Genomic DNA, 144179 nt, shown 5'->3' with positions numbered 1-144179 from the left:
CCCTTGGCATGTACATGGTATTAAGACTGAATCTGAATGAGATCACCAAATGCAGTGACTATGTAAGAGAAGGTCTAGGGCTGATCCCTGAAGTCTATCTTCCTTTGGCTATGATTAGTAATACGTTCTCTCCCTAGAAAAAGAAGACCCTCTCACAGAAATAATCTTTAACCAGGTATCTGGGTGCCCTGTAATCCAGTCGAACTGGCACAAAAAACTGACCATCACAGTATATAAGCCCAGTGCTTAGAGCACAGAAACGACTCCAGAAGTAGCAGCTCTGAGGGTAGTTATCCTTACTCTTCCCTAATAGCTGAGGTAAGAATGAGAAACCTTCACACCTCTCTGAGAATCTTCCCTATTTATGCCTGTTGTATCCTTTTATTTTAATAATCTGTTTATCAAGCCATCAGTATTCTGCTGCCTAAAGAATTCATAAGCCAATTAACCCTGGTGGCTGGAAACTTCCAGCAGCATAACATTGTCCCGCGTGTCACAGTGAATGCAGGGCCTCCGGAGGCTCATTATTCATCAACCCCTTTGCCGTAAAATGTACTACGTCTGTGAGGCATCCCCTGGTTGTATTTTTATTTTATAGCACCCTGCACTGGCCATTTTGCAAAATAATGATCTTCTCCTTATCAGCTCATCTGCTGCCAGTCAGTGATTTATCTGAATGGGTTCTTTCAGCATCAATATACAGTACAGGTCTGGGTGAGGTATTGGCTGTAATAATCTTGAGCCACGGTGCAGCAGACTGGATTTAAGGTACCCATCACTTCCCCTGGAAAAATGGATGCTAAGCAGGGATTGCTGTTTTCTGGAAGGAAAAACATCTGGAACTATGTATAAATTGTTTCCAGAAAAAAAAATGCACCTTTGAATTTGAGTACAAATAGGGACGCTGGTGTTCATTTGGAAGTCTGGTTTGCATGTGTATTTAAACCTATGCCTTTTGTTAGTTTTATGTCTGAGGAATGATCCTTCATAGACAGGGAGCCTAACATAATATAATAAGGTATGTTTGGTAACTTTTGGGAAACCAACAAACACCCTAGACTATAACTCTGTTGTACCTCCTTTTTTCCCCCAAATTGAGAGCAGCAATTACTGTCAAGACTTCTTTAACTAGAGGTTTAATTTTTACCCCCACCCCTTGTCCCCTTTCCAGTTTGAAATGATTTTTGAAGTCATTTAGGAAGGTGCCCAACAGAAGACCATCCTGTGTCCTAGAGTATGTCTGAGTACTTGCTCACTTCGTTAGAAAGCTGCAGGGTCCACCGTTCCTGGGGTGAGAGCACAATGGAAGCTGTAGGGAGCGAAAGAAGGCACTTTGTTGTTGGGGAGGCAGCTTATCACCGCCCCAGACTCCTGTGTCTGCCTCCTTCAGAGAAGTTTTGAAACCTGTGCTCTAGGCGATGACTTGAACTTCATTTGCTGCCCTCCCTCCCCACCCCTCAGCCCCCTGTTACCTCTTATTTCAGCTGTTAGTGTGGAAAAATTGAATGGGATTTTTCCACTTAAGCTTAAAATATTTGAACTACTTGTGTCAACATTGATTTTGTGAATGGTCATGCTGGTCATTCTTATGGCTGATGGAAACCACTTGGCTTTCAAATATTTCCACGTAGCAACTTTTCAGTGGGGTTTTAATGCATAACATTTAAACTATCCTAAGCCAACTCTTATGAATGAGTTTTATTCTTCCAGGATTTTTACTCCTCCCCCCCCCCCCCAATGCTGCTGTCATTGCCCTTCTACCAGGTTTTCTAACATAGATACTCAGGAATAGCTGATCAAATGTGTTACTTGGATCTTGCAGGTATTTTGGGGGGGAATTGGGGGGCTTGATTAGCTTTTCTGCCTCCCACTCCCCATGGCTACTCTTTTAAATTTGTGACCAAGTTTAATGGAGTAATGGATTCATGAATCATGATTGTGAGATTAAAAAAAAAATCTATTACTATGAAGAAAAGGGATAGTGGCGTAGAGCCTCTGCTGGTGTTTGGCTATGGATTATGTGCCAACACACACACACTCGGAGGCAGCGGTGCACCTGCAGTGAGTGGTGAAGCCAGCCTTCCCCAGGGACACCGGTCGTGGCTGTGTTTGCCATCTGAATGGATGACGTTTCCTGCACGCCGGGGAGGCTGTGACTGACTGCTGAGTCCTATGTGCATGGTTCTCACGGTAAAAGGAAATGTTCCAGAAATGGGAGTCTAGGGAAATAATTATTTCTTTATGCTGCCAAGATTTGAGTGGATGTTCATCAGTCTTTGTTTAAATTCATAACTTGGGATAAAAAGTTTTAAGGTTGCTTTTGTTCAGTTGTGAATATAATTATGTATTCGACTAGCAATTAAGGTATAAATAATTCACTTTTGAACATTTGGTAATTAGCTGAGACATAAGTGCTAGATCAAGGATTTCACTGATTTTCCATAGGTTCTGGGCTTCTTATTACTTTTTCTTTTGATGCAATTAAAACACTCCCAAATATACTAAAGCGCGCGCGCGCGTGTGTGTGAAAGCACAAATACTCACACGGGCAGACTCAGGAGCACCGTATGTTGTGTCCAACCTCCAAAAAGACTAAAAAATTAACAAACAGGGCCACCCTGTCATGAATCCTAACTGTTTCCTGATAAGAAAAACAATGACTCTTAATTAGAAGCTAAAATTTTTAATTAAGATGATTCTGCAGCAATTATCTGAGTTGTCTGCTTCACTGGATTTTAATGAAAAAGATTGATTAGGTATGAAACTAGTAGCATGATTAAACATTTGGGGTTGCGTTGGCCACTGAGGGGAAAGTGATGTGATTAAACCCTAAAGTACATCCCTTTACAAGGTATTTTGGACAGTCAGGTCTGGTGTAGTGTTAGGAAGTTTCATTTTTATGAATAGCTTCAACATCTTAATGTAAAAACAGGTACCACACAGCTGGCTTATTTACACAAAAATATCTGAAGAGCATTCTGTAGTGATTCAGGGGCCTACAGCGTGGCTTCTAAAATTAGATTCACTTGTTCAAAGTCTCAGTTCTTTTAATTAGCAGACTGGGAGTATTGGGAAAGCCCCACAACCTCTCAGCCATTAATTGTCCCGCCCATCTTTAAAGGAGATGAATACTCCTGTAAAGAGTTCGAGTTTGTAAGCCCTGGCTGGTGTAGCTCTGTGGACTGAGCGCAGGCCTGCAAACCAGACGATCTCGTTTCGATTCCCAGTTAGGGCACATGCCTGGGTTGCAGGCCAATTCCAGGGAGGGGCCAGTTCTCAGCAGGGGATGCACGAGAAGCAACCATACATTGATGTTTCTCTTCCTCTCTCCTTCCCTTCCCCTCTAAAGATAAATAAATAAAATTAAAAAAAAAGAGCTTGAGTTTGTAAATGAGTGAATGCATATTTTGCCCCTACCACAGTACCCAGTACTGACTAGATGCTGAACAAATAGGAGCTATTATTACTATAGGTTTTATTTAGAAAATATTTTAGAATTTCCTTTAAATCAACCAGTAAATTCAATATATAGACTCTCACTAGTTTACAGAAATTTAAGCAAAGAGAGAGGAAAAAATGGTATTGTCAGGTGGTATTGAGGACTAACAAGCACTACAATATTTTTAACATTCTTTGCAACAGTAATGAACAGGTGTTAGAAGTTTCAGCAGAACAAGTGTTGGTGAGGGTGTGGAGAACAAGGAACCTTTTTGCATTCTTTGTGGGAATGCAGACTGGGGCAACTACTATGGAAAGTAATATGGAGACACCTCAAAAAGTAAAAGTGAATATGCCTTTTGGCCCAGTGATCCCTCTTCTGGAATTATAGCCCCAAAACCCAAACACTAAAACTTCGAAAAGGCACCCCTTTGTTGGTTGCAGCCTTATTTACAATCGCCAAGACAGGCAGCAGGCCAAGTGTCCAGCAGCAGGTGAGCGGCTGAAATGACTATGGGATATTTACACAATGGGATACTATTCAGTCACAAAAAAGAATAAAATTTTACTCTTTGCAACAGTATGGATGGACCTGGAGAACTTAGGCTAAGTGAAATAAGCCAGTCAGAGAAAGGCAAATACCTTCCGATTTCACTCATATGTGGAATCTAATGAACACACTGAACTAACAAGCACAATAGAGACACACTTACAGATAGAGAGCAGGACGACAGCTAAGGGGAGGTGTGTTAGTGGGTGGAGGGATCGAGCAAAAAGGACTCAGGGACATGGATCCAGTGTGGTAATTTCAGGGTGGAGGTGGGGATAACTGGGTTAAATGGTAATGGGAAAATACAGTAACAAAAAGAAAGACAATAAATTAATGAAACATTCAATAAAAAGAAAATTAGAATAAAAATGAAGTTCAACAAGCAAATAAGTTCAAAACCTGAGCAATTTTCTTTCTTTTTCTATTTTGTTAGTAAAAAATGCAGAGTAATTGGCTTCTAGATTGCTTTTTTTTTTTTTTTTTTACTTGCTTTAGAATGTGGTGTTCAATGAACGAGTTTCAGGATCTGCTAGGATCAATTCTCATCATCTCAGTCAGTCTCTGTTGACCAAGCACACTTACTTTGCTAGGAAGTTGGCGTGGGTTAAGAAGGTGTGTGTAGTATTGGGTGAATGCGTGCATCGTAGCTTCATAGACACAGCCTAACCTTACAATCCTGCTTGCCTCTGAATGGTGCTGCAACCACCTGAGCTAACCATTTATTGGCAGAGCCAACAGCACTGACTAGACACGCATGAAGAGGAAAGTCACAGTAATCCAGGTAGGCCAAAGTTAATCATCAAGTACTTCATAGAGCACAGAGTGAGTTTCAGGCAATTTGGCCCAGGAGATGGCTAAATTTCTGTGCTGATGAGGTGCTAAGCATCTTTGAATATTGGCATTACGAGCACTTCATTTGAAGCTAGAGTGCTCTGGATCTGAAACTTGATCCTTAAATTACAAGTGGTATAATCTTGTGGAAGATTCCCTTCCTATCTTCCTTTGTAATGGGAACTCTGGAATTTGTACATTTAATTTCATGAGACTAAAGTGAGAATCAAATGTGATGGTGGATATAGAAATGTCAAGTCATGCAAAGCATGATTCATTTATTTCTATATTTATTTGTCAATGTATTGAACAACTGATATATCCAAATACTCTGCCAAGTAGTAAAAATTCAAGCATGAGTAAGGTACCCCCAAGTCTTCAAGAGTACTCATTCGAAGTAGGAAATACATAAACAGATAGAAAATTAGCATTCAGTGTGATAAAACCAGGCTAAAAGTAAGCCTAGAAAGTTTGGAAAGCCCAGAGAAGCATCTCTTCTAGGCTGAAGAGTTATGGCATGCTTCCTGGAGAGAGTGACACTTGATCTGAATTCCGAAGGATGAAGAGTTAGTTCAGAAAATCAAGGTAGGAATGTCATCTCGGAAGCGGGACCTGCTTGAACAGAGGCTTCCCAGTGAGCATTGAGAGCGCAGGGCACCAGGGGATGGCTGTGTAAAGATGGAGCCTGAGATTTCTCTCAGGGCAGGGGGCATAGCAGAGACAAGTGATGGGTGTGAATGTCACTCTGAGAGCTTTTAGGTCTCATAGAGGGGCTTTGGCCAGGTGCATGCATAGTCAGCTTTTGCTTTGGTAAGGTTATTTTGGTAGCACTGTGGAGGCTGCATTAGAGAGGAGAGATTGGTGAGAGGGAGCCAAGCTGAGAGATGTCTTCACACTACAAAAAATTTCTTTGCCTATCTAATATGTGCCAAGCAGTTTAACATGTGTCAGCAGAAAAAGTCATCTGAGGCAGGATGCCTGCCTTCAGGGAGCTGGTGAACTATTGTCGTAGATGCACAGGTGAAACATCACTCCCAGGGCTCTGTGGTAAGTGCAGGGCTGAGGCTGTCAGGAGTTACCCAGGTGGGAAGGGAGGAAGAGCCAAACAGAAGCTGTGACAGCAGAGGTGGCGAGGACGGGATGGATTTGAGAGAGTAAAGAGGTCTCACTGGCAGGACTTACACATGAATGAGTTATTATATATCTACTTAGTTGTCTGAATCTAGGCCAGAGGAGAGGAAGCTTTTCCTCTTGGTTATCCTCACGACCCAGCTCATGGTATGAGCCATAAGCCCCATCAGAATCTTATAAGGATCCCTCTTATGACAGTTCCCTGAGTATTCTTGACTCCTGGACTCTGTGTGCCATTCAGGTACAACATAGAGACAAGGACTGTGCTGTCAACTAGTTTACGTATTTTCATATTAGCAAGGAGAAACAGTGCCTCCTGCATTTTACTAAAAGTAAAAAAGTACTGCAACTTTAATCGAGCCACCGAGGTCTCAGTTTATTGGGAAGGGAGGTTGACTTATCCCACCAGACCGTGGTCCTGTGAGGTGCTGGCTGAAGGCAGGAGGAAAGCAGAGCAGGGTGCAGAAGAGGAAAGACCCAAGTTCCAGCTCCAGCCTGGTGTTTAATTGGCGAGACGAAAGAGGTAGCTTCCTCTACTCTTCAGGTTCTTTTTCTTTTTCACCGCATTCACTGCATGGGTGTTTGAAAGGTTAAAAATCACTACTCTTCCCTCTTGCCCATTCTGGCCCTATTCTTTTTCCCTTTTCTAATACAAGTTGTGTGGTCAGCTCATTAGTGTCCTTTCATGATTGTATATTCAGTGTGGTGACAGTGGTTAAGTGGCCATTTAGTCTATAGAAGACAGAATGACAACAAATAGGTGTGGATAATTTCACAAGAGACCTGGAAGAGAAAAAGATATCACCTAGAAATTGAGGTTTTTAGACTGGAAGGAAGTGACCTGGCGAATTCATCTTTGGACATGGCTGCTAAACTTGACATTAGGTTGTTATCTTGTTGGGGAATACTTGAGGTGGTGTGTGTGGTGGTTAGGTTATATTAAATGAAGGACTTTTTAAGCCTTCAAATGCAAAATGAAAGTTGCTTGTTGTAGGCACATTGTAGGCACTATGCAAAGTAAATCAAATAATTTCTGATGAGCTAGAGAGTCCATGAAGCAGCTTGGCTGTGAGGTGGGCTGAGTAGTTGCTGTGAATTCCTGAGATGGCAGAGACAGCCATGCTGAGAAGAAGCTCTGCTCAGCCTTTACTTTGCATGGTGGTGGGCATCTGGTCAGACGGTGCCCTGCCTATTTCATCCTTCTCTGCTGTATCTGGTATAGACTTCCTTTGGGAAAAGAAAGGAATGACACACCCATTCTACTTATGGGGGTGTTAGCTAATGCTGCCTGCATAAGAGGATCATGGAAGTCATTGATGTCCCCATGTTACATGAACTTTTTTGGAGTGGGTGATGATTCATTATTTAAATTTGGAAACACAGGAGACAACTTAGGATACCTTTTTAGGATGGAAAGTACTAGACCCAGAAGAGTATAATTTGCGAGTTATGAAGCCAGTTAATCTATGTTACATTAACATGGAAAAAACATGGCTTATAAACTATTTTTATAAGCCTAAAAAAGGCTTATTTTATTTATAAGCCTAAAAAAGGCTTATAAACTATTTTTTCTCATCAAAATATTTTATAAGCATTTCATATCACTTATTCTGCAAAGCAGAATGTTCAGTCTGTGGCACTCAGCAGTTAATTGTCCTTTGCCTGTACCAATTAGCAAATGGGGTGGCAGGTGGGAAGTGTGAGACTGTTTTACATTAGTGCCTGATTGGAATGGAGGTTTTTTATTAATTCATATGAAAAGATTACTTATGCATAAGTATAAATTACAGAGGCAGGTGCATCTTTTATCAATATACAGAATTGGGAATTTGTTTATAAAAATGTATCTATTACTGGAATTAGGCTTTATTTCCCATTAGTTGAGAGTTCCCCAAAGCAGAGAATAGTGTCTGTTTCACTGTGCATATAGTAGGCATTCAATAATTTGTGTAAAAGTGAATTACTTTGAGTTGTAACGATGTGTTTGTCATCATAGAATGATACTTAAGTGTGGTATTGGCATTCAAATTCTTCACATACTTCCTATGCAATCTGCCGTTACCTAGGTAGTTAGTGTTTTTTGTGTATGACTTTTTCTCTTTTATTTCCTTCAACATTTTAGCATTAAATATACTTTAATCAATGAAATACTTTACTCATATATGATTTATTTCTCATAGTGTTGAAATCTAAGTGTACAACTGCTGAGAATTTGGAATGGTTCATAATCCATAGTTGCAGTAAACATTATTCATGTTGTCATTATAATTTTTTGTGTGATCATACTGAACATGTGAAGTTGTATGACTCCCCATGTACAATTGCTTGAAGGTACAAAAGCATCTGAGAGATGTTGCTAAGTGTCTTTAGCTCCTTTTTCTGATCATAATTTACTCCCATCAATCTAATTTGTAACCAGTAAGGACTGCGATTGGCTTTTATTATGAAAATGTGGGCAACTAGTAAAAAATCTCAAACAGTTAGCAAATAACTTGGATAGAAATGGGGGCCATATACAGAATTATGCATGTGTATGCCATCTGAGGGACTCCGGTGAGCTAAGGTTTGAGAACACAAATCATATACTAAGCTGGTCTCTGTGTGCAGTGAAGGGTGTGCTGTAAAGATGGCTATATCTGGAAGAAAGCATTTCTGTGACCTTTCTATGTGTAATTAACGAACCAGAAATGTGATAAACTTGGTAAAATAATCAAATACCTCAAAACAAAAGCTTCATAATTATCTCTATGTGTAAAGAAAGGCAGAAATGGGGTAAAGTTTTTTAGTGCCTCATAGGCATAAAGGTTTTAGGGTCTATTAGTCGATAGTATTTCTGTCTCATCATTTAAATATTTAAATGATGAGTAGTGTCTTCATTAAAGAAGGATGTTTGATAAGAATTAAGCTTTCTTTAAAAACCAATTGTAGCATAAGTATTCGGATAAAAATCACCATTAAACCCAACAGAAAACAACACAAAACACAAACAACTTTCCTACAGGTAAAAGGGGCACATGTATGCATTTATTTGTCATTTTAGTAATTATTAGAGGTCTTGAAAATAAAGTACATGTAAATAAAATTAGAATACTTATACACATCAAGAAATGTTGTTTCATGTCTTTACATACTACTTTAATATAATCTTTACTAGGCTATAGGGATACAGTGAAATGATGTTCTTCCCCACAGCTACTTGCGAGGAGGCTGAAATGATTCTGGGATTGTCAGGTGGTATTGACAGGAAATGAGCATGCTCACGATGCTTCCAATTTGGAGCTAATTTTAGTTGGTTTGTGTTCAGAAAGAAATGGAAAGATCTTTGTGTAGAATTACAATCCTCATCTTTGGGTTTCAAAGAGGGAATTATAATAACTAGGAGCAGGTTTAATCTACAATTTTCATAGCAATTATACCAATGGAACAAAATGCAGAATAGGAGGCATTGTGCCTTTCTCTTGCCAAGTTTCATAGCTGCTGGCCCTATCAGATGCATCAATGTGAAAAATAACTCATAAGTAGAGAAGTAATGATTGAACTAGCAGCCAAGTGCTTACTAAATCACTCTTTAGAAGTAAGTATCTGCCATCTAGGAAAATCATGACCCATAGAATTTCAAAATTAACCACATGGATCCTGAGAAAATAGTTCAATGGCAAAACCATCAGACACATTATTCAGTGATGCTTTGTTTCTTTCATTCAGTAACTATTTAATGAGTGTTACTTTGTTTCAAGCATTGCTCTTGGTGCCCATTATATAACACAGAACCAGATGGCCAGGGTTCTTGCCCTTATAGAACAGTCTTTCTGGGAGAGAAATCAAGAGTGAATAGCAATTGCACTATGGTATCCAAGAGGAAGAGCATTGCAGTGGCACCTGATGAAGACCTGTACCTCACAAAAGCGGTTCTGAGGGAAGTACACTGTGTGGTGATAACCACACATCACTGTCACTGCCATCAGAACTAGTTTGGGAGTGGCTGGGTGAACTGGCCTCTAGACGTGGAGGAATAAACATGGAAGGAAGAAAAGGAAATATCATTTTAAAAACTTGTACTAAGAATTAACCTATGAGCCAAAATTCTAAGACTCATGAAAAAACATCTTATGCCGAGGAAGACAGCCAACCTAAAAACAAGGAAAACCAAATGAACAAATGATCAGAACATAAACTCGTGTTCTGATGAATTAATTTTAGAGAAGCCCGAGAACGACTTTGAGATGATTATTAAGTGAATAGAAATGTGTGAGACAAAATGGAGGGAAATAAAATAATGCAATGGTAGATCCTATCAGATGTCTTGGAAGTAAAAATATAGCCAATGAAATAAAAATGCAACATATTGCACAGGCTTTAGGAGGGGCACAGGCCAATAGCGAACGGTGAACTTGAAGATGGAACTCAAGTGTTCATTCACCATTCAGCAAACACAAAGAAAAAATATAGAAGGGCAGTTAATATACACGAAAGATTCATTGAGAAGTTCCAATATTTATTTAATATGTGTTACACCGAGAGAGAATGAAAGAAATGCTACAGAATCAATATGTGAAAAATAATTGTTAATAAAAATGTTCGAATTTAACATTGTCACTCATACACTGAGTATAAACTGTATAAATCTTAATAAGTTTACTTTTAATAATGATGGCCATTAAGAATAAAGGAAAAGCTTAAAAGTTATCAAAGAAAATATACAAATTATCTGCAAATTAGTAACAATTAGACAAGTAGCAACATTTTATTCTGTCATAGTAGATGACAGAATAGAGTGGAATTCTAAAATGCTGAGAGATGATGTAAGTAAACTTAGAAGTATATACACAAAATCATGCAAAACTGAGGTCAGAATAAAGAGAATTTGAGATGCATAGAGAGTAAGAGAATTTCTCATTCACATTCACTAAAATTTTTTTTTTATGGCAAGTAAAAGTTAATACAGAGGGAAGATGTGGGCAACGAGAAACAAGAATGAATGCAGAAATCAATGAAATAGGTTGAAACATTTAATTAAATATTGATTACAAAAAATGCTTTCTGCCCTGGCTGGAGTGGCTCAGTGGATTGAGCACTGGCCTGCAAACCAAAGGGTCGATGGTTCAATTCCCAGTTAGAGCACCTGCCTGGGTTGCAGGCCAGGTCCCCAGTAGGGAGCATATGAGAAGCAACCACACATTGATGTTTCTCTCACTCTCCCTGCCTCCCTTTCCCTCTCTCTAAAGAAATAAATAAAATCTTTAAAAAAGCGCTTTCTTTGTTTAAAAAGTTAAATGTGGAGCTTTATATAAAAATAAGTTATGGAGCTATTCAAGGGTTTCCAGTGTGCTATACTCACTGTTTTAATTTTGAGCAGGCTTGAAGTAGCTCATAATTCAAGATCTTGCAAAAAAAGTTTTTTAGTTGCATTTGAATCTTAATATGCTAAGTAAATCACCAAAATAATAGCAATGCAAACTATACCTTTTAAATGAACAGAAGGAAGCAAAAAGAAAAAAATCAGGTAGTGGAAGTAAATCTAAGCACATCATTTAATGCCACATCACAATGATGTCATTGATCAAACTCATCTGTTGGAAGTTGGATTATCAGGCTGGTCAGGTTGGTTATGACACTCGGTCTGCCTGCCCTGCATCCAAGAGGAATACTAGAAGCAAAATGACACTGAAAAGTTGAGATTGCAGGGGTAGCAGAAGATGTAATGTGCAAAAACACAAATTAAAGCAAGCTGAGGTCCTCCAATGAAATAGAACTTAGGATAAAATGATACATATAAAGAGAAACACTAGCAAATAAGTTTAAAAAGAAACAATCTACCAAGATGTCATAACAATCAATATATGTGTGTATATAACAAAACATTCTCAAATTATATACAGCAAGAACTAAAGGAATAACCAATAAACTCTCAATCTTAATGAAAATGATAGATGAAGGATATGAAGTTCAGCAAAGTGATGGAAGCATTGGAAAGTAAAATCAATAATCTCTGTATCTCTGCTGCTCTATAAATACCACGTGTACTCTGTAGCCGTATATCCATATGGTCTTCAATAAAGACCTTACATAATTTATGGGTTAAGGAGGAAAACAGTGCAAAAGCTGTACAAAAATAAAGCCACTCTAAGAGGGGGGACCCCAAAACCCCAGACTTTATTTATAAAAAATTGTATATTTATTCGTACGTGTTTAAACTTTAGTCATTTAAAAAATACTCTCCATTTGATGCAATACACCTATTGAGACAATTTTTCCACTGCTCAAACAGTTTTGAACTTGTAGATTTTGATACTTTAGGTGCTTCTGCCATTTTTCGTTTCACCTCTTCCACATCTACAAAACGTTTCCCTTTGAAGACGTTTTTCTTCTGGATAAACAAAAAAGAAGTTGCTTGGGGTGAGATTGGGTGAATGCCGGGGGGTAGGGTGGGCACAGGGCCATGATGTTTTCTGTCAAAAGCTGCTGATCCCTCAGCATAGTGTGGGCGGGTGTGCTCATAGATCACCCATCATGAAATGGGCAAAAATGTTGAAAGAGTCTTCGAAAAAATTCACTGAAGCCAAATGCACAGCACCAGCTGGTACACTGATGCAGATGGATTCCTAGAACACTCACCTAGTGGGGGAAGCCTGTACTATCCTCTAGAAGATAATTCTGTTTTTTGGGGTGTGTGTCCCACCCCTCCCACCCCCCGCTTACTTCAAAACTTGTGAGATGCAGGTAAAACAGTATGTATGTAGAGGTAACTTTCTTTAAAAAATGCTGAAAATAAATGATTCATGTTCTGTACTGGAAACTGGAAGAATAAAAACAAAAAGTGAACATAAAACTGTAAGTGAACATAAAATTATTAAAAAGATAATAAAAATGAGAGAAAAAATAGTGAAGTAAAAATTTGTTAAAGACACCAAAAATAACAACATAAAACTAGTAAAGTAATTTGGAGGAATTAATTCTATGACAAACTCCTACCAAGACTGATTGAGGAAAAAGAAAAAGGCATAAAGAAATATGAGACTTTTTTGAATTAGAAATATATGGGTTATATAGGCATATATTAAATGCATGATATAACTACAAAAAGAAGATTTTTAAAATCATAAATGAATAGTATGAACAACTTTATGCAGATATATTTGAAAAACAAAGGATATGAAGATTACTGAGAAAAATATATTACTGGTGTCAACATAAGGATAATTAAATAGATAACTACTAAAAATGGAATTACTAATCCAGTTTTCTTTTCCCCAAAGACACAAAGTAAAGATGATTTTCTAGTCTAATTTTACCTAATCTTTAAATAATGGAAATTTTTATTTTATGTGTACTCATTCAGTGACTAGAAGAAGAAAAAATCCCACCTAACTTATTTTGAAAAGTCTAGTATATCTTTGATACCAAAACTTGACAAGGACAATAAAAGAAATGTAAATTATAGTTTCAATTTTTTTAACTAGGTACAAACAAAACATAAAAATAAAAAATGAAAAATCATATTTCAGAAAGGTATAGAAATTGCACCCCAGTCAAGTACAATTTCCCAAGAAATGCAAGGTCTTTGAGCTCTAGAATATATATCGATGTTTTTATACACCACATTAGAAAACATGTTGGGACACAGCTCTCATATTTCTGCACATTTTGCAAACAGACTTGATTAACCTTAGTTTGGGAAAATTTTCTAAGCAACCTTGGAAAATAGAGATAGTGTCTTCCTCTGGAGCAAAAGGCAGGTGTGCTTACTACACAGTCTAATAAAGATAATGTCTCCCTCCAAAAGAGAGGGCATGTATTTTAAGGTTTGGGTCCCTGAAGCTCAGAGTTTCTCTCTTGTAATGATGCAGCCTACTGCCTGTGCAGGTATCCATGCAGGTCCATCTGAGATTTCCCATGAGGCTTGGGTGCAAGAGGACCTGACAGAGTGTACTGATATTCATGTTGCTCGCTGTGCAATGAGTAAAAAAAGTCTTTTGACTCTGAACCTGGAGTTCCATGTCTTCTGTCACCATCCACAACTCTGTGGCAGGCAACCCTGCAAACCTGCAATTAAGACAAAAATCTTTCACCCTTCACAGTTCTTGGTGCTAGTTAGCTGCAGAAAGAGCATGTGGAAAATTCAAAATTTATTCATGACGAATTTTTTTAGCACATGAAGAATCAGAAGGAGCTACCATTTCCTGCTAAAGCATATATGTAAAATACCTAGGGTAAGCATAGTTAATTGTGAGATTTTAGAATGTTTTCTATTTATGTTGAGGTCAAGACAAAGAATTAGGCTATCATTACTGATATTTAGCTTATACTGGAGGTCTTTGACAGTGAAGGAAGACAAGCAAAGCAATTAGAGCTGTAAGGATTAAAAAGAAAAAGAAAAAACATATTAAAGAGAAAATAACTCAAGGGAGTTTATTGGCAGACTAATAAAATAAGCATGTTCAGCAATTGACCCAGGCTTATGAGCAGACTTGGGGTTAATACATCTCTATTTCCTGCTAAACTTGGGGCAAGGTTTGCATCTTGCTCGTCTGGGTATACCTAGATCAGTGCCTGGCACATAGTAGGTGCCTATCAAATTGTTGAACAAATGGAAGCACTGGATAGATAATAAATAGGCATGTAGTCCTATATTTTCAATTAATAGATGAGGAGCCTGAGGCTCAAAAAGATTGTTATGTTCAACTTTTCATAGTCTATTATTAATAGGGAAAATTCAGATGTTTTGAATCCAGGCCTATTCTTTCCATATACCTATGTGCTTCCTTTGATGCTAAAATGTTAGGGTTTTTTTTGGTATATTAGAGAGGCTTATGAATATTTCATATAATTATAGCACTGATCAGATTTAATAAAACAACACAAGAACTTTGTTTAGGAAACAACTTTTTGGTTTCCCCTTTCTGTTGCATCCCTTTTCGGATAGTAATTTTAATAGGCTAAGTAGGCTCACGGTAGTCTCCTTCCAGTTTAGTGTCCAAGAGTGGCATTAACTAGGCACGGTGCCTGGGTCATCCATGGGGGGCGCTTAATAGGTTGAGTAAATTCTGGCGTCAGCATATTCTTGCCCAAATCACCCCAAGTAATTATTTCATGGAATATTGCCTGGTTGGCATAGCCACACTCCTGTTAGATATAGTCAATTAACACACCTCTCTATATCCGTGCCTCTGCATTTTTGATCTTAGGAATATTTATCAGTCAACGTGATGGCTAAAGGTAATGGAAGTTTGTCCGTTCAGACTCCCTGAGCTATATCAGTGGACTTTTCTGCCTCTGGCTTCTGGTTAGGTTTGGCTCGTGCCCCTCCTCCTGCCGTCCCTACCCCAGCAGGAGATGAAGGTGCTCTGTACTCTGCTCTTGTGATTTCCAGCACAGTAGCCACTAACCACATGTGGCTACTGAGCACTTGAAATACAGCATGTCCAAATCGAGATACGCTGTAAGTGTAAAATACACACTGGATTTCAAAGACTAGCGTGTAAAATATCTCATTAGTGATGTTTCTCTTAAATTTTGAAATAACATATTGGATTAAATAAGATGTATTATTTATTAAAATTAATTTTACTTGTCTGATTTGTTAAAAAATGTGACTATTGGGGAAAATAAAATTACATTTGTGGGTCTCATTCTGTTTCTCTGAGCAGAACTGGACCGTGGACTTCTTTTTCCCTCCCGGGCACATGCAGCCGAATCCTCACCTCATCCCTCCAAGCCCAGGCACAGTGTGGGCTCTCCTGCAGCCAGTCCCGGGTTTCTGCATTGTCCCTGGTTGTTCCCACATACCCTACCCATGCTACTAGTGTTGTAATTAGTATTTTTGTGAATAATTCTTCCTGAAGTTTTAAAAATAGTTCCATTTTCTTTTCTTTCTTTTTTTATTGTTGTTCAAGGACAATTGTCTCCATTTCACCCCACCACGCCCCTTGCTCCCCAATTCCCACCTCCCACCCTTGAACCCATCCCTTTTGACTTTGTCCATATGTCCTTACATGTTCCTTGATGGTCCCCCCACTACCCCCTACTATTTCTCTCCCCCATCCACTCTGGTTACTGTCAGGTTGTTCTTTATTTCAGTATCTCTGGTTGTATTTTGCTTGCTTGTTTGTTTTGTTGATTAGGTTCCACTTATAGGTGAGATCATATGGTATTTGTCTTTTACCACCTGGTTTATTGCACTTAGCATAATGCTCTCCAGTTCCATCCATGCTGTCACAAAGGATAGGAACTCCTTCTTTCTTTCTGCTGCATAGTACTCCATTGTGTAAATGTGCCATATTTTTTTGATCCACTCATTTACTGATGGGCACCTAGGTTGCTTTCAGCACTTGGATACTGTGAATTGTGCTGCTATAAACAAATCAACAAACAACAAGTGTTGGAGAGGTTGTGGAGTAAAGGGAACCCTAGTGCACCGTTGGTAGGAATGCAAACTGGTGCAGCCACTGAGGAAAACAGTGTGGAGTTTCCTCAGGAAACTAAAAACAGAACTGCCTTTTGACCCAGCAATACCACTGTTGAGGTTATACCCTAAGAATCCTGAAACACCAATTCAAAAGAACCTGTGCACCCCAATGTTCATAGCAGCATAAATAATTCCATTTTCTACTGGAACTCTGACTGATACAATCACTATTTGACAATGAGCTGGTAGATGCTCACATCAACTGTGCCTTCAATGTTTATAAAAATTATAGTTGATAGAACATTGTTGATCTACTTCTCATCTGATTTAAGAAGACTGTAAAAGATTAAAGTGTGAATGTTCTTTTATTATTATTAAATAAAATAACATAATTTTTTATCTGTTTCCTTTACAACCTTTACTTTGATTAGACTTATACCTTCAATAGGGATAGAAAGATTTGAAAGTGACATTTCATTGTACAGAAAGCCAACAACTCAAACGTTTTTTAAAACACCTGAAGCCTCCTTTGGTATTTATCTATCCAATGATATCTAAAACATCAGTAAGGTCAAGAAAATGGATTTTGGCCTGGCTGGTGTAGCTCAGTGGATTGAGCGCAGGCCTGTGAACCACATAATCGCAGTTCGATTCCGAGTCAGGCCACATGCCTGGGTTGCAGGCCACTTCCCAGCAGGGCACTCACAAGAAGCAACCATACATTGATATTTCTCTCCTTCCCTCCTTCCCTTCCTTTCTAAAGACAAATAAATAAAATCTTAAAAAAATGGATTTTGAGGCTAACATAATAATGTTCATGATAGTACTAACAACAACAGTAATAAAATCACTTTTGCATATTTGGTTTTCTTTCTGCTCATTCTAATTCAGATCAGAGTGTGCGTGTGAGTTGCAATAAATAGAAATAAAGGAGGCAAAATAGGATAGAGGGTTGGATAAAATTGACTTATTTCTCTCTTCTTCCTTTTAGTAACAATAATTATTCATACTTTACTGTGTCATTTGTACAAATGAGGGCTATTCATGACTTAGCTTCTAGTAACCAGCAGGAAGTGGAGCAAGCACATTGTTCCCCCAATCAGACCCCTCCCCCACACATAGTGTCACAAAGCAGTGACCTGGGTTGCCCTGCCCTGGTGAATGTCTAAGGCTCTGTCCCTTACTACATAACAGGGGGGCCAAGACAAAAAAAATGGCCCAAATGAAAGAACTGATCAAAATTTCAGAAAAAATACAACTAAGTGACAAAGAGATAGCCAATCTATCAGATGCACAGTTCAAAGCACGGGTAACCAGGATGCTCACAGAATTGGTTGGCTATGGTTGAAAATGAAATGAAAAAGTGAAAGCTATGCTAAGTGAAATAAAGAAAAATGTACAGGGAACCAAGAGTGATGGGAAGGAAACTGGGACTCTGATCAATGGAGTGGACTAGAAGGAAGAAAGAATAATTCTTTTTTTTAAAAGAGTATTTTTATTTTTTTATTTTATTTTATTATTTTTATAATTTTTTAATTTAATTCTTGGAAGAAAGAATAATTCTAAAAAAATGAGGAGAGGCTTAGGGACTTCCAGGACATCTTTAAAAGTTCCAACATCTGAATCATAAGGCTGCCAGAAGGAGAAGAAGAGGACCAAGAAACTGAAAACTTATTTGAACAAATAATGAAGAACTTCCCCAATCTGGTAAAAGGAATAGACTTCCAGGAAGTCCAGGAAGCTCAGAGAGTCCCAAAGAACTTGGACCCAAGAAGGAACACATCAAAGTGCATCATAATTACATTATCCAAGATTAAAGATAAGGAGAGAATCTTAAAAACAGCAAGAGAAAAGAGGTAGTTATCTACAAAGTAGTTCCCATCAGACTGTCAGCTGATTTCTCGAAAGACACCTTGCAGGCAAGAAGGGGCTGGAAAGAAGTATTCCAGGCGATGAAAGGCAAGGACCTACATCCAAGATTACTCTATCCAGTAAAACTCTCATTTAGAATGGAAGGGCAGATAAAGTGCTTCCCAGATAAGGCCAGGTAAGGTCAAGTTCAAGGAATTCATCATCACCAAGCCCTTATTATATGAAATGTTAAAGGGACTTATCTAAGAAAAAGAAGATAAAAATATGAACAGTAAAATGATAACAAACTCACAGTTACTAACAACCACACCTAAAACAAAAACAAACTAAGCAAACAAGTAGAACAGGAACAGAACCACAGAAATGGAGATCACATGGAGGGTAACAGCAGGGGAGTGGGAGAGGGGGAAAAGGTACAGAGAATAAGTAGCGTAGATGGTAGGTAGAAAACAGACAGGGGGAGGTTAAGAATAGTATAGAAAATGTAGAAGCCAAAAAACTTATATGTATGATTCATGGACATGAACTAAAGGGTGGAAACACTGGTGGGAGGGGGGTGCAGGGCAGAGGGGAATACAGGTGAGAAAATGGGACAACTGTAATAGCATAATCAATAAAATATATTTTAAAAATAAAAACAAATCTCTCTCTCTCTCTCTCACACACACACACACAAATACAAATAAAATGCTTCTCAATTTACTTTTCTCACAAAATTTTCCAGAGATACTTTTTCTGTTGTTGTTTTTGGGATTGCTGAATGTTTTTGTTGGGAAATACTTTTGTTCCAAATTGACACAACAGGAAAAACTCCAGACATCAAAATACCTCGCCCTCATCTAGACTAGTCATTTTATAGCCGTGTTCTGAGGCTCTTCACGTTCCACAGACTGGGGGGAGACTGTGTCCCTCCTCCCTGTGTGCAGGGACAGGCACTAACTCCTCCCTGCTTCCATCTCTTTCGACCAGAGTAGCTCCAGTTTCACACCAAAGAGCCACATGTTTGAGAAAAAAAGGAAACAGGTTAGCTTTGTTTTAAAATAAATTTAAATTCCCTCTGCTCTCCTCCTCTTCACTCCAGTGAAACATATTTTAGGATTGGGCAAGGCAGGAACAACTTTCTCATTTCTAAGTAAGGAAACTTAGATTCAGCAAGTTTAAGTCAGATTGTCCAAGGTCACAGAAAAAGACAAAGTAATTGTTGGCTCCATCTGGGTCAGGTCTCCTCTCTCCCATTTGCAGTTCTTGGAAATTCACCAGGGTGCTTCCACCTCTGAGGTGGCCCCGATTGGTGTGAAACTGGGCCAGCCATCAGAGTGGCATCTGGGTGAAGATATTTCCAAATGCTACCAAAGCAGTTGGTCTAACAACAATTGGGTGCTTAATTGCTTACGTTATAAAGTACTGAAGAGCCCTTTCAAGGTGCCTTCCCTATTAGATCACCCCCTTCCAAAGAGTTCTTGCATATTCCAGGACAAATTCCTCTCCTTGGTGGCAGGGCCTTGGCCACTAACACAACCATAGCTGATGGATTCAAGTCTGGCCAGAGAACTCAAACCATGTGGTGCCCTCCTTACTGGCTGGGAAATGGCTAATTCAATCAGACTTCCTCTCTTGGAGAGTTCAAACAGTGAGATGTACAGCTGGTGAAAGAAAAGTTCACAAACATGAAGCAGGAAGAAGAAAGCAAGGTAGAAAGAAGACAGCAGAGCAGTGAGAAGTTAGTGTGTCGAGTGGGAGAGCTGAGGGGCTGAATTCAAGTCTCCGAGTCACTGGCAGTGGTTCTCCAAAAGCCCAGGCACTTGTCTCTCCCCACCTCTGTCTTCAGCGACAATGCACTGGTAGCTTGAAATTGGCCTTGAAGGAAATTTTTTACACAAAAGAAATGAACAAAAGCCTCAAAGCAGGGTTCCTTGTTAAATATTTTTCAAACAGCATTGTGCAGGGCACTGAAGTTGCCAGTGACTGGTGCCCCGCAGAAGGGGCATCATCCCAAGCCATCATCAACCCAACTGAAGCTCCTGTTGGGTTGCCAGAGCTCCTGTGTGTGTTTAGAGGCCTACTAACCTCAGTGAGCTGTGTGCAAAGTGAACTGCTGGCTGTGGGGACATTATTTTCCTTTCTTCCAGGCCCTAATTCTTTATTTGTGGTAGCCCAAATGTCTCCCTATTTCTCTCTAGCCTGAAAGACCTTAACAGTCTTCATGGTGCCAAGCAACTGACTTACCGGATATTCGCACCTCTATTGGTTGTTTTGGCATCATTTTCACTCCAGGCACCAACGTTTTGTAAACTCAGTGTGGATATATTTGTATCTTGATCAAGTTAGGAAGCTCACATGCTCTCCCTCCTTAGGTATGAAAGCCAGCAGGACTTTGTTTTTGAATGATCAGCATTGAAAAGTTCTTGCTGTGTTTATTTGCAACGTATGAAATACCCTTCAGCATGCTGACCTGTTTTGGGGTTTGCTTCTAACATTGTTATGACAGAAAAGCATTACCAAACCTGTGTTGGTGGTGTTGGGGGTCTCATTTTTCATCAAGAAAGCCATACCCAACAGTGTGAGTCAGTGTGAGGTCGTATCCTCTGCAAGAACTCTTCCTTCTCTCTACCATTGTGGTTTCTCCCCGTGTTACCATGTTGGACTCCAAAGCTGTCGTGCTGTAGGATGCCTTCCCTATTAAATGCAATCATCTTTGTGCCTTTTCTGTTTCTTTAATGCATTCCCATTCCCTCTTCTCAATAGATTCATACTGAAGTGGTTCTTAATGGTTTCATATATGTATATATGCATAATATACATGCAATAATAGCATACATATATGATATTTACTAACATATATATACACACACGCACACACACACACACACACACACACATATATATATATATATATATATATATATGTACCAATTATTAACTCCTGGATATATATATATATATATATATATATATATATATGCTATTATTTCCCCCTTTGAANCCTGAGTTTTGGAGAAGTTGCTTTTTTTCTATTTCTTTTCTTTTTTTTTAATAGATTTTATTTATTTATTTATCTTTAGAGGGGAAGGAGAGAGGGAGAGAAACATCAATGTATGGTTGCCTTTTGTGCGTCCCCTGCTGGGAGTTGGCCTGCAGGGAACTGGCCTGCAACCCAGGCATGTGCCCTGACTGGGAATCGAACCGCGATCCTCTAGTTCGCAGGCCCGTGCTCAATCCACTGAGCTACACCAGCCAGGTCTTTTTCTATTTCTTTTGCTGCTTCTTATACTCAATACCCACTTTGTGATTATTAAATAATTAGAAAAAATATTTATAATGACTTTTAGCATTCAGTGCCTGACATGAGCAAAACATGTATCCTATATTAATTACCTCATTAATCCTTACAGCCATTCCTGGAAGCAACTATTATAATCTCCATTTTTTGTGTGGAGAGGGAGTGATGAGGGCATCCAAAAAATTCTGGGTAGTAAAGTAATTACTTAAGGCCCTATAGCAGATGCAATTGGGTATACGTTACTACTGTTCCAACTTTGGGAGAAGATCTTGAGTTAGTTTTCTTCAGTTCAAGTATAGGTGATTTCCCTTCCATGCAACCATAATCCCTTGTGAAAAAGGGGTAACTAGGATAGCAGTTTTCAGAATCCTGGGTCCCCAGCGGCTTCACTCTCTGGTCAAGCCTGCTTTGGTTCTCCCTTCCTGCAGACTGGATGAGGCTTTGCTGGTATAAATTTTTATGGGGGCAAGCAGGGTTTCTGCTGTAGGACCTGTGTCTAGGTTGGCACACCATGCTGTGGGTACCCTCCGCTAACACAATGGCTTCTGCTGGAGCTAGAGCCCAGCCAGGGTCCTCAGTGTTATCTGAGTGGGCACCATGAAACTAGACCAAGACCATGCAGGTCCTAGCCTTACTTGTCTCCTTGGGGCACTCTGACTCTCTCTGCTGCAAATGGGTTCAGTTAAGAGACTCTGGGACTCCAGCCTGTGAAGTTGTCCGCACAACTGGGCTAGTTCCAAGAGGGCAGTCTGGTGGGAGGATGGCTCCTGCTGGCTGGCATGGTATTTTTTTCTCATGGAATTGCCAAGGTGGTGCTGACATGCCGATTTTGGGTGACTTTCATGTCAAACAGAGGATGAAAATATCTTTATTACATTGATTAGACTATAAACAAATACAAAACTACCCCTTATATACCCATTGTTAGAAATCTTCATTGGTAAATTGCTATACTTTACATGGACCCGTGACATTTGTAAAGTATTTTCAAAATAATATCTTTATATAGGCAGAGGCATCACAAAAAATTTGTTTGCCTTGGACCCCATATATTTTAAACACAGCCTCGCCCTTTAGGGCAAAGAAAGCTGGTTCTCCACCTGCCCTTGTCAGAATAAGTGTTCCTGGCTTTCTTTGGCCTTAGCTTTTGATTTCCCAATGCTTGGCTTATGCAAATCAAAAATGTTGGCTTTTAAGAGCATAGCTTCTGGAGCAGAGAAGATAGAGTTAAGAAAGGGAACACTGTGAGCCAAAAATCTTAAAGTGAAATGTATCATATTATTGAATTATAAGATTCAAAAACCAGTCTGGTATGATTATGTAAGTCTGTCCCTATACTTTATGACATGGATGCAAATTTTATTCCAGATCTTTGCATAATCACATTGTTGGTCACCGCTCATCACAGTTAAATTGATTCAAAAGATTGCATGAAAATAAACAGCCTGAGGAGACTTACCAGTTAGCCAGAGGATTGTGCAGTTTTTCTATCACTGAGAGGCTGGGGCAGAAGCCTGAGGGCCACGGAAAGACATCTTTCCAATGATTAGAAAGATGGGCCCAGAAGCCATACAGCCAGGTTCGAATCCCTGTTCTACCCCCAACTCATGATAAAGAGAAAATTATGCAACCTCTCTAAACTCAGTTTCCTCACCTGTTGAAGGAGGATAAGGGTAAGACAATACTTCTGTCATAGGGTTGAGGTAAGGATTTATTAAGACAAGATACTCATTAAGTCAGCTCAACCACTGCTAGAAAATTATCTTGTATTTGTAAAAAGAAGTTCTGCATAGTTTGTAAGCACAGTTCTAGCTTACAAACATCTTCCTTCAATGCCATAGTCATCTTTGCAACTGGGCATTTGGCACTGGGATGTGTGCAGCAAGTACTCAATGTTGCTCCATAAATGAATGAGCCAAGTTCATTCAGATGGATGAGCCATCCCAAGAGCAAGTGGAAAGGCTTGAACACAGTGAGATGGGCTTTCTACCAGTAGATATGGAATATATGAAACAGTGAGAAGGCTTGATTCAACCACCATTTTGCAGGAAATGCAGGGGTCAGGGGAATGTAAAATAACACCATGGGGAAGCAATCAGCAAGATCCAAATTTTGGAGAACTCTATGACTTGTTTAACAAATAAATTTCAAGAAGGAAAAAAGAAAGAGAGTAGAACCTAGATTAAAAGACATAAAAGATCTATGGACTAAAAGACTGAAGTCTATGGACTTTACTGGGATCTTAATTAAAACACATTAAAAATATAAATCAGTTGAGGAAATTTGAAGAGCAACCAAATATCTTAGGATATTAAATAGTTACTATGAATTTTTAAGGTGCTAATGCATTGGGTAAAAATATTTAGAAGCACATACTGAAATATTTACAGATAAAATGGTAGTCTGAGATTTGCTTTAATAATTGGGAGTTTGGAGCACTGAGTGTATTATGAATAAAACCAGGAGTTAATAATTGGTACAGCAGAGTGGTGTCTACATGGACGTTTATTATGCTGTTTTTTCTTCTTTGGTGTATGTTTTCCATAAACTTCCCAAAATAAAAAGTGAACATGCAAATTAAAAACATCAAAAGATCTATTCAAAAACAATTCGATATTCTTTTCCTTTAGTGCACAGGTGGTAAACACAAGGCCCGTGGGTTGAATCCGGCCCTCCACCTTTTTTTATCCTGCCCGGCACCTTGTTTCTACCCGGCAGCAGTGCTGAGTTCTTGCTTAACTGTTAAGAAGCAGTTACATTATACAGTCCTAAAATTACATTTGGCCCTTTGAAGGCAACGGCTGGGCTGATGTGGCCCACAGTGAAAATGGGTTTCACACCCCTGCTTTAATGGTAATTTCTCTTAAGGACTTTTGGTTCAAACTTTCCTTAAAATCTTATGACTATTAAATTTCTAGAGTATAATGTATTATTTTCAAATATTTAAACATTGTAACAAAAGTAACACCATGTTTGACATTATCGTACTTTTTTTTCAGATTGAACTAGCTGCAAAACTGTACATTTCTTAAATTAATGTCTTAAGTGCATCCACAATGAAAAGCACTGTCACTTTTCAATTCATCTCCTATATTAAATACAACATAAAGGAAGGAAATAAAAAGCCTGAAAAATTGTACTTCATGAAAGAAGACTATAAATCTTCCACTGGGGAGACATTGCCCCTGTCAGGCTTCTCCATGTCCTACCCATTGGATGCATATGCAACCCACTTTGTTAAAGTGTTCTCCCTCCTTGTCACCCCTCCTCTGTGAACAGACCATGCCCAGTGAGTGCCTCTGCTGTTGACCAGGGAGCCCCTTCATTGCAGCAAGAGTCCAAGATGGTGAAGCTCCTGGCCTTTCATCTCTTCGTTGTCTTGTGACCACAGGCTTGCTTGTTGAGCTTGTCTTTAATTGTGACTTTAGCTGACCACTGGGGATTCCTATGGACGGAGTTTCTAAAGAATCCTCATTGATTTTCCTTCTTGTGTCTGTTGTTATTTTATTTCCTGCTCTCTATTTTCCTGGCCTTGTTCCCCAGCTCAGCTGATACTACCTAAGATTTTTCTCAGAGTCAAAGTGAAAAGAACTTGGTGCTGAGGCAATAAATTGAGGTCCCAGTCTTATTTGAAATCTTTGTGACCTTGGGTACATCACCTGAACTTTGTCTTCAGTTTTCTTATCTTGGACTTTGATGTAATAATAACCACTTCACACCGTTGCTGTAGGGTATAATGATATAACTGATGGAAATGCCAAAAGGGGGAGAGGGTAGAATCTCCCACCAAAACATGTGCATAAAATTTTCATACAGGACATGCATTTACTATTGAGAAAAATCTAGGGTAATTTCCTGTAGTTTTAAGGAAAATAGGAGAAGACTTTTGTAGCTTAATTATCTTGCTGAGGGAAAGTAAATTCTAGAACCCCGGGGCACAAATAGTTTTGCCCAGATTAGAAGACTCTACATACTCTCTTTAAAAAGATAAATTATGTTCATAATAATTATGAATCATTATTAAAGTGAAATTTTGCCAGAGGATTCTGGTGGAATGTTGGTCTTTTAAAAATCAATTTCTTCTTGAAATCAGAAAATAAAGATCGGTAGAAGAGGAACTAAAAGCCCTAAATATTTAATTGAAAATATTACTTTTGTTTTCATTAATCTTATGTAAATTTGATGAAAGTGACCTTTTGTTGAATTTAGTTTATTTGTTTCCATATCAGTGGAAGGCAAAATTTTATTCAATTATTATGCAATTGTCAACCTTTAGCTGCCAAATTTAAAATAATATTTGTACCACATTTTAAATTTAATTTACTGCTGGATAAAATACAAAACTACATTACTTTTAATACTGAGCTTTTTCTTATGAGTCTGTGACAAAAACCTCTTCATGCAAAATTCCTTACATAACATCTGTAAAGCTTAAGTTTACATGTAAGCTTTTTAAAAATGCTCCTTTTACTTGTAGTATTGTTGATATTCCTGAAATAGTTCTCAATTTTTTCCATTGCCATACAATACTCCAAGAAAATATCTGTAAATGTGTAGGTGGCACTCTTTACTCAGGCTTTCGTTTCCTTATGACAGGGATCTAAACGAAGCAGGGAAGGTAATTATGGAAATTCTGAGGAATGTCCATGGTAGGCTCTTCGATAATGTTATCTTTGACAGCATGTGAAGCTGCACTTGCCTTGCCTGATACTTAAGGTCAATGGCAGTGGCTGACCTCAATCATGGGCTTTCAGTTAACTTTTAAGGCAAGAGAAAAAGTGGATCTTGGGCTGGGTGCAGGAATGTTACCAGGTGTCCCTGAAATGGCATCATGCTGCAGATCTGGCACAGGAGTTATGTTGCTACCAAAATTCTATGACTATGATATTGCAGCGGGTTAAGAAATTCAGTAAGATTTCTGAATGTACTATTTATAAATAAAGTATAATCAGCAAATTTGGGATATTTTCCTTTTAGAATATTTTGAGGGACTTAGGGAGATGGGGATGGTCAAAATCATTTTTACAAGTATTTCGAAGCACTATCTAAAATGATGCTTTCAGTTGCTGTTTTTGACGTTCTTGCTTACATTTGTCTCTTTCTCTCTGTTGGAATGTAAATACCAAGAATGCAGATACTTTTAGCTATTGCTGGACTACCAGTGCCTCAAACAGGGCTTAATTCAATAGATGTTAATTGACTGACTGCTATTGGGGGCAATTACATATTTTGACTGACCATTAGAGTGAGGTAGGCATGACTCATAAATCAGATATAAGCACAGGGTTAACTTAAAAATCATCCACTTGTGCCCTGTTTTTAAAAAAATCACAAAACAGGGGAATATACTAAGAACACTGCCAGAAAAGATTCTTTTTCATGAAATATATTTTCAAAGGGCAAATTTAGAGCTTGGAAAATTTTGTATTTGATGAAATACAAAGGTGAGAGGAACAAAGATTCGGAAGAAAGCAATTTTGGGGATGAACAGACACCCCACATTCAGATATACAGGGCAGAAGGGAAAAGTGCCGGAGGAAAGGAAGGGGAAGTTCCCAGAGGCTGGAAAAAGACGAGGGAAGCAGGAAGGAAGACCGAATCTGAGAGCAACCTCAGATGGGGGAACCATGGAAGAACAATTTCTAACCACAATAAACACTGCTGACATTGTAGGCAAGAAATTCAGTTTTGATTTCGAAGGTAATGCAGAGTCAAAGGGGAGCTTTATGTAAAGTCACAATAGCAGGAGGTTACAGTGCCAGTAAAATCTGGAACTGGCTTTTTGAAGTGGGAGAGGAGAGTATGCTTATCATCATGGAAAGTATGTTTTTTTTTATGTGAGGACAGTATTAACCTGTATTGCAAAGTTAGCTTATTATTCCAGTCCTTGTGTACTACCAGAAGGTGAAAAAATTGCTTTTTTCCCCACAACAAATGTGAAATGGCTGTGTTGGGAAACCACAAGTATTATATTCAGTAAAGAAGTCGCCTGTCTTTTAATATTTGTAATGAAGCTCCCAGGTTGAGAGGAAGTGTAGGTAGACATGCTTCACCTCCTCACACAACCAAGAAAAGAATTACAACTAAATCTCAAAACACTTAACATCTTGAACTGTCAGAAAATCAAACCGTGTGAAAGCCCAACAACCAAGGATTTAAAGAAGCCACATTCATCTAGGCAGGAGGCGTGGAGACATGGAGACAGGGCTGCGAGGTGAGGGGATGTGCTGAGACATGATGTGGTATGAAGAGGCAGCGGCAGCAGCAGAAGGGGCCTGGGCAGTCCCACGTTCATGTGTGGTGGATAAAAATCGGGAGGGACACCTTGGGAGTAAGAAATCCCACCCAAGGCCACACTGTACAGCCCAGGGCTCCAGCATTGAGAAGATAAATCCCCATGATGTCTGGCTGTAGAAACAAATGGGGGTTGAGGAAGTGGGAGAAATTCTTGGGTTTTTCGGGAACTCTGTTTAAAGGGCCTGCATAGTCTTAAACCACACACACACCCATCCTCTCTGGAGTTTGAGACCATGGCAACAGCTGGAAGGATGCCAGTCACATATGGGGAGTGGGTAAAGTGACTGGAGATGGGGCAAGTGCTAGACACATCTCTAGAAGCCAGGCAGCAGTACGATCCCCTCTCTGAGCCCTTCTCTCAACACAGAGCCAGAGTGGCAAAGCAGGTTGCCCCACCCTGGTGAGTAACTAAGGCTCCACCCCACACAATTTACAGGTGCCTTTTCTATGATAGGCCACACTACTAAGATAGGGAGTCAAAGCAGCTCTACCTAATACACAGAAGCAAATGCAGGGAGGCTGCCAAACTAAGGAGACAAAGAAATAGGGCCCAAATGAAAGAACAGTACAAGCCCCACCTCCCCCAAGAGAACTAAAAAAAATGAAAGTAGCCAAGCTATCAGAGGTAGAGTTTAAAGCACTGATGATCAGGATGTTCAAAGAACTTATAGAGTACAGCAACAACATACACTATGCAAAAGAAAGAAAAATCTACAGGGAACCAACAATGAAGGGTTTGAATCCTGATCTGAACCAGGATTCAAATCAATATTTTGTAACATAAGGAAGAAATAAACATTCAACCAGAACAGAAAGAAGAAACAAGAATTCAAAAAAATGAGCATAGTATAAGAAGACCCTGTGACATCTCTAAACACACCACCACCTGAATCATAGGGGTGCCAGAAGGAGGAGAGGAAGAGCAAGAAATTGAAAACTTATTTGAAAAAAGAATGAAAGAATACTTCCCTAATTTGATGAAGGAAATAGACATGCAAGTCCAGGAAGCACAGAGAGTCCCAGACAAGATGGATCCAAAGAGGACCACACCAAGACACATCACAATTAAAATGCCAAAGGTTAAAGATAGAGAGTCTTAAAAGCAGCAAGAGAAATGCAGAGAGTTAACTACAAAGGAGTTCCCATTCTCAAAAGAAACTTTGCAGGCAAGATGGGACTAGCAAGATGTCATCCCTTTTCAAAGGGATGAAAAGCAAGAACCAATAACCTAGATTACTCTATTCAGCAAAGCTATCATTTAGAATTGATGGGCAGATAAAGTGCTTCACAGAAAAGGTAAAGCTAAAAGAGTTCATTACCAAGCTATTTATTTGCATATGAAATGTTCAAGGGACTTACTTAAGAAAAAGGAGATCAAAACTATGAACATTACAAAGACAACAAATGCACAACTATCAACAACTGAATCTCAAGCAAACACACAAACTAAGCAAACAATTAGAACAGGAACAGAATCATAGGTATGAGATCATTTGGAGGGTAATCAGCTGGGAAGGCAGAGGGGGAGAATGGGGGAAAAGGTGCAGAGGTTAAAAAGTATAATTGGTAGGTACAAAATAGACAGGGGGATGTTAAGAACAGTATAGGGCATGGTATAGCCAAAGAACTTCTATGCATGACCCATCGACATGAGCCAAGGAGGGGATTGCTGGAGGGAAGGGTGGTATTGGGTAGAGGGATGCAAAGGCAGAAAAATTGAGACAATCGTAATAACAATAAAATATAATTAAAATATTTGTAATGAAAAATACATGCGTTTTTTATCTTTTCCCTCAATCTTAATAAATCTTTATCTTCTGTTTAAGATGGTGTTTTCATGTATACTTTCCTTTGCAAGCTTTCAATTCATGCATACATCGAAATGTATTTGAATTAAATTTCTTTGGGGGATGCTTTGAAAAAGGAATCAATTACAACTATTTTTTTTGATGGCGTACTATTCTGCCCTCTGATAGTTTTGTATTATTCCATTTTTATATTGAAATTTTTTTTAGCCAAGTAACTCAGCTTAAAAATCTAAGAAAGACCCCTGGCTGGCATAGCTCAGTGGATTGAGCTTGGGCCTGTGAAGCAAAGTATCGGGGTTCGATTCCCAGTCAGGGCACATGCCTGGGTTCCAGGCCAGTTCCCAGCAGGGGACACATGAGAGGCAACCACACATTGATATTTCTCTCCCTCTCTCCTTCCCTTCCCCTCTCTCTGAAAATAAATAAATAAAAAAAATCTAAGAAAGAAAATCTTAGAGCATGACAGTGTATATATTGCAAATACAATTATTTGCAGTGACCCAAGAAAACAAGGTTTCAATTATTGAAAAAATGCCACCCCCCATCAATGGACCGTGAGCTAGCAGTTAGTGTGTTGAATGTGTTTATATTTGAGGGTTTTGCATAGCTTATTTCCAGTCCTCTCAGCCTCCATTTAAGGCAGTACCCCAGGCCTTAGTCATTGGATGTTTCCTGTCCCCTCAGATTTTGATAAACTGTGGATTATGTTAACCTCTCTTTATTATTATTACATTGGGATATGGGAATCTAGTATACTATTCAGATTCTTTACTGATATTACAAATGTAAAGTATTAATGACTGTTAATCATTGAATTAGTCATATGCGCCATATATTGGGCTAAGTGTCTGACATAAGTTATCTGTTGAATCCTCCCAACCAGCCTGTGCGATGAAGACAAGTGATTCTTTCACGTTCATCCCGCTGGGTCCTGAAGCCTCTCCAACATGATTCGTACTCTCAGAACAAGATAGATTGCCTTCCATCATAGCTGTTGTTCCATTTGATTTGTTTTTGAAAGGTTCTTTATGTCTGGAATCTTATAATGGCAGCTGAGTCATCATCTAGTCTGAGCCCTTCATGTAATGGATGAGAAATAGCAGTCTGGAGAGGTTAAGTGACAGGCCAAATGTCACTTGGCAATGGCTCTCAGAATGGAACAGAGGGTTCCTTACTCTTCTGTCTGTACACTGCTTTACTGCTTCCTTTCAGTTGTCTGGGAATAATGTAATATTTAGGGTTATTATTTTTTCCTTGAAATAATGAATCAGTGCAAAACTTACCAGCTACCTGCATTATTTGAAGAGTGTTAAGTGCTGTCAGCATTCCCTCGTTTGCCATTCCAACAATGGAGGTCTAGATGCTTATGCAGCCTGAGGCCAGCTGGTCAACCTCAGGGCAGGATCTCTGCAGCGGCCTCTAAAGAGCAGAAAGTGCAGGGAAATCATTATATAGACAGTATTTTCCCCAAATTTTGATGACGTGGTAAGGTATTTGTTTTGTAGTGCTTTAAATTCCTGGACTGCTTCCCATTACGGTTTTAGCACTTGCTTCTGAATTAAATAAACACTGAATGATGTTTATTGATGAAAGTGGCCAATCCACTGAAGTAGAGCTTTGAAAAGAGAATTAATGGCCATGTAGCTGCAGGAAGTACTGTGCACTTGTAGGCATTCATTGTCATTACCTTAGACTGCTTTTGCAGATGCATGCTATACATGTACAGAGATGCAAAAATGAAGCAAAACATTGACTAAATATTTCAAGTAATATCTTGTGTAAACCCTGGCTGAATGCCCTTTTATGTTAGATAGGACTTTTGGTAAAACACTATTACTAAAGAATGCTTTGAAAATAGAGGTAAGGCTGGCACTGCAAGAAAGATAACTAACCATATTTATTATTAAGTCCTAAGATATATTGCTATTATCACATTTGTGTCCCATAGAGGCTTATTTAAGTCTAACTAAGAAAACATTCTTCCAGTAGCTGAGAATACAGAAAACCTAGGTCAGAGTCAGGTGGCATCATTGTGGTCATCTCAGGCCATCCCTGAATGGAAAAGTGAAGCAGGCAGCATCTGAGTGAGCTCTCTGGCCCTCAGCAATGCTGTGGCAGAGACCTGGCATTCAAGGTAACTTGGAACACACACAGAGAAGTCAGTATTGGCCTAGGCCAGTGATGGACAAACACAGTGCCGGATCCATAGAAGAGTGAAGAAATTAATTCATGGCCAATTCTAACAGATTTTTCTTGCAGCCATACTTAAACAATGAAATTCACCAGTTTTGAGGGGCAGGGATGAGCGGGAAATTGATATCACACACCCTCTGTAGTCTTCCTTCCTTCCTCCTTTTCTTCCATTTCTGTTAACTAGTGCTTAGTGAACAAAGACATAAGTGAATATGATTTTTGATTCTTACTCTGGGTTCAGTCTTCCTCAGCGAGGCTTTGGGTCATCCATCCACATGGTTGAAGAGCCCCTGCAGGACAGGTGAGAGGTGAATATCTGTCTTGATCTTTACTTGATTATTCAGGTAAAGACTCTAGTGTCTAAAGTGGCAACCTGACCCGAACAATGTCCCCTACACAATTTATATCTATCTGAGTACTATAAACACAGGCATTTTATATAGAAGAGTTTAAAATTTCTGGACAAGGGAAAAGATGCAAAGGCTCCCTTTTCCTTTTCATTATGCTGGAGGGATGTTTTTAACGTGTAATATTGCCTCATATTTCCTCAGTTGTTCTTATTTTCAACTTTATATCTATAGTTACCCTATTTCTCACTATGGCTATTACAGTTATGACTCTGGATTGTCTTTCAATATTCTTTATATTTTAAAATATGTATCATGTCATTTTCTAAACATTTTCTTTCCCCTAAGTTCTAGTATAATAAAAAACAATGTTTGACCTCCTGTAAAGGACCTATTATAAAAATACGATATTGTAGTACCTACATTTACTTTTTTAAAAAGCTGTATTTATTTATTTATTCTTTAGAGAGAAAGCAAGGGAGAGAGAAAGTGAGGGAGAGAAACATCGATGTGAGAGTGACACATTGGTCAGTGGCCTTCTCACATGCACTTGACCCAGACTGAACCCACAACCAACGTGTGTGCCCTGACCAGGAACTGAACCAGTAATTCTTCACTTTGTGGTACAGTGCCCAGCCAACTGAGAGCCACAGTGGTCAGGGCCTACATTTACATTTTAAAACATGACAAAGAATCTAAATGAAAAACATCTGAGCGTGTGGCAGACTACTGTATCTTCACAAATCTGCCCTGGCTCTTCCTGGGCTCTCAGCATCCTGGCTAGATGCATTTCCCAGCTTCCTTGGGTTTAAAAGCAGCCATGAGACTATGTTCTCATTTAAAGGGGATAAACGGGTCTGTGTGCAGCTTCTGTCCCAATTGCTAAAACCAACTTGCTTTTTCATTCATGTGAGTTGGAATCTGGATATAGCTCATTCCTAACTTCAATTTGCCAATGAGGACAATTGGTAATGTTCTCAAATTTCCCACCTTTGGAGTGCAGAAACCAATGAGAAACCAATTTCCTAGGAATTCTTGAGAATTTCATAAGTCACAAGTTATTCTGTATTTTTTATTATACTTTGTGTATTTTAAAATTTAATTAGTGATCACAATAATAAATAATGAATATTTTTTCTGTAATAGGGTTATACCAAAAGTTTCAGAGCTTTTCTATTAAAAGTGATATAATGATAAATATAAAACAATATATTGTGCCAAGATTATTTACTTCATATAGAAATAGCTTTACCTGCCCTGGTTGGTGTGGCTTAGTGTATTGAGTGTTGGCCCGTGAACAAAAGCGTCGCCAGTTTGATTCCCAGTTGGGTGACATGACTAGGTTGTGGGGCTGGTCCCCAGTGCGGGGCATGCGAGAGGCAACCACACATTGATTTTTCTCTCTCTCTCTTTCTCTCTTCCTTCCCATCTCTCTAAAAATAATTAAATAAAATCTTAGAAAAAAAGAAGAGAAAAGGCTTTACCAGATATTGACATTTGATAATAGAAAGCATTAAAAAAGGAATATTAACACAAAATAAGCTCTGAATGGTAATCATTTTAAAAAGGTGGTACCATAAATATTAATATTTAGAAATTATCATTCTTAAAATGATATTTTAAAATATATAAAGCATTAATTGACCTATCTGATAGTCATGCTCTCTATTTTGTAACAAATGTGCTTGTAAACCATTTTCTTTCATTCACTCAGATTGTTGAAGTGTGTCCAAAAGCATCTTCAAGTTGGTTGTTAGGCTACATGTTTCTTTACATAAGCTATTACCTTTTCTTAGTAATGAAAATATTTGGTCTGCTTGCCCCGATTTTTGTGTTACTTTGAAATCAAATGGCTTTTTGTAATTTATATTTAGATCAGTTTCTGATTTAATGCTAGAGTATTTCGCAATGCTTATGTCATCTCATTGCATTTCTTCTATTAACATATCTTTGAAGAACTTTAGCCTATAAGGAATCGTCAAACAATGGAAAATGCCGGCAGATATTAGATGAGCGGAACTGAAATAATGCAACATGAGCTCCATGTTAAATCACGTGGCGAAATTGCCCATTTAAGGACTTATTTTACTTCCAAAACTTTTATAACGCCATTCGTAAGATTTATACAAGTATTCTGTGTGTACAAACGAACTGACATTTATTTTATTTGTGAGGATGACTCACCAGCAGCAGCCCGCAGGGCCAGGAACACACACTTACAGCAGGATGACGACCACCGACAAACACTGATTGAGAAGTCACCACTTTCCTTTGGAATCCTTTGAGCCAATGATGTATATTATGTTGAAACATTTTAATTCTCTTGAGAGAAATTATGCTCTCTTTGTTTTACTAACTTTTCAACTGATTTTTCTCAGAATTCAGGATTTGGAAAAAATATACACATACCTGAAGGAATGCTAGGAAAGAGTTCCCCTGGAGAAACCAATCCAGAGGATGGTAGATGGACATCGTCATGAGTGCTCTCCAATGATCTTGGGGGGCAAAGCGGCCTTGTAGTCCAGAGTAGCTGAACAGTCCACCTGAGTGGGAAGGGAACGTGAGTCTAATTTCAGCCTCTCTGTGCTGGAGTTTCTCTGTTACAGCAGTCTTCTCTTAGTTAATTCAGAAATGCTCTTCATGGTTCATATCTGGGACTACAGGGATAGCTCCCTCGTAGTTTTCAGAAACAGTATAATTTCAAATGAAGCACATTTTACATATGATCTAGTTCACCCTCACCCCCACCATATGATAGATAAGTGAGTCCTAAATGATGATAGTTGAGTCCTAGAGGCAGGAAATGATCTGCTCAAGGACATTTGAAAAATTTCGAATGAACAAAATGAAGTTAATACGGAAAACAGTTGTGTCTGTATAAGTTAAGACACAAAAATATATAAAATGTCTTCAAGTATGAAGGAAAAACGTAATTTCTTTGTAATATTTATACTGGTACTGAGTATATGTGTTCTTTTTCCTATTGAAATAAGTCTTTATTATTGAATTTTGGGTCAGTGTCTAGAGATCCCCACACAGAATGGAGTGAGGGGGGTAAGAGTGAGCTAAACTGTGTGCTAACTATTTTACACATGTTATTTAACTTTGAGGTCATCACACACCTACATACAGTAGGGATTATTTTTTTCCTAAATGTCACTGATATTTTGCTGTGGCAAAAAACAAACAAACAAACAAACAAAAACCAAACAAGAAAGAAAGAGAAAAAAAGAAATAAAAGAGAGAAGAAAGAAAAAGAAATACCAGTTTTTTTTGTTGAAGTGGTAAATATTTCTGTTGAAAAATAACTTATGGACTAAAGCTTTTTTATTTCTGTTTCTGCATTCAATTATTTGGTAATCATGGTGTATTAACAAATTTCTGCACATTTAGGTCACTTAATTGCTAGATTCCTAGTTAATGTTTCTATGTTTTATTTATTTTTTCAGTTTTATTTATTTATTTTTAGAGAGATGGCAAAGGAGGGGGAAAGTGAGGGAGAGAAGCATCAGTGTGTGGTTGCCTCTTAGGCACCCCTGACCAGGGACCTGGTGAACACTGTAATTCCTTGAGTGACAACTACGGAGATTGCACACCTAGGTGGAATTCTTCCAATTATGCAGGAGGCTTTTGTGTTTTGTGAAAAGCCATAACTGTAAAGGAAAGACATTTCTAATCTTATTGTTTTAATTGTCAAATTCTTTTTTCCTAATGAGGAAAATATTAACTTCATTGGATTTTAATTAGAATATAAATTTTTAGGTTTTAAGTTTTTGTTTGCAGTGTATGGACTAATAATGTTTTTCCTTTAAAAATTAAACAAAATATGTATTTACCGATTTTAGAGAGAGAAGAAGGGGTATGTGCTCTGATTGGGAATTGAACTGGTGACCTCTCGATTCATAGGCTGGAGCTCAATCCACTGAGGAACACCAGCCAAGGCTAATGTTTCTATACTTTAAAGAAGAAGTTTAGAACCAAGTAGGTACAAGGCACAGAGCAGAAAAAGGCTCAGCATTCTTGGAAGAAAGTCAAAGTTGAAGGAAAATGTGGAGCATCTTCAGGTCATGGTTTACTTGAAGACCTTAAGGGACTGGTTTCCCTGAAGAAGGAAAGGTTTCAAACAGTTATAACCCAGAAAAGTCTCAGGGGTGGAAAAAAGTAGTCCTTCTAACTGTACAAAGAAAAGCAAATGTTAAACGAGCAGAATTTGTTAACAGAATGAGTTCTTTATTTATAGTTAGAATTCAATATTTCATTTGGCCCTTGATCTGAATCAAATGATTTATAATTAGAAATATGTGTGGTTGCTTTCATAATAAGGAATTATATTTTTGTAGGAAAAATTCAACCGTAGGAATTCTGAATTTTACCTAGTTTTTCTCTGTATATCTCTGAAAAGAACTCTAAGCATTGGGTCTAAGCTTTTGTGAACACTGTAATTCCTTGAGTGACAACTACGGAGATTGCACACCTAGGTGGAATTCTTCCAATTATGCAGGAGGCTTTTGTGTTTTGTGAAAAGCCGTAACTGTAAAGGAAAGACATTTCTAATCTTCCTGTTTTAATTGTCAAATTCTTTTTTCCTAATGAGGAAAATATTAACTTCATTGGATTTTAATTAGAATATAAATTTTTAGGTTTTAAGTTTTTGTTTGCAGTGTATGGACTAATAATGTTTTTCCTTTAAAAATTAAACAAAATATGTATTTACCGATTTTAGAGAGAGAAGAAGGGGTATGTGCTCTGATTGGGAATTGAACTGGTGACCTCTCGATTCATAGGCTGGAGCTCAATCCACTGAGGAACACCAGCCAAGGCTAATGTTTCTATACTTTAAAGAAGAAGTTTAGAACCAAGTAGGTACAAGGCACAGAGCAGAAAAAGGCTCAGCATTCTTGGAAGAAAGTCAAAGTTGAAGGAAAATGTGGAGCATCTTCAGGTCATGGTTTACTTGAAGACCTTAAGGGACTGGTTTCCCTGAAGAAGGAAAGGTTTCAAACAGTTATAACCCAGAAAAGTCTCAGGGGTGGAAAAAAGTAGTCCTTCTAACTGTACAAAGAAAAGCAAATGTTAAACGAGCAGAATTTGTTAACAGAATGAGTTCTTTATTTATAGTTAGAATTCAATATTTCATTTGGCCCTTGATCTGAATCAAATGATTTATAATTAGAAATATGTGTGGTTGCTTTCATAATAAGGAATTATATTTTTGTAGGAAAAATTCAACCGTAGGAATTCTGAATTTTACCTAGTTTTTCTCTGTATATCTCTGAAAAGAACTCTAAGCATTGGGTCTAAGCTTTTGTGAACACTGTAATTCCTTGAGTGACAACTACGGAGATTGCACACCTAGGTGGAATTCTTCCAATTATGCAGGAGGCTTTTGTGTTTTGTGAAAAGCCGTAACTGTAAAGGAAAGACATTTCTAATCTTCCTGTTTTAATTGTCAAATTCTTTTTTCCTAATGAGGAAAATATTAACTTCATTGGATTTTAATTAGAATATAAATTTTTAGGTTTTAAGTTTTTGTTTGTAGTGTATGGACTAATAATGTTTTTCCTTTAAAAATTAAATAAAATATTTATTTACTGATTTTAGAGACAGAAGAAGGGGGAGAGGGAGGAGAGACACACACATCAATGTGTTGTTCTGCCTATTTATGCATCTATTGGTTGTTTCTTGTTTTCTTTAAATTTTATAGTAAGGAAAATAAGATTAATATTTTAATATTAAACTAGTAAAATCCATAAACATATGAAAATAATTAGTTGCCTGTGACAGTTAATAGGTTTTACTTTTAGACTGAGAAGTTTGAAGCACCTCACAATTCATATGATAACATGGGAAATATCAGAGAGGCAAGACTTGGGGAAAATGATTATAATGCAGAGTCAGAAAGGTGAGAATCTATACTGTATCCTTTATGGAGGATGACACTGTAAACAAACCTGGGTGGGGAGAGGAAGGTCAGCAAAGCTCATAGAAAAGGGAGGTCCCAAGAATCAGAAGTTGACAGTGTCCATTTAGCAATATTCTAAAGAGGGTTGAGAATGGGGTGAGTGCACAAACAGGAGAGGCGCTCTGTTGTGATCACTTCTGAAGTCTTACAGTCCATATGTCTTTTGAGATTAGCTATCTTCTTTTGTTGTATCTTCTTTTGTCAGGGTCCCAACAGAAAGGAAATAGTACACTTAAATCCAGATCATCCAAGGAGGCTGTATTTTTAGAGAGACAATATAAAGATGTGAATAGGAAGGATGTCAGGGAATGCAAGAGATGGTACACATGCCCAGAACTGGCAGTGAAAGTTTCATTACCTGCAGGTGTGGAGCATGGGAGGAGGAAGAGGTTAAAAGAACATGGAAAGGGAAAGTTATGTAGATGACACTGGCTTGAGACATCTGCAGGGGACCTTGTGGTTGAGGGTCCTATCCAGACAGAGGAAACCTCAGGAGAGGGAGCGAGGGAATGAATGAAGGTCCAGAATCTACTGATACAAGACAGAAAGGTCAGCTTAAATCAGCAGTGCAAAAGGGACAAGTGGAACTTTTTACCAGAATCACAGTACATATGCTCCTCGACTTAGGATGGGGTCACATCCCGAAAAATCCAATGCAAGTGGAAAATATTGTAAATTGAAGATGCATTTAATCTACTGAACATCATAGTTTAGCCAATTTACCTCAAAACACTTACATTAGCCTACAGCTGGGCACAGTCATCTGACATAATGAATACACGGTAAAGTTTGTTTACCCTAGTGATTTGCTCCCTCTGTCCTGCATCAGGAGAAATGATCATACTGCATATCACTAGCCCAGGAAATATCAAAATTCAACTTCCAAAGTATCTCTTCTAGTGAATGCTTTTACACCATTATAATGTGGAAAAACCCTAAGTCCAACCATAGTTAAATGGGAGACCATTTTTAGTGTGATTGTATGTACATGCACACACACACTCATAATTTTGCTAATTGTTTTCTCTTCCCATTTTGCTGATACCAGCAACAGAATGAGTAGAGTGGAGGACATGAGCATTCTGGTCAATAGAAAGAAATGTCTGCTTTGAACACTAAGTGATAGAGTTTAACTTACAAGTTTGAGATGCACGAGTCATCAGAATGAGGCCTCTCAACTCTATAGATCTGATAAAGCTGAGGTCAGGTCACAGTAAATATATTAAGGCTTCTGAGTTCTCTGGGGAGATTGCGTATTGGGTCTTCTCTTGGGAACAGTCTAATCTTAACATGGGTCCCTTCCAAAAAATAACAGGGTCAGCTTGGTAGAATTTGCTTCATATTTCTCCTCAAAACATCTCACACTGAATCTAGTTCTGTTTGGAAATTTTTAATATTTTTGATCTAGATGGTTAATAAAGTAAGTGCAAAAAAAGATAATAAATGAGATATCTTTGAGCTAAAGTTTTTTGAATCCATAAAACATGAAATTGCTTCATAGATTTTCCAATGTGTCTATGAAAATTCACAATATGAATCGACTTTTATTGCATGCTCTAAATGAGAAATTGAAGAGCCCATTTCTTCATAAAAATGCTTTCATAACCTTGTATGCTATTTAATGACATCATTGTATATCAAAAACTCAGAAGCCCTTCAGTACTCTGCAACTGAAGTATTCATTTCAAAGTATCATTTTAATATTGAGTTTCATTCAAGTAAAATATTTCCTTGGGACCAAAATTGTTTTTACATTTTTATAAGTTTATTTGGTTATGGACAGATTTTCAAAAGAATTTGACACTCTGACTTTATCTGCAAGAATAAAGCAAAATTTCAGAATTTGAGCCTTGATTCAAAGCCTCATAATTATAGGGCATAATACTTGCAAAATACGAAAGAGAGTCCACACATCCACTTAATGTTTAGTGACCACTCACTATGTATCCACCACTGTATTGGGGGCTGGGATGAGGAGATGGAAACCATAATCTGTGTCTTCCTAGAGCTTAGAGTCTAGAAAAGAGAGAGACTGACGAAGAGGCAACCCCTGCATTCTATGACCAGGGGTCTAAGGGATGTGACTAGAGGGAACGTGACTTTTGAACTTCAGCAACATGAGCACTAGATTTTTGCTGATGTAATCCCACAGCTTCCTGAAGGTCTGCCCTTTTTCTTTTTCAATATATTTTTCTCTGTTTTTCAGAATGGGTAATTTCTACTGTTCCATCTTAAAATTCACTGATTTTTTCCTGTTATCTTTGTTCAGCTGTTCAGCCCATCCACTGAGCTTTAAAATTTTGAGTATGTATTTTTCAGTCTAAAATTTCTATTGGGCTCTTCTTTATAAATTCTGTCTCTTTGTTGTAGATGCTTATTTCTTTGCTGAGAATTTCTGTTTTTTTTTCATCTGTTTCAGGAGTGTTTGTACTTTCTCATTGAAACAATTTTATGGTGGCTACTTGAAGGTCCTTGTGAAAGAATTCCAGCCTCTGTGCTGTTTAAGTTGTGTGGCATCTGTGGGTTGTCTTTCCTCATTTAAGTGGAGGTTTCCCTGGTTCTTGGTATGATGAGTGGTTTTTATTGTATCCTGGACATTTGGGGTATTGTGTTATGACACTCTGGATCTTATTTAAATCTTGTATTTTAGAATGCCTCCTTTGACTTCATGCCAGCAAGGGAAGTGGTCAAAAGGGGTCAGTGCCGCTCTCCTGCCAAGTGAGATGTCCCTACTTGGTTTTCCTTGACACCCTGGGTGGGGGGAAGGCTTAGGGGGGTCCTCTTGTACTCTCATGAGAGTGTGGAAATTCAGGTTCCACAATAGGCCAGCACTACATAACCTAGTGTGGAGGAGGGCTGACTTATTACTTCTCCCTGCTTGGACTCCATTGACTTTGTACAGTGAGGCCCCCCGGCTGCCTGAGAGTTGCCTCCCTACTACTAGTTGGGGTTTGGAGTCCAGGCTCCCCATGTGGCCTCCAATGACAACACAGGAGAGGAACTTTTTGCTGCCCATTGTGGGTGAGAGTCCCAATTCCCTACTCAGCCTTCTTTGACAGCACTGTGGCGGGGGCTGGGCATCGTTACAGCCCAGCAAGCATGGAAGGAGAGCTCCTCACTTAGTCCTGCCAGCAGGGTGTGGGTGAGGTTGCTGTTTTTTCTAAGCTCTTTGGCTGGAGTAGGGCTGTTGTCTAAACATTTCCTGTCTTACTAGGCTTCACTTTCCTGGTCCTTTGGCTAAGAACACAGTTTTGGTGGGGACTCTTTTTCTCCACCATCGGTGTTTCTGTGTTTCTGGTTTCTCCAACTCCAAATCTGGGATATGTGAGGCAAAAAGAAATCCCAGAGAACTCACCACTCTAACGTTCCTTGGCTCCAAAGGCCCCTAGACAATCTGCCTTCTCCTTTCCTCCTCTCAGAGTCTTCTTAATTTTTTTTCCTATGCAACAACTGGGGTTTTTGGCTGTGCTCTAGTGGGAGGAATAAAGAGAAGTGCCTGATGACATTATTTTTGACTCCTAGATTCAGCCATGCCTTAAGATAACATTTGGCTTTTCACTTACAAAAGTCAATAAATTCTCCTTTTATGTGTTCAACCACATTGAACAGGTGTTTTGTTTGTTTGTTTGTTGTTGTTTCTTTTGGTCACTTGCCACCAAGATGCCTTGGAGTGAGCACAGAGTCTGGGAGCAAAGAGATGGCAAATGACTAGAACCTTCTTATCCAGGAATGCAGGTCTGTTGGCATCGATGTTTGGGCTAAACTAGACCTTAGTTTCTTCTAATGTGAATTTTTTAAAATTATGTCTCTTTTAACACTGAAGGTTCTGAGAATCTAAAACTATGGGCTTTCTTCAATCATAAGATCACTTTCATCCAATTATATCATAAGCCAATAAATGAGGGTGGTGGGAGAAGGCACCATTCTGACAGCTTGCCTTTGCCACTAATGACATGAACAATCTAGAACAAGTTGTTTGCTCTCTTTGTGCCTCAGTTTCTATTTCTGTAAACTGAAAGTGTGCACTCTAGATAGTTTGTAAAATTTTCTCTAGCTCTCAGCATTTCTCTGCCTACTAATGAGAATGTAAGAAAGTGAGGCAAAATATTTCACACTTGGTTTCTCCGTGATTTAGAGTAAAATACCAGAACATTAAGGTTGACATTATTTATCATCACTTACCTTCAGTTGGAATGCAAGAAAAGGTTATTACTGTGCTAATACAATGGAAGGTGACATTTTCCCACAGAGCCGCAGTAAGATCACAGTGAAGAAAGTAAGTAAACTGGAGATGTCCTGGCCATCGGAGGTCTCGATCGTGGAGTGATGGCATCTGAAGGTTAAGAGCTGTCAAATGCATGGCTCACAGTTTAAAAAATTATGCCAGAGATAATGTTCATTTAAATAACCATGCAGGGAGAAAAATGATCAAGACAGAATGCTAGATAGATATTTCCTATGCTATAGTTATTCATGGCAATAAAGTCTCAAAAATAGAGCTGCAGGTTTTCTTTACTTTTGTGTGATTTTTCAAAGGGCTTTTTGGGGGAGAGACAGCTTTAGATGTACAACAAAACTGAGAAGAAGATACAGGGATTTCCCTCGTACCTTGCCCCGCACATGCCTAGACTCCCCATTATGAACACCCCCAACAGAGTGATGCTTTTGTTGTGACTGATGAACCTGCATTGACACATCGTAGTCACTCGAAGTCCATAGTTTACATTCGGATCCCCTTTTGGTTGCTCTCCATTGTATGGGCTTGGACAAGTGTATAATGGCATGTCTACATCATTACAGTATGCTACAGAACAGTTTCACTGCCCTAAAAATCTTCGACGTTCTTCCTATTCGTCCCTTCATCCCTTCCAACCCTGTCAACCAGAGATCTTTCAGTTTTCCTTTTTCCAGAATGTCTTAGAGTTCAAATGACACACTATGTAGCCTTTCCCATTGGCTTTTTCAGTTAGTAATATGCATTTAAATTTCTTTCCTATTTTTCAAGGCTTGATAGCTCGTTTCTCTTGAGCACTGAATATTGTTCCATTGTCTAGATGGACCCCAGCTTATTTACCCTTTCACCTCCCGGAGGGCATCTTGGTTGCTTCCAAGTTTGGGCAGTTATGAATAAAGCTGCTATAAACATGCATGTACTGGTTTTTGTATTGATTTAAATTCTCATCTCTTCTGGGTAGGTACCAAAGAGCACGATTGCCAGATTGTATAGTAAGAATATGTTTAATTTTTTAAGAAACCGCTAAACTGTCTCCCAAAGCGTTCGTGCCATTTTTCACTCCCACCAGCGGTGAGTGAAGATTCCTGTTCCACATCCTCGCAGCCCTTGGTGCTGTCCGTGTTCTGGGTTTTTGCCGTTTTAATAGGTGTGTACTGGTTTCTCATCGTCTTTTAACTTGAAATGACCTTTTGACATATGATGTGGAGATCTTTTCATATGCTTATATATCTTCTGTGGTGAGGTGTCTGGTAAGGTTTTGGGGGCATTTAAAAACTGGGTTGTTCTCTTATTTTTCTTATTCTTGATATCTATCTATCTATCTATTTTTGATAACAGTCCCAATGTGTGGCTCGTCTTTTCATTCTCTTGGTGTAATATTCCTTTGACTATTCTCTTTGGCATTAATGTTACATTTCAATTTGCTTATGTGGCCCTCTGATATGTACTGAGTATGGACTCAGTGGTGGAGGGAAATGTTGGTGAAGGACTTTCAGGAGAATAGGGTCTCATCCCTTCTGTGTAACTCCCGGGAGCAGAGCCAGGTAAGGGTGAACAAGAGGGGTGTTTGCCTGCCTACAAGGCATCCCCATGTGTTGACTGGGCCAGTGCATAATTCTGCAAGCCAGTATTCAGTCTCAAGTCAGAGAATAATTTTTAGAATTTAGAGGAGGATGAGTTTTCTTATCTTTCTTTTTCTTCTTACTTTTAAGACATCCAAAAAGGAAGTTATAACATCCATGGGATTTAAAGTGAACAAAATAGGCTTACTTTGAATTTGAGGTGAGTTAGAATTGTTATTGTTGCAGTTAAACCATCCTGTCCTACTTTGTGCATCAAGTTTTTTTTTTTCCCAGAGGAGGGATTCGTTCTTGAGTTAAGGAAATAGAAAGCAGGAGTTTTTTCTTACCGAAATAAGCCATGGCAGTTGTAGTGCACCTGGGAGGCTTAGATTTGCTTTCTTAGATGCCATTCTTTGTGGTTGGCAAGATGCTCATTTCGGTTATGGAAATCTTTAAATGAAAATTCAACTGTTCCTTCCTTGCCTTGTTAATAGGCTGTCATTCAAGATTGAATGGTGCTGGATTGATTTTAAAAATTGCAATAAAATAAAGCTGCTCATTCAGAGGAGTTAACAACAACAAGTTAATTATTTTACATTTTGGCCTTTAAAAGTAAAACTGGCTTTTATGGGCATTAGTGAATTGAACAGACATGTAAATGTGATGACTAATGCAGTGACAATTTATACTTTAAGTTCTTTTCCTTCTTACATTTATGGATTTGAGTGACAAGACTGCTAGCCTCACAATTGCCAACATGTTTTAGAAGGAAAGGCACGACGGAATAAGTGCTCCAAAGTGTTCTAAAATGTACTAGGTGCCTTGTAGCTTTATAAAAATGAGTAACTGTGTAATATGATTTATATCTTATTATTTCTTCTCCTAGGAAAGTAGAGAGTATGAGGGAATAGGAAGCTACTTTGTTGAGAAGAATTGCAGAGGGATCGTAACACCCAGTTCTTCTATTGTGAAAGGGCTCTTCATTCTTTGGGTGACTGACTGATTCACAGGTGCATGGCCTTTGGCCTCTTGTTGTTATCACCTCCCCTGCAGTGACGTGCATGGCTTACAGCATCTCTGTGAAATGCCATTAAAAGTGTTTACTTATGTGCACAAGAAACTGAAGTGAGAATGAAGCTGAGGGAGCCACCAGAAATTTGGAATTAAAAAGTCACAGATTAGTCTTACTGAAGCTAATTGTGCATGTTGAAATCAATAGAGAGATACCATGGCATTCAAGGGGCATTCAAGCTATCTTTGATTTCAGCGTTTTTGAGAGGATTTGAATTTTTTCTCAATTCAAATTAATAGTGAAAGAGCTACCCAGGTTGTCCAAGATGTTTTGACATCTTTGCTTACTAACAGAGATGATTATCATCATATCTATATGTAACAAATTATGAAGGAGGGATGTACTGTATAGTCTGTATAGACACTGGAAGGTAGTAAGAGCACAGACAACACAAGGCAACTGACTGTCGAAGAGGTTAGTCCTTTTCCCTTATCCGTAGGTACGATGACCTTGCCCATCCTTAGGACAGGAAATTCAACCATCAACAGTTGTAGTGGGCCTATAGTGGTTTCTTCAAAAGCATAAGTGAACCAATTCCAGAGCAACCAGAAGTTTTGGGGGCCAGAGAACAGGGGGAAAAGGTGTAATTTGAAAAGATGGAGAGTTAATCTTGGAGTCAAGGGCAGTTGTACCCCATTAGCCTTATATGAAAGAAGGAATAAATTTTTAGGCTAAATTCTTTCAATATTTTTGGACCTCTCCAGTTGCTCTACCCTCTTACTGGGGGTGCATGTGCTGTATAATATTTTCTGTTAATGATACCTCAGTGTAACAATGTACAACATACCTTGATCAGCATCTCTGATATGACCAGAAATGCCAGATATGAAGACCTGGCAATGTCCTAGAAATTTCTTGGAGAAAATTCAGGAATTGAATCCTCTTGTATGGCTATATTGGATATGTGTATGTGTATATTTATTATATTTCTTAATCAGAATCTATTTTCTTTTGATAATTTCATCCCAAACATGTCAAGTAACAAGAATATCCTTATTCTTTGTGTGTGTGTGTATGTGGGGGGGGGATTAAATGTGTAACTTAAGCATCACAAAACTTTATCTTTGAGAAGATTTGCAGATATGTTTTTTCCTATATTGAAAAAATGGTAGATGTTTTAAACAGTGGTAGATGTTATAAACTGCCACACTGCATTAATAAGGAGAGGAAAAGTGAGGTCCAAACATGCCAAGGTGACTCCATTGAAGAAAGAGCTTGATTAAAATTTGACGATAGCAGGAGCTGCCTGCTTGTTCCTTCAAAACCATTTCAGCCATTTCCCCACTCCCAGTTTTGGAAACTGGACTTTCAGACAGGGCATAGAGTAGCAGGATGTCAATCCCCCTCGTCTTTTTATTCCTGTGGGTTGTTTTTACATCCTCTTCACATACTATTTATTTCTTCTCTGGGGATGGAGTAAAGAGAAAGTAATGAAAGTAAAAATGCATATTGGTTTGTTTGACAAAAATGGAATTTTTAAACAACGTAGATTATAATGTATCCAGATATTCTTTTGTCTCTACTAGATAATGAAGTTGTACTAGTAAACAATTGGGTGAGAGTTAGGAGATTATTCCCCTAGAAAAATATAAAGATAAATTTCATTAAATTACATTCAGGTTTCTGTTTGCCAAGGTGAAATGGGAAGAAAACACTGAATATATCAGATTTTTTAAAATCTAAATATTCTCCTGTTGTTATCAATCACTATTTCATGTTGTGTTTTTCTTCATCTGTTGTTATATTCTGTAGGATGAAGTTTTATTATTTGAATTTATATTATTTCCTCAAAACATCTGATCTGTATATTTATTTTAATAGTTTGATGTAGAAACAGAAACAAATGAGCTTTTGGAATGTTATGCTGAATCCATTCGAAGGACTTGAATGCCTTTTTTAAGTAAGGCACCAGACCGGTCACTGGGAGAATTAAATAGATGTATGGAACTGGCCTCAGCATTTGGTGAGAGAGTTATATACACAGACCTCAGATGCTAGTTAATGGCTTATTCATGCATTAGTGTTCATTTCAGTTTGTAGATATAATCATTAGGTAGAGCAATTATTTTGACCTTGATTGTAGGTTTCAATATTGGTAGAATTGAAATAATCTTAAATTCAATTTAATTGCTATCTCTTCTCTGATGCTTTGAGCACATCCATGTCATAGCACATATGAGATATCTTTCTAAGTGGGACTGTGATGAATTTGAGGGGAGACCATGCTTTATTCATCCATAATGCCTGGATGCCTAGTCCATGGCCTGACATCTCATCGGTGTTCAGTAAATGTTTGCTGAATGATCTAAGGTATTACTGGAGCAAAATATTTTTTAAAAAGAAAAAGTTAATCTTAACAATATAAGTCTAAATCAAAGTCCACTTGACAAACTTTTCATTGCATTTTCCTAATTAGCTATTACCTGACACATGTATATTTATTGTGAACAATCTACAATCATCGTGTAGAGTTTTAACAATTGGAAAGACTGTTTTTTTCCTTCTAACTCTGAGTACAATTTGGCAAATATATACATATATATTTTTTTAGAAAAAAAATTAAAGATTTTATTTTTATTATTTATATTTAGAAACAGAGGAAGGGAAGGAGAGAAACATTAATGTGTGGTTGCCTCTTGTATGCCCCCAAGTGGAGACTTGGCCTGCAACCCAGGCATGTGCCCTGACTGGGAATCGAACCAGTGACACTTTGGTTCACAGGCCCGTGCTCAATCCAATGAGCTATGCCAGCCAGGGCAATAGATTTTATTAAATATTCGAAGTGTTTCTCTTCTCTTTTTCATTAAAAATTAATTTTTGGCATCATACTGTCTATCTTTGTTCTTAATAGACAACAGAAGTTTTCTACCAGAGTGAAAAACAAAGCCATTCTTTGAACATTTGAGTATTTCTAATAATCCTTTTGATTCATGTATTTAAATAAAGCTGCAGAGTGTGCCTTTTCCCCCATATACTAAATTATGTTACACAATAGGTTTTCAATACACTGCAATGTTATTTTTTATGATGGAGCATAATACCAGTTAACAAAGCTAGCATACTGTTATCTGAGTAATTTTCATTTAATTAAGTCTAATCTTACTCCCTTGAGAGGAAAACCAAGGTTGAAATTTTTTCACAAGTCCTTCTGGAGTTTCTTTGATTTTTCTTACTTATGAATAGTATTACCAGTATAAAATTATATGCTTGTGCTTTGTAGGTTGATAATTTCAATATGTTAAACACCTAAACTCTTATTTCTTCATAATTTGGTGTGTATTTGCATAATTATTGTTTTTTATTTTTTTGCTAGCCAGTGTTTACTGAATCATTATTATACACTAAGCACTGAGCCTGGTACATGAATTAGCTATCTTGCCAGCATTAATGCAGAGAAATAAGTGCTACCATTATTCCCACTCTGTCATTCCCAATGATAGAATTGGAGCTTAGAGGGGAGTTTATGTTGTTTACCCACTTAACATAGCTAGAGAGGGGCACATATAGTATCTAATTCCTGTGTACCTAAATATGGAGCCTGACATTTTAACCTCCATGTTGTACTGTGCAGTGTGAGTGAATTCTGATAGTTATTAACTATGTGAGTACTGAAGAGTATTCCAATGTCTTGACATAAAATTACAAGGGCAAGTAGAATTATACTTGGCTAAAAAAGTGAGGGTGTGAGATTGTTGTGGTTATTTGGTTCAGTTTGTACTTTGGCTCATTCTTTTTCTCTCTTTTACACAAATTCACCTTCTATTTATTTTAAGTGTATTTTATTCATTGTGCTATTACATTTGTCCCATTTTCCCCCTTCTCTTTATCTCCCTCCTCCTGGTACTTCCATTTCCTCCAGCATTTCCCACCTCCCAAATTTAGTTCATGTCCTTGGGCCATACATATAAGTTATTTGGCTTCTCCATTTCCTGTACTATTCTTAACCTCCCACAGTCTATTTTGTACCTACCAGTTTCCTGTGCCTGTGAGGGAATTCTCCCCCATGCCTTTTCTCCCATTGTCCCCTTTCCCCATCCCTGCTGATCATCCTCTACAATGTATCTCTTTCTGTGATTATGTTCCTGTTCTAGTTGTTTGCTTCGTTTTTTTTTTTTTAGGTTTAGTTGTTGATAGTTGTAAGTTTGTTGTCATTTTAGTCTTCATAGTTTTGATCTTTTTCTTTTTCTTAGATAAGTCCCTTTAACATTTCATAGGACAAGGGCTTGTTGATGATGAACTCCTTTAACTTTACCATGTCTGGAAAGCATTTTATCTACGCTTTCATTGTAAATGATAGCTTTGCTGGATAGAGTATTCTTGGATGTAAGTCCTTGCTTCCCATGACTTTGAATATTTCTTTTCAGCCCCTTCTTGCCTATAAGGTTTCTTTTGAGAAATCAGCTGATAGTCTTATGGGAACTCCTTTGTGTGTAACTCTCTGCTTTTCTCTTGCTGCTTTTAAGATTTTCTATCTCTAACCTTTGGCTTTTTAATTATGATGTGACTTGGCGTGGTACTCTTTGGGTCCATCTTGTTTGAGACTCTGTGCTTCCTGGACTTGTATGTCTATTTCATTTTCTCAATTAAGGAAGTTTTCTTTCATTATTTTTTTCAAACAATTTTCAAGTTCTTGCTCTTCCTATTCTCCTTCTGACACCCCTATGATTCAGATGTTGGAACATTTAAAGTTGTCCCAGAGATTCCTAAGCCTCTCCTCATTTTTTTGAATTCTTATTTCTTCATTCTGTCTGGTTGAATGTTTATTTCTTCCTTTTGTTCCAAATCATTGATTTGCTTCCCAGTTTCCTTCCTGTCACTATTGGTCCCCTGTGTAGATTTCTTTTTTCTCTTTGTATAGCCTTCACTTCTTCCTTTATTTTGCGGCCATACTCAATCATTTCTGTGAGCATCCCGATTACCAGTATTTTGAACTCTGCATCTGATAGGTTGGCTATCTCCTCATCACTTAGTTCTTTTTGGGGAGTTTTGATCTATTCTTTCACTTGGGCCATATTTCTTTGTCTTGGTGCACCCATTATGTTTTAAGGGGCGGAGTCTTTGGTGTCCATCAGGGCAGGGCAACCAATTTGCTGCGTTGTGGCACTGTATGTTGGGGAGGGGTAAGAGAGTGAACAATGCTACTTGCTCATCTCTCTCACAGCTTTCAGTCATTTCCCCTGCTACCCACAAGTGAATTGACCCTTCAAGGTGCTGCCCTAGCGCTGATTTCCAGATGGGTGGGTTTGTATATATTCTAGCACCCATGGGCCCATCCTACCAACTCTCCTACCTGACTGTTAATTTCTTCCACTTCTGTAACCCCCACAGGTTTCTACAGTCATTGGTATTGAGGCTTTATTTCTCAGCACTGGACTCCTGGGTTGCATAGTCTATCTCATTCACCACTTCTTCCTCCCCAATTATCCCCATGTGAATGTGGAACCACCAAGTCCACCAGTCGCTGCCTTGCCCACCTGGTCCACCAGCCACTACCTTCCCATGCATCCTGTCTACCTCAGATGTCTGTCTCCACCTCTCCTACCAGTCTGGATGAATGTTTCTTCTTTAATTCCTTGATTGTCAGACTTCCATACAGTTTGATTTTCTGATAGTTCTGGTTGTTTTTTCTTTTTAAATTGATTGTTATCCTTCTCTTGGTTGTGTGAGGAAACAAAGCATATCTGCCTACACCTCCATCTTGGCAAGACTGGCTTATTCTTCTTTATGTTTGTGTAGATTTGTTTTCTTCTGGAAAGACACCACTAGTGTCTTTGAGAAATAGTGAGCATAGAACCTTGGTCGTTATTGTCAGATGAAATGCTTTCAACTGTGAATAAAAATTTTGTTATAAAAATGGTTTAAAGAATAAGTGTGTTTTTATGGTATGTAAGTGGAAGCCCCAAGTAAAGTGGTTTCCAGGTCAGAAAACTGAGCAGCTCGGTAACATAATCACAAACCCAGATTTGCCGTGTGTCTGTTCTGCTCTCCTCAGTGTGTTGGACTTGTCCTCAGACTTGGCTCTTGTGTCAAGATTGCTGCAGCAGCTTCCAGCATGGCTGTGAACTCCAGAGGCAGAAGGAGAATTGTTTTCTCTGACATGCCTTATTTTTAAAGTAAGAAAAAAATTTCCAGGACTCTCCCAAGATATTCCTTTCATGTTCCTTTGTAAAAATATCCTAAACTGAGGATATGTTTATTGACTTTAGAGAGAGAGGAAATTGAGAGGAAGGGAGGGAGAGAGAGAGTGAGAGAGGGAGAGAGAGACATCGATGTGAGGGAAAAACATGCACCAGTTGCCTCCCGAATGAGCCCTGACCAGGGATTGAAACCACAGGCTAGATACATACCCTGACTAGCAATTGAACCCACAACCTTTTGGTATATGGGACAGTGCTCCAACCAACTGAGCCACCTGCTAGGGCCCCTTCGTATTTTATTTTGAAGTCACCCAGTAGCAAGGAGAAAGGAATTGTTGTGACTGGTAGGTATTAAACAAGCTTTACCCTTCCTCACGATCACCCTTAAAGGCTGGAAGAAGTCCAGGTCCATGATCAGCGAAAAGTAAACAAAATTGGGTTTCTTCACAAAGAACTTTGTGTGCGTTATTGGGGTCCAGGGTGTGTATGGCTATTGGGTAACAACAAATAATATGTGAAGTACTTTTCTTTCAGTGTGAAGAGTCAGGATTTTATTCTAAAGAAGATTGTCACATATACCGAAGTCTGATACCCAGTCTGGGCAACCATGTTAATATGGTTGCGAGGCTCAAAATAGCTATTAGTGGCAGTTTGATTACAATAAGGACCAGAATAAGGATGATCAAAGGTTCTATTATCAGCAGTTGACAGGGCCTGACACATTTTAAACAAAGCCCTTTGTTTTCATCTTCATTCCTGACAAGTAGCTTGTCACTGGTGCCTATATAGATGAGCTTCTGGACACACCTGCACGTCATGGGGAAAATGATGAGTGGAGGTCTTTGCGTTCACCTCTTCATTCATGAAATCAGTGAATAGTGAGTTAGTAATGGTTTAGTTAGTGTGACTTGTTATTCTGTATGTTTTGGGATCTTTGCAAGTTTTATTCTGTTCCTATGAATATTCAGAGGCAGATTGAAAAACCCAAGAAAAAATTTTTAGGCAGTGTGGATGTGGGTATAGTAAGATATTAAGATATTTTTTTATTCCATGGATACATATTATTAACTTTGCAGATAAAACTATCTGTTGCATGCCAAAAGGAACATCGAATAAGGGAAAAGGTAGCTTTTGCTTCAGAAAACTTACCGTCAGTAATAATCGATTACTTTTACAAACAAACTTAGAGAATTAATGCGGGATTTTATACTTGGATTCTTTTATCCCAGTCACTACAGGGTGCTCTGATAGACTTTCAAACATTCCTCTGATTTAAATTATGTATTAATTGGTTCAGGCACCAAGTGGAAAGGCCTGGCACTAATGATAAAGCCAGGTAAGCGGTCTGATTAATGAAAGGAGCTGGGATGAATTTGCTGCAGGAGCTAAAGCACTTTGTCTGGAAGCACTAATCATTGTAATTTATTATAGGAAGCTTGTTTCATGGTCCTGAGTCATAGCTGTTATTTCTTTGAAGAATATATGAATTCATATGTGTAGAAAGATTTCCCAGGAAAATATGTTTACTTTCACATTGAAAAAATCATACTTTAAAAAATTATTAAAATGAAGGATGGGTGAAATAAGGTGGGGTCCACAATGTTTATATATATATATATATATACACACACACACACATATTTAAAAACTTGGTTGTATTGGGCTACCATTATGTATACTATTTTTTAAAAAGATTTATTTATTTATTTATCTTTAGAGGGAAAGGGAAGGAGAGAAGGAGAGAAGTATCAATGTATGGTTGCCTCTCGTGAGTCCCCTGCTGGGAACTGGCCTGCAACCCAGGCATGTGCCCTGACTGGGAATCAAACCGCGATTGTGTGGTTCACAGGCCCGCGCTCAATCCACTGAGCAGCCAGGCATTATGTATACTATTAAAATGTTGGAAAACATTCTATTATTCTTGTAACTACACTAAGTCCTTCTTAGTCTTGTATTGTGAATGAGGTCATGAAGAGAATGAAGAAAACCAAGGATGTTTAAAAGGAGCTCACAGAAGAACTGGAAAGAAAAGATGCACATCAAGGTGGTTCTTGGTCTGGTTGTGTAGATAAATGTGGTTTGTAATATAAATACTTTCAATACATCTTCCTTGCCCTTCAATAGTTGCTTCTTAGTTTCTTTCTTTTCTCTGGCTTAGAGACATACTTCAGCTATGTCTATAAAGTAATACGTTATAGTTCTGTTTATGACATAAAATTTCCCAGTTTATTTCACTTTTTGGGTCAAGTGGGAGATTGGGCAAGAAATAGGCAGATGGTTTGTTGGTTGCAGCTGCCCGAGCAGTAGAGTTGGAGTCTCCTCTGGCCTCCTCATGGTGTGTGCCATCTTCCTTCTTCAGTCTTCTTCACATTCAGTCTCTCCATCCCCTCCTGTCCCCTCTCCTCCCCTCCCCTGCCCTCCCCTCCCCTGCCCTCCCCTCCCCTCCCCTCTCCCATGTGACATTTACTGAAATCTTTAAAAGTTCTTGTTCTGTTTTCTTGAAACCCAGTAGCATTTAGGCCCTCAGGGCTTTGCCTTCCCTGGAGACAAAGCCCTTTCAGCTGGCACTGTTGAAGCCGTATTTACCTGTACGTCTTCATCATTCATAGGCAGTGAGGTCTAAACAATTGTTTTGTAAGCAGTATTTCTACAAATTCCTAATAGTGAGGGAAACCCATTACAAGTTTTTCTTTGTGAAAGTCTCTTCAAATGGAATGTGAAATCTTAAAGGCTGAATAAAAGTGAAGGAAAATGGATTACCCAAGATGCTTTGCATTCGCAATAACAGAAATTTGGGGGTGGTAATGGTACAGCTGTTGGTGGTAGGGATTGGCAGGTAAAGGGGAAACAATGGTCAAGCAACTTGAAAAGATGGCTTGATGGACTTTAGTAATAGGAGTGTGTGATATTTTATTTAAAATTTTTGTGCATTGCCGTGATGTCAATCTATCAGCAAAAAATCAAGGTTATCCCAGATGACATCTGAATGACATATTTATTAAACATCTATGTGAAGAGCACTTACTGTAAGCTTAGTGGTGTCTGTAGTCATCAGTTCTCTGATGAACTGTAACACAGGGCAACTTGCAGCACAGAGGAGCGACTGCTAAAGTAGACTGGGGTTGGCTCGGTTAATCTTGCTGCAACAGGAAATTCCTGAATGTATTCTTGAACCATGTGTATGAATTGAATAGCCAGTGAAGAAGGGAAAGACGTTTTCACCACGGCATGGAGGTGGGAGAAAGGATTGTAGGTTGGAGATGGTTTGGTAAAGCAGGAGGGCGGGGTGTGCTCGTTCATGACCTCAGTTGCATCAGTGCACACGGATGGCTGTGTCCTCGGGTGGCCTTTCCTTGGTGCCTGCACACGGGGATCAGGGGGGTGGGGGAGAGAGAGAGAGAGGGAAGAAAGAGAAACTCTTCTTTTCTCTCTTCTGTGTAAGTAACCTTAATTACTTTGTAAAAGGCCTGTCTCCAAGTACAATCACAATGGAGATGAGGGCCTAAACGTTTGAATTTGGGAGAGACACAGTTCAGTTCAAAGCACCAGTCACGTTGGATTTGACTTAGATTTGCCACAGGTATTTGAACTGTAAGCAAGAGGAACCTATTTTAAGGGGAGTTTGGTCACAATAATGATGGTCATGATGATGATAATACTAACATCATAATGACTGTTATAATAAATTAAAATAGCTGTACTTGAGTTCTTCCAACATGAAAGACATTGTTGTAAATTGTTTAAATGTATTAATTTTGTTTTGTGAATCCTCCTAATAACTTTGAGGTAGTAGTACAGATGAAAATACAGAGCTATGGGGCCTTGCCCAAGATGCTTGTCTAAAAACCAGGTTTGACTCTAAGAAAGGCCATGTTGATACTGTAATTCATTTATCCATTCAATAATAACATCATCTCAAGCTTTCTAACATTACCAAATGACAGATAGACCCTCATGTAATTTTAAGAACAAATATTTAATGTAGAGATAGTAGAGAAGTAAGCGAACACATACATATATTTACAATTTGTGATAATAAGTGCCAAAAGTGGAGAACTTATTTAAAAGAAGAGAGATCAGAGGCGAGGAGACCAGCTATAAGGCTATAACAGACAGCATGTGACAGACAAATGGCCAAAGTTTAGACTGCAGCATCAGCTCTTAGAGAGACAAGCAAGCAGGGAAGATTTGACACAGATTTAAGAATCAAAATTTGCTAATGTTAGTAGGCTCTTCTTTTGTGGTCTTCTGTGGGCCTCTGAAATCCTGGGGGAAGGGAGAGGAGACAGTTGTCTAGTTCATATTTTTATCCAACTATGATATTAGCTATGACATATGAGAACATTTTTATCTGCAGCATAAATCAAATGGATTATATTTTGATCAAAGCTTAACCATGTCTCTAATTTTAATATTAAAAATATCATCCAACTTTTATTGCTCTGTATGCTGCTTCCCATATCCAGTTTGTTTCAAGTGCTCTTCCCTTTAGAATAACCTATGTTTGTAATAGGTAGTCAAGTCTTTATTATAAAAAACAAGTAGGGGAGATCTGTGCTCTAAACTCATTCTTGAATGTCTTTTCTTCTTGTGGGCTTTCGGCACCTGACGTTACAGAACTTTCTAAAGATATTCGGTCTTTACTCACTGTCCTGACTGTAATGGTGTCATTTGTGCTCTCACCTATGCCATCAGCAGACCAGTCACATAAGTCCTACATCTACTAGTGAAAATGGGAAAACAAAATATTCTGAAATAACAGGGACCTTCACTCACCTGTATGTTTAAAAGGCCCTGGCTGGTGTAGCTCAGTGGATTGAGCGCAGGCTTGCAAACCAAAGGATCGCAGTTCAATTCCCAGGCAGGGCACATGCCTGGTTGCAGGCCAGTTGCCAGCAGGGGGCTCACAAGAGGCAACCATACATTGATATTTCGCTCCCTCTCTCCTTCCCTTCCCTTGTAAAGATAAATAAATAAAATCTTAAAAAATACAGAAAGTCAATAAAACATAAAGTGATCACAGGGCATCTTCCTGGAGAACAAAAAAAGAAACACAGTATGTCCGGATTCTAAATAGCACATGTCCTCTCCTGCAGTTTAGTGTTTCCAAGATGGAGATGGATATGGATCTTACATTTGATGGCACCATGGAATTAAAGATAGTTCTGATTCCAGGCTCCTACCAGTTAGCTAGAGAGTCCAGAATAATATCTCCTCTATTTAAAATTAAAGCTCCGTCATCGTAACTGAAGACACAGTAAATGAGTGAGTGTATGTGTGTATGAGAGAGAAAGAAGAGAAGAGAAATGAAGAGAAGGGGAGGGGGGAGGGAAGGAGAGGGGAGATGAGGAGAAGGGAAAGAAAGGCCACACTCTACTGCTGGTGTTGCCATTCAGTGAGACACAAGGACTTCTGGAGGGGAATCAGATATGTGGGGCAAACGGTCAGTTTAGTTTCAGACCATATAGGGTGAGCTTTCTGTACAGCAGCAGAATCAGATGTGTAGGTCTTAAGCTCAGGAGAGGGACTGGGACAGAGCTAGATCTGGGTACTTAGCACTCCATTAGGAAGCAGACAGTGTGCTTTGGTCAGGGTGGATGAGGACATCTAGAGCAGTGTTAGGAGTGCTGAGGAACACACAGTACCAAGGAGCAGCTGGTGATTTTTCCTTGTGACCAGTCCTCTTCGGAGAATGAGAATGCAGAGGCTTGTGGGAATCGAAGGAGTGAGAGTAGAGTGACACAACAGCTGATTTAGGGTTGAATGTGTGGTTGGGATGATTTGTTGTAACCCCAAACACTGATTATGTTCGCCAGAGAGTTGTAAGACCCTTACTTTGCAAAGCCCAGTACCTCCAGGACCTGGAGTATTAGCTAATACATGGTGCTCAGTAACGACTTCTTAAATAAATATTAAAGGAGCCACAGTACCAGAACAATTAAATGATGCAATTTTTATGTTTTACAAACCATCACAAAATACTCCATAGGTAAAGAGTGAAAAAAATAAACATTGTACAATTCCTATTAGCCTCAGTCAGTTAGTACTAAGTGTGCTAAGTGTGGATCCTGTTCTTTAATCAAACTCACATCGTACCTCAGTGATTTTCAATGGCACACATAAGCTAATTACTAATATTCTGTAGCACAGCTAAAAAAGTACGTTTTTTGCCAATTTGACAAAAATTTGGTTTAATTTGAACTCATTCGCACCGGATGGCTACTGCTGTGTTGGCTGTTGTCATTTTTTCAGTTTGACAATCTAAGGGAAAAGAGGTCAGTGCCCCTGACTAAATTGTCAGGTACAGCATGTTTTAAAAATTGCTGTACAGCATTTGAAAATCAGTTTTGTACATAAATAACATGATATACATACATACATGTATATACATATATAATCAGAATGTCAAAACACTTTAAACATGAAGTAGACCTTAAGAATTTAGTTTGAATGTAATTTGGAACATTTGAGGGGGAATTTTCTTGGCTTGTAGTATTTTGAAAGATAAACAAGACATGCTGTGATGTTTGGCAGCAGTTGTGAATTTTATATATGCATGCCTTTTTAGATCCAGCGTTGTCTGAGGTATCACAAGGTTTCCAAAGTGAACGGAAAGTTGCCAAAGCGCTCTCTGCATATCATGACCACCCTCTTAGGCTCACACTGAATTCTAAACCAGCATCCTGCTCGAATGGCAAAGGGTATTGGCAATCTGGAGGGACCCTCATTTGGCCTCTGCTTTTGGTTGATAATACTTCCACTGCGAAAGGGACATAACTCATAGCCTAATCCACTAAGGCCCCCAATTTCTTGAGTGTTTCAGGCTGCCCTTTCCAAAGCGTAAGGTCAGAGAATAAATCTCCACCACAGAATGTCATGAGTGACATCAGAGCCTTTGTGAAAAGAAAGAGAACTTGGCATCATGCAGATATACAAAGGTGGGTATAAAACCTAGACAGAGCCATATTACAACCATCATGTCAGGAAGGAAAACTTAAAATGCTCACGAACTAAGAGAATTTGCTTGGTAGTGACCTTAACATTGACTTCTTCCTTTACTAGTAGATAACTAGACATCTCCTTGCAAAAATAGCATATTTAAAATCTTCAAGGAATGCATTGACTTGTAGATTTTTGGAGCCCTGTGGTTGTTATACTCTTACTTCCTTTCTCAGAGAGCAATGTGGTTCATCTATTTTTAGTTGTAGTAAAAATGTCCTAGCCTACAAGTTCTGGACTAATTCCTTGATTGGGAATTTATACACGTCTTTTGTGAAAAATCCCGCCATTAACCAGTGAATTATGACCTTGACTTAGTGTTGCTCGAAGAACTCTGGCTTTACATAGTTCTTCTAACTTTTTGATATGTGAAAACAAATGAGAAAAGCTTGCAATACAACTTGCTTTGAATGGCCATATATTTTGAAACTTGCTAAGGCTGGTATAAAAAAGACAGAAAGCTAAATCAGCCTAGCTCAGTGTGACACTTATGAAGAAAGACTACTTGTTCCAGAAATAAAGCTAAATCTACTTATGCCAGAAAACCCTACCTTGGGAGTGGAGTCATAAGGGCAAAACTATTTCTGAACAGGGATGGACTATTTCCAGTATCAAAGAAACTCTCTGATTTTCTTCCTTCAAAACTTAGTTCCCCTTATAATCTTATTCAGAATAAGCTTTCAGCTTACGGTGAGAAAAATGGTTGTTTGAAGTGAATTATATTTTTAGCTAAACTCTTCCTTGACTTTAACTGGTGTGTGTGTTTGTGTGTATAAATCAAGTGAGAATAATTTGTCATATCATTGGCTACACTGGGTTTTGTTTTCATTTATAATGGTTAACTTCATATATGATGGATTTGTCTGACTCATGATTTTCATTCAATTTTGGTATTTGTTAACACATGTGTCAGACTTGGTACTGGAATGGCAAGAATTAGTTCATTCACAAAGTATGGCTTTTATATTCAACTTTATAAAAATAGAACACGTTGATATTCTGCTATGTCTATATAACACTAGAAAAGTAAACCATCCTTTTAATTATGTAGTTTCTTGGATGGAGCTCCGGGTTATAAAATATTTGGGGCTGAAGAGAATGCATGGCAGTGTGAGTCGGTATTGTCAAATGAATGTACAAATGAAGAACAATAAAACTCCATAATGAAAAGTTTTTCCCCTCATTTAATTCTAATATGCTGTGACACAAGTGTGTTATTGGGAGTCTTTCCACATGTAATTGAACTATTGAGAGACAAAAAATATTTCAGTAAACTGAAGGCCAGGGAAGGACAGATAAAAGAATGCACAATTCCACAGAGCATTTTATCAGCCTCCCATTGTAGTTTGATAATAGGATGAAAAAAATGTAATACTTAAAGGTCTGGTGAAAGACTGCGTAACTGCATAAACATTTTATTAATTATGGAATTAGCATTTTTAAAAAGATTTTATTAATTTATCTTTAGAGGGGAAGGGAAAGAGAGGAGAGAAATATCAATGTATGGTTGCCTCTCATGAGTTCCCTGCTGGGAACTGGCCCTGAACCCAGGCATATGCCCTGACTGGAAATCGAACTGTGATCCTTTGGTTTGCAGGCCTGCGTTCAATCCACTGAGCTACACCAGCCAGGGCTGGAATTAGCATTTTTTATTTTCAAAATATAGTATATGATTTTAAAAATGCAACAGTAATTCTAACACTTAGAAGATAGTCATCTGCAGCCTGTCTAGTTGTTTCTGACCTGACCTACATCCTGAAGTGAAGTTACTCTTACAAAGAGGGTGGACATGACATCAGTTTGCTCCTTCTCTTTGAATGCCAAACTCTTGTGTGAATAATAGTCCTATGCCATTAGTAGAATTGTCTTAATGTAATTCCATGTAGCAAGGTATCTTGCAAGGCTACTTTGTACTTTCAGTTACAGTTGTTCCCATTGTTCTCCCATTGTTCTCCTCTGTCCTGTCCACCCCTCTGACCTTCTACATTCAATCCTCCCTCCTCCACTGTTGCCTTTGTCCAGGGTCCTTTATCCATGTTCCTTCACTTGGCCCTTCCCCTCTTTTCCTCCATTATGCCCCTGCCCCCTCCCCCTGTCACTGTCAGTTTGTTCTTTATTTCCATGTCTCTGGTTCTATTTTGTTCGCTTCTTTGTTTTGTTGATTAGGTTCGACTTATAGGTGAGATCTATGGAATTTGTCTTTCACCATCTGGTTTACTTCACTCAGCATAGTGCTCTCCAGTTCCATTCATGCTGTTGCAAAGGGTAGGAGTTCCTTCTTTCTTTCGGTTACATCGTATTCCATTGTGTAAATGTACCATAGTTTTCTCATCTGCTCATTTACTGATGAGCACTTAGGCTATTTCCAGCACTTTGCTATTGTAAATAATGCTGCAATGAACATTGGGGTGCATGGGTTTTTTGAATTGGTGTTTCAAGATTCTTAGGGTGTAGTCCCAGCAGTGGAATTGTGATCTGTGCTTTCTTGCACATGGCCCTTTCATTACCCTGTTCTAAGTATTCCTGTTGCCCTGCAGAGCAGTAGATTTGTTGCAGACTTTCACAGAGGAGATTTACAACACGAATAATGCTTTTGGAAGCCAAGTCTTTTTGATTTTGTTGGGAAGAGAAAATGATTTCGAAAATTGAAAAATTTGAAACAGAATTGTTCTGCAGTGCCCTAAGGTTCACCGAGCTCTATGGAAGCTGCCTCTGTAGACACCTCTTTATCAATGTCCCTGGGGTCTCTGAGGAACCCTGGCCCCCATGGTCATGGGACAGAACATCTCTAACACTTGTTCTTGGGAAGGATTTGAAAGTAGGGCTTCCTTTATTTAATTTTTGTACTGGGTTTTTTCTATAGCCTTTTACATATAGGGCAAAAAAAAATCAATGCTAAGAATAGCCCTCACTTCTATTGATAAAGAGAATATCATAGTATAATAAAAACATCCAATTTAGGAGAGTAGCCTTCCATTGTAAATGAATTGGCCATTCTAGATTAGGGACCATCATTGATGGCCAGAGAAAAGCCATATTAGAATTGAACAATCGCAGAAGACTTCAGAGTTACTTTCCCCAGAACCCTGGCCAGCCCCTCCCTACCTGACATTTGTTGCCTGCTGTTCCCTTGAACACCTTCATTCATGGAGAACTCCTCGTTCATGTGCTAGTCTTTTTCATTGTGGACACTTCTGGTTTCTAAGAAGGTCATTGTTCTATTAAAATTCCTTGACCAGTTTTACACCTTTTATGAATCTGTATGGGATAAAGTATAACGCAGTGTTGAATTAAAGAGCCTGTTTGTTAGCCAGCCAGAGCATGAAAATTTTGTGGGGAGTTTATTGCATTTTTAATATTCTACTTTGTTAATACCTAAAGATCTATGTGAAAATAATTAGTGTCTTTTCAACTGATGTATAAACTGAAGCCAAGAGAAGTTATGTAACCTCAGTATGACGCCATCAGTCACATAGGTGGGGGAAGGTGGTAGAGAATAGTTTCAATGGAGTGGGAATTAAGAAGTGAGATTGAGAAAGTCTGAGTTCAAGAATCTGGTTAAGTAAACTACAGTGTGGTAGCATTTTAAAATTTGTTTTTAGATTTTTGTTTATTTTTAGAGAAAGAGAGAGGAAAGGAAAGAAGAGAGGGAGAGAAACATCAATGTGTGGTTGCCTCTTGCACGCCCCCTACTGGGGGCCTGGCCCTCCGCGCAGGCATGTGCCCTGACTGGGGATCAAACCTGTGACCCTTTGGTTTGCAGGCCGGTGCTCAATCCACTGAGCCACACCAGCCAGGGGTGCATTTTTACAATGTGAATATGTTTATTTGAAACATTAGCAGATGTGTCTCCTAAGAAAGACTCTTTGAATAAATAAATTTGTATCACTGGTCAAAATTCCTAATAAAAGAACACTATTCCATGCAGTTGGTACTCTTTCAAGGAAGAACCCTGTCCCTGTGGCCCAGAGATGTTTCTGAGGGTGTGATTGGCAAAGTCAACCCACAAACAAGAAAACTACAGATTGAGAGCTGAACATAGCCCTTCTGGGTGGAGAGGTCGAAGCAAGTTGGGCCTTCGGGTGTTTGGAAGAGGAGGGGAGCACTTGGGTCCTGTCCCTGGGGGCCTTGCTCTAGCACCTTGTCAGGTGAGGGGCTCCTCATTGCTCTACCCCCCAGCAGATGGTTGGGAAAGGGAAGAACAACTTTGTCAGCCTTTGGGGTCCCCAAGAATAAGAGAGAAAGAGCAGTTTTATTGTTTCAATGGCCCTTATCAGAATCTCAGTCCCAGGTTGGGTTCTGGGCAGTGGGTGGCTGAGGCCTCAGGAGCCAATGCTGCACCCTGGGGAAGGAAGGCTGGGTCTTGTCTGTGGGGCTTCGAGGGAAGGAAAGGGAGCTTCTGAGGCTCAGAGGAGATGGTGTTGCTGTAGCACTTGCCCACAGTGCATTAAATCCTAGGTGACAGAAGCTAGAGACAAAGGATAGTTTGAAATGCCAAGGCCAAAGCATTAGGCAACAAGCTGAGGTCAGAGTTAAGAGAGCAGGGGCATGCCCAAGTGGTCAAGTTTAGGAGGGAATGTAGGGAAAGATGTCATGAAAAATCTGGGCATTGTTTCTTTTAATCTGGTAATCATAAAAAATATTCTTAAAACAGTGGTTCTCAACAATGCCCCTAGGAACATTTGGCAATTTTGGGAGATATTTTAGTTGTCACAAATGAGCATGGGGGCAGTACAGCTGCATGTAGTGGATAAAGGTCTGGGGGTCTGCTAAACATCCTACAATGGCACCAGAGAGACCCCATCACGAAGAATTTTCCAGCCCACAGTGTCCATAGTCCCAAGCTGAGATCCCAGTCTTAGCTCAATACACGGTCCTGCAGTCATATTGAGGCTGGAAGAATCTGCACTTCTTACATGTTGTTTTCTTTGAGGCCTCTTGCCAGTCACTCCTTTCTGAACTAAACTCTGGTCTCATATCTCAGCTCCTCACATGGGTCTGTGACTGCTAGGACAGGTGGGACACTGTTCCAAGACATTCATGCCAGTGTCATGCTGGCTGCCGCTGATCTTGACTATCATCCCTGCTCTAGGTGATGTTGGGAGTGCGTGATATTCTCTGGTTTATCCATCTAGCACGTATCAGCCAGCCAGTGCCTCTCCTTTTGGCCACCTTTGTAATTTTCTGATCTTTGCTTTACTTGTTTCTTGAGGTGACTGTGTACCCGACAGCATCAGTGCTGACAGGATGCAGTCCAAACCCCTCACCAGAGGTAAAAATTGAGGTCCCTGTATGATGTACTCACCCAAGGCTGAATGATCTGCAGTGTAATATGCATTAATTTTTTTCAGAACCACACTGAGGCATGGGCTCTGAATTTTATGTTTTCTCAGTATCTCCTCTCTCCTCTACGTGCTAGAACTGCTAAGCAAGGTTTGTATTAATTTCTTCCTGCTGTAAACTCTCAAAACTTTATTTGCCTAACTTCTGATGAGATCTTTGCCTGTGGACCATGCTGTGAAAAGAGACATATTTTAAAGGCGTCATTAAAAATCACTGTGGAAGATAAAAATTTCCTGTGGCAAGAAGACTCTTCTATTTTCATAAGCAAGGGAGGAACAATCACACAGAGTGGGTAACAAAGGGTCTGTGGTTATTGACATGCTGATGTGAACTCTGAGAAGTGCCTGAATAGCTTTGCTCACCTGACTGGGTGGGACAGGCCCTATCAATCCATAGTGATCTGTGCATCTGGTCAAGAGATCACCGACTTTTCTAGTCTACTTCTTCGTATGGAAGGAAGGAGGGGTCCAAAGCTGGGAGTAGGTCGTCCTGGCTCTTAGACTGAGAAGAAGATTCTGGGGGAGGTAAAGGTGAAAACAAGAGATCCCAGGCTTAACATCCAAATTGACCCAGGGGAAGATTTTTAGGGTAAGAAATCTATTTTTGTGGTTTTGAGATTTTTGCCACTTAAGAGTATGTGTGTCGGAGGGAGGGAGGAAGAGAGAGAGAGGGAGGGAGGGAGGGAGGGAGGGAGAGAGAGAGAGAGAGAAACATTAAGTGTTAACTGTGGAAAATCCTAATACTGCTAAATACATGTAGAAATATTTTCTTTTTATACTTAGGTTAAAAAGCTGGGATACCAGGGGATCCTACAAGCCTGGGGATCCTGGGGTCTTGTTTGTCTGGACCCTTGAATGACCTTTTCTACATTTCATTCATTCCCCCAATTTTAAGAAATTTCAACTGTGCCTTTTACTAATCTCAGTAAGCAGAAACAGATTTTTTTCCTGGTGGATATTTGATAATAAAGGGGAATTCAATATTTATAAAAGCTTTATTCTGTATTTCTGCATGTGCCAATTTTGTCCACCTTGTGATGGGCTGTGCTGCAGAAGTTCATTTAGATCAGAATGTCTTAACTGGATTAATATGTTAATAGGCTTCAAGGGGAACTGAGTCCCTCAGAGTGTGTGCCAAGCTTTACATGTGAGTGCAGATCACCTATTTTCCGGCCAGGAAGCCCACCATTTGCCTGGGATTCTGAAAAGAGGCCCCGACTCCCCGATGTTAGAAACACTGTTTGCTAATCAGCTGTTTGGAGTTTTGAATGCGTAAGTTAGAAATGGATTCTGCCTCAAGAAGCTTGCAGCTTAGCAAGAGAGATAAGACATGCATATAATAAATAGCTGTAAAGTGTTGACAAAATGTTCTAACATTCTGAGAAAAAGAGATGACTGTGCCATGGGCATCAAAACAGCTTAATGCTTTTTCCAGGGTGAGTTAGGGGTAGATAGGAGAGCAACGGAAGGGAGTGACTTTAAGGTAGTTAAGGAAAGCGACCCGTTTGTTTATATGTGAGATGTTCACAAGTTAGGCATTTTTAAACCTTTGCCTTAATCATATGAAGATAGCCAAATTATATTTATGCTACAGGTAACATTTCTCCATCAAATATGAAAAACAATGAAAAAGGAAACAAAATAAAGCTAAACTGATTTCATTTTCTCTCCACTAAACTGCATCTCTATCACTTGCTAAGAACACATTAAAAAGCAGACATTGTACTTCATTTCCTAGCATTGCGACTAGATAGGCTCTTATAGTTATATTTAGACAACGAGAGGTTTGGGTTTTTGCCACAGAACACCAGGAAATTGGAAGGAAAAGCAGAGTGTTCCCCCCTCCCCTTTCTCAGTCCTCCCATCTCACGTTCTCCTGTGTACAGTCTAGCCGGAAGTGACATTCTCCGACCACTAGGTGGCACCCCTTGCACAGCAGAGGGGAATCCTGGCTTACCGAGGGCTGGGCTAGGCTGAACTGGTCTCCACAGCCCCTGACAGGGATGGCTGCACCTGCTAGATGAACAGGTGAGGGAGGAAGGAAGTCAAATAGAGTTGTGTGAAAGAGACTTTCAGGAAATCAAACTGATGATAATTTAGGTGACAAAAAGCAGAAACTGCCTGTCTTTTCACATTCATTTTTTAAAATGTGGGATGCCCTCAGGCATGATGGTTTCTGGGCCACAGGGATGGTAGGTAAATTAATATGCTCAACCCTGAATTTTTAACTTCCCTTAAAGTTAGCTTTTCTTCCACATCTCTGTTTCTCTCAGGGGGGCCTCCTGTTTTTCGGGCTCCTGGGATAAGTGATTTGTGAATTACACCTTTGATTTTTCTGTTTTTTTCTTTCCTCTCCTTTATCATCGAGTTCTGTTGTTTGTTTCTTCAAACCATCTTCTATGGGCCTATCTTCAGAGGTCCCCTGTGCCCCCTTTCTTTTCACTGGCATCATATCTGTGTCATTTAAATGGCCATTACACAAATAAAGATGAATTCAATAGCCTCTTACTTGGTCTAACTCTATTCTTCCCCCTTTTGAGGAAGACTTTATTACAGTCAGAGCTTGTAAAACAGGTTAATCATAGTCATTTATTCATTCATTGATTCAGTTTTATTTACTCCTTCAACAAGTATTTTCTGAGCTGTTCCTGAGATACTGTCCTGGACACTACTGAAGACTAGGAAGAATTCCTTAAAGATCCATGGGTGTGAGTGCGCACCCTCAAGGAGCTCCTAGGCCGGTCCCATGCTCAACAATGGACGAGCTGGGAAGATCCCCGAAGAACGGAAGTGTAACTTACTATGTGGTGAACTGGCTTGGTGGACTGAAACTTAGATAATTGGTTGTTGAGTTGCTTTTTCTATATTTGTCATTAGAAGATTGCTTTTCTATAACTTAATCTGCTTCCCCGACATAATAGGTACACAGTACCTATTTGTTGAATGAATGAATAAAAGACATGACTCTAAATGCCTCCATCATTTTCATTACATAATCCCAAGAAATCCAATAATATGGAAAAATGAATGGTTTTTAAATATTTTTTGAAATTTCCTTAGATAGTTTTGATTGTTCCCAAGCAGAAAATGATTAAGGGTAATATAACAAACACCTTTGTACCCTACTTTTAAAAAGTATATCCTTTTGTCCTAGCTGCTTCAGATCTATTTACACAACTCATTTTGTATTTTAATAAAATTCTGCATGTAAAAAGTACAACTTTAAAAAAACACTCGGTATACAAAACAGTTCCACCTCACCTTCTTTCTCATAACCTCATGCTCTCCAGAGGCAACAGCTTTCAAATATCGTGGTGCGCGCACGTTTGATTCATGATGCCAGTTAGTCATTTTTTAGTTTTAACTTTTACTATGGAAGATGAAGATACAGCTGTATTTTCCTCTCCACCCCTATCCATACAATATTCCATACAATATTTGGGACATTATTTGTCCCATTATTTTCCCAATATTTGGAACAATATTCTTACATAGGAATTATTAGCTATTTATCTGAAGTTCAAATATAACAGGGTATCCTATATATACATATATATTTAAGATTTTATTTATTTATTTATTTATTTATTTATCTTTAGAGGGGAAGGAGAGGGAGAGAAACATCAATGTATGGTTGCCTTTCGTGCGTCCCCTGCTGGGAGTTGGCCTGCAGGTAACTGACCTGCAACCCAGGAATGTGCCCTGACTGGGAATTGAACTGCGATTCTCTGGTTCACAGGCCTGTGCTCAATCCACCAAGGTACGCCAGCCAGGGCTACGGTATCCTATATTTTTGTTTGTTAAATCTTGCAACCCTTACCTTTGAACCACATACACAAATACTTTTTATCCCAAGCTTTAAATTTTGTTACATCTTAATTTTGGCTGGATCACTTTTTAGTCTTTACATTCTAAGAAGTTTGCAAATACTAATCAAAACTGAGCTGCAGAGCATATAAAATATGATTACTTTTTCTTCCCACTTCTGTTTGTTTCCTTAGACGGACAGTTGGTTTGACGTGTGCTGGATGTTCCTGGTATCTACCACTAGTTTACCCTCACATGTCCCCAGTCATGGAATTCTTGTTGCAATATGTTCAATAGACATTTCTCCTGGAGACTTCTGTCCTGCTTCAGTCTCATGGGATTGCTCCCTGGGACTACATGGCCAGCAAACTGGGGAAACTGAGCCCTTGGGACCTGTACCACTGTTCTCCTGTGAGGGATTCCTTGTCCTTATCTTTGTTTACTTCCACACTTTGGTGCCATCTCATGAGTAAGTGTGTCTAGAAGGTAAATGGATTGAGAATTTGCACACGTGCAGATGAATTTATTCTATACTCATACCTGATTGTTCTTTTGGCCAACAATAAGATGATATGCTGGGAATTATTTTGAAAGCTTTTCATATTGCTTTCTGGCAATGTAGCTGGTGAGAGCTAAATATTGCTGTCTGGGGTTGTGCTTCCTTCTATCCCAGGTGTCTGAAATTTCACAGCCATCTGTGAGGCCCTGTGTGGGTCTAGGTTCAGTTGTTCCAGATTCTTGGTGAGTATCTCAGCTTCCAGACAAGATTAGGGGAAAAAATTCAAATGTAATCAACCAATAAATAACATTTGGAACCAATTTCTACCAAAAGTGTAAACTTTTACATTAAATTTATCAAATTACATATTTTTCTTAATATTTAACACTGTGAGAAGACTTCACTTAAAAAATATGCTAGTAAAGTGATTCCTCATAAAATTCCAAAATATTTTGGAACACAAGTTACATTTTTACCTGTCACTGCACACACCACACCCCTTGTTTGAAATTTAAACCCTATTGAAATTTAAAATTTAAAGTCCTAAAGATTAAACTACAATAGTTGTTGCCTAATGTTGTTAACTTTGTCAAAAGTGGAAAAAGACAGCCAAATATTAATTGTGACCATTTATATTTAAAGTTATGCAAATAATACAATTTTCCTATTTTAAAAACTTGGGGTAAAGGAGTGACAAAAGCTACAAAGCCCTTGAAGTCTGGTGTGGTTTTGAGTTTTGGTTCCCCTAATAATCAATGTGAACTTAGAAAATGTACTGAGCCTCAGGGAATTTCACCTCTTAAGTGTTTTCTTTTAGAAATAGCAAGTAAAAAATAGCAATTCCTGAAGCGCCTGCCACCTAGCCCACACTCCCTGAAGCCTGTGGGGCTGGCTCCTCTGGTCCGGCCCTGTGCTCTCAGCGTGGCTATGGTGAGGGGGGCACCAGGGACTGACAGGTTGGGGAACACTGTGACAGCTTGATCTTTTTCTTTTGTGAGGAAAATCCGAAGGACTTCAGAGAAATAATATTCATCTTGTAGCTGTCAAATATCTCATTACAATTTGGGGGTATAATGAATGTTTAAATATTAAAAAGAACAATTTGGGGAAATCAATTATACATTATTTGAGAAAATTGCTTTAGCTGCACCAAGTTGATCAAAAAGAACATATTTTTTCCCAAAGATTAATGGGTTTTTAGATTATTTCTGAAAAGCATCTTCCAAAGAAAGTGAATAAATATCTATTTTCTCAGCAATAGTGCTTTTCATAGTATTATAGAGGCTCATAATAGTTAATAACTTTATGGATAATCTATATTTTAAAAGTACTGTACTGATCAGTTTCACATATAATATGATGCCTTTTTGAAGTACCTGTTGTGGTTTGATGTGAACACCAGTCTGCAGTGTCCACATCATTATGGATGAAATGAGACATTCGCACGGACTACTGAGTCCTGTGGAGGAAAAGAGCAGGCATAATTTTTCTCTCAAGGGGAGCAAAAGCCACCGCCCTTGCTGAGTTGGGCCTTTATCGGGTTTCTTGGCAAATTACATGATGGTCCTCATTTACTATATACAGGTTGCTTTAGGTGGTTACCTTTTACAGAAAACAAAGGCGACAATGCCCCTAATCACATCACAGAAGAAGACATTTGCAAATGAAAAGGGCAAAAGTTGTTGAACCGGTTTCGTCCTTGGAAGGTTTAGCGTGGATTTTAGGAAGTTCCTTTGCAGGAAATGTTTGCCACTGGGGGCTGGGCCCACGCCATGCAGAATGGTCTCCTACAGTGGTTTGCAAAGCAACAGTTAAATTTTTCATGGTTGTATAGCTGAACTTAACTGATAAATACCTAGCAACACAGTACCTTGAAACTGATGATACAAAAATTTTTATTTAGCAAACATCTGGCAAATATATTTTGATTCTCAAATATAAATTTTTTAACATAAAATAGTTTTTTACCCATTATCTTTGATCTCATCATAATTCTTTGAAATGTCTGCTAGCATTTAACATTGGTTAGGGAATTCATCAGAGTATTTTTAATAGGATTATCAAAGGAAAACAAAAAATGAATACTATGAATATTGATAAACATCTGACTATATACTTGTGAAATAAAAATGAAGAAAATATACTGGGTTTTCATAGTAAAAAGCCATAGTCTTTAGGGGGTGCAGATTTTGGTCTGTGTCTTTCTTTTTTGAAGCTGAGTTTTCGTTGAGGGTTTACCTTTACTTTTATTTTTTAAAGACAACTGAAACTCCAAGCAGTAGCGCTGTAGTGGGCCTGAGATCCTTTCACATTACTGCACGAGACCATTTGTCCATGCCACCAGGTCCCAGTGGGTGCATTTTACCCACCTGAAATGGGATATTTCTAAACATTACCATTTCAACCAAAGTTATTTGATGGATCGCTATTATTTATTGATACTGTATATGTCTTGCTGCCAACATAATCTTAATAAGTCATTACAAGTCCACTGGGTAAGCTATTTTTCCATTTCTTAAGCTTTAGTGCCTGTGCTCTATGGATTTGGCATTTAATAAATCACTGGAGGGCCAGCAAACGCATTATATTCCTGTAGTCAAGACTGTCTAGACAAAAGTGCATAGAGAGATCTTTCCACTCTAAGTAGCTGGAGACCATTTGTTCACCACAAATTGGTTCTGAATCAATTGTTCAGGAACTTGGCATATCCATGGATGCAGGAGGAGGGCGAGACTAAGTGCTGCATGGGGTGCTTTTCTGCTTCCTCGTTTAATTGAATAACTGAGAAGCAGGGCCTAAGAACAACAGTCCTGTTGGGAAATGGCCTAGAATTTTACCCTTTTCAGATTTGAGAGTTGTTGTTCCAGTCTTTTCTTATATAACATCTGTTGGCAGAATCTATGAAAGGTTTCTTAAAACGACTAAGCAAGTGATACTATTAAGTGCAGCAAGAGAAAAACAGGAAGGAGAGAGTATGATTTCTTTTCTGATAAACATACATATGTATGTTATGTTTGTTCTGTGGAGCTTTTGTGTGTGTGTGTGTGTGAGAGAGAGAGAGATTTTTAGTGATCTTTAATTATCCAGGATTGTATTAGGGTTTGATTTTTGTCCTTTAAACTAGCCCACCAGTTGTTCTGTTAACTACTGCTGTGTTTAGAAGTCAAATTAGAACATGGTGAATTTCGAAATAATATGAGTTTCTGGGTATTCCTTGGACTAGTGAGATTTTTCTATTGCCGTTGCTTCCTTTATTACATATCTTTGTCTTGCTATTTTTTTCTGCTGGTTGTATAACACCTCAAATTTTATCACACAGTATTCTCCTTGATTGATTTCCTTATATTTAAGGTATTTTGGCAAAGAAAAGAATTATGAAAATAACTCCAGGGTCATTCAAGTCTTAAAACCAAAGACATAGAATTTGTATTCAGTAGTATTTCTATTATGTATCTTAATCATATATTACCATGACACAAAATTTGTCTCCTTAATGGAATTTGAAATTTTGGGTTCCATCTGTACACAAAAAGAAAAGGAATACTTGCCTTGGGCATCCGTGTGGGAAGTGTTCACTCTATTGATGACATGTAAAGTGAATGGGTTCAGCTGTATAAAAGCTCGTTTGCTTTACATGTAAACTATTTTTCCATCCTAAATTATGTAATTGTTGTGAATTCTACTCAAATTCTGCCTTCATTTCTGCTTTTATATCAAGAGATTTGAATGTCGAAGAGATTGTTGAAGAAGTAAATCAATAAACATATTTGAAGGATACAACTGGGCCGAACTGACACTCACATGCAAGTCCCACGTTAACCTGAGGGTGGAATGGCCATCTTCCATCATGAACCTTGTAGGTGCTTACTGAGATTTAGGAAAAAGCAGAAACCAGGGTTTTATATTTTTATGGAATGAAGTTTCTCAGCAGTAATAGTAGAATTCACCCCGACTTCTCTAAACAGGCTTAATTCCAGTGTTTCCTTTCTTTTTTTTAGTTTAAAAACTTTTTTATTGTTGGTCTGTTACATTTGTCCCAGTTTTCTCCCATTGCTCTCCCCTGCCCACCCCTCGCTCCCACAGTCAATCTGCACCCTGTTGTCCACATCCATGGGTCACTTATACCTATTAATTGATTAGACCCTTCCTTCCTTTGCTCCCTTTGTCCCCTCCTCCACTCCCCTCTGGTTGTTGTCAGTCTGTTCCTTGTTTCCAAGCCTCTGGTTCTATTTTGCACCTTTGTTTGTTTTATTTCTTAAGTTCCTTATATAGGTGAGATCATATGGTTGGTATTTATCTGTTGCCACCTGGCTTATTTCACTTAGCATAATAGTCACCAGTTTTATCCATGTTGTGAAAGGTAGGAGTTCCTTCTTTCTTTCTACTACATATCATTTTATTGTGTAAATATACCATAGTTTTCTCATCCATTCATTTACTGATGGGCACATTGGCTGTTTCTAGCACTTGGTTATTGTAAATAATGCTGCTATGAACATAGGGGTGCGTAGGTTCTTTTGAATTGGTGTTTTGGGATTCTTAAGGTATAATCCCTGCAGTGGAATCACTGGGTCAAAAGGAAGTTCCAATTTTAGTTTTTTGAGGAAATTCCATGCTGTTTTCTACAGTGGCTGCACCAGTCTACATTCCCACCAACACTGCAGTAGGGTTCCTTTTTCTACACATCCTCACCAGTACTTCTTCATTGATTGGTTAATGATGGCCATTCTGACTGGTGTGTGGTGGTATCTCATTGTTTTAATTTGTATCTCTCTGATGGCTGTTGATGCTGAACATCTTTTCATATGTCTATGTGCCCTCTGTATGTCCTTCTTGGAGAAGTGTCTGTTTGGGTCCTTTGCCCATTTTTAATTGGATTGTTTGTTTTCTGGTGTTGATCATATCAGTTCTTTATATATTTTGGATATCAAAGTCTTGCCCAAAGTATCATTGGCAAATACATTTTCCCATGTGGTTGGTTTCCTTATCATTTTAATGTGGTTTTTTTTTGGCCATGAAAAAGCTTTTTTATTTGATGAGTCCCATTTCCTTAGTCTTTCCTTTATTTCCCTTGTCTTAGAGGATATATTGGTGAAAATATTGCTACATGGGATATCTGAAATTTTACTGCTTATGTTTTCCTCTGGGACTTTTATGGTACATGGCTGATGTTTAAATCTTTTACCGATTGTTAGTTAATTCTGGTGTATGGTGTAAGTTGGTGGTCTAGTTTTATTTTTTTGCATGTACCATTTCAGTTCTTCCGACACCATTTGCTGAAGAGGCCATTTTTACTCCATTTTATCCTCTGGCCACCTTTGTCAAATATTAATTGACCATAGAGATGCTGTTTTTTTTCTAGGCTCTCTATCCTTTTATCTGTGTGTCTGTACTTATGGAAGTACCAGACTATTTAAATTACAGTGATCTTGTAATATAGCTTGATATAAGGTATTGTTATTCCTCTTACTTTGTTCTTCTTTCTCAAGATTGCTGAAGCCATTTGGGGTTTTCTTTGGTTCTATATAAATTTTTGAGATTTTTTTTTAGATCTGTGAAATATGTTATTGGTATTTTGATAGGGATTGTGTTAAAGCTATAGATTGCTTTGGGTAGTATGGACATTTTAATGATGTTAATTCTTCCAATCCATGAACACGGTATATGCTTCCATTTGTTTGTGTCTTCCTTGATTTTTTTCTTCAGTGTTGAGTAGTTGTCTGAATACAGGTCTTTTACCTCCTTCGTTAAGTTTATTTGTAGGTACTTTAATTTTCTTGTTGCTACAGTAATTGGGATTTTTTTCCTTGTTTCTCCTTCTGATATTTCATTGTTGGTGTACAAAACACCTTCCATTTCTGAATATTGATTTTGAATCCTGTTGTTTTGCCAAATTTACTTATTAGGTTGAGTGGCTTTTTGGAGGAGCCTGGAGAGTTTTCTATGTACACTTTTATGTCATCTGCAAATAATGACAATTTTACTCCCTCCTTACCAATTTGGATGCTTTTTATTTCTTCTTGACTGATCAATTGTGGCTAGAACTTCCAACGCTAGGTTAAATAAAAGTGATGAAAGTAGACACCCTCGTCTTGTTCCTGATGTTAGTGGGAAAGCTTTCAGTTTTTGCCCTTTGACTATGGTGTTGGCTGTAGGTTTCTTATATATGGTCTTTGTTATGTTGAGGTATACTCCCTCTATTCCCACTTTGCTGAGTGTTTTTTTCTTTTATCATAAATGAGTGCTGTAGTTTATCAAATATGTTTGCAGCATCTGTTGATAGGATCATGTGGCTTTTGACTTACATTTTGTTTTTTTGTTTATATGATGTATTATGTTTATTGATTTATGCATATTATACCATCCTTGCATCCCTGAGATGAATCCCATTTGATCATGGTGTATGATCTTCATAATGTGTTATTGCTGGATGCAATTTGCCAATGTTTTGTTGAAGATTTTATCATCTATGTTCATCAGTGATATTGGCCTGTAGTTTTCGTTCTTTGTTGTATCTTAACCAAGTTTTGGAATTAGGGTAATATTGGCCTCATAAAATAAGTTTGGGAGTCTTCCCTGTTGTAGAATTTTTTGGAATAGTTTGAAAAGAATATCAGTTAGCTCTTCCCTAAATGTTTGGTAAAATTTGCCTGTGAAACCATCTGGTTCAGGGCTTTAAGTGTGCCAGGAGTTGTTTTTTTTTATTACTGCTTCAATTTCACTAGATGTTATCAGTCTATTCAGGCTTTCTATTTCTTTTTGATTCAATTTTGGAAGGTTGTATCTTTCTAGAAATTTGTGTATTTTACCCAGATTATCAAATTTCTTGGCATATATTGTTTGTAGTATTTTTCTTATAATCCTTTACATTTCTGTAGCATTTGTTGTAATTTCTCCTCTTTTGTTTCTGATTTAATTTATTTGGGCCCTCTGTCTTTTTTCTTGATGAGTCTGGTTAAATGCTTGTCGGTTTTGTTTGTCTGTTCAAAGAACCAGCTCCTTGATTTATTGATCCTTTGAGTTTTTCTTTTAGTCTCTATGTCATTTCATTCTGCTCCGATCTTGGTTATTTCCTTCCTTCTACTTGTTCTGGGTTTTATTTGTTTTTGTTCTTCTAGTTTTTGTAGATGTTGGCTTAGGTGGTTTATTTGAAAATTTTGTATCTTTTTAAGGTAATTCTGTATTGCTATTAACTTTTCCCTCAGAACTGCCTTCACTGGGTCCCACAGGTTTGGGGCTGTTGTGTGTTCATTTTCATTTATTTCCAGAAACATTTTAATTTATCCCTTGATCTCATTATTAACACATTCATTTTTTAATACCATGTTATTCAGTCTCCATGAATTTGAATGTTTTTGAGTTTTTTTCTTGAAGCTGGTTTCCAGTTTCAAGTCATTATAACTTGAAAAGTGCTTGATAGGATTTCAGTTTCCTTGAATTCATTGAGGCTAGTTTTGTGTTACACTATGTGATCTATCTTTGAAAAATTTGCATGTGCATTTGAAAAGAATATATATTTGTTCCTTTGGAGTGAAAAATTCTGTATATCTCAATGATTTACATTTGACCTAATGCCACAATATCCTTGTTGATTCTTTGGGAGATCTATCCATTTTTTGACAGTGGGGTGTTAAAATCTTTTACTATGAATGAGGTGCTATCTGTATCTTTCTTGAAGTCCTCCAAGACTTTTCTTATATATTTGGATGCTCCTATGTTGGGTGCATATATGTTTACAATGTTTATGTCCTTTTAATGGGATTCTTCCCTCGAGTATTATGGAGTGTCCTTCTGTGTCTCTTTTTATGCCTTTTGTTTTGAAATCTATTTTGTCTAATATAAGTATTGCTATCCCAGCTTTTATTTTTCTTGTCTGTTTACTTGGAATATTTTTTTCCATCCCTTCATTATCAGTCTGTGTAGGTTTTTCTTTCTGAGTTGAGTCTCTTGTAGGCAGCTTATATGCAGGTCCCATTTTCTTATTCATTCAGCTACCTTATGTCTTTTGATTGAAGTATTTAATCCATTTACATTTAAGGTTATTATTGATAGGTACTTATTCATTGCCATTTCCCCCCGCTCTGTACCTGTGTTCTTCTTTCTCTTTTTCTTCATATTCTTATAGCAGTCCCTTTAGCATTTCTTGCAGTGCTGGTTTGGTGGAGATGTATTTTTTTAGCCTTTTTTTTGTTGTCTGGGTAACACCTTATTTTGCCTTCCACTTTAAATAAGAACCTTTCTGGGTGGAGTACTCCTGGTTGCAGGCCTTTGCTATTCATTATTTGGAATATTTCTTGCCATTCCTTTCTGGCTTGTAGGGTTTCTTTTGAGTAATCATCATAGCCTTATTGGAGCTCCCTCGTATGTTACTATTTGTTTCTCCCTTGCTTCAGATTCTCTCTTTGTCTTTCAATTTAGCCATTTTAATTATTATATGTCTCAGAGTGGGCCTATTTGAGTTTCTCTTGATTGGGAACATCTGTGCTTCCTGGTCTTACATGACTTTTTCTCTCATCAAATTAGGGGAGTTTTCTGCTATAAATTTTTTAACTAGGTTTTCTATCCTTTACTCCTATTTTTCTCCTTCTGGTATCCTTATGATATGGATATTATTATATTTCATGTTGTCCTAAAGCTCCCTTAAACCCTATTCATTCTTTTAGAGTGTTTTTTTGTTGTTGTTTATTGCTCTGTTTGGAGTTTTTTTCTACCTTGTCCTCCAGCCCACTGAGTCAGTCCTCTGCTTCATCTCACCTGCTTTTAATTCCTTCTCCTGTGTTCTTCATTTCAGATATTACGTCCTTCATTTCCTCCTGGCTCTTACTGATAGTTTCAGTCATGTCCTTTTTCATGCTGGTTTAGTTTGTAGTAAGTTCCTTGTAGCTCCCCTGGAAGTAACTTCTCTGTAGTTCTCACTGAGCTCATTATAACCATTATTTTGAACTCAGTATCTGGTAGTTTGCTTGCCTCTGTTTCATTTAGAACTCTTTCTGGGGATTCCTTCTTTCCTTTTCATTGGGGGTTCTTTGTCTTCCCATTTTAGGTGACTCTTTTTGTTTGTTTCTGCTTCTTAGATTGATCTTCTTTGACTCTCTGTCTTTGTGATGAAAACCTCTGTGATAGGAGACCTGTAAAATTCGCTGGTGCAGCCTCTTTGATCTCTTTAACTTGATGCTCTTAGGATGCCTTTTATGTCATTTATGTGGGCTCTCGGGTTGTAACTGGGTTTTGGGTTTTATTGGGGTGTTCTTTGGCGGGTCCTTCTCTCCAGCTGGCTGGCTGAGAGTCACTTCCCCTACCACATCCTGTATGCTCTTGTACAGGTGCTGCCAGAAGAAAACGAAATAGCCCAGGAAAATAACCAGCACCTGCAAAATTAACCCCCCCACCTACCATCACACTAGCAACAGCAAATGAGCCAGTATTAATAGGTATAAAGAGATTAAGGCTATTATAAGGAAGAAAAAAATGAATATGAGATGACTAACTGAAAGAAAAGTGATTTCGAGAGGGTAGATGGAGGAGCAATAATAAGAGTAGGGAATAGGGACAAGTGGAAGAGAGAAAAAAAGAAAAATTTACATTGTAAATAGAAAAGGAGAGAGAAGGTGGAATGGAATATGAGAAGGGAAGCATAACTATAGTATTAGTTTTAAAAAATAAAATAAAATAAGTAAAGATTAAAAAGTAGTGAGAGAAGAAAAAACAATAGGAGCCAGATTGGAGAAAAAGACCCACCACAGCACTGTCAACAACAATGAGCAAAAATTAATACAGGTGGGAGAGTATTAAGAGGGGAAAAAAGAAAGAAATGCTCAAGAGATGTATAGAGGAAAGAGAAGTGATTTTGGTATGATAGATGGAAAAGGAACACTAAGAGTGAGGAATAAAACCCAGGCTAAGACAGGGAAAAATTAAAATTTAATACAAAAAAAGAGAGAAAAGGTAGAAGAAGACAAAATGGAGTAGGAGAGGGGGATGGTAAAATTTGAGATTTGAAATACAAAAGTAGTGAAGATCTAGAAATAAAATTAGAGAAATGCAACAACCACCACCATGTCCACAGCAGATGAACAAAGATGGACGAATGTGGAGAGAGAATAAGGATATTTAAAGAACAGGGAAAAGAAGGTAAGATGACTAATGAGGGAAAAAACAGTTTTGAGAGGCTGGAGCAGGGGGAATTAGTAAGAGTGTGGAATGGAGACAAGTTGCAGCAAGAGAGAAAATAAAATTTAAAACAAAAATAAGAAGAGGAAAGAAGAAGGTAAAATGGAGTAAGAGAAAGGAGGAGCAAAATCTGAGATTTGAAATAAACTATAATATAAAAACTAGTGACTTCATAGACACAAACTTGAAGAACAAGAGATGAATGTTAAATAACTACACAGAAGAGAAAATAATGCATATCATGAAGAAAACCATGGTGTAATTTGTATCCCTGTGTTCTCATTCTGGGTCCACCCCAGTGATGGCAGATGGTGTCCCAGTTTGGTTCTAGACAGCCCGTCTGAGGCTACCAGTGATCCTTGGTCTGTGGCTGTGTCCTTCTGTTTGTAATTCAACCAATCTGTAATCAACACTTAGACTTAAGCACCACAGGGCAGGGCAGAGTCCCTCCTGGGGGGTGGGGCTATTGCTTCCCCTCAGGCTAATGCCACTTGGAGGGAAGAGGTCTGCCTGAGCAAGATGGCTCCTGCAGTAAGGGAAGATGAGGATCCCTCTACACAGGGATCCTGGCGGCTGCTTCCTCAGTTCTCTCCCCAGTGCCTCCATTCCCAGACTCACCTCCAGCATTTCTAGTCCATTCTGCTTCCCTTTGCCAGAGTCCGGGGTAAGTGGCTGCAAATGAAATGTTATGCACTGGCCCTTTAAAAGGTTCTCTATGACTTCAGCCGTCCCTCCCTAGAAGAGAGAAACACTGCCACTTTTCACAGCTCGGGTTATCTGAGTTCCTTTCTGGGTTCTGTTGCTATAGGCTGGGGAGCCCAGCTTGGGGTTTAGACCCCACAATTCTCAGGAGGATCCCTCTGGCTGCTGAGTTTCCCTTCAGCACTTCAGCTGTCACCCCCGGGGAGCCCAGCCAGCCCTGTCACGTCTTCTCTGTACTCTGTACCAGTCATGTTGTGGTGAAGCAGTTTCTGCCATCTGTGTGCGGTTCTAAGGCTTCTCTCCAGCAATTGTTCCACTGGTTATTTCAGATGATTTCTCTACAATTCGTTTGTAATTCCAGATTGGTCCTGGGAGGAGGTTAGTGTGGCTTCTACTTACTCCTCCGCCATCTTGGATCTCCCTCCAGGGTTTCTTGAGATGATTATATATAGCAACTCTTGTAGTTATGTCCTCTTAAATCTTTGGCATTAAAACATTATTCAGTCCAAATTCATAAATGCTCATGTCATCTTCTAGCTATGTGATTATGGTCATAATCATGTACCCTCATGAAATTGATTGAATGGAATGTGATTGAATATCAGAGTGTTGTGTTCATAGGGTTATCATTATGTGGACACGTTGAATGATTTTGGGGGGTAGGACAGGCACTCAGAAGGCTCCTCTTGTAGCCAACTGACTACCTGACACATCTTGTCGTAAAATATTCCTCTTAGTCAAGAGTTTAAGACCTCTCCTTGGAGGAAATTTGGCAGGCTTCACTTCTGTAATGCATACAGGGTTGGGCCAACAGGAGATCTTGGAGACTTTGGAAGGGAGAATGGGGAAAGAAGAAAGGAATTTGTGAAAGCGTAAATTGGGGAGGGGGTGGGGGACAGGGGTGGAAAAACGCTAATTGAAAGAGTAATGGTCTTAAGGAAAATTTTCTCTTACTTTGTAGCTATGACTAGTTATTCTTGTTTAAAACAATATTTTTGACTTGTCCTATTTTTATATTTGGAATTCAAGTTCTCCAAGGACAGAGACTTTAAAAAGAGATAATTGAGTTTTTGTTTTTCATAATTAATATCACCTTCTTTTACTATGAACATTACTAGAATAAAAATTTCAGAAATTAACTCTTCTAGTCAAAAAGAGAAAACATTGAAAAATGTCCTATAACAAGAAAATGTTTTGTTTCGAAATAAAATATAAAAATCCTTTGGAAAAATGTTCCTTTTTTCCCCTCTTTTCCATATATTTTGAGCATATGGATGTCTGGAATAAATTCAACCTAGAGGCCATTCTGAAAAGGCAAAACACCCAAAGAATTCTTATGTATGATTGGCAAATGTAAAGAGTGTTAATTAGAAGAATGCTAACAAATAGGATGTTTCTGTGAGTTTGGAATGCTTATTTAAATCTCTTTTCAACTGCCAGCTGAACCTATGAACACTTTGGCTGGCCTTTGTTGGTACATATTCCCTCTTTCTTTGTCCAGATGTATCAGTACTAAGAACATCTGGGATGATTAAGTATTTGGTGAATATTAAGTATTTGGTAGGTGAATATCTGAATCATGTGCAGATAGTTAATATGGAGAAATGGGGAGCATGGGGAGCACCTGATAACCCAATTATTTATATGTCTCAGAGAACTTTATGAACATTAACTTTCCTGAAAGAGATATTCTGTGAAGTAGGTGCCAAAAATCATGAAACGATGTCTCTGAAAAAGTATTCCAATTTTTCTTTTTTTTACAGAGAGGAGGGGGGAGGGAGAAAGAGAGGAAGAGAAACATCAAAGTGTGGTTGTTCCTCACCTGCCCCCTACTGGTGACCTGGCCTGCAACCTAGGCATGTGCCCTGACTGGGAATCAAACCGATGGCCCTTTGGTTTGCAGGCTGGCCCTCAATCCACTGGGCCACACCAGCCAGGGTAGTATTCCAAATGTTTTGATTGTAATAATAACATGGTAAAAATGGCTGACATTTTGATATTACTTCTTTGATATATAGATACTAGTTTCTAATTGGTAAATTAGAAACGAATTGTCAGGATTTCCTCTGGTGCTTAGTACATGGATTTCGAGGCTTTGGGTGTTGTTGCAGTTACAATTTTATAAAAAGCCCAGTTCATTCTTGATCTTGTCTGTTGAACCACAGCCTAGGAGATGAGATGTCCAGGTCCTGGTGGGAAGTGGCTTAGTTGTGGAGGAGATGTTATAGCTCAGGTTTGCAGGGGAAGTAGATGGGTTTCAGTTCTGTATTCTCCCCTTTCCCTAACTTCCATCTCTTCAGTTTGGAAGATGTGCTTTGTTGCACTTGAGCAAAGTAAAAGGAGAAAGGCAATTGATAGTATCAGTAATCTTGAAAGGGAAAAATATGTCCAATGTAGAAATTGAGACAATGCCATATGAAAAAAACAGTACTTAAAATAATTCTCTAATGGCTACTCCAAAGTAAATGTAAACCTTTATGCAAAAGGTAATTTAAATGATTCATAGTTAAAACTGAGCAAATTTATCCAATCATCAGTCAATATGCCAAATGATGGTTTTAGAGAATTGCACATCAATGGGGAATATCAAGTTATTTCACATAGCAACTGGGTTGTTATCCAAATTGAATAAGGAAAATGAGAAAAGTTATGTTCTCCGCAGCGATAAATCAACAGTAGCAGGCTCTGCTGCAGTTTTAATGGGCAGCATCCTTCCCCTTCTACACCTAGGTATGGATTCAGGAAGTATCTCTTTAGCTGCCTGGACGTTTTACAATGCTTATCACTATACAACTGTAGAATCAAAGGAGGTAAAAGTGGGACCACAGGAGACAAAGGCCTTGTGAGATTGTAAATTATAGGCTTTAATGCCATTAAGCCATTAAGAAATTCAATGTCTATGTGGTTTCAGAGCCAATTTTTAAAGTCAAATACCTACCAATTAATGCAGAAATAAATGGGGCTGTTACGAGACTTAGTCTTCAGCTTTGAAGAAGGTTTGTTCACAATGTCAAGGATTTGTCCTAATGAATACTGGAACCAGTGACTCTCAGAAGAAAAGAAAATTATCACATGTCTTCTTTTTTTAAAGGCAGTTGGTATGTGATGAAGACAGTGACACTTAATATTTTCAACTTGTTTTGAACATTTAAAAAATATTTTATTTATTTTTAGAGAGAGAGGAAGGGAAGGAGAAAGAGAGGGAGAGAAACATCAGTGAGTGCTTGACTCTCATACGCCCCCTACTGGGGACCTGGCCTCCAACCCAGGCATGTGCTCTGACTGGGAATCATGTGCCCTTTGGTTTGCAGGCCGGCACTCAATCCACTGAGCCATACCAGCCAGGGCTGCTTTGAAAATTTGATAAAATTCGTACAACTGATAACACAGTCCTTCTCTAGAAGCTACTTGGTTAGTGCCCTGCAGACAGAAGTGCTTCCTTACAGTTAACAGGGAGCTAAGACCCTGACAATCCAGGACATGCATCTTAGTGATGCAGAGTAAGGGCTTTCTCCACTGCCCGAGGCCCAGCGCTGCAGCAGCACTCCCTGCACACGTGCCAAAGTGGCCAGAGGAGGCCTTATATTTGGGGAGAGAGTTAAAACTGGAAAGTTCATTACTCAGCTGACTCTTCAACCTGAGCTTGCAAACGCCAACCATTATGTCTCCGACCCAAGGATACCATTGTAGGAAATGAAAACATTTCAAGTTATCAGAAAATGAAATGAGATTTTTTCATCTGCAGTGTGCACAAACACAAATGCTAGTGGGCCAAGCACAAGGTGAGTGAATAGAAGCCTCAAGAAGTGATGGGTCTGCCTAGAGAGGCTGTGCCTGGCTATGGGGCATCCCTGCTCAGGTAGAGCTGATCATGACACTGAAGGAATTTTTGACAGATCTCAGAATTCCAGATGGTTATGTGAAATGGCCTGATTTTTTTCAAAGTTGGCAACAAATTCAAATTAAAAAACCCAACAAATTGCAATAAGAAGCTCTTTGTGTGTGTCCAAAGAAAACAGCCAACGGAGGCAGGTGCAACTAGCGAGCCTCCGCATTACAATCTCTGTTTTCGTGCTTTACAAAATCCCTACACTTAAAGAGAAAGAAAAGCTCCATGATCATAATTTTCTTTTTGAAAAGGGTTTAGTGTCTTGAAGTAGGCCTTAATTATTCATCTGTTTTTATTTTATGCAAGCCCTGATCTGAGTCCATTTTACTTTAGATTGTTTTTTCTGAGCTGTGAAATACTCTCAGAATCCTTAGTCATTTACGTTCTGCCCTGAATGTAGATTTTATCATAAAGCTATCTTTAATTCCTTTTCCCTTAAGCCATCTCTTCCCACAAATTTTTTAAAGCTCATCAATATAAATGTTTGTGTCTGTCTTATTTGTTTCTCGTGTTTAGAAGGGGTAAAAGGAGATTGATTACAAGGGTCATAAAAGTAATGATGCATTTAATGAAAGCATGTATTTTATAGATAAAATAAACCTTAAAAAATAACTTGAAGCTGGTACCCAACTTAATGGGATAAAATGACCTTCAGAAACTAATTCATTTATGCACAGGTCATTTGAGCCCTTTGCCTGTTTTTACTTATTCATTTTTCAATTTGATTTTTTTATTTTGGTTTTAATGACTTTATACTAGTTACCCTGGATATATTTTTTTAAGATTTTCTTTATTTATCTTTAGAGGGGAAGGGAAAGAGAGAGGGGGAGAAATATCCATCTATGGTTGACCTCTCATGCGTCCCCCACTGGGAACTGGCCTGCAACCCAGGCATGTGCCCTGACTGGGAATCGAACCACAATCCTTTGGTTCGCAGGCTCGAACTCAATCCACTGAGCTACACCAGCCAGGGCTACCCTGGATCTTTTATAAAACTTTAAAAATTTCTGTGGAGCCTTGTAAAATTCTAAGATTTATCACAGTTATAATGTTTGTAACTGTATATAATTCAAATGACTTGTTGCTGTGGATAAATGCTTCAACACTTGTTCATTTAAAATATACATATTTTTTGAGGTCATATGACCCCTATATGGGGTCATAATGGCTGGGCAATTTTCTGGGCACCAAATTTCCTGCTTTTGTTGAAAGATTTCAATGAAAAGATTACTTTTCATTGAGGAAAAGCCAAAAAGAAGTATATAGAATTGATCTTAGTCGAAATCCAGCCTGGAAAATAGAAACAAGTCCTGGACTTTTAAATACAGGGAATTTAATGTGGGAAGATTGTTGATTGTTGTACTGATGCTGATTTACAACCTTGAATTCCACGTGGGAGCAAACTATCAGTTACGTGTGAGGGTAGGATGAAGATATTCTTATACATGCCAGCTCAACTGTAATTCCAAGGCTCCCTGTCCCAGAAAGGTACTGGAGGATATTCTTCACCGAAAAAGAAGGGATGAGATACAAGAAACAGTGGAAAGAGTTTAGGAATATACAAAAAAAAGTCCTAGGATAGCTGTTCTGCAGTTCTTGAGAGTAACCAGAGGAAGATAGCGGAGACCAGGAAGCAGACAGGTAATATGTGGAACGAGAGAGAATAGAATAGCTATGCAGTCTAATATGAAAGACCCAATGAACTATACATGAAGAACCATGTGGGAAACAAAATTAAGAGGCATTTTCTCAGGTAAATTAGAATATTTGGGAATGATTGGAGAGACAGAGACATTGAAAACTAAGTTAATAAAAAAACAAGACAATTGTGTGCTTAAGAAAAAAAAGGTGTGCAAGCAAGGAAATTTAATCACAATACATCTAATGTTGCTCATCAGTGAACACTGATATTGACTTAAAATGTGATGAAAGAACTATCAGGGAAAATTTGGAAAGGAAAATGTGGTGGTATAGAACTCGATCCTCATTTACTATAAAGGGAATTGTTGTCTGAGGTTGGTAACCCAGAACACAGTTTATTCTTATTATTTGGAAATAAGTAGGTCGGTATTACAGCGTAGCCCAAAGAATGGAAAGTTGCTGCCCTGTGGTGTGAGAACGGGCAGTGGGGCAGCCAGGGCTATCTTTTGTTTTAAGCCATTACCATTCCTGTATTTTCTCTTTAACAAAATAATTATTCTCACTTTTCTCCTTAAATGTCTTTTAAAATGTCAGGAAGTATCCTGAAGAGATGTGATTGATACAATATTTGGTTGATACTTCTTTCATATTTTTTACCTCATTTAATTCTTTTTTGTCAATTTTTATTTTCTCTGATACCAGAAGTTCTCAAACTCCTGTTTTCTTTTTTTTTAAAAAAAGATTTTATTTATTTATCTTTAGAGGGGAAAGGAAGGAGAGAAGGAGAGAAATATTAATGTATGGTTGCCTCTTGTGAGTCCCCTGCCGGGAACTGGCCTGCAACCCAGGCATGTGCCCTGACTGGGAATCGAACTGTGATTGTGTGTTCACAGGCCCACACTCAATCCACTGAGCTACACCAGCCAGGGCCTGTTTTCTTGAATAATGACCCACAACAGTAGAAAATAACTCTTTGATGTTGGATAATTTAAAATGGAGACTCTTAGTTGTATGATTTGTGTAGCACCTGATAGGAAAAATTTTTATTTGTTAGATTTAATTGAAGAATGGCTTTTTAATAGCTGGTTATAGGATCTAGACCAGAAATTCCCTTTTAAATAGATGTCCTAATTTTCACAAAACAAGGAGATGGATGATATATTTTACATTCTTTGACTCTTTCTTAATCTTGATGAAGGCCTTCGGAACAAACTATTTCATTTCAACTGATCTAGTGATCTGGGATGTATTTGCTAGCTAAAATTCCTGGGGCCCATGAAAGTTCATGGTGAGTCAGATGATTGTTTTATAGTAGAAGTAGATGATTGATAATACCCATACTAAACTTCTCTAGGAAAAGGTAGTATTTTTCATGTTTTGTATTGTTAGACTCTAGTGCTTTAATGACAAAATTTTTTGAGTTCCTGAACAGATCTAGTGCTCTTTCCTGAAAGCAGTTTGGAGCTGCTAGCTAGAATATGCATATCTCTCTGCTAGGATGGGATGTGTCAGGTTATATTATTCATATTGTCTGGGCAATCTATGGGAAGATCCCTGCCATGTGGCAAAGAGTTGCACCCTTAGGAACTGCAAATTTATTTATTCTCAATATAAACATCTGAGTGCTATCTATATGCTTGGCAATGTACGAGGTGCTGGAGTTGTGGAGTAGCAAGCAAAATGTGCTCACATCTTTCAAAGAAAGACAAACTATGTGTAAGAAGCACCATACTAGAAGTGTCCAAGGTATGCTTGAAGAGATGATTTCTCTCCCAAAGCGAAAAATCTCATAGTATGATTTCAGGTTTTGGGTGCCTCATAACTAGGTGGGAAAGATATTTTTGGTAAAGAGGACTTCCAACTGACATCTCCATTTCTGTTACCTGCTACCACAAGCAACTTGACATTTTAATCAGCAATCCAAAGTACCTGAACTTCAAGGAAAGGCCACGGATATCGATCTTGAGAACTCTCTTCAGTGGTTTCATACTAAATGCCTTCTCCTCCAGAATAGACACTCCTTGCCCTAGTACTGGGTTGAGTCTGAGCTCTGGAATCCTCCATGTCTGTGCTGTGAAACTTCAAGTCTGCATAGAAATGCCTTCACAGAGTCAAAGTTTAACACTAAGTACATGACATTCATCATATACAGGTATGAAAAATACTTATAAACTTCTGGATCTTTTGCAAATCTGTATTTGAGGTCTGTTAACATTTTCTTCTTCTCTAAGAATTCCTAGTGACAAAGTTTTTCAGATTTCCATTTAGTAGGAAAGTACCTGGTCCATATATTTGTTGAATGAGTGAGTGAATGAAATAATAAATATTGAGTCTACTATGGCAGAGTCTGCTACATAATTGGTATGGTATCTGATGGATTCCCCTGATAGCAAACTTGTACATGGTAAAAGTTGTTAATAAAATAAAAGTTCTGAAAATCATCATGCTTCCTTTTTTAGCATCTCTGTGAAAATATAATTGTCTCCTTATGCTCTAGTTCATACGCACAACTACATATGCTTTTCTATCCTTGTCCTTCTGCCTTTCCCCTGCCACAGGTGTGCCCATGTTTATGCATGTGTGCACGAGCACTGAGCATGTGCACACACACAGCTTTTCCTACTTGGCCTTCTTTTTTGAAGATACATGGAGTGTAAGTGATAAAGGACTACAGGGACTAAGGTTGTACATTGCTGCCATGTATCTTTAATTCTGCTGTTTATTGTGGTGGGTATTGGTTTAGGAACAATTTTTCAGCCTTCTAAGTTATATATCTTCAGCAAGTCTCATTGAAAATAGAAATAGCTCTGAAAGTAATACCAATTTGCTCTTTTTTTATGTAAGGAGGAAATACTGTTATTTGTCATCAGCAGTGTATATGGTATTTGCTCTTATTTCAATAACAGATAAAGCCATCATACATAACATTAGGTTGTATTTCTCAATCAAGATTTTAGTGATTCTACCCATCTCATAAATAGAAATAATTAGGGTGATCATGAAATATTTAGATTCATTAAGTATAGCAATATCCAGTAGTATGCCAGATTAAACTTAAGCAATTAAATCTGTTTTTTCTTCATATTCAAGTCTACTGAGTATAAAAGCTGGGTTTTTAAAAATATATTTTGTTGATTATGCTATTACAGTTGGTCCAATTTTTCTCCCTGCCCCCCTCTACCTGGTACCCCCCTTCACTCCAGCAACCCTCCCCTTAGTTCATGTCCATGGGTCATGCATGTAAGTTCTTTGGCTACACCATTTCCTATCCTGTTCTTAACATTCCTTTGTCTATTTTGTACCTATCAATTTGTACTTCTTAATCCCTGCCTCTTTCCCCCATTTTCCCCCTTTCCTCTCCCAGTTGATAACCCTTCAAATGTTCTTCATTGACTATGATTCTGTTTCTGTTCTGCTTGTTTGCCTAGTTTGTTTTCTAGATTCAGTTGTTGATAGTTGTGAATTTATTGCCATTTTACTGTTCATAATTTTGATCTTCTTTTTCTTGGATACGTCTCTTTATAATTTCATATAGTAAGGGCTTACTAATGATGAACTCCTTTAACTTTACCTTATCTGGGAAGCACTTTATCTGCCCTTCAATTCTAAATAAAAGCTTTGCTGGATAGAGTAATCTAGGTTGGGTAGGTCCTTGGTTTTCATCTCTTTGAATACTTCTTGCCAGTCCCTCTAGCCAGCAAGGTTTGTTTTGAGTATTCAGCTGACAGTCTTATGGGAACTCCTTTGTAGGGTACTAACTGCTTTTCTTTTGTTGCTTCTAAGATTTTTTTCTTGATCTTTAACTTTTGGCATTTTAATTATGATGTGTCTTGGTGTGGGCCTCTTTGGGTTCATCTTGTTCGGGACTCTCTGTTTTTCCTGGACTTGCATGTCTATTTCTTTCACTAAATTAAGGAAGTTTTCTTTAATTATTTTTTCAAATAAGCTTTCAATTTCTTGCTCTTTCTCTTCTCCTTCTGGCACCCCTATGATTTGAATGTTGGTATGTTTAAAGTCGTCCCAGAGGCTTTTTAGTCTATTCTTTTTATGTGCTCAGAAGCTTTGCAGTATTTTTTTCCTTGTAGTCTGAACTTCTCTCCCTGGCATAGATTTGTTTCAACTCTGTTTATCCAAATTTAGTTGCCTCAATTCTAGAATTCTTAAAATGCCTTAGGGTGAACACATCCCTTTCTAGATATAAGACCAGTAAATCTCATTGTACCTGCAAAACAATAAATTTGCCATAAATTGGGAATGATGGCACATTTCAGATGGGAAACATTTTGGATACTGAGTAGTTTATCTGAAGCAACTTTGGTTTTTTTTTTAAACTAGGTAAACCTTTTCATGTTCTGAAAGTAAATGATGGTCTCTATATACCTTCATAAACCCCCAGTGAACGTACAAAGCATGTTTTACAATACAGAACTGAAAAATAAAAAACAGAAGACTTTAAAGCATTTTCCCCCACAATCTATAAGATAGCTCTAGAGAACCACAAATATATATTAGCAGTCTTTTCAAAATTTTGGGATTTGGGATTTGGAGACAGCCTTGCATAATTTGGTCTTTATCTTCAATCACATTATGACAAGCTTAAAGGTGCAAGCAATATTATTTGTCTGGAAAAATACTGCCCTGTGCATTGGGAGTATAGGCAGATTGGAGGGCATTTCAGACAAAGGGGAACAAGGTACCTTTTTCCTGGGGGTTGATATTGAAATCTGAAGTTCCTAAATCAAAGCTTATGTCACAAAAGCTACATATGAATTCAAAATATTAGCAATTATCAGAGTTAAATAAGCCAATAAGGAAGATCTTGAAGAAAATTTATCTTTGTCCAATCTATCTCTGGGGGAAAATTAAGGTAACCACTTTTCCTTTATTTTATTGGGTTCAAGCAACCATGTGAAAAGCTGTATAATCACCAAGTAAATATTGACTGTGTAATTACAGAGTAAATACTGTGTTAGGACACAATAAGTAGCAGATAGTTATTTCTGCCCCCTGAAATAGTATCTTCTGGTCATGTCCTAACATTGTAAATTAAATGGTGACTATGTGTTTCATACCTTTTCATATTCTTTCTGGATAATCTAACCATTAGTGGATTTATGTAGATGGTAATATTTTCTCAATTACTGTTATTTTATGTGTCAGTCTAATTTGGTTCTCTATAGAATTCTACAAGGATAACCAAAATAATACTCTTTACAATGTTTCATAAGTTTGAGAGGACTTTCACATATACCTTCTATCACTAGTCAGTAAATGGATTGTTATTCTAAAGTAAAAAAACCCAAAATTCAGAAATATTACCAGACTTGGTAATATTGAGCTTCATACAGTTGGACTTTTCATATGGGGGCTGATATGTAATTTTCTTTGGCCAGTCTATATTTTATTTTTCATGTTCCATCTACAACAAACATGCACAGATGAATTCCTGTGTGTCAGGTGTTGTGCTAGGGAACTGAGAACCTGCTATACCTACAAGTACTGTGTAGTTTGTGGGCCACAGAAGAGGGCAGGAGAATTACATGGTTAGTGCCAAGCCCGTTGCAGAGATTCAGAGTCCAGGGCAAAGCATCTGGGACCAAATGAAATGCAGTACATAAGGAATCACTTGTAAGTTGGTTTATGTGCATTTGTCCTTCTTCTTGGCTCTGTATCAGTAACTTTTTTCCCTCATATGGTAACAAGTCTGAAAGTCTGGGGTTCAGGGAAGCGTAGCATCTTAACAATGCAACCACGGAGCCAGGGTCCTTCTCACTTCCAGTGATACCATCTTTCATAATGCTTGAGAAAGCTTTGGTGCCACAAATATGTTTGCTACTGAGGCCTACCCCTTTCCAGCCAGTGCTTATGAACAATTAGAGTTCAGTGTGTAGAAGACTTGCTTTTTTCAAACATGCAGGACTTGGCATTGTGAGACTCTTAATGGAGCCAGATAGCAGACTTCAGGCAGAAAGCCCCTCCTTTAACAAGTGATATTTCCCTCACTCTGTCTTTGCTGACTGGTACCTGCACTCTGGTTTATTCCTCTCTTTTAGGACATTGCTGAAAACATCAGGGAATCAGCAGAAGCCAACTTTATGGAGAATCTCCCTTCATGGGTTCTAATAGTGCGTCGGGTGCTGCCTGCTCTGCATTCTGCATCCAGTGACTGGCGAGTGCAACCAGATGTCTCACCAGAGCATTTTAAAGGCCAGCCGATTCCAGGTCCTCAGTGACCTAACTCATAATCCTCGCTCCTAGTTACCAGATTCTGTGCTATTCAGAACTGAGATGGCTGTGAATGACATATATGTGACCAAGGCCCTACCAAGAACCAGCCTCGTATCCAGATACAAAGGAAGAGATGCAGAAGAAAAGGCACTGCTTCTATTTTTTAGGTCAGAACTGAGTTGCTACAGTGGTTTCTAAAAAAGTGAGGTTTGGAAGACAAAGAGGGGATAGAATAAAAACCTAGAACCTGCCTTAAAAAGCAACTAAACCTTTTTCCTTGTGTTTCTAATGTCCTTTGCAGCTCAGAAACAGAAACTGAGCTCCACAAATCAGATCCGTCCGCCCAAGACGTAGAACTGAACATTAGTGATAGGGAGAGATGAGGATGGTGCAGAATCCATTCTGGTAAGGGTGGTGGTGGCAGTAGAAGCGGTGGCCGAGTGATCTGTACCCGTGTCCCAGAGAGGTCACATGGGAGCAACAGTTCTTTTTTGAGAACACAGCATCTGGGTCTAGCATTTTGGGTGCCTATGATGTGAGCTGTTGTGACTGTGCCTTGCGATGGGGGCAGTTGCATCCTGCTAGGACAGGTGTGTGCTGCAGCACAGTTTGGAGCATTGTTCCTTGTTCTCTGATCTCATTCTCTGGCCCTTCTGGGCGTGCTGTGAGTTACCCAACACCACCGATGAACTCTGAATTTGCTTAGTTCTAGTTAATTCGGCTGTTTGCTATTTGGCACTCTGAGAAAGGGAGTGTGTAGTGGGGTGGTTGCTGGGATGTATGGGGACTAAGGACAGGGAGGAGTAAAACATGACTCTTATTCTAACATTGGGTAACTAGAGAAGTGATAGCATTGTTAATTAAGTTCTAATAGATATTAACACAGGGCAGAAGTTGTCGAGTGCGACCTGTTGCAGAAAAAATCTAGCGGATTGTTGGTGAAGAGCTTGTGAGAGACATTAGTACTGAGTATATAAGGGACCTGAGCTAAGCAGCCAGCCCCCCAAATTTGGGCTGGGTTGGAGGGTTGGTGAGAATTACGAAGTGGACTCAAGTTAAATTATTGCCACTCAGGTTTTTTGTTGAAATAATAAATAAGCAAAGGATATATGAGCTAAGAATAAAGGTGAATGAGTAGACTCAGGTCACAGGTGCCTCCTGCTTTCCTTTTGGGCTTGAGTCGCAGTTCAGTGGTCAGTAGAGACCTTATGAAAAGAGAAATCTTTCAGGTTAGACAGGGCTAGAGCAGTGTACTTACTGTTCTGATATTGTTAGGTTGGTGTAGGTCTCCTGTCAGTGTGCTAGGGTCTACCCAGCACCGTATAAAGGAATCTAGGCCACGCCACAGAGATATACTTTGTGTCCTGTTTCCTAATGCATTTTTGGCCTTACAGCAGGCCTTGCCCTTCCATCAGAGAGGTCTGAGCTTTTCGTTCAGTTTAAATAAACAGATATCCTGACACTAGCAGATAAGGCTGCAGTAATCAGCTTAAGGACCTTGTTGAGGCATTAAACATCAATTAATTACAAAGAGCACCAGAGCCAGAGCAAAGAGCATCTCTATTAAGCTGGCAGGGTCTGTAAGTCTTAGACAGCAGAAAAGAGATAGGTTTAAGGCAGTGACCTCAGGGCTTAATTGTCGAGACCCCCAGTTTTTCACTTTGATTCACTAGTGGCATATCTAACAGCATCACTAGAATTTGCTAGAAAGGATAAAGTCTGTGGCTAAATATAATGCCAGGTTAAAGCATGAAGGAAGGCATATTCTGAGTTGTCCAACTGGGAGATGGGGTCGGCATACACATGGCAACAGTTTTAGGTAAAATGTCTAGAGTCAGTAGAGTAGAACTTTATTCCTGCATCTTCTAATAATATTTATACACTTTCCAGAGATATTTCTTGATTTAATCCATGGAAAATTGCTTGCATTTTTTTACATCAGCAGAGAGAATTAGATTTAGGTTTCAAATTTTGAAAACGGGTCTGAAAAAGCTGGGCTACCTACTTACAGTCTGGGTTCAGAGCAGGGCTGCATTTTCCAGACCCCCTGGCAATTAGGCGTGGTCATGTGTGCCAGGGATGTGAACCATTTCCAGTCTTGACCCAAGGAACCGCTCACTCGTGTGCCTCTGTGCTGTGGAAGGAGCCTGGTCCCTAAATCACTATAACTGAACAGCTCTATGCTGACCAAGGACATCTATATTGGACTGTAGGTGAGAAATAAGCTTCTCATGCATTGCACTGCGGAGATATTGGGGTTTGTGTGTTACCTTAACTAATGCAGGCTGCTATAAAAATATCAACAATTTCACGCTTTGTTTGTGTTTACCTTGACTCTGTGAAGTTCCACCAATGTTTAGTAAATCACAGAGCTCTCAGTGACACATCTAATTAATCACCTCAAGTTCTTCTTGTCAGAACTGTTTATGTTCTTCTCTGACTGTTGGGCTCCATTTCTCTACAAAGTCTTTTATTCTACAACTTCAGGTCCATCGGTTGCTTGGGTTTAATTCTATAGTATAAGAGAGAAATATGGACTAAACATTTAATTGGGAGAGTTCAACACCTACCTAAAGCTTTTTAAACTACAGGTTTATTGAGGGATTTACATAGAGTGAAAGGATGAACATCCTCAGCTGGGCTGGGGCAGAGATCCTCAGCCTACCTGCCGTCCTCTGTTCATAGGGATCTGCCCTAACCTGACGATGCACCTGTTCTGCAGACACTTCCTGATAGTGTGGCCTGCAACTCTGAGCTCCCCAGCTTAGTGTTCGAGAACTAATGATGGCAGTCCATAAATTCCACTAGACCAAGGTCGGGAAGCCCTTTTCCATAAAAGGCCAGATAGTAAATATTTTAGATTTTTGTGGCCTGAGCGGTCTTGGTTGTAATGACTCAACTTCTGAAAGCAGCCACTGACAAAGTGTAAACAAATGAGGTGACCGTGTTCTAAGAATTCTCTTTCTAAACACAGGTGGCAGACCTGCGAATGCCTGCTCTGAATGTGCGCCTTTTGTATCTGGATTAAGCCAAACCACCAAGGAACATGTACCGGAGGGCATTTCTTTGGTCCTTTTGGAATTGGGTTTACAGAAGTGTGCTTTGATATGGTGTACTCAGCTTGCCCTGAGGGACTTTGTCAGAAGCAAGTTTCTGACCTTGGTGTCATGTCCTTGATTATAGGAGGTTAGTTACCCCAGGGTGCAGGGCCTCCATTAGGTCATCTGCATGAGGAAAGCAGTGACTCCCCTCAGGAACTGGAAGTTCCTGTCTATGGATGAAGGAAACATTAATCCAACACGATTATCTCTTGGCTTTGGTGGCAGAGAAGTGCAAGGAGCTGCAGTCTTCCAGCAATCACATGTGCTATCTGGGCGCTGATGTCATCCCTGCCTTTATCTGGAGTGTCTACTACCTGTACCTTGGCAGGCAGTAGGGAACAGTGACCTCAGAGAACATGTGTTCTTTCCAACTTTATTTTCAATGGTCTCTGGCTTAAACACTATATTTATTTTAAAAAGCATTAGATTTTTTTTATGTTTATGTGAACTGCATGAAATCCTTATTTGGAGTGAGGTCAAGTATATAAAGACAGAGAAATGATCAGCTTTATGTGCCATGGAACAGGATGAGTCTTAGTCCAGTACTTCCTATTTGAGGAGATCGATTCCCTATTTCCCTAGCATTACAGACACATCACCCATCTGAAGAGTTGTGCCAGCTCTTGCCTCGTAAACCATGGGTCTGTGTCTCAAACCTTAATAATCCACATAAGGAATGGTGAGGTTATGGCTCCACTCTTGTATTACTCACTGGTTAACAGTTGTATTTCACCTGGAGAAACGTAAAAATCACATAAAATCTTGACAGTCCTGGCTCAATGGGCCTAGTCTCTGGTTCTGAGCTCAGGAATTATACGTGTGCTGAATTCTTGCTATGAGTTCCCAGGTCTTAATGCTCATCTTCAACCTTTATTACAGTAAATAAACAGAGGAGGCTATTGACAAGGTAGTTCCAGACTTTGCCAATTTGGATTAAGGGTTCTGAATTTGGAACTCCTAAAACTCTAGAGGGGCTATAAATAGGTTTTTGAGAATCTAGGAACCTTCTATGTTATACGCATAATTTTGTACTGTAACATACACATTAATTATTTTCTGAAGCAGTGTCTATTTTTTTCATTGGCGTTCTCAAGGACATCAAGTTAAGATGACCTAAGTAGTTTACACCAGTGCTTTTCAAATGATCCACGCTACAGGGCTAGTTTTTTAAAAAAATTGGAACCTAGTTAGATCACTGTTTAAATAATAATAAAAATGAATAATTAGGAAACAAAATGCTATATGTTGCAGTAGTATCAAATAGCTTGTAAATTTTTAATGCCTACTCTCTGTCACTGGTGATTAATTAAATATATAAACTGAGGGAGAAAGAAGTTGAGGTTTACACTACAAATTCGAGCTTTGGCAGCTGGATAGATGATAACGAGATATGATGTGCAGAAGGGGCAGGTTTGGGTAACAAAGTCATGAGTATAGTTGAGATCTAGTGAGTTTAAAGCATCTGTGTGATATTCATGTGACTATTATCACAGATTCAGCAATATGTCAATGCGTGTTAGAAATTCAGGCTATGGAGAGACCCTGAATTTCGTTAGTAGTTGTTGATGTCATGGAGCAGATGATATTACATTAGGGAATGGTGTAGAATGAGGAGAAAAGAGGGCTAATGGTGATACTCATGGAATATTAATGCTTAAGGACTGGCAGAGAAAGAATGACCTGAAAATGAAATGGAGAAAAGTCATTCAGAGAAGCAGGAGGGCAAAGTTTGGAGTAGTGCAGAAATTTAAAAAAAAAACACAAAACAGTAACAAAACAACAAACACCGAGTTGTCCAAAAATAGATGTAAGATTCTGCCTAGAGGTTCAGTAAGACATCCAAAAATAGGCCATTGGATTTGAATTTTGATATATTGAGAGCAGTTTCTGTCAAGTGTTGGAGGCAAGGAAGAAGCCAATTTAGAAATTTGAGGAGTAAATGAGAGGTGAGCAAACTGGGTTGGGGAAAAATATTTTTTTCCAGAAAGTTGAATAAGAAATGCTTCCCTGAAATGTAGGTAGAAGAAGGAAGAAAGAAAATGCAATGTTTTTCTTGCTGAGAGGGAAAGTTAGGCAAAGGAGAAACAATTAGAGGAGAAGACAAGAAAAAGAGAGCAGGGACATTCGATAGTTCCTGTGGTCGGCAGTAGGGGACAGGATGAGAATCACAGGTACCCAGGTCAGCCGTGGGAAGTTAATGTTAGAAGTCCTAGTTCTTGATGCTAATTTACACGGCCAGATTTTCACCTGGTGATGTACTGACCGTCCTCTATGTGGTTGTTAACCATTTAGCTTCTGTCATATCATCTTCATATTTTTTTTCTAAAGTAAAAATGAGATAAAGTATGTAAAGGCACTGGAAAGAGGCACCTGATTGGACACTTGAACCTTCTTAGCCCTAAGTACTGCTTTAGTCTCATCTGTTTTGTTCATGGCATGAATTTGTAACTCACTACAAGCACTTGGAAAAATGGTTATTTTCAAAACAAAATTGATTACCACTGTCATAGTTAATATAGAAGCAGATATAGTTTGGCTATGGTGAGATTTGTCAAGTTGGTCTTTGTGATAATACGTAATCTTTTGATTTGAGAAAATGTATAAGTATTTTCTACAGGAGTGATTTTCTGGACATGTTTTATTCTTGATCATTTATTTTAATCCCTTAGAATTTCTGCAGAAATAATTCCTCCTCTTTAAGGCATCTTAACAACAACTGGTACGCAGTTCAGTCGAATGTATTCTCTATGACACATAAAAATAATCAATGTGAGGACTAGATAGAGGCAAGCAGAAGAAGGGTATAGTAGCCTATTGTTCCCGACTGTTTGCATCTTTGTTGGCATGGCTATTGACAGCATTCATGGATGAGGCCAAAAATGGAATGGGCTCGGAGCCTACGTTGCTTTTAAACTCTGGCTGAAATACAGTCTTTAAATCACACTCCAAAGTACAATTACCAACAATGAATGCATACATCATGAAGATGGGGGAAAGCAGAGAAGGACTTGCAAAAGACAGAGTGATCTTTAGAGATGCAGTCTATGCTACTCCTAGGAAGCTCTGGGAGTACCATTGTGGGAAAGCTCCCTGCTACAGGAGGCTGCTGCCCTTGACTTTACTTCATTGTCTCTGGTTCCAACATGGAAGGAACCAGACCTCCCTTTACCTTGACTGTTCTTCAGAGAACCAAAATATTTCAAAATATAGCTTTATTTATTTTTTCGCCAAGAGGAAACTATAGGGGTATGGTGGTTTGGGGTAGATCTAATGAGTTTATTTTCCAAAGATCATTCTGGTTTCTTCATACATCTAAAACCAGTTAGTTATCATCACAAAGGGAGAAGGTCATGATGCCCCGTGTTGGTGCTGAAGGAAATCACTGACCAGAGAGGAGTCTCTTAAGCCAAGCTAAGCTGTAATGACGGTGCTTCTTAGTTCTCTCAGAAAAGAGTGATGTATTTGGTGCCTGTAATACACCCACTGATTTGTTCATCCCTTGTTCAGAATAAGTCTTTATTCGGGAATATGTCTCACAGAGTAAGCTGGCTTTGGAATAAAACTGGGAATACATCGATGAAATGAACATAGGAGGACTAAATAATACAACGAGGAATATCTTCAATACGTATATTTACAATATGATAATTTACAAGTGATAATTACATTAGAACTCACCTTGGGATGATTTTCTCAAGAACATTTGTGTGAAATCTGAACATTTCTGGATTAGAATGTCTGTCATGGAGTAGAAATAAATAGTAAGAACCCATTTTTGAATATGCAGTGAAAAGATCACCTGCTTCTCCGAAGACCTGACACTGACATTCATCTTGGTACATAAAAGAGGAAATAACGCTGAGGATGGGAAATGCAGGAGCTGTAACAGCAGCTGGAGAGGTGACCGTGAATCTAACCGATTGCTGGTGTGTAACATCGGTTCACCACTGAATTTGGCGGGAAAGTAATTTGCAGAATTAAGACAGCAGCGTTAGTATTGTGTTCTCTTATTAAAAAATGTCAACAGCTCATTGAATGCAGGAAAATTTTAAGGCTTTTATTTTGCAGGGAGCCAATGTAGTAGCTGCAAAAGTAATATTACTAAAATGAAAGGCATTAGCGAATGTGAACGGCACAGGTTGGTACATTAGTTTGAGTGATTCAGCCAGTCCTGAAACAAGCAATACATTCCGTGTCTCATTCGAATGGCAAGGCAGAGGAATTCTGAAGGATAACAGCCATTGTTTTTGTTGTTGTTAATTGTTGTGGTTGCTTGTCCGTCCTTTTAAAAATCAGCTGTATTTATCTAAGGCAGTTTGTAAAAGCTTATTTTTAATGTTATTTTATACAACTGTAAGTTTCTACTCTTGTTCACTCGTGGATGTAAATGATGTGTTCTGCATGTTGGACAACCTGCTCAAAGCAGAGAGAAGTAACCTGTTCTTCGTCTAGCAAGCCTGTTGCAAGCCATCCTTGCACATTAAGATGAAAAGATATAAACAGCACTTGATTCACTTGCAAGAAGTTGTATATACAATTAATTTTTTCCACAAATGTAGTTAGCATTATTTTTTCCCTCTGATCTGACATGCTATTTTTGAGGGAGAAAAAAAAATGTTTTTGCTACCATGGCAACAGTATCCTTCTCTTGCTTTCCATCAAGAGCCATAGTTTCTGAGCATAACTAGGAAAATTGAAATGTGGGTAGCTCAAAATCAAAATGATAAGCCAAGCATGGTGAGCATTCATCTAAATGAATATTTGTGTCATTGTTCTTGTGTTCACGGTAAGACTGGAACTTTCAAGGTCAACATATTTGTTCGTAGTTTTCATAGCGGCAATCATAAAAGATTATTGCCACTCGCTGGGTAACTACTGTTTTCACTAAATGTCTTATTAGCATGATTTTCCAAAGATGATAGAAATTAAAACACTCACTCCATAGTACAGTTTATTTTATGGCATTGAAGGAATGTAGTACAAAGAGAAGGCACACATTCCAGTGAGTTTAGGAAAAGAAATAACCTGCTATTTGACTTGGAGTGTGTGCTGGGGGAGGGAGCATAGCGAAGGCTTATTATAGAGAGGCTGATGGAGCTCCTTCTGTCATTTGTTTCGGGCATGATTCTGAAATGGTGCTTCTCTCTTTGATGCCCTTACAATTACACATTATTTTTATTTTCCTTGATCTTCCACAGCCCATGGATAGTTCAGTTCACAAGGTAAAATATGGTTTTTCTCCATGACCACATTCTGAAATACTCTGACACCTCCTCCCTCTTTGGCGTTTCCTTAATCTCTGTCTATGCTGACTTTAGATCTGGGACCTGTTTGCCTAACCGCATTTGGATGGGTGACCAGAGTCCATACTAGCTAGGCAGCCCTGGCTTGGCACTCCCCTCAAGTGATTCCTTTGGAGGGCACAGACCACTGAGGCCATCTCCGAGAGACTGCAGTATTCTGTCCATGCTTCGGGACACCACCCTACAGGGGGCTGCTGTGTCCTCTGCATCCAGCTTGCCCATGGAAGAACATAGAGAAATGTCCTTATGGGTCACAGACTGGCATGGCCCTCACAGCAGATTTGCCTCCTTAAGCAGATGGCTGTGTATTATTCTGCCTTGTCAAGGACACAGCCTGCTGTATTTGGCAAATTTAAAGCTGCTTCATGGATAAAACTGATGAACCCAGAGGAAACTGGAGTTTATTTTCTTGTCCTTTACTCTACTCAGGCTTCAAAATAATCATCCAGTTCCACCTTACTGTGAATACATGTCCAGGGAGATGCTCGTTGTTCTACTGAGTCAATTCTCTATGTCAGCAGGAAAGGAGTACCAGGTGCTGGTTTGAGAGTCTTGGTCCTACGGCCACAGGAATTGGCTTTTTACATGGTTGCTTTACCAGGACTAATCGGATCCACAGGAAAGGCTTTGTAGTGTTGAAATGCCCTCAGCTTTGGGGCACACCAAAACTTTAGTTGCCACCTCTGTCACTTATTAAGTATAATACTTCAGGCAAATTATTAAGCTCCTTTGTAATGGAGGTGTAATGGTTATGCTGGGCTGTTCTGAGATGCAAATGACACAAGACTGGAGCTGTACTTAGCATAGAGGACATACTTGTTATATTAATTTTTTCCTCGAAATGGGACTGAACAGGATGTGAATGGAGTAGCAGACTAATTGTGTGTTGATATGCTTCTCTTTTCTTGCTACCAGAGTTTCCTCCATTTAACAATCTTTACGTTATCCAAGATGGAGCACTGTATGTGGAAAATTCTCAAGTACTATTGGTTTGACTTATTAGAAAGGAAAACAGTTTCATTCTGAATTTTCACTCCAAATTACTTGGTAGTTGTGGTGACTAAAAGAAAAAAAAAAGAAAAGTGATATTAGAACCTGAAGAAATGAACAGGTAGTGACCTTGAATTCCTCTTCCGTTGGCCTAATAACTCTTGAGACAGAACAGGGCATGTCTGAGGATTGTGAAATGCCCGTGGCATGGCCAGTCCATTCCTTTCAGTCTTCCAAGAATTGATGTGAGTTGCAGCCAGATCAATTTGGCTGTGGCAATTGCTATTGATTCTGTAGACGGGCAAAATGAATGGATTTGCAATGTCATGAAATAGTTCCTTTGCTTCTTTTAGATACTGTAGGGGTCTGGACAAAATTGCACAGTGGTAAGAGTCAGGAAATGAGGTCTCCTCTCCTGATCCTTTCGCATCTTCATCTTGCCCTGGGTGGCACCAACTAGACAGCTGCATGTCGACCCTCCCATGGAGCATTTGAACATGTTACGGGACTCAACTTCTCTCTTAAATTACTTCCTACTTGCACTTAGGGGTACCATCGTATAAGCTGGAATAGGTTCAACATTTTCTTTCCCTTTCTGCTTTCCTTTGTCTGCCTCCTTTCCATCCTCCACCTTCTACTCCACTGTAATCATACACCACCTTTGTTTCTTACTTAGGAATGCATCTCACATCTTACCAGGGTTCTCTATACTTTCTGCCAGCCTTCCTGTCTGTGTTGTAAAACACTTATTCTACTTGCAACCCTGTTGGATACTGCCACCATTTCCCCCTTTTAAATGCTTTTTTGAGCCCTGGCTGGTGTAGCTCAGCGGATTGAGCGCAGGCCTGCGAACCGCACGATCGCAGTTCGATTCCCGGTCAGGGCACATGCCCGGGTTGCAGGCCAGTTCCCGGCAGGGGCTCACGAGGGGCAACCATACATTGATACTTCTCTCCTTCTCTCCTTCCCTTCCCCTCTAAAGATAAATAAATAAAATCTTTAAAAAATGCTTTTTTGATTATTTCATTCCCTGACTTGTTCTCCAGCTCTGGGTGTGCCAGCCTGCTGTAGCACCTCTAAGAAACTCTCCCATTTGGCTGACTACAGAAGATGAACAGTTTTCTTTCTGTACTTCTTGGCAGACTTGATGTGAAAGAGATAGCGAACAGTCCATCCAAATGCATGTTTCTCCTTTAAAACCTGGAGTTGTCACTGAGAAGCGACAGCCTGGGCAGGACCTAAATTTTCCAGTGTCTTCTTAAATCCAGACATGGCCATTAGTTAGTGCTTAGAGTGCTGTGTGTGAGCAGAAGTGTTGTGTGTTTGTTATAGGCGAAGGTGCTTGAGAGTGGGTGTGTCTTGGATAGACTCCTTTTTTCCTTCTGTTGGCTGAAGGAGAACCCTCTGAGGCCTTGGATGACAGTGGTACCCCCAAACCAATGATTAGATAACTGAATCATGTGGAGGAAAGATACTGAGCAGGGATATCTTTACTGAAGTATAACATGAGCAAACATAACTTAGATAGTTCTATATTCCTGAAATTTTGATGTGCCCTACCACCATACCTTTATCTATGTTCTCCCACTTTCCTAGAAAACCCTATTTACCGCTTTCTACTAATCTCAGTTTTACCACATTCATAGATGCGATTCACACTTCAGTGCTATTAAGACTTTCTTAATTATCTTAAGCCAATTTATTTTCCAGTCTTTGAATTTCTTCATTGCTTATTTCCCACATTGCTACTTGTTTTTTCTATAGTAATTACCTTTTTCTTTATTCTTACAACAATTATAAAAGTAAAACCTACTGTGTTTTCAATTGTTAGGAGAGCCAAAGTTAAAAAAATGCATTTGTTTTATTCCCTTAAATCTTCTATATTATGTATTCTTCAACATGCCCGAAGTACAGGATATTATTATTATTATTTGATATCTTTGAGTTTTATTTATCAGGGTTGAGAAATTTTTTGAGAATAAATGTGCTGATCTAATCAGGTACACTAGGCATCTTAATAAAGAGGCTACAAAGACTCTAAGACTGTGATGTTCAACATCAGCTCAGGCCCTGCCTCTCAAAATGAAAAGACAGGTTCATGTAGACCGACTTGGTGGAGCAGGCTTGGTAAATTCCCAGAATTCCATCTCCTGGTTGGACATCCTGGTGGATTTTACCCAAAACCTACATGGCTGGGACACAATGAAGATAGGACGCTCCCGTCTTCACAGAAAGATTCCATTTTTTAATGCCAGAAGATCCACATTTCCCTTCTTAGGTAGAGACAAGCATTAAGGCATGAATAAAAAGGTTGAGTTCTTTTAATTTAGACTTAAAAATATCAGATTGTTTCCCAACTATTGTTAAAAATAAAGTAGAGGTAAGAAATATGAGAATGTTGAAGTCTAATGCTTGCTGTGTTTCCTAGTTTTATTATGTTTGGATACCAATGCTCTCCCATCAAAATGACTAGATAATGACTCACATTTCATCCTTATCTTTAATAATATCACTACTTCTTTCTCTTTCCTTTTAAAATGGCTTTTGCATTTTTTACTTTTGTTGTTGGCTGACATTGAAAAATAATTTCTTTTTCATAAAAAGAACAGTATGAACTTTTGCAGCATAAATGCTAAGTATGTTAGCAAAAAAAATGCTGTAATTTAATAATATAGAGGCCGTGCCAAGCAATATAAAACTGAACAATGATCTAGTTTGAATTTGGATAAACTGCAGTCCAGGTAGGGCATTCTTTATTACAGAAATGTCAGAAAGATACATTTGTAATAAAATTGACTAATGGAAAAAGTGAAATATAAAGTAATAAACTCAGCTTCAGTGTAGCCATATTGATATAAAATTCTAATAAAGTGGTAAAAAAGAGACAAACTTGATTGATTGTTAGTGTATCAGAGACACAGTATACTTTAATTCCCCATATTTTCTTTTTAATTAGGATAACAGCAGCATTGTGGATTAGAGAAAAGTCATTTTATAGTGGTATCCCCCAAAGCATCTGTAGGTATAATAATCTAATAAGGAATAAGATGGAAAGGTCTTTGAATAGACAGCTAGCTGCATTCTTATGAATTAGATGCATTCTAAAATGAATTTTATCTGTGATGCAACAAGATGTGTTCCAAACAAGAAATAGAAAATTAAATTTGAGGAGGAGGGCATTTTTTTTGTCTGAAATATGCCTGACTCAATTTAGTTTATAGATGGTCAAATGAGAATAGTAAAGATCTCAAAATATTGTTTTTACAGAATTTATCTAGGCTGGAGCCATATTGAATAAAATTGTTTTCTGTTTAACTTGTGTAAAATTAACAGAAATTTTAATTTTTTTAAAGATTTTATTTGTTTATTTATCTTTAGAGGGGAAGGAGAGAGGGAGAGAAACATCAATGTATGGTTGCCTTTTGTGCGTCCCCTGCCGGTAGTTAGCCTGCAAGGAACTGGCCTGCAACCCAGGCATGTGCCCTGACTGGGAATCGAACCGCGATTGTCTGGTTCGCAGGCCCGCGCTCAATCCACTGAGCTACGCCAGCCAGGGCAGAAATTTTAATTTTTGAAATAAATTATAAAACAGAGAAGAATAATCGCTACTGAGTTTAAGAAACAGAATGCCAAAAGAAACACTGCCAAATTATAAATTCCTAGGAAAAAAGGACAGGTACAGGAAAAACTATGGCTGCCTCTGCTAAGATGTGAAACATCATTGTGATTGGTGGAAAGTTACCGCCTTTTGGTTGCAACCAAGCCAATGTCCCATCTGATGTTTAGTAAAATGAACCAATCTGCTGTGCTCTGAAGGAAAAATAATAATTGCTCTTATTTAAAGCCGTGTGTTGACAATATAGACTTTCCTCTTTATATGTTTTTTTTGTAACTTTTTACTAGGTGGTGACTTTTGCTTCATCTTGTAATATTTACAACCAAATTACTATACAGATGGTCCCTGACTTACAATAGTTCAACTTTTATGATTGTTCATGATATTGAGGAAGTGATATGTGCTCAGTACAAACCATACTTCCAGTTTTGAATTGTGACTTTTTCCCAGCCTAGTGCTATGTGCTACAATCCACTCTTGTAACACAGGGCAGTAGGAATGACCTGTAGCTCCCAGTCAGCCATGTGATCACAGGGTTAATAACTGGTCCTTGACTGTGTACTGTATTGCCAGTGTTTTTTGGATATTGTGTTTTGTGTTTTTGCATACCATTATGTCTACCAAATGCCCCTCTCTGTGCCGGGATGCTTTCAGCTGTGTACATTAATGGTGAGTACTTGTATAACCATTTTGTTTTTCACTTTCAGTAGTTAGTAAATTACATGAGATAGTCAAGACTTTGTTATAAAATAGACTTGTGTTACATGATATCATCCATCTGTAAGCTAACATATGTGTTTTGAGCACCTTTAAGGTAGACTGTGCTAAGCTATGTTTGTTACATTAGATGTATTAAATGCATTTTGACTTCCTATTTTTTCAATTTACTGTGGGTTTATGGGGACTTAACTCTATCGTAAGTCAAGGAGAATCTGTATAAGGTACCAAGAGCTCAGAATAGAAGATTCAGTCAACTGAATTTTTTTTTTTTTTTTGCTTAAACTGATTTTTAGAATCAAAAGAGTGGGCCCCCTATTCGTTTCTGATCAGTCATTGTCCTTGTAGGTGAGATTAGCATTTTGTGCTTGGGCATTCTGCAGAGCCTCTTCTTCTTTTAAAATCACCCATTTTCAAACATTAGTGCACATTAGTGCTTGTGTCACAGCTATGTCATGACTCCTAGGATCTCATTTAATGTGAGAAGAGCCAGTCAGGAATCCCATTCAGCCTGAACACAAAATTAGTCCACAAGTTAAATGTCACTGAAATATTCAACAACAAATACTTATTATCTGGATGAGGTTTGTTAAACACTTACTTTCTTTGAACCAAATTCTGTGTCAGTCAAAGTTTAACCATGAAAGTAGGATGTATTTGTATGTATATATACTATATATATACACACATATATGATACTATATATGCATTTAAAAATATTGTTGTTTGGTTTTGGTTTTCTGTTAGTGGGAACTGGCTTATGAAGTTGTGGGGCTGGTCCAACAGTCTCTCTAAGGCTGCCGTCTCCCCATCTGGGCTTGGGCTTGAGGTCCACCAGGTGAGCAGTTTGGAAGGGATGATCACAAGGAGGCTGGGACACACAAACCCAAGCTGCAATGAACTCCACAGAAGCGAACTCAAAACCCATTTGTTTTTATTGCCTTTGACCTTGTGACGAGCAAGCATATCCTGCAGAAGCCAGGGCCTTTTGTTATAGATGTAAGCCCAGACACTTGGCCTGGGAGTCAGAGAAGCTGAAGGAGGATCCAGGGAAGGTGATCAACTGCAGGGCCAGATGTTGCTTTACTTAAACAGATCAGCAGTCATACCTATCAGCTGCAGAATGACTGCATCGTTTCTCCTCTTCCATTGTTCACCCAAGTAGCTCAACTGGAGAACAGGTACATCCCTTCATAAGGCGCAGAAAGAATAGAGTAAGGAAACTAGCCCAGACCAAAGAGGAATGAGAGGTTATTGACATAAAGGAATGTAATAGTGTGTGGTTTATGTTCTTAAATAATGTTTATTGACATGTGACGTGCATTAAGCATTCCCATCTCTTGCGTAGCCCACGTGGAACAGCCGTCTTCATGAGGATATGCTTCTTTGCTCATTATTGCTGTCCCTGTTCTCTTTTGAATCTCACCTCTACGTTTTGTCAGTGTCCACTGCATGTGCATCCTAGCACATAGCCATGTCTATTTGATGAGTAGATGTAAAATATTTGACCAAAAAATTACAAGTCAGTAGTGGGAACAGATTCACCACTAACAAAAAATTTCATAGTTGACTTTGGTAATATAGCTTAAATTTAGTAGCTGGTGTTCAGAGAGAAAAAAGGAAGCAAATGGAATTATGAAAAGTGAATGGAATTGATTTTTTTAAAGCCTGAGGAATTGTGAGGAAAGACACAGCCATACTGATGTAAATGGAGCTTCCAGCAAATCTCATTTCTCTTAGCCATAATTATGAAAAACCTCTTGAGCATTGAAGTCTGGTGGGAGCCGCTCTGCTGTTTTTCACAACAGAGACGATTTTGCTTATCTTAGAAATCTGGAGCTGCCTTCGGCCGATGCCCCGAAGACTACTGATACTGTGCGCAGGGTCAATTGTTGCTCAAACTACTTCTAGAGTCTATTCAACATGACAAGCAGATCAATCTTTTCGATTCAGAACTGATGAAATTCTACATTTTAGAAAGCATTGCCTGGAGAGTATGAATTCAATAAATGTTTTTTAGGGCATTTAGTGCTTCTTTTGGCTATTTTACTACAGCCTCTAAATGTAGAATGCTAAGCCTATTTGGAGCTTTTAAACAGGCTTAGTTCTCTCAACATGTACATATTGTTCCAGAATATAAGGAATTAATCTTAGAACATTGTCTTGTAGTATAACCAAGTATTGAAGCTGATTTTAAGTAGTTTGCATAGAATAAAAAAATAGCATTGTAATACTGAGGTATACATAAATGAAAATGCTAGGGTAAAATATACTATTTCTAGGCCATAGCATGTAGGATGGAAACTTGCATCGTTTGCCTTTTAGACTTACATTCCAGTCCAAATGCTTTCATACAGTAATTATACCTAAAATCATATTGGTGTATGAGTAGTTCATCTTAGACGGAAAGTAGAAGGCAAACATGTGGCAGCAGGATGAATGACACTTGCAGTAGAATCAACCGTGAAAACAAAATCTTGATTTTTGTCTTTACGTAGTTGAAATAATGAGTCATCCTACTTAACAAAAGAATTAATGGAATTTTACATTTTTTTATGCTTCCAAAAATGGTTCTTAATGGATTTTTGATGGACGATTGCAGAATTTGCACACCAATTGTAGCCTGGAAATTGGAATATTAGAATGTTAACAAGATGCCCTTGAATCAGTGCAATGGCAGGTGTAGGTACAAAGCAAAGGGTATTGACCCGTAGTCCAGTCCTGATGGAAGAATGGCCTTAGTAAAAAAAAAAAAATACTTCTCTGTATTTAAAGAGAACAGAATAATGTTGTCAGGAGGTATAAAATTTTTTTTGTAAGAACTTTTTTTTTAAATTCACCAATTTTGATTTTTTTAAGATTTTTATTTATTTATCTTTAGAGGGGAAGGGAAGGAGAGAGGGAGAGAAATATCAATGTATGGTTGCCTCTCATGCATCCCCTGCTGGGAACTGGCTGGCAACCTAGGCATGTGCCCTGACTGGGAATTGAACTGCGATCCTTTGGTTCACAGGCCCACACTCAATCCACTGAGCTACAACAGCCAGGGCCTTGTAAGAACTTTTTGATGTGGGTAGAGCCCTTCATTCACCCATGTTGAAATAAAGTTGAGTCTGTCCCTTTTTAGTGGTTGCATTTATCCAAATGCTTAATCCATGATTCTGGCATGGACATTTTAAGTAAACAACTGTGAGTATATGAAGAGAGATAGAAAACTCCTCTGGCTGGGTCACACATTATAAGTCACTGTGGTGAATTTAATACTATACAATTTGTAATGGCACTTATTTGAAAAAAGCTCTGGTTTTAACATCAGATATCTTAATTATGAAGATCATAAAATATTACAACATTTTGACAGATGTGCTAGTGTTGTTTGCTCTCTATTGTATTTGAAGTGTCATTGAGAAAGGTTTAAATATGTAACATAACCCTCCTGCCTGTGGAGAGATCAGAGATGTGCTCCAAGTCTGGTTTCTAGCAGGAGAGAATGCTCTGAACCATTTTTATACTCTGCATTTTGATTGGTTGATGATTGACTTCTCAGGCTGCTGAGGCTGCAAAAAGGAGAGAGGAGAACTAACCAGCCACTAAATTTTGAAAAACCAAAGAGGTCAGAGAAACTGGGGTTATTATTATCTCTCAGCAAGCACATAAAGCATTAAATTTTTTCAGTTTCATTTTTGTGACAAAGATTTTGACAAGAACATAAAATAAAAACCTCACAAATTCCTGCTGCTGACAATGATTATAACAGAACCAGGGAATGGTATAAATGTCAACATTTCTTGAATCAATTTGAAGATTGTGATCTTGCAGACCTCCACAGACACTGCAAATGATTTCAGTAGAGTTTTCCCAATTCACGATTATGTTATGGGAAGAGGAGAAGGGATTTCAGTACTATGACTGACAAAAAAAGAATTTTAAACTTGCACCAAATTCAGAGGAGTAATAGATTGTCACAAAATTATAAAGCTTATTTCTGAATCCTCCTGCAAAGTACATAAAACAAGCCCAATAATTTCCAAAGACCTTCGTATAATAACATTTTGTTTCAATTATTAACCTCACATTAACCTTTGACGATTTAAAAAAAAACTTCACTAAATCTTTCAGTAACAGTTGTATATGTTATTTGAAATTTTTAGTTAGCCTCTCTTCACCAGTGGCTTTTCGTGGACTTCTTTCTGGTTACAGTGTCATGTCTTTGTGGGAAATACCCAGGCCTTCTTTGGTTATTAAGACCACGAAGACTTTTTAACCATGTGACAGAATCACCAGATTAATAGATGTCAGCGCTTTAGGTCCAACTTGTATCAAGTAGAAATTCAACACAGCTTTAAACAGGCACAGGAAAACAAAGAGTGTATATTATCCAAAATGTGTACATTTTAAAATCTCTTGAAAGGAAGCATTTTTTAACTGCTCCTTCCTGATCCTGGACAGTTTCTCGGAAGAGTCCAAAAAGCCACTAGGTGTTGCTCTAAGACAGCTTCCTGTAGACAAACCAGCCAACTGCTTTCTGGCCTGGAGATTTCATCAGTCATGATAATTTCCTTAAAAATGCTAACATTAAATCTGAGGCTTAGCAAATTAGCTTTAAATGGCATCATGATATCTATTAAAATTTGTAGTGTGTACACATGTGTTCCCCTCACCTCTGATAATGCCTCATAAATGAAAATCAAATATAAAATCCTATACAATATCAATGGTGGTGTTCATTTACCACTGAAGTAATTCATTTAAGTGTGAAAAACGCATGTACCTTTTCTGTGCACTTAAGCAGTCTCCACCACTGTACACCAGAGCCGTTGACTTAGTTGTTAATTACTGACATTTCTGATCAGAGGAATTGTTCTGGCATCAGGGGAGTGAAACCTTTGTTTTAGCTGAGGCTTTTCACCTTATCAAGCAGCTCCCTCAATGGAACTTTCCCATCTGGCTGGTATGACACCATTCTCTTTCTCTAGAAACCTCTCAGTTAATAATCCAGTAGCCTGCGTGATATTCTGTGACATTTGGCACACACATGAAATGAGGGTTTTTTTGCTTCATTGATGTTTCTCCATGGTTGAAAACTACTCTGTGCTCTAGCTTGGCAAATTTATACTGATCATCGTAAAAGCCAGGTCTCGAATATTAAAAATGCAATACAAAAGTGGGGTGAACCGAAAGAACTCCAGGGAAGATACTGCATAATACCTGGTTTGTGCACGGGAGTTCCCGTGGCTCTGCATTTTAAAGGGCTCTGTGATTTTGCGAAGGAGAAAAGGGCGGAAATGTTACTCTGGTAAACAGATCGTGGATGTGGCATACCAAACGACCTGTGACTGCCTCTTTGAGCCCAAGTCATCCATGGTTTCTTATCTTTTAATTAATTTGAAGGAGTAGAAAAATTAAACCACAGTAAACTATAATTTTGCTTTCATTCTTCTTTTTTACAAAGGCCTTGGTAGGCTCTTTTCTAAAAGACTTAGTAAAAAATCCTCTCAACACTATTCTTGATTCTGCATCTTTTATTGAGATCAACCATTGAATCGGTACATCAAGAACTTAACCTTGTTCTTGGCAAGGAAACAGGCCTATTGATCTAATATCCCATCACCTATTATGTTATGATGAATCATCTATTAATATGATATGTTATCTATTGATATAATACCTCATCATATATATTTTGCTATCTCATTTAGTAATATAGTTTTCCTGAAGAATTATTAAAAATAGTTTGCAATTTCAAAAATATCAAAGCTGTAAACAAAGTCATATTTTTTTGCCATCTTGCATACACAGTTACCCCTAATAAAATATTTAGACTGAATTTGTATATACCAAACTTATTAATATATTTTGGGTGAAAAATATTAACAGAAATATGTGAAAGTTCTTGATTATCTTGGAATTTTCCTATGATGGATACTTTTTAAAAATACATTTTATTAATTATGATATTACAGTTGTCCCAACTTTTCTCCCTCTACCCCCCTCCACCCAGGAGCCCTCACTGCCTCCAGCAATCTCCTCCCTTAGTTCATGTCCATGGGTTGTGAATATAACTTCTTTGGCTACAGCATATCCTACACTATTCTTAACCTCCCCTGTCTATTCTGTACCTACCATTTATGCTTCTTATTCCCTATACCTTTTCCACCATTCTCCCTCTGCCCCTCCCTGCTGATAGCCCTTCAAATGTTCTTCATTGATTATAATTCTGTTTCTGTTCTACTTGTTTGCTTCGTTTGTTTTTTAGATTCAATTGTTGAGAATTGTTGTGAATTTCTTGACATTTTACTGTTCATAGTTTTGATCTTCTTTTTTTCATAAATAAGTCCTTTTAACATTTCATAGAACAATGACTTGGTGATGATGAAGTTCTTTAGCTTTACCTTGTCTGGGAGCATTTTATCTGCCCTTCAAATCTAAATGATAGCTTTGTTGGATAGAGTAATCTAGGTTGTATAGGTCCTTGTTTTTCATTACTTTGAATACTTCCTGCCAGTCTCTTCTAGCTTACAAAGTTTGTCTTGAGAAATCAGCTGACAATCTTATGGGAATTTCTGGTAGGTAGTTCTCTGGTTTTCTCTCATTATTTTTAAGATATTCTCTTTAATCTTTGACATTTTAATTATGATGTGTCTTGGTGTGGTTGTGTTTGGGTCCATCTGGTTTGGGACTCTCTGTGCATCCTGGACTTGTATGTATAGTTCTGTGACCAAATGGAGGAAGTTTTCTTACACTATTTTTTCAAGTAAGTTTTCGATTTCTTGCTCTTTCTCTTCTACTTCTGGCACCTCTATGATTTGGATGTTGGTATGTTTGAAGGTACCCCAGAGTCTTCTTAGCCTGTCCTCATTTTTTTCCTAATTCTTTTTTCTTCTTCTTGTTCTGATTGGTTGTTTTTTTGCTTTCTTATGATCTAAATCATTGATCTGATTTTCAACTTCATGCATTCTACTGTTGTTTCCCTGTAAATTGTTCTTTATTTAAATTAGTGCATCTTTTGATTCTGACTGGACCGTTTTCATGCTGTTGAAGTCCTCAGTAAGTTCCTTGAGCACCCATATAACTAGTATTTTGAACACTATATCTGATAGATTATTTGTCTCCATTTGTTTTTAGTTCTTTTTCTGGAATTTTGATCTGTTCTTTCATTAAGCCATGTTTCTTTGTCTCCTCAACTGGCAGCCTCCCTGTGTTTGCTTCTGTGTATTGGGTAGAGCTGCTTTGACTCCGTGTCTTGGTAGTGTGGCCTATTGTGGAAAAGCACACGTGTAAGTTGGATGGGGCGGAACCTTAGGTAATCACCAGGGCAGGGACCCCTGGGTTGCCCCTCTTTGGATCTGTGTAGGGGTGGGCTCGCGAGGGGGCAATAACACTGCTTGGCCTCTGGATTTTTTTCCAGGAGGAAGCTGTCTCCTGGCACTTACCCTGATGCCAGTACTCCAGTTTCTCCCTATATGCCACTGGTGCCCTTCCAGCTTTTTCCTTGGTACTGAAGCCCAGTTGTGGCACCTTTAAGAGGAGACTCCTGAGCACGCTGCAGTTTCTTCCACTGCCCCAACTTCCACTGGTTTTTATTGCTGGGAGTTATGGGTTCCTGGTGCTGGAACCCTGGGCTGGGTGGTCTGGTGTGTGGCTGGGACCCCTCGCTCCTGATGCGTCCCTCCCAATTTTTATCCATCACTCGTGGGTGTGGGACTGCCCTTTCTGCCTCTCTGGGACTCTCCAAACTTCTGTACATCTCTGCTGGTCTCCACTCCTCTTACCTGTCTGGATGAATGTGGCTTTTTAATTCCGTGGTTGTCAGACTTCCATACAGCTTGATGGTGATTCTGGGTGATATTTGTTTTGTAGTTTTGCTGTAATTTTTGTTGAGGTTATGTGAATAGGTAGGCATTACTGCATAATGAGGGATGTTTGCCTTTCATTTGGTCATACCATGTTGGTGTAATTTGGGGGTTCCTATATTTTCTTTACAATATTTTTCTATCTTTGTTTTATGTGAAAGGTAATTGGAAATCAGAGAATGAGAAGTGAGACAATGTGTATGACACATAATATAGAATAAGGGAAGTCATTTCCCTGTTTGGGAGGCAGGAGCTGAGATCTGGTGAAGGGGATAAAGCTGGTGTGTAAATTCTCATCTATTTTCACTGCCACTCATGGGCATTTGTTGCTCACCTTCTGCATGTTGGCTGAGTTCCACATGACAGAGTTTTGATGGGTACTACCTCTGAGTCAGTGAGGGGGTACATCTTGTTTTTTTACTGGGTGGGCCAGGTGTGAGATTTGACATGTCACTAAGTGAGAAGATAATGCTATTGCCTAGAAATGCTATCCTTCCATTTAAATCCAGCATCCCATTCTTTGAACCTAACTTTTGTTATTTAACTCTCTTCCATTCCTTCCCTCTGCCTCTCCTCAAACTTCTTTGAAATCCAAGGCCTTGACCCTTCAATTTTTCTTAACCAGCAGTTTGCCTTGGTTTTGCAATCTTCCCTAGCCAGAGTAGATGACGTGATCCTATTGCTATAATTACATTACTGTATTTTGCCATGTATAATGTGCACCAACTTTTTCGACCCAAACTTTCAAGAAAAATGTCTTTTGTTTTAATTTTTCCATTTAATTAATTAATTATTTATATTTAGAAACAAAACTGATTATCATATTCCATGATACTGTTTTGCATACTGATATCATTATTGTTTCTAGAGTGACATTTGTAATGCACAAGCGAAAATAAAGGAATTAAAAACACTTATATAGATACAGAATTAGTGCTACCCATGCATAATGTACATTCTTATTTTTCCCTAAAATATCTGGGCAAAAAAGTACATATTATGCATAGGAAAATACTGATGTTTTAAAAACTTTACTCTCTTACTTATCCCCTTATAATTTTATTTCACTCACCTAAATTATTATAACTACATCAGTGCAATTGTTTTACCACTTGGCTGTTGAGCCAGATGGTGGTGGGAAACAGAGATGCAGCAAACAGATCTACCATCTATAAAACTCTACAGCTTGGGGACAGTAGGACCTCTGGGAGGACCATCAATCTCCTATGTGCTGCAGTCTGCCCTTCCATCCCCCCCGGCAATGTCACTGCTCTCGTCGGGCATCGTGTTCTCCCACAGCCTCTTCACTGCTAGCAAACCACTCATCTCCTACTCCCAGAGGACGTGAGGTTGTCCCAACCTTCTCAATTTCTTGAGTAGTGCCATCACTCACTTGTTTTTTCTTTCCTTCTTTTCTGTGACTCCAATGGAGGAGTTATCTTTCTGTCTCTTTCTCTTTTGCTTAAAACTGTTCTTTATACCGTTTCCTTTTGTTCTCTCATAAGTTCCTCAGCTCATCAGTATTGTACTCTCTCACCTCTCTTTCAATCCTCAGGAACATGTGTTTCTCTTGGCTCCCACTGGCCAAATCTGGGTACATTTGGGCATCAAAATAAATAATGAGAATAGCTTGTAGAATAAGACATCAATGAGCCCAAACTGATTTAAATAAATACATAAAAATGAATAAATAGGAAGAAAAAGCTCTTTTTTGCATGACAATGAATAGAAGATAAAGTTGAATTAGAAAATCACAATTCTGTAGCATGTTCTTAATTGTTTTTGGTAAAGATCATCTGTGGATGCAAAAAAGTAGTGGGTTAATGTTTTGGGAGTAATGGGATATTTACATAATCTCAAAGAATTTCCCCCCAAGATACTAATTAATTGCAGGGAGATAATTAGTAATTTTACAAAGAAAAAAACTGGCAAACACCACCTTAATTAAATGATCACAGTTGACATCTACAGCAATGGAATATATAGATCTGTACTTCCCAATATAATGTAGTGAGGAAGACACAACCTCATTTTTGTGGTCTTTCTGTAAAAAAATGAATAATATTAATCTTATCATTTTTAAGGTTCTTTTTAAAAAATATATTTTATTGATTATTCCATTACAGTTGTTCCGTTCCCCGCTTCATTCCCCTCCACCCTGCACACCCCTCCCCCACCATTCTCCCCCCTTTAGTTTATGACCATGTGTCTCAAGTTCTTTAGATTCTATATTTCCCCTACTATTCTTGCCCTCCCCCCTATCTATTTTCTACCTGCCATCTATGCTATTTTCTGTGCCTTCTCCCCCCTTCTCCTCCTCCCACCCCCCTGTTTCTAACCCTCCATGTGTTCTTCATTTCTATGGTTCCACTCCTGATCTAGCTGTCCTCTTGGTTTGCTTTTGTTTAGGTGTGGTTGTTAATGACTGTGAGTTTGCTGTCCTTTCACTGTTCATATTTTTTATCTTCTTTTTCTTAGATAAGTCTCTTTAACATTTCACATAATAAGGGCTTGGTGATGATGAACTTCTTGAATTTGACCTTATCTGAGAAGCACTTTATCTGTCCTTCCATTCTAAATGAAAGCGTTGCTGGATAGAGCAATCTTGGCTGTAGGCCTTTGGATTTCATGACTTGGAATACTTCTTTCCATCCCCTTCTTGCCTGAAAGGTCTCTTTTGAGAAATCCGCTGACAGTCTAATGGGTACTCCTTTGTAGGTGACTGTCCCCTTATCTCTTGCTGCTTCTAGGATTCTCTCTTTCATTTTAATCTTGGCTAATGTAATGATGATGTGCCTTGGTGTGTTCCTTCTTGGGTCCAACTTCTTTGGCACTCTCTGAGCTTCCTGGATTTCTTGGAAGTCCATTTCCTTTGCCAGACTGGGGAAATTCTCCTTTATTATTTGTTCAAATAAGTTTTCCACTCATGGCTGTTTCTTTCCCCCTTCTGGTATTTCTATAATTCGGATGTTGGAACATTTAAAGCTGTCCTGGAGGTTCCTAAGCCTCTCCTCATTTTTTTGAATTCTTGTTTCTTCCTTCTTTTCTGGTTGGATGTTTCTTTCTTCCTTCTGGTCCACTCCATTCATTTGAGTCCCAGTTTCCTTTCCATCACTATTGGTTTCCTGTGCATTTCCCTTCATTTCAATTAGTTAAGCCTTCATATGTTCCTCTAATTTGTGACTATAATCAACCAGTTGTGTGAGCATCCTGATGACCAGTGTTTTGAACTGTGCATCTGAGAGGTTTGCTGTTTCTTTTTCACTTAGAGTTATCGGATCTGGGGCTTTGAGTTCTTCTTGAGCCATATTTTGGACTGTTCGTGGCTGTTACGTATGAGGAGTGGAGCCCTAGGTGTTCAGCAGGGTGGGGCAACTCAGTTGCTGGGTTGTGATGCTGTATGTTGGGGTGGGGTCAAGGGAAATCAACGGCAGTCTGGTCTGCCGCCTTCCGCCGCTGGGCCGTGCATCTGTCCCACTGCATGCGAATGTGTGACCAGGGTCAGCCCACTGCTTCGCGCACTCATTGGGTTCGCCTGCTGGGGCCTGCGTGGTCCGTCTCACTGCTCACTCCTCTGCTGGCCAATCTGCACTCGAATGTGTGACTGTGGTCAGCCTGCCCCGCACCCTCACTGTGTCTGTGCTGCTACCCGCTGCTACTCTGGCTGCCTGCACGCCTGGGTCCGGGGATCTTTTCTGCCCAACCCTGCTCCGCTGCTGGCTCTGCCCCTCTTACTCGTCCCGGCTGAATGGTTTGTTGTTGTTGGACTTCTGTATAGTTCAATTTTCTGCTCTTTGGCTGCATCTTTGTTTACCAACCTTTGTTGTATTCAAACTTGGTTGTGGGAGAAGGCATAGTGTTTCCACCTACGCCTCCATCTTGGCGGAAGAGTAATCTTATCATGAAGCAAGCCTAGACAAACCTAAATTAAGGGAAAGTCTAGAAAAATATATCATCTCTAGTCTTCAAAAATGTCAGGGTGATGAAAGAAATAACATGGGGCTTCTAGATTAAAGGAGAATAAAGAGATATAGCAACTAAATAAAAGCTCCATGTAATTTCAAATTGGAGCCTGAACTAAATTTTTTTTCCTTAAAGGTCATTAGTGGGACAACTGGAAGGGAATTTGCATGAGGCCCATTGATTAGATAGTGCTACTGTGTTGGTGGGTTTATTTTCCCAGCTTTATTGAGATACTATTGACACATAACACACATAAGTTTGAGATGTAAAATATAATGATTTAATACATGGATATATTGTCAAATGATTACCACATAAGGTTAACTAACAGTTCCATCCCCTCATGTAATTTTCTTATTTTATTTTGTGCATGTGGTGATAACACACAAGATTTACTCTATTAAAAACTTTTAAGTATGTAATATAGAATTGTTTGTGCTAATCACCATTCCAAACCATATATCCCTCAAATTTGTTCATCTTATGGCTGGAAGTTTATGCCCATTGCCCAGTACCTCTCCCTTTCCTCCTCCACTGCCGCCCCCGCTATAAGCCACCATTCTATACTGTTTTCACGATTTCAGCTTCATGAGATTCCACATATAAGTGAAAACATGTAGTATTTGTTTTTCTCTTTCTGACTTACTGCATTTAGCCTAACGCCCTCCAAGTTCAAAGTGCATCTATGTTGTTACAAAGGACAGGATTTCCTTCTTTTTAAAGGCTGAATAATATGAGCTTATGTGTACATATGTATGTTATATATCACACACACACACTTCGGACATATATATCACATTTTTTTATCCATTGATCTCTCAGTGGACACTAAACTCTTGGCTATGTGAGTAATGCTGCAGTGAACATGGGCATTTAGATATCTCATCAAGGTAGTGATTGTATTTTCTTTGGATGCATACACAGAAGTGGGATTAGTGGGTCATGCGGTAGTTCTGTCACTGAAGAGCACTTAGGGTCTCACTGCCCACTGCTGTCCTCTAGAGGCAAAGGCTGGGCGATAAGGGAAAGGAGTCTTTATTCAGAAGCTTCACAATTTTGGAGTAGGTTTCCACATGCATTAGTTACTTAGGCCTATCCATTAAGGCTAAACTCTTTAACACCTGAGTTCTCTTATCATTTGCCCTTTTAATTTTTTCTTATTTCTATAGAATTAGTTTTCAAACTAAAACAACGTAAGATACAAAAGCTACACAATTCTGGAAGAAGTGTGGGGTTCTGCTTTAGAGCCCATCCCCTCTAGAACACCTAAAGAAGAATAACCCTGCCACCCTCTTCCAGGCCAGCCTGACTCTAGGTTGTGCCCAGAGTTCCTTCCCATCCAAAATGCTGCCTGTTGTCTACTGGGAAATGCAGGCAGCTGAGGCATGATCATCCAAGCATCCTTGAGGAAGAAGAACCAGATAGTCAACCCTCTTTTTGCTTCTGTGAGTTCTGGAGGCATTCAGCTTCTCAGCCAATCTTAGTCCTAGCAGTCCTAACTAACTGCTTACCATTGCCTTGGCAAATTCTTCCTATGCCCCTGCCTACTCTTCCCCAGTGATCTGATCAGATCTCTCTGTATCAGTTCTATTTTTAGTACTTTGAGTAATCTCCATGCTGTTTACCATAGTGGCTGTACCAATTTATATTCTTACCAACAAACAGTGCACTAGGGTGTGCAAGAAAATTTCAGTGTACAAGATTAATGGGGGGAAATGGGACAGTTGTAATAGAACAATAAAAAAAGAAAAAAGGGATTAAAAATTAAAAAAGAGGATACACTGAATCTATAGATAGCTATGGGTAGTATGGACATTTAAACAATAGTGAGCGTTCTTATCCATGAACTACAGATATCTTTCCATTTATTTGTGTCCTCTTTGATTTCCTTCATCAGTGTTTTACAATTTGAGGGTAGAGATCTTTTATCCCCTCTTAAATTTATTCCCAAGTGTTTTTATTATTTTTTATGCTATTGTAAATGAGACTTTATTTTTTCTGATAGTTCATTATTAACATATAGAAGTGCAAATTATTTCTGTGTTGATTTTCTATGTGGCAACTTTACTGAATTCCCTTATGAGTTATAACATTTTTGTGTGGAATCTTTAGAATTTTCTATGTATAATTTTGTCATCTGCAAACAATTTTACTTCTTTCTCTTGATTTGGATGCCTTTTATTTCTTCTTCTTGCTGATTGCTTTGGTGGGAACTTCCAGTACAATGTTTTTGGAGTGGAAAGAATGGACTCCCTTGTGTTGCTCTTGATTTTAAAGGAAAGCTTTCAACCTTTGACTGTTAAGTATGATGTCAGCTGTTGATTAGTTATATATTGTGTTAACTATTTTCTGGTGTATTTCTTCTAAACCCAATTATATGAGATTTTTTTTTATCATAAATGAATGTTGAATTTCACCAAATGCTTTATTTTGCATCTATTGAAATGATCATATGAATTTAATCCTTTATTTTCTTAACATGGTGTGTCATGCTTATTGATCTGTGTATGTTGAATGATCCTTGCATTCCTGGAATAAATTTTATTAGATCATGGTATATGATTCTTTTAATCCATTGTTGATTTTGGTTGGCTAAAATTTTGTTGAGAATTTGTGCATCTAAGTTCATCAGGGATACTGGCATTTGTTTCTCTTTTCTTGTGGTGTTCTTATCTGGCTTTGTTGTCAGGGAAATGCTGGTTTCAGAAAATGAATTTCGGAGTGTTCCCTCCTTTTCAAAAAATTTTTGCAAGATTTTGAAAAGGATTGGTATTAATTCTTCTTTAAATGATTGTTAGACATCACCAGTGAAACCATTTGGTCCTAGGTTTTTGTTTCACTGCAAAGGATTTTTGATTACTGACTCAACTTTCTTAGTCACTATTGCTCTGTTCAAATTTTCTATTTCTCTATGAATAGAAGGTTACAGATTTCTAGAGATTTATCTGTTTCTTCTAGGTTGTCTAATTTGTTGATATATAGCTGTTTATGGTAGGTTTTGTGATCCTTTGTTTTATGTGCTGCCTGTTGTAATGTGCCCTTTTTCATTTCTAATTTTATTTATGAGTTTTCTCTCTTCTTGGTTACTCTAGCTAAAGATTTGCCTACTTTGTTTATATTTTTAAAAAACTTTGACTTTTATTGATTTTTTTTGTTATTTTCCTAGATTCAATTTCTTTTATTTCACTCTGATTTTTATTTCCTTCCTTTTATTAACTTTGAGCTAAGTTTATTCTTTTTGCAGTTTATTGAGGTATAAAGTTAGGTTATTTATTTGTGATCTTTATTTTTTCTTAATGTAGGTATTTATTGATATGAACTTTTCTCTTAGAACTGCTTTTGACAAATCCCTTAAGTTTTGGTATGTTGTGTTTTTGTTTTTGTTTGTTTGAAGATATTTATTGACTTCCCTTTTGATTTTTTCTTTGGCTTATTGACTGTTCAGGAGTTTGTTATTTAATTTCCACGTATTTGTAAAGTTTCCAGCTTTCCTCCCATTATTTATTTTATACCATTGTTGTCAGAAAAGATATGTGTTATGATTTTATCTTACCACATTTATTTTATTTTTCTAAACTTGTTAAGACTTATTTTGTGAACTTACATATCTTGGAGAATTTTTCATGGGCCCTTGAGAAGAAAGTGTATATTCTACTGCTGTTGGATGGAATGTTCTATATATATCTGTTGGTTAAAGTATAGTTCAAGTCCATCATTTCCTTACTGACTCTCTGTCTGGATGATCTATGTATTGTTGCAAGTGGAGTATTGAAGACTCCTACTATTATTGCATTGCTATTTTAGCCTTTAGATTTGTTAATAATTGTTTAATATACTATAGTGCTCCAATTTTTGGTTGGGTGTATTTTATAATTGTATTTTCATGATTAATTGATTCCTTTAATTACTTTCTTTGTCACTTGTTTTAGCTTTTGACTTAAAATCTATTGTCTCTGATATATATATATATATATATATATATATATATATATATATATATATATCTGCTCTTTTTGTCTGCATTTGCATGGAATACCTTTTCCCATTCCTTCACTTTGAGCCTATGTGTCCTCAAATCTGAAGTAAAATTCTTATAGGCAGCATATAGTTGGCTCTTGTTGTATAATGCATTCAGCCACTGTTTGCCTCTTGGTTGGGGAATTTAACCTATTTACATTTAAAATAATTATTGACAGGTAGGGAGTTACTAATGCCATCTTATTATGTTCTGGCTGGTTTGTAGTTCCCGTGTTACTTTCCTCCTCTTTTGCTCTTTTTCTGTGTAAATTGATATTTTCCATAGTGGCATGCTTTGATTCCCTTTTTTTTACCTTTCGTGTATCTGTTGTAGGATTTTTGGTTCTTACAAGGCTTACATAAACCATCTTATAAACACAGCAGTATATTGGAAGCTGATAATTTATGATTGCATGCAAAAACTCTATCCTTTTACTACTCTTTCTTATATTTTATGTTTTTGGTGTCAAAATTTACTTCTTTTTATATTGTGTATAAATTAACAAATAATTTTAGAGGTACTTATTTTAAACACATTGTCCTTTAAACCTTTTACACTAGAGTTAAGTGTGACTGTATACTTACCTACCTTTACCAATATGTTTTATATTTTTATTGTTTTGATGCTACTAATTAGTGTTTTTCTATTTAAGCTTGAAGAACATTTTCAAAGCATTACTCTGTAAAGTAGGTCTGGTAAGATGAATCCCCTCAGTCTTGGTTTATTTGGAGTCTTTATCTTTCCTTCGTTCTTAAAAGTCAACTTGCTGTGCATAGCATTTCTGTTTGGCAGTTTTTTTCTTTTAGCAGTTTGAGTATATCATCCACTCCCTCCCAGCCTGCAAGATTTCTTCAGGGGTCATCTGGTGCTAGGGGTCCGTGGTGGAGTCAGGTTCTCACCTGATCTTTCGCTCACAGCGGGTCAGTGTTTCTTTGCACTGGGTGCTGGGGCTTGAAGGATGGGTAACAAGGTGGTGTGAATCTGTTTACTAACCTCTTCAATGCATCTTTTCCTCTTTCTGTGCTTTGCCTGGGTGCTGTGATTCCTCACTGGGGATCCTTGGCAATTTGGAAGGTATTTTTGTGCATGGCTAATTATTGAAATGGATATTTCTGGAGGAGTACTAGTACTACAAATTTCTATGCCACCATTTTGCTGATGTCTTTCTCATCATCTGAGCTAACTGTGCTAATGTCCTAATTTTGATCATTGTACTGTTATGTCATTCAATGTATCTGTTTTTTAGTAAACACATACTGAAATATTTAGAATGTTATTGTTAGAAAGGGCATGATGTATGCAACTTACTCCTATATAGTTAAAAAAACTGACATAAAAGCACATAAAATAAGTTGTTGACATTTGTAGAATCTGAGTAAAGTTTGGAAATACTTTATACCATTTTATAGCTTTTCAAAACGTCTTTATTTTGACATAAAAGTTAAAAAATAACCATTACTTTAACCCTACACTTCGTTCTAGATATTAGGTATTCAGTATGTCTTTTCTTTATAGCCAAAATTGTTGGGAAATTAATCTGCCATCCTGGTACTCACCTCTTTATTTTACCACAATTTCAATTGTACCCTTAAATTAGAGAGCTTCTTTTCTTTGAGGTGACCAGCTATCTCCTAGTTGCAAACACCAGTGAAAATCTCTCAATCCAAATTTTACTTCACTGCTTGACAGCAGTTCACATTGTTGACCTTCTTGACGGTCTTCCTGTGCACTAAACTCCCATATCTAAATCTGCTCACATACCATATGTGGGGAATCCCACGGTCAGCTGTCCCAGCCTAACTGTGCCACTCCGCCTCTCCCTCTTTCCCTCCCCCCCTGCCTAAATACACCCTCTTTCCCTCTCTGTTCTGGGGCATGACAGTGCAGACCGTCTGTATACCTGGGTCAGAAGCCATTCTTCTCTTACTCTACCTTAAGTTCCTGCTTTCTGAAAATACCTCCCAACTCTGCCCCTTTATCTTTGTTTATAAATAAACAAATGTTTATTACTTTTGTTTAGGACTGTTCACTTTCTTGTGTGGGCTACTAAACCATACTACAGATTTTGGCCTCAGAGAGGGTTGACTTGGGCTTCCCAGCTATGTAAAATCGAGTGGGTCATCACTCCTTGAGACTCAATTTCCTCATCTGAAAAATAGGTCTAAGAAGTGGACATAGGATTTTTTTGCTAGTATCAGATGAGGTAAAGTGTCAGGAAGTTTTTGTCAGCTGTAGAGGATTATACCAATGCTAGTTTCTTTGTTTCCTAAACTCATCTAATTTTCTAGAAGTGCACTTTCTACACCGGCTTTGCTTTTACAAAGTGCACGCTGCCAGTGTGGTCAGGAGAAAGTGAGAGCTTTCTCCTGATATGAGGGTGTGCGAATGAGTCGGCTGGTTTAGATAAAATGCCTTTCTCTGAGCACAGAGATCCACAAAAGTGCTCATGTCTGTCTCTTGATATTAAGCAGTCAATATCCATGTCAACTATACTTTTATTTACAGTGATATGTAGCATAAAGCAAGACTTCCTCAACTCCTTTCTTGTATTTTACAAAAGTAGCTCCTCTGGTTTTTTCATTAGCTTACTAAGGAACAAATATGCCTTGGTAGAGGTTCAATAAAATCAATTAATTAGGCAACCCTTTTAAGCAACAATAGAAACAGGAGTCAAGAGTTGTGTTAATGCCTTGTCTTGGGCAGACAATGTTCAGCACTTGCTCATGTACTAAAAGCACAGTCACATAGGTCAGTATTATGTTTGCTGAAAGACTGAATGGTTATTTTACTGAATGGATGTTGCAGCTTTTATGTTGGTTTTATATAGCTAATTTAATTGTTGCCAGTGGCAACAGTAGGGTTCATTTCAGCTACTGATGTCATTTATGCTGCAGAAGCGAAGTCTGTGCCAGTGTTTCCATTAGAAATCTTTGTGTTTAAAAGAATAGTGACAGATTAAAGAAACAAATGGAAAGAGGGAAGCTTTGAGAATTCTGAAGAGATGTAGATAGGGCCCCTCCTGACTAAAAAGATGAATACTATGCAATAATTTGTTCATTCATTCATTTGACAAGTATTTACTGAACACCAACTATGTCCTAGCCAGCATGCATGATATAATGGTGGACAAATTATTGTCCTAGGTCTCCTGGAACTTACAATGTATAATGGAAGACAAATGATACATAGGTGGCAGATAAGTAAATGTATAATTACTAATTCTGATTAAGTATGAAGGAATTATATAGATTCTATAAAAGATTTTAACTTAATAGGGAGGTGGAGGGTATATCTATATCTATATCTATATCTTTATCTCCTTTCTCACCTCCTTTCTAATGTCTCGAACTGACATTAGAGGGGTGAAAAGAAGTTGTGAATGGCAGGTGAGTTCTAGGCAGAAAGTCTGCTTATTTCAATTTCCTGATACTAGAAGTAGGTTTGGAGTGTTCAGAGATACAGCAAGCTGGCTGGCTTGGCAGGGTTAATCATTCATTTCGGTTATCATGAATTTATAGTGAAGCTACGATGTCCAGGTTTTGTTGTTGTTGTATTTTTCTCCCGTATGTTCAGCTGCACAGGTATAGGTATGGACAACAAAGAGAGTTGGGTTCATTCAAAATTGATGTTCTTTTTCTTTTTCTAGTGTGATGGTGAAGAGACAGACGGGGCGCTGAAGATGTGCACAGAGGTGCAAGGGAGTAAGTACTGGGATGAATCAGCCTTAAGATCTACTATGAAGAAGGATGGAAGTATCGACACAAGGGATTGTATGTCTGTAGAGTAAGCTGTGGGGTAAATGAATTTACTGTGGCTGGAGAGATGAAGACAACATCCAATGGGATGATTGTGGTAACAGCTCTGAGGCCAAGGAGAAGAAATGCTTTGGCAATGAAAAGTTATATACGTGGGCATGTGTTTAAAGTAAAGACTTTTCACCTAGGGGGATTACAGGATGAAGTGTCCTCAGCAGAACTCTATTTGTATTAGCAGTTTTGTTTTCTCTAGATTTGTCTTTATGATCCCACCTGCCCATCCATGTATTTCGCATGTGAGGACATTGGCCACCCCTCTCCCTCTAACACACAGCTTCGTTTGAGTCCGTTCCTCCAAACCTTAAAATCTTTTTTAGAAAGAGACCCATTTTCACGAAAGCTTATTTGTTTCCTTACCTCATTTTTTTGGATCTTTACCAACTGATATATTAGTTATCAAGAGACACACATTTAGTTAAATATTAATTTGGAATGATAGTTTAATTTGTTATTCCAGATAAAACATTCACATTTTAGCATAAGCCTTGAATAACAAGTAAAAAAATGGTATCTAGTGAAGAAATTCAAGCAGAACATTTTTTGCCCCTATGCCAAACCTAGGGATAGGTATTTAATTTGCTTATAAGTAGAGTCAATCTAAGATGACCAGATATGAGTCATTGATAGAAAGCTGTAAGAATTGGAGATGTGTTATTTGTTGTAGTTTGAAGTGAACTTAGAAACTTAGTCTCATTTCCAAGTTTTTGTTTTGAGGAAACTAGGCATAGAAAACAAAATTAGTTGCCTTGGCTAGTTAATTACTCCACTGGATAGCTCCTCGAATCCCAGTCCATGCCACTCCATATGCATTGTACTTTGTATCTACCAGATAAATTAAAACGAAACCTTGTCAAATTGGTGAAAGAATGTCCCATTGTTAAAGACGTATAGAGATGACGATCCTACAATCTTCTAAAATCCAGTATTCCATGTTTAGTAACTTTAACACCAGAAAATTATTCACTACTGTTTAGCACAAAGTGGTGGAAAGAACAATGAGTGTGAACTGAGACGCGTGGTTGTCGCTAAGGGAGGCTGCCTCTCCCTTGCATTCACGCCTTTGTGGACCCTCTTCCCTGTGAGGGTGGGCTGGACCCAGGTGCTTGCTTCTCATGAAGAGAATCCAGCGTATGTGGATAAGTATCACTTTTAACATTCTGTTGTGGGAAGACTGTGCCTCTCATCCTGGGAACTCTGCTCTCGCTTGGACCACTTTCTTGGGTGAAACCTGCTGCTGTTTTGGGAGGCAGCAGGTAGAGAAGCCTGAGTGACAAGGAGTCAAAGCGCCGACAACACAGGCGTCAGCCTGGGAGTGAATTGCTCCTCTCCTGCCCCTACCCCACTTCCTGCCCAGTTGAGTCTTCAAATGAGATTGCAGCCCTGGTTGACAGCACAGCTAGACTGTGATTCTTTCTGATTCTAAGCCAGTTCTGTCTAATTCTTTCTTTAACAGTGGAGAAGAATGGTCAGCATAATTCTTCTAAAAATAGCCCTTCATATGAAGACAATAAGAAAGCCTGTAGCCTCCCTTATAATCCAAATGTGTGAAAAGAATAGAAATCCTTTGATGTGTAAGGATTTGGTTTTCTCTTTTTATTCTCTGATGTTACTTTTACTTATTTTTTTAAATAATAGCAATGCGGTGTTAAATCTGGTATTACCTAAATCTTATTCTTTATAAAATCCTACAAGGAGAGATGCACTGACCAATTTTTGTCAATACAATTGGACAGTGGCTTTTAAAGCTTTAATTTCAAAGTAAACACATCAATTGATTCTTATCTGACAAAACAATCATAATAAAGACTCAGATCAGGTACCCTACATAAGTTGAAAAACCTGAAGATTATATCAAAATGTGTTTTTGTTATCTATCTGCACATGGCATTTTTGACATGGGAATGACCTTGTGGTCAGGACACATTTCCTTTTAAGTTGCAGCAAAGGTCATGCTGCTGGGTACCCATTAGACGGCCAATATGTTCTTACTGATACAAGAATCTAGGTCCCAGCATATGCATCCAACAGAACAGAAACGGCTCTGTTAGCATACGGGGGGAAGGAAGCCAAGTAGCCTTCAGGGAATCCCAGGCTCCATTTGGTAGTGGTAGTTGTATACAGCAACTCATTAAAAATAATACAAGTGCAGTGAGAAACCCTCTCTGGGTATTGATTTCTGCTTCTCAATATGTTTATTTGAACCGGAGCCCTGATTTTCTCCACACTGTGGGCTCTGACCTCTCCTGTGATGCCAAAGAAAATACATTTGTCTGGTTTGCTCTGAGTGTGTGTGTGTATCATGTGTCATGCTGGCTAATTTCCAAAGAAATCATTGTGCTGTCTTGTATTAACTTTGTCACTTCTTCGTGTTATTAAGCTACAAAAGTTAGGCAGGAATGGAACCCTCATTGTAAACAAATGTTCATCATCTTTAACACCAAAATCATATTTTGCTTATATTTATAAGCCCCAAATACAAAAGCAGTCTGTTTCTAAGCAGCATATACATTTTCTTTATTTTCTGTCTTGTGAATTGAACTCATTTTCTGTCTTTCTGAAATTTGGTGAAGATGCTGGATCTTGGCCACTAAAGTCCCAGACCTCTTTAGTTTTCCAAGCCTGTGATTCAGACTCCTCAGTGAGGGGCGATGCTGGCGGGGCTGGCAGACCACTCCCCACTCCACAGTGCCTCCTTTTGTCCTTGACAGAGGCCATGTAATGAGACCACTGACTGTGCGCTGTGATAGCTGGGCCAGTGATGAGGTGACCTGTGGCTCAAGGCTCAGGGAAGACCACCAACTGCTCTCTGCTAGGTCAGTGACCATCTGTCAGCTGGGTAGAGTCTCCTGTCAGTTCCAGCCTACAGGAGACTCAAAGTGCAGACCTGGAGGGGGAAAGAGCAGAGCTTCTCAAGAACTCACCCTATTTGCATTGTAAAGACAGAGAATGAGTTGATTTGGGGAGGCAGCCCTGGTCCTAGACCTCCCACAAAGAAGCGGATGCCTTTAAAGAGGTGAGAGCACAGGGCCAAACAGAATTCTTTCTTGTTTATGTACTTCCTCATTTTCACCATGCTGCTGCTCTAAATGCAGGGCCTTTCTTTATTAGGAAACATGCTTTAGACTCGGGCTTAATGCTGCATCACGTTGATTTTTAAAATTTTTTTGACTTAGTCGCATGAATCCTTCAACCTGTTAGGTAATTTGAAAATATGAAAATAAATAACTTCGGTTTCTCTGCAGAGATAAAAAGTGACTTTTAATCCTATAATGTGTTCCTCCGTCACCACCAAGCTTAGGGAAGAGAACAGCCTTAAAAAATCAGAAAGCTTTGCCATGAGTGGGAGGCAGCGTATGTGCTGGAGAGAGAGGGTGCCTGAGAGCATCACAGAAACGGGCGAGGCGCTCGCTCCATAGATATGCAGGTAGTTATTTATTACAAGATAAATCATGTATCGATATGAGGAATTACATCATAATTTTCTGTTTGAGATGGTACCAAAGTAAATCGGTTTCTATCTAAAAGGTCACACGGAATGTTGGCTTTGTGTTCCTGTCATGACATTTGCCTTATTGGCATTCAAGAGCATTCTCTCTGCTTCATGCAATCACTGTCTCCTTTCACTGTGTTTACAGATAATCCAGCAACTTTGCAGGCCAAATGGCTTTCTGAATACGAGCCCACAAGGTATTGAATCAGACAGCCTCCTGCTTAGAGAGTTTTCAGCTCAGTTTGGTGATAAGGCAGACATCAGTAATTGCTCTAGAAGAGGAAGTGACAGGAAATTGTTCATAATTTGCCATCACAATAATTAAGAGTGGCCAGGACTATTGCAACCACTATATAATTTCCCCTTCTTTAAAATTAGCTCTGTTATTGTCACCAAGTGCTCCGTAGTGATACCGATGAACAGTATTCGAGGGCTTCTATTCGTAGGAACAAATCATTTGCACACCTCCTTGTGGAACCGACAATACATTTTGATCCAAGCTATTTCACATTTATGGGGAGCACAGGCACAAGCTTTAGCAGAGTTGCCCAGTTGCTAAGCTGTTGCTGAGCTCTGCTCCACAGGCCTCTCCTGAAACATGTTGTACTGCATATAGCTTAGAACAAAAAATCAAACACCTTAAAGTCAGGGAAAATAAAATGTGTCTTAACAGTTGTTTACTGATTTTCATGCCTGAGGAAAGGCATGGTAGGTAAAGGTTATCAGAAAAATCAGTTCAAGTGTGTTTAGGAAGATTAGTGACATCCCAGGACTTCTGTGGTGGGCATTTCACGAAGGAGAACAGGTGATAGGACAGAATTAGAAACACCGTTTTTGCTAAATGAACTGATAGTGTCATCCTGTGTCTGAGCTGCCCAAGGCTAGAAAGGCTTTGTAGTTCCTGTCTTGGGTGTCACATTTCAAAACCCTTCTAAGGACTCCGAAGTCACACCTCTCTCTGCACTCCTCTTCTGGTTCAGTACGTCCTGCCTCTTTTTGCACTAATCTGTGTGTTGACCTCATCTCTTTTACCAGGCTTTCTGCTCTTTGAGGTCAGAATTATGATGCTCACCGTCCCTGGCATGTTGCTGAATGACTATTCATTGGCTGACGGACTGAGTGATGGATGACTGACAGTGCTCACACAGAAGCTGGAGGAAAAAGTCTGTCCACTGTAGGTCCAGTGGGATCATGAACTGTTCCAACTTAGAAGCACACTGGCTACAGAATAACAAATTGGGTTCAAAAGAAAATGGAAGCCAACTACTCTGAGGTGAAAGTTTTGCAAAACTCCTCACTTATTAATTCAACACAATATGCTGAGTGCCAAGCATATGCTAGACACTCTTTTAGGCACATAAGATATATCGATGGGCAAAACAGTCCATGCAGTTGTGGTATTTATGTTCTGGTACAGGAAGTTAGAAGTAAACCTGATAAGTCATGTGTTATGGTAGAATGTGACATATGCGATGAAAACAATGAAGCAGGGGTAAATGGGTTTGGAGCAGGGGTAGTGGTTAACAGTGTATAGGTCTCAATATTAAATCGGGTCTGCAGGGGAGGCCTCAGTGAAATGAAAGAGTGTGGGAAAAGGCTTGAAGTCAATTAGGAGCATATTCAAAGCATAGGAGTTGCCTGAGCAGAGGCCTGAAGTGGGGAGCAAGCCTGGAGTGTTCTGGTGACAGTGAGGATGACAGTGAGGTGGGATTGGAATAAACAATGGGGGTATAACAGGAGGTGAGGTCAGAGAGGTAGTGGAGCACTTGATCAAGGGCTTGGTAGACCATTGTAAGGCCTTTGACATTTATTCTGAATGACGGTTGATTTAATTCACTCCCTCCTTTGTACTTGAAACTCCTATTTCACAGTCATACTTACATCTGTTTCAGGAAGTAACACATCATGTTAAACTATGTCTTTTTACCTTGCTAGACTCTTAGGCTCAAACTGCTATTTCTTAAACTCATTCTTTTCCATATCTGGACAAGAAGAATGCATGCTCATAATAAACACCCTAAAGTTGTTTGCTGAATTGAATTATGGCAACAAACAAATCATAGAGGCAGGGATGGTACAATATTGTAAAAGAAACACATATTACAGATAGTTTCTGGTGCAAAAGAAGTTGGTATAAGAATGTATAATATACTTTTAGCTAGTATGAGCTAGTAGCTTCCGCCAAAGTCTACTGTTCTTTCCCTTTTGTGCAGTTTTCTTATCACCCCCTAATGACTGTTTCCAAAAGACCAGCTACAATGCTAAAGCTGACACTATCCACTCCAGGGAACATCTGGTGGTTGAGCTAGGGCTTTGGATTTCAGCACAATTGCACATTAGACTCATGGGGGAGCTTATATAAACTATCTGCGCCTCAACCTCATCACAGAGCTATTGTACCGGAAGTTATGAGGGTGGAGCTTAGGCATGTGTAACACAGGAGCTCTAAACTGGGGAGCTGCTTAAGTGTTCACGATATTCTGAAAACACCACGTGGGAACCAGCAGACGTGGACATGCCACTTATTATTCACATTAATAGGGGAGTGCACCAATGGCAGTGGACTGGTACAATGCTGCCTTCTTCGGTCGGAGGCTTGTTATAAGGGGTTCCAGGCAAAGGCAGCATGGGGCCAGGTTGCACAGGCCTATGTGTGGCCCAGAGCTATAGAACATCATTGTGTATGTGCAGAAGGTAAAGGTCAAGAAGAAGTCACCAAGCAAGAAATAATGCCCAGGGGCAATAAGGAAGGAGCTACATTCTTTTCCTAAAATTATACACATTCCTTGTGGCTGGGAGCCCTCTGGCCAATCTTCTGTCATGGGTGGTGAAAAGGCTATGTCTGACATCAACCTCAAAGCATGGTATATTTTAAAAGCTCCCAGGTGATTTTAATATCCACCCAGGGTAGAGAGTCCTTGATCCAGAGCTGTTCTAAGACTTTCAGAGACTGCCGAATGTTTGCACGAACATTTGAGCTACAACAAAGGGAATACAGAAGATTTCCATTCAAACCCATTAATTCCTAGCAATGGCATGGCTTTGCATCATTGTGGTAGTGCAATGGTATGTTTTTACCTCTGCACGTTTATACTGGTGCACGTGTGGTGGTGAGAGAAGAGGTTGCCTATTCTTTAAAATAACTGACCTGTTAAACTTACAGCCAAGATGGAGGCAAAGGTAGATATGCTTCACTTCCTTGGACAACCGAAAGAAGTATAACAACCAATTTAAAAATAAAACACAACCAGAACTGCCAGAAAACTGAATTGTATAGAAGTCCAACAACCAAGGAGTTAAAGAAGAAACTTATACAGACTAGTAGGAGGGGTGGAGGTGAGCAGCTGGGGTGAATAGGATGCTTGGCAAAGTGGCAGCTTGCAGACTAGGTGGGAGAGGCAGTGGGTGGCAGATCAGGCCCCACATTCACATGTGACTAAATCAGGAGGAATGACTGGGGAGTGAGACAGACCATGCAACCCAGGGTTCTAATGCTGGGAAATAAAATCTCAAAACTTCTGTCTGTAAAAACCTGTTGGGGTTATGATGGTAGAAGAAACTGTCAGTCTAAAAGGAAGTCTGTTGGAGGGCCCCCCCCCCCCCGCNTAGCAATGGCATGGCTTTGCATCATTGTGGTAGTGCAATGGTATGTTTTTACCTCTGCACGTTTGTACTGGTGCACATGTGGTGGTGAGAGAAGAGGTTGCCTATTCTTTAAAATAGTTGACCTGTTAAACTTACAGCCAAGATGGAAGCAAAGGTAGATATGCTTCACTTCCTTGGACAACTGAAAGAAGTATAACAACCAATTTAAAAATAAAACACAACCAGAACTGTCAGAAAACTGAACTGTATAGAAGTCCAACAACCAAGGAGTTAAAGAAGAAACATACAGACTGGTAGGAGGGGTGGAGGTGAGCAGCTGGGGTGAATAGGATGCTTGGCAAAGTGGCAGCTTGCATACTAGGTGGGAGAGGCAGTGGGTGGCAGACCAGGCTCCACATTCGCAAGTGACTAAATCAGGAGGAACGACTGGGGAGCAAGACAGACCATGCAACCCAGGGTTCTAATGCTGGGAAATAAAATCTCAGAACTTCTGTCTGTAAAAACCTGTTGGGGTTATGGTGGTAGAAGAAACTGTCAGTATAAAAGGAAGTCTGTTGGAGGGCCCCCCCGGAGTCCTAAAACCTGCCCACAAGCCCACCCACCTGGAAATCAGCACTAGGACAGCAACTGAAAGGGCAGCAACTGAAATAGCTTGTGGGAAGTGGGGGAAGTGACTTGAAGTGGGGTGAGAGCCAAGCAAGTGGCATTGTTCCCTCTCTGACCCCTCCTCCCCGTACAATGCAGCAAAGTGGGTTGCCCCACCCTGGTGAATACTTAAGGCTTCGCCCCTTATGATATGACAGGTGTGCTGAAACAGAGAAATATGGCCCAAATGAAAGAATAGATTGAAACTCTAGCAAAAGAACTAAGTGACAAGGTGATAGCCAACCTATTAGATGCAGAGTTCAGAACATAGTAATCAGGATGCTCACAGAAATGGTTGATTATGGCCACAATATAAAGGAAGAAATGAAGCCTATATAAAGTGAAATAAAGAAAAATATACAGGCAATCAAGAGCAAAGGAAAGGAAACTAGGACTCAATAATATGGAATAAAGGAAAGAGAATGGAGAAACAAGAATTCAAAAAAATGAGGAGAGGCTGAGGAACCTCTGGAACAACTTTAAAGGTTCCAATATCAGAAGGGTTCCAGAAGAAGAAGAAAAAGAGCAAGAAATTGAAAACTTACTTGAAAAAATAATGAAGGAAAACTTCCCCAATCTGGCAAAGAAATTAGACATTTAAGTCCAAAAAGCTCAGAAAGCCCCAAACAAGTTGGACTCAAAGAGGAACACACCAAGACACATCGTAATTAAATTGCCAAAGATTAAAGATAAGAAGAGAATCTTAAAAGCAGCAAGAGAGAAAAAGAGAGTTACCTCCATAGGAGTTCCCCCAAGATTATCAGCTGATTTCTCAAAAAAACCTTGCAGGCAAGAAGGGGCTGGAAAGAAGTATACCAAGTCATGAAAGGCACGGACCTACATTCAAGATTGCTCTATCCAGCAAAGCTTTCATTTAGAATGAAAGGGCAGATAAAGTGCTTCTCAGATAAGACCAAATTCAAGGAGTTCATCATCACCAAGCCCTTATTATATGAAATGTTAAAGGGACTTACCTAAGGAAAAAAAGATCAAAACCATGAAGGCTAAAATGACAACTAACTGTCAACTGTCAACAACTGAACCTAAAAAAACCCAAAAACAAACCAAGCAAACAACAAGAACAGGAACACAATCATGAAAATGGAGATCATGTGGAGGGTTATCAGGGAGGAGGGGGAAGGAGAAAAATAGGGAAAAAGGTACAGGGAATAAGAAATATAATTGGTAGGTACAAAACAGTCAGTAGGAGGCTAAAAATAGTATGGGAAATGGAGAGGCCAAAGAACTTATGTGTATGGCCCAAGGACATGAACTAAGGGGGGAATGCTGGAGGGAATGGGGGTATCAGGAGGATGGAAATAAAGGGGAGAAAACAAATTAGGTAACTGTAACGGCACAATAAATTAAATACACTTAAAAAAATAAAGTAACTGACCTGTTTGTAAATCAAGTCACATGAGATATTCACAGAAGCTAAATCAGGAACTAGTCCCTGGGTATTCTCTCAGAAAAGCACATGCCTGGTCCCATCATGGTGAACTTCTATTCTGGGGAGTAGTGGTAGCAGCCACATATCCCAATGGACTGATGAACTATATTGTACCCCAACTTGTACCTAACACGGGTTATACCCAAATGGCTTAGCACGTACTAGTCTAAGTGCTGGGAAAGCATGCCTGTGGCCCCAGTTTAGGTAACCTGTACATCATCCGATCAACCTTGGGCTTGGGTGTCAAATACTAACCCGTCAGGGGTAGCTAGTCCTTGAAGCCTTGCGGGCCCACATTTTTTTAACCCAGATATGAGTATTGGTGGTATTCACTGCTAGCCATGGTCAGGCATACATTTCTGTCTCAAAAAATATTAGAGCAGGCCTTTCAACATACTTGGGAAGAGATCTTGCCTTCTTAATATATTCGTTGATTAGACAACTCTCAGTGCCAGTATAGAGCAGTGTGCTGACAGTCTCTATGAAAATGTGATGAATTTAATTCTTTTATATCACCATTTTTCCTTTATTTATGTCACAAAGTACTTTTGGAGTATCTACTATGTACTGTGCTACATCCTGGGAGCACAAGATGAGTATGATGCCCTTCCTTCTACTAACACTCTAGACAGCAAAGTGGACATGAACAGAAAACCAGAATGTCACACTGGAGCTCACCAGGCACGGAGGGAGAGAGGAGGTGGAGGGAGGGCCTCTCAGGTTGTGGATATGAAAAGGCAAGGAGTTAGAAAATGCATCAGGATTTGGAGAGTAAAGTTATTCCTGAAATAGAGGGCACGCGTGTGTGTGTGTGTGTGTGTGTGTGTGTGTGTGTGTGGTGGGGTGGGGGGCAGTGGGACTGGTGATGGAGGTGAAGCCCCAACTGCAGGGTGGGATCTGACTGCAAAGCACATTCATGCTACTTTAGGGAAGTTTCACTTGACCCTGAGAAGGCAAAGAGGTGCAAATAAAAAAAGAGAGAGAAAAATGAACACAAAAAATAATTAAATTCTGGCTCTGACATTTACTAATTATATTGTGCCAATGATTGGAAATAGCGCTGTCTCTATATCCTCATTGGTACAGATAAACATGATACCACCTAGCTGGCAGAGTTAGTTTGGAGGCTACACGAGACAATGCTCATAACATTAAGAACTACTGCATGTTAGATTCTAGACCTATGCCAACTGGTACAGGAGCCACTAGTCACAGGTGGCCACTTAATTAAAATTAAATAAATAAAAAGATTTATTTTTGAGATGCACTAGTCATCTTTCAACTGCACAGTAGCCATATGTGGCCAGCGACTCCCACTGGAGCCCTAATGCAGAACATAGGCACCATTGCAGAGCACGTTATTGGGCAGTGCTATTGTAGAGAGGTTTCCCTTGCCTACTGGAAGCACCAGGCTAACTGATGTGGTTAATGTGCTGCTGGTATGTGCTACGCAGTATTATTAAAAAGTTTTTCTTTTAAAATAAAGCTTGGAAATGGACTTAGATCAGGACAGGGTTTCCTTCTGAGATGTCAGTCAAGAGCTGGCGCATAGCCCTGTGCTGACTGCAGCTGCAGCCCCAGTTCTAGGCTTGGAATTGCACTTGGCTCTCTTGGAAATGGCCAGAGTGATGAGCAAAGTGCTCTGAGACAGAGGCACAAGTGTCCCTGGGGACTTACCCCAGGATCTGAACTATACTCTCCATGGGATCGCCTGTAGGCACACCTCGTGCCATTTCAAATAACAGCTTAATTCATCCTGTCCTCTTTACTGCTGTTTCGTAGCCCAGAACACCAGGGGATGATGGCCATTTCTGGTGACAGGTAAGACACCTGCACTAAACTCTCAATTTGTTTCAACTTAGGCCACTTTCCCAGAAAGAGTTTATTAACTTCCAGTTTCTATTTAACGTTGGCTTTGCTCAGCCAGTTAGCTGAAGTTAGAAGCACAGGTCCTTTTTCTACAGGGCAGTTACTTTCAGCATTAAAAAACTTTAGAGGGATTTTTGAGAGAATGGAATGTATAAAACAGAGTTGGTAAATTAGAAAACAAACAAACAAAAAACCCCTAAAGCTTTCTTTAACCACCTTGGGAAGACAAAGGTTCTTGCTGACAATTGTGTCATGGTACTCTATTACTTTGTACACATAAATGACTTTTACTTGGGAAGCAAGAAAACACATATGGAAATGTTATAAAGAAGTCAAGTGAGAGGCCATGGGAGAAATGAAATATATTTGTGTAGCAGGAATCTGGCATTTGTTGAGGGGCATTTGCAAATACAGAAGGCTGCTGGGAGAGAAGTTCCCTGTGGCCTGCAGTGACCTGGGGAATTTTGATGAATCGGGAGAGATTCAGCTGTCAATGAGAGTGGTTGGGACTATGATGAGAAAAGGGAGGGATTTCAGACCAGGGAAAAATGCTCTCAGTTGTAGAGATGGGAATGCCCTCGTGTTCTTCAGTGGGAAGTAAATAGACCATTTTGACCAGACACACATGGGTCATATGGGTGAGAAATAAATGAGAAGTTTTGATGTTGTTTAGGCCAGATTGAGTGGGAAAGAACAGACCTTCAATAATAGAGCAATAATTAAGTTTTTTTTTACTGTATACTTGGACTCAGGCAATGAGCTAAAATATTTTTAACAGACATTATTTTAAAAAATTTACTGATTAGAGAAAGAGAGGGAGGGAGAGAAACATCAATTTGTTGTTCCACTTATTTATGCATCCATTGGTTGATTCTTTTTTTTTTTCTAAGATTTTATTTATTTATCTTTAGAGGGGAAGGGAAGGAGAGAGGGAGAGAAATATCAATGTATGGTTGCCTCTCATGAGTCCCCTGGTGGGAACTGGCCTGCAACCCCAGGCATGTGCCCTGACTGGGACTCCAACCGCAGTCCTTTGGTTCACAGGCCCGCGCTCAATCCATTGAGCTACACCAGCCAGGACCATTGGTTGATTCTTTTATGTGCCCTAACTGGGGATCAAATCCACAACCTTGGTGTGTGGGGACAACACTCCAACCAACTGAGTTTACCCAGCTAGAGCCTAACATACATTATTTAATTTAACATTCACAACAGTCCAGTGAAGTAGACACTAATATTCACATTTTACAGATGAGGGCACTTAAATTTAGAGAGGTTAAGTTATCTTCCCAAGGCTGAAGTGTTGGAAGACAATTCTCCATTGGTCTCTTGCATCTCTGTTTTTTAGAGCCGGGCCACTGGCTGCCTCTGTGCCGGACTAAGCTCTCTGTAGATGTTTGTGTGACTAACCATTTTGAAAAACAGAGCTAGTTAGTGTTTCCTCTTGGAGAATAGAGCAGGTTTATTTACTTTCTAGTATAATAAAAATAATATATTCCTCTGGGTCAAATGTTAGTCGGGCTTCACTGCCCCTTATACAAATTTGGATTTTCTAAGCTCAGGGATTTTTTTCTCCCCTGGAATGCATATAGAGGAGTCACTTGATTCTTTCACATTTCCCTGTGGGAACTGAGGCTCAGGATGGTGAAGTAAATGGTGACACTTTGGCTACTTCATGGTACTGCTCTGAGCAGTTTTTTGTTTTTAATGAAATGAACTTATTTATTTTTAATTACATTTGTTAATTATTTGTTTAATTTCCTTGGCTCTGACCCAGCGGTGTGGTGTCTTCTCCTAGCACCTATGAAACGGAGGCAGACGTGTTAGCATTCAGGTTGGGTAGTCTCAGAGCGCTCCCCAGAGTTCATCAAAGAATCTGGCAAATACTGAAGTGAGCTTGGAAGGCATCACAAGTCAGCTATTAGGTGGTAAGAGCCTGTGCTAGAGTTTTTTTGAAAGAATGGAATGGGTGCTGGAAACAGGAAGGAAGAAACAAGATTGAGAGAGAATATTTTGGGATGCAGTGTGGAGCAGGAGCTAGCCAGAAAGTATAAAGGGTCAAAAGATATAATAACATTCTAAGTTTGAGCAGATGAATGCAGAAATTAATAAACTGAGTAACTACAACCTATTCTTGGAGGAGCAGTGGTAACTTCTTTTATGCTTTTAGAGTTTTATTTCTCTGAAGTTAAGAGCTGCATATTTAAAAAATTCTTGCTCTGGCTGGTGTGTCTCAGTGGGTTGGGCATTGTCCTGTGAACCAAAAGGTCACCAGTTTGATTCCCAGTCTGGGCATGTGCCTGGGTTGCAGGCCAGGTCCCCAGTTGGTGGTGTGTAAGAGGCAACTGACTGATATTTCTCTCATACATCATAGTTGCTCTCCCTCTTGTTCTCCCTCCCTTCCCCTGTCTCTGAAAAGAAATAAATAAAATCTTAAAAAAAAATTCCTTTGCATAAGATCTAGCAGAGGAAGCATGCATAAAAGATATCAACTAAATCTCTCCTGTGCTTACCTGGTCTTGAATTTGCATGGCAGGGCTGTTGAGAGGACCTGGGAGGTAGCTGCTTACTGTTGGCACTTCTGTGTGTGAGAGATTGGGGTTGAGAAGAGGAGAGCGGGCTGGAGTCATGCCCCTTAGCTTTTGTGGCCATCTCAGGCATTCGCCGGCTGATGGCAGGCTGTGTCTCTCTCCCAGGGAAAAGCTTGCTTCCTAAGCACCGCACTTTCGAGAAAAGACTGCTTTTGTTATGTTGGGTGAGTGCTTTGCCCTCTTCCGCGTTTCTTGGATGGATTTCTCAATAATAAAAGCACAAAATGTCTTTTACTGCTCCAGCAGTGTCATTTATGCTGACAAGAGTTTAAATACTTTTTTCTTTGTTGCCTATATAATTTGGGGGGTTTCCTGAGCAATGAAGAACAAAGCAAACGGCAAAGAAATGCCATCTACTTGTGTATTATATCTTCTGGGACTCTCTGCTTTAACCAGTTGTCAGTTCAGAAAATTGTGTCAGGTCGTATTTTTCAAATAAGGAGAAACACTCCAGGAGGATCTAAGTTGATGGAACCTGAGGGGCACAGAGGCAGTGTTCAGTGTGTTGTGTTCCTTATGGGAAAAGAAAATTGCTCAGTGTTTTGTATTTTTGAATCAGTTGCCAATGTTTGGTGAACTTTATCTACTGTTACACGTTCGCCTAGTGAGTAGCAAAGTGGGTGATTTCAAGACAGTGTTGCTGTCCCTCCCAGGAAGTCTGTGGAGGTGACACTTTACACCTACCTCTCTTACTGGAGCCCAGGTGACTTGGGAACACGGTAGCACATCTAGTGGTAAAATTTTTTTAATCTTTAAAAAAGGAGACATGGTCTTTATTAGACGAGTTTAGGGATTATAAATTAGTCAGCCATAAATGTTCTGTATAGACATGGCTTGGGTTTCTTTTCCTTCATTTTTCGTTCTTCCTCTTCTGGCTGTGTGTGTGTGTGTGTGTGTGTATCATTTTAAACATCTCCTGTATCTATAGATAACAGGTTCTCAGCTGAGGCGCTGAGTATGTCACTGAAAGCCCAGTGGAGTTAAGTGTGTAAAATCAGTCTGAACATGTGCTGTAATGGATTTGACCTCAAAGAGCACTACAAAGAGAAATTGCAGATAACCATCTGAACTGACTTCTGAAGCTTGTAGTTCTGACTCCTATGATAGAGAGGAGAGTTAGACCAAACACATAGAAATGGACAACTCAGAGATAGCAAAATGTATGAGTCTGATTTTAAAAGAAAGTGAAGCTAAATTTGAAAAAAAAACTTATTTTCTAGCTCTTTTAAAAAGAGGTTTTTTCTTTGGTTCTTCCCAAATGCCCATGAAGTACAATAAATACTTTGTAGCACACACTATAGTTTTCCAGATCATATTGGTACCTGTTAAAATAAATATCTAATCAATATGTAAACATATGTATAAAATACAAAATTACTAAAACATTACCCTCTAAGCAGGTGACAGTACCACAGAGGTAACTTAGTCTTACCGTCACGTAGGCCAAAAACAACCTTAACAACAGTGATTTAGGCATTGACTTTACTGCTTCTGTGATGGGCATTTCAGTAATTTATGGTTTATTTTTTTACTGCTACAAAGGTAAGGTGTTCAGAGTCATAAAATTGCAGACATTATGAAATGTTGAGGTAAGCTTCATTTTTGCCATTGTTACCTCGGACATACCATTCCTAGCACATGCACTTTTTCCACTGCTGAGATCAGTTTGTATGTTTGCAGTCTTTGTTTTACAGAACTTAACCAGTGACTAAGCATTTGTTACACAGCTAGCTGGGCCTAGAGCTAAAGCACGTGGCCGTGAAGCAGCTCTAGGCTAAGGGGTTTACCTTAGCGGTTTCAAGCTATGATCTTGATCTTGTGTTACCCAGACCCAAAACAACATGCTCTCATCTGCTAGGCCATAGGAATTTAGTATAGGTCCTCAAATATACAAACTCAAACGTGCACATAAAGGCCTCTATACTTGGGCCGTTATTTGTGGACTATATGATTTCTGATATTGCCATAGTCACATGTAAACACACTTTATAATAAGGAACAATGAAAATATCAGAGTAAAATGTCCAAATGCCACAGAAAACAGGGAGTGGTACCAAATAAGGCAGAGATATATTAATTCAATTGACTTTGAAGTTACATTGACCTTTGACTTTTTGCTTTCATTTAGAATTGTTTTCTTTTTTTTTTCATAGTGGAATGGCTAGGTTTCTACTTGGAACATTTTTTGAGCGCATTTGTTACTTAGAGAAATGTTTCAGCAAAACATTCTTACAAGTGTCAGATGATATGCTAGTGATTATGGCTGCTACGCTGAATAGTTATTTCTAAACAGTGCTTGCAAAATACTTCACTGTATAATTTGTGGTGTAGTTACAACTGATGGCACCGTTTAGAAAAATGTTTCTCTAAATTAACTCTCATGGTGAAGATGAAGCAAGATGACTTCCAAGTTGCCTTTTGTGTATTATGCTTCTTTCTTTATTCCGCTTCTTGGGGTTTTCCTTCCCATTGTTTGGAGTCTGAGATCAGTGCAGTATAAGATTGTGTCAGAAGTATGATAGCTATCATGTGCCACCCTTGCATGTATGCAGAATGTCGAGATATAAGCCCCCAGGTTTGCATTTTGGTTCATGAATAATGTAGAGCCAAAATTCTGTTGTGTAGGTCTGAACTTGCTCTTGCTAAAGTAAACAAAATAAATGGTAAACAGGAATAAAGGGAATGTTTACTATAACTGTCAACAGAAATATTCAGTGCTATAAAACAACCAACGTGAAGGCAAACATATTTACAACTAACATTATTTGGGTAGTTTTTTTTCCCTCTGTCTATTTATGGAGCCTCAGAGCAAAGAAGACAGTGTATAGAGAAGCGTCTTAAAGTGATTGTTTGTGTTTGTTCTTTTTTGCATGTCTGAGAATGAAGCACTTCAGCTTCAATCATCATTTTGCTGGTTTTTAAAAGCGTTTTTCCTTGTTTTATGGACCACACCAAGCTGAGCACAGCAGCCTGCATAACACTGTGCTGTAGGGTGTGAAGTTGAAGTCATTGAACACAGAATTTCCCCAGTGTGACTCAGTGGCAGAACCCCTTGTTTTAAATGTGTGTGTGCTGTTCCGCTGAGAAAATGCAATGTTCAGTGGCTCTCCGAGATTCTCATTTCATACCTACGGAGAAGAGGCTCACTGGCTGCCTATTGAGTTTCACTGTGAAGTAATACAGATGGTCTGGTTCAAGGTTCTTTAAAAGGCCCACAGGGAAAGATGTTATATTTCTGCTTATTTCTCCCTTCTTTACATGCATTTCTTCTCTTTTAAAAAGTATATTTGCCCTGGTTGGGTAGTGTAGTTGTTTTGAGTGTTGTCCTGCTATGCCAAGGTTGCAGGTTTGATTTCTGGTTAGGGTCCACACAAGATGCAGGCAGCAAATGCACACATAAACAACAGATTGATCTCTCTTGCTCTCTCTCAAAATCAATAAACATGTTTTCAAATGTACACTTTGTAAAATAGGTCAAATGTGATATTACTCTAATTTTGATGTAGGTACAATACATGAAAACTAACAAGCCTTCTAATGAAGGCTGCCTTCTGCCAGTGTATCACCCTGATTTGGGGCACTAGTCTCTTCTGGGTAAGTGCTGAATTTGGTTCACATCAAAGGCTGTAATCGGAGCACTGGGCAGCTAGAAAGTTGCCAACTGCATTGTGGCTTTTCTAAATGCTGCAGTGTTTCTCTAGACTGACTGAATTTACCCCCTTGAAGACATTGATAGCGAGTACCTCAGTCTGTGAAATCTAAAATAGAGGAATTAGCCGAAAGAGAACTATATTTAAATAATATGCACAGCATTTTAAAATCCTTCAGAACGTTAGGAAGAGCCTTTGGAGTAATTTGATAGTTTACATTTTATATCACCTCTGTTAAATGAATAACTATCGAATGGAAAAATGTCCCTGCTACTTCCTAGGCAGTTTTTGGCAAATGATTTGTTTTCCCATTATACCTGTGTATAGCCTTATAGTTGTCAGGACATTGCTTTCAATGGGTTTTTAGCTAGTAGGGTAAAACACATTTCTTTTGTCATTAGGTGGAAAAATGTTTTCTGCTGGAAGCAGAGAAATTGTATGCAGATGACTTTAGCTTTCTTGCAAGAAAAGTGTGAATGGATATGCATTATAGGATATGCAAGTGGAATTTAGAGACTCACTTGTGAATGTAAACTATGAATACTACTTGAATCACTTCCATTTGCTTGAAAAAAAATAATCATGATAGCTAAGACTGAAAACAGTAGAGGAAAGTGAATGTGTCAGCAATGTAAATGTGGGTACAGACTTAAATGGAGAATCGTTAGTTGCAGTAATACAAAGTAAGTTCACTGAGTTCATTTCCATTTTGAAAATAATTTTCAATTTCATATGTAGTCATTAAAAATAAAAAAAAGAGTAAGAAAGGGAAAAAAGGATAGTTTAGGCTTTCGCCATATATGTCAACTCAATACAAAGTAAAACAAGCAGACACACTCCTTGGCTTATATTGTGTTAAGTAAATAACTAATTTGGTGGATAGTTTTGAGTAAAACAAAGTGATAGTTTTGCACTGTTCAGAAAAAAACATCTATTTAAATGGGAAGTACAGACAAGTTGTTATGCAAAGTACTTGTTGATATTTTGAAAATACATCACAATATAAGATATTATTTTCCCCCACTCCCACTTTTGGAAAAGAATGTTCTAAAATACAAAGTTGATGAGAATGAAATTATTACATGGAGAAGAAATTTAACTTGGGAAAACTCTGTCCTTGGGTTGAGATTTGTGTATATTCACATAATTTTTCTTTTTTAAAAAATATTTTATTTATTTATTTTTAGAGAAAGAAGAGGGGAAGTAGAAAGAGAAACATCAGTGTGTGGTTGCCTCTTACGTACTGCCTACTGGGGATCTGGCCCAGTAGGGGGCCAGGCATGTGCCCTTCCTGGGAATTGACTTGGCCACCTTTTGGTTCACAGGCCATCATTCAATCCACTGATCCACACCAGCCAGGGCCACATAACATTTTTCTTTGAGCCAGTTGCAGAGTTTTTAACCACCATATCACTCATCGGTTATGAAATGAATGCTAACAAGTTAAGAGATGGTTTTTAAGGGTTATATGTGTTAAGAAGGAAAGAGGTAGCACTTCAAGTGTTGTTGATACTGGGAAAATGTCCCTACAAAAACTAAATGGTATTTGCTTTAAAAAGAAGCAGAAGAAAAAAATGCATAATAAAAATACAGAGCCCTGACTGTTGTGGCTCAGAGGGTTGGGCATCGTCTGGAAAACTGAAAGGTTGCTGGTTTGATTCCCCATCAGGGCACCTGCCTGGGTTGTAGGCTAGGTCCCCAGTTGGGGGCATGTGAGAAGCAGCTAGTTGATATTTATCTCCCTCTCTCTAAAAAAAAATAAAAAATCTTTAAAAAATATGAAAAAATAAAAATTCAGGATGTCTGCAAAGAATGAGCATTATAGAAAAAGAATTGGGTCTGAGTTGACAAAAAAGACATTGAGATATAAAAATGTGTTTGAACTTTTTTTGGATTGACCTGATTAAAAAAATTAAATCATTTTGTGAACAGAAGAACAGATTATAGTCATCATTGTGATGCTGTTGTCAGAGAAAAAAATTGCCAGCATATTTCTAGGTTGTGTTAAGCACAGATGTGAAAAAGATGAGCCAGAAAAAATCTTTCTAAATGTTAGTTACAAAGTAAGTAGGATATTATGCCACCTCTTGTTTCTTTTGCTTTTGAAGTTCTGCAAAGAAATTAAGTTTTTAAAAGAATTTCATTGTTTAAAGTTGAGAAAGGGTCAAGTGAATTGGAATTGTTAAATGATATAAGGTTTTTATGAGGTAAATGTATGACAATTGTTCCTGACATCCATAACACTGAGCTGCTCATTAGTCAATAGCCCACTTATGGTGGTCTAACACACTGGTAAGTTGCCAGGTATTGTATGGGATCCAGAAAAGTCTTAGCATTCCCTGTGATGGAGTTTGCAATATAGCCATGGAAGGCCAATGCAACAACTGAGTTCGAGAGAAGTAGTATCCGTTTGATTTGCTGAAGGGGGCTTCCTGGGGACCATGAAGATTTACTTGGGTTTCAAAATGAACAAGTCAGAAAGAACAATGAGACAAGAAAACTGTTTTAGCAAGAGATGCAGGATGCATAGAGAATGAGTAAGGGTGAAAGAGCAAAGAAGAATGGCAGAAGTTCAAAATGTTTGCTGTCATTTGAAGCTGATGCAGACACAGTTCTTAATTCTGAATATTTCATATTTGTTTCTTTGGAGATCAACACATCATAAAGTGAACAAATATACATTTTTAGTGATGCAGAAGTTTAAAGGAAGCACACCTGGCCCTTACTATTTCAGAATTAGAAATGATCTTACACAAATCACTTTCTCATTTTATATATTAGTATGAGAGAATTAAGTTAGTTAAGGAAGGTTACCCATATTGTTAATTTTAGGGTGAGGAATAAAAGCCAAATTTGATGTAGGCGGGTGTTCTTTCTGTTAAATCCTGCTGACTTTCTTGTGTAAAATAAAAAAAAACACAACTTTAACCTTTTAATTTGAGGCCTCTTCGATAATATTTACAATTTTTTAAATCCTCACCCAAGGACATTTTCTCAGTGCATTTAGAAAGAGAGAATTGAGAGAGAGAACATCAATGTGAGAGAGAAACATTGATTGGTTGCCTCCTGAATGCACCCAGATCAGGGATGTTACCAGACTGGAGCA

The sequence above is a fragment of the Sturnira hondurensis genome, unplaced genomic scaffold (assembly GCF_014824575.4).
Source record: "Sturnira hondurensis isolate 20B ecotype Veracruz unplaced genomic scaffold, ASM1482457v3 Scaffold0015596, whole genome shotgun sequence".
Classification (NCBI taxonomy): Eukaryota; Metazoa; Chordata; class Mammalia; order Chiroptera; family Phyllostomidae; genus Sturnira; species Sturnira hondurensis.
The sequence above is the reverse complement of the archived record's forward strand: the minus strand, read 5'-3'. Positions refer to the sequence as shown.